General features: G+C 51.2%; 1 protein-coding gene across 2 annotated transcripts; it reads left to right on the forward strand.

Annotated features, from left to right (window-relative positions):
* Positions 1-8696: 8696 nt before the first annotated feature.
* LMF1 (lipase maturation factor 1) lies at positions 8697-117886 on the forward strand. 2 transcript variants are annotated; one of them, XM_036280493.1, is made up of 11 exons: positions 8697-8877; positions 20770-21079; positions 30109-30119; positions 60387-60535; positions 78638-78703; positions 96029-96196; positions 114961-115144; positions 115523-115676; positions 115884-116067; positions 117064-117176; positions 117634-117886. In XM_036280493.1, exons 1-11 carry the CDS (start codon positions 8706-8708, stop codon positions 117806-117808), a joined length of 1686 nt encoding a protein of 561 aa, XP_036136386.1. In that variant the 5' UTR covers positions 8697-8705; the 3' UTR covers positions 117809-117886. The 2 variants fall into 2 exon arrangements, with proteins under 2 accessions (XP_036136386.1, XP_036136385.1); XM_036280492.1 differs by lacking the exon at positions 8697-8877 and having other exon boundaries at positions 20963-21079; positions 30109-30174.
* Positions 117887-142564: the final 24678 nt, after the last annotated feature.

The raw sequence follows: 142564 nt of genomic DNA on the forward strand, positions 1-142564 counted from the left end.
CGTAGGCCACAGTCCGATGGGATGGGTGGGAAGGGAAGCTCCCCACCAGGGCTTGGCCCAGGTCACTGAGAGCAAATGCGTGCACTTCCAAGAGGGTGGCACTCAGGGTGCAGCCCCCACAGTCGAGGACAGGCTGCTGACACGTGGGGCGGCGCCCAGGCCATCTTAAAGGCCTCTAAACTTGCCATGTACTGCCCAGCCTCATCTTCCATTAGTTCTAACCTTGGTTTATGTCTTCAGCCACTAGGTGGGCCCTGAATGGACACTAGGACATGGCCTTCAGAAAAGGAGCTAGTTGCAATTGGTTCTTGTGTTCACCAATATTAATGAAGCCCTGCTTTGTGCCAGTGGCTTTTCTGGGCAGCACAGTACAGAACCACACTGCACACTCCCTGTCTGGAAGATGCTGGAAGTGAGGAGAGAGCCAACAGCAGACACAACAAGGGGCTGAGACATTCACCACATGAGACATGGCTCCAGGAAGGTGGCTTTGAGGAGGTGACAATTAAGCTAAGACCTGAAGCTTCCAATCTCTCAGAGAGAGAAAAAAACACTCCAAGGGTGGGGATGGGGTTATATGCAAAGGCCCTGAGGCAGCAGAAAGCACAGTAAGGTATCTGCAAATAGTTCGGCCCTGGTGACTTAAAACTTGAGGGGCAGCTCTTTGAAGCCCTCTCAGTCTACCTCCTGCCCTCCCCTTCTCTCAGCTATTCTTTACTGCCCCAGTCCACATGACCTCACCTTCATCTAGTGGGCTTTGTGGTTCCTGGGAAAGCTGATGTACCCATACACCCTGGCAGAGGTCCCAGGGCACCTACAAAGAAGGAGGCACCCCCTGTGCATAAGAGACCTGAGGCCTGGCCAATCTTGACCTAGAGAACTCTAGGAATCCTCTTCCAGGCACAGAGACCCTCCCCAACCTTCCATACCCACGTCTTCTAGCGGTGACCAGCTCAGGAAGCCCACCTGTGCTAGGTACTAGAGAGGCTGAGTGGGAAGGAAGGGACTGCTAAGGGCTAAATGCCACTATAGAGGAGGGTACTTTGCTGCCACTTCTTGCATTGCCCTGCCCATCCTCTGCCTGGCCTGGTCTTGGACAGTCAGGGAGGCCACGTTCATAGTTTTTACAGTCTTTAACAGGAAGGTGTTGGGAGCAGGCCACGTGGGACCGTGAGCTCCAATGCCAGCACATCCCCTGTGTCTGCAGCCCTGGCCTGGGCTTATCTACAAGCCAGCCTGAGGAGGTTGGCATCACATCCTAGATACCCTGGCTCGGCCTTGGAGATTAATTGGTGCTTTTAATTACTGGCAGGTCTGCAGAATACAAACGTTCAGCCCTGACCAGTTTGGCTCAGCAGTTAGAGGGTTGGCCTATGGTCCAGAGAGACCCGGGTTCAATTCCCACTAAGGGCATGTACCTTGGTTGCAGTTTGTCCCCGGCCCTGGTTGGTCATGCGGGTGGCAGCCACTCCATGTGTCCCTTTCACGTCGATGTTTCTCTCTCTCTCTCCCTCCCACTCTATCTGAACAAAAAATGGAAACATGTCCTCGGGTGAGGATAAAAAAAAAAAAGGTTAAAAAAAATCAAACATCCAGGGCAGAGATGGGCCAGTGGCTCTGAGCAGTGGCTCCATCATGGTGGCCTCACCCTGTCCTACTGGGCCTCCAGAAATAGAAGCGAGGGACTCACAGTGATGCCAGGAGTCCAGCATCCCCTGGTAACAGACTCTGAGCTCTGGGCCAAGCTTTTTGCTGAAACCCTCTCCCTGACTTAGTTTGCCAGCTGGTGTGGAAGTTTTGATTTGGGCTTGAAGAAGGCTCTTTGGCTGAACTGGTGTCCACTTGGGAGCTGGCGGTTCCTTACCCTTCCATGCTTTCAGAGGACACTAGTAGATCATGCCTGGATTCCTCCCTTCTCTGCCTGTAGGATCAGGGTGTTCTGAGCCAGGGTGATGGGCACTGGTACCATGCACAGCACATGAGGCCCAATGTGATTGCCTGGTGTCATGTGGATGTGCAGATGTGTTGGGAACAGCTGTGGTCTCAGCTCTGGCTTCTACTCATCCCCTGCAGGGAGCAGTCCCTTAGCCCTCGGCTGTGCCCATACATCTCTCCCCAGGTTGTGGGCGCTGACCCCACCAGCAACCATTGGGTCTTGGCAACATCTCTTTGATGGCAAGCAGAGGGTGCTTCTGCAGCCAAAACCTCCTCAGGCAGGGTCCTGGGGATCTCAACACACAGCCTTCCCTCAGTAAAGAGAGCACCAGGGGTCAAGGTCAGGCCCCAGCAGCATCTTTTACTAAGGAAACTGAGTCTGCTGAGGTATTAGAGACTCGGGATCAGATTCTGCCCTCCCCTGGACGTCTCCATCCCATTCTCCAATAAATTCCATTCCTTGTCCATGCAGAAGAATTCTGCAGGACACCAGACTCCTGGACCCCTGGGCTGCAGCCCTACTCCAGGCACTCACTCTCCTGGACCTCGGACTCCACCTTCATTCTGAGCCCTAGCTACCCTGGCCCCCAGACCCATTTCGGACCCTCACTTCCCAGGACCCCCACATTCCAGCCTCATTCCACATCCTCACTCCTTTGGATCCCAGTCTCATTCTGGGCCCTTACCCCCTGGACCTCTGCCCTTCACCATGCCCTGAGCCCCTGGTCCTGTGTGCCAAACTCCTCTGTCTTCTGGTTACTGAGCTTTGAGAAGCCACAAGGGCTGGGAGAGGCTTTCTTAACCCACTTGCAGAAGGGCAGCCAGGACATCAACTCTAGAAAATCAGTCACTTCTCTGAACCCAAATAGGCGCTGAGAGCTGTGCTCATCATTCCAAGCTCAGCTTTCAGATCGATGAGGCTGCTGGATCAAGATGTCCAAACGTGAACCCTCTGAAGTGGGGCCCTTTGTCAAGTATGATGCAAAGGGACATGAGGAATGGAAATAAACACATCACAGAGGAAAACCCCCTTTCTGAGTGAGGTGCCCTGACCGCCTCTACCAGACAGAAGGTTCCAGAGACCCATTAGTACCACAGGCAAATTAAAACACATCTGTCAAAAGATTTCTGCTGTCTCCCAGGTATTTGTTTTTCTGAACAAAGTGAGGGAGGGTTTAATTAAGATACCCTCAGGCAGGAATATTGGGCAAGGTAGAAGGAAGCTGCACGGTTCTTCGGAAAAGCGAGGCTGTTGCGCTGCTGAAGGCACTGGCATCCTGAAGGTGAAGCATGGTGAAGCTTTGCCTCCCTACGCTCTGGGGACAGAGGCGCAGGAAACTGTCAGGTCCTCTTTGCATTGGTCTGTCAGTGCCTGGCACAGGGAGCTGGTTAGTGCAGACCCCAGCTCTCTCAGCTGCAAACCCTCACCGTCCCCTTCCTCGTGGAACGTAGCATGTGTAGACAGGACCCAGCAGCCACCCACCCCTGTGCCCCAGGACTTGAGGACTTCAGAATAGGGGCCAACCTTGCTGCTGAAACTGGCGGTTCCCAGCCAGTCACCTCCAGTATCAGTTTAAGAAGAAATCAAGTCAGGCGAGAGCAGGAGCACCCACTGTCTAGGCTACATCTTGGCTGGTCATCAGAGGAGGGAGCTCAAGGGCAGTTAGACGGGGGCTTCCTAGCAGCTGAGGGTGCATAGCCTCTCCTCAACGGGCGCTGAGTGAGCTTTGCAGATGTGGTCTGCATAAACCAAATGAGAGTTTCTGAGTGTTCGTTGGAAGTAATGGTAAAACCCGAGGGGGTTAGAAGCACATTTCTGGCAGCTTTCAACACCATGTATGATCATCCTGAACTAAGGGAAGCCCCTTGCACAGCCGCTGCATGGTTCCATGACATGAGATCCTGGAGGGTGTGTTTTCTATTCTGTAGCTTTCCCCATAAACACTTCTGGAGCTTCTACCCCCTGCCAGGCTTGCACTGGTGCTGGGACAGGGTGATGGCCCACAGAGCCTGCCTTCCAGAAGTTCATGCTGGCAAAGTATTCTATCAAGTGAGGACCCACAGAGTGGTTTATCATTTGGGGCTGTCAACTGCCCTTGGATGTACAAAGAGGTAAGAGGGAGTTGTAGGCTCTCCAAGAAGGCATCGGGGTTCTGGAAAGGAGGGTGTTTGAGGTCATGAGACCTGCTGTCATCCTCTGTGGCCCTTTGACCTTAGGCAAGTTAAGGGGCCACTATGGACAATAGAGGGGTCAGGAGTACCTGTCCTGAGGGGCACCACTGGGCCTGTGTGGGTTGATATATGTAAGATGCCAGGCAAGCAGTGGCCAACACCTGGTGTTTATTGTATTTTCTGTGCTTGTGAACTCATTATCGTCTCCTGCGGGTGGGCCCATCTGGGCATGCCTTCAAGGAGAACATGTAACAGGAAGGCCGCCCACTCTTTCCAGAAATGGATTGTGTGCTTTAACCACTGGGGGAAGGTCACAGGAAGGGAAGACCTGGTGATGGATGGCGTTGGGCACAAGCTTCCCCTCAGCTCCCCTCCCCCACCATGAAATAAGAGGTTTGGGCCAAATCAGGGGTCTTGGACTTAAGTGCCATCAGGAGCCAGGCAGGGAAGGGATATGAGAGCTGCCTCGGGCAAGGTTATAAGGAGTGGTGGGCCTGTGGATGGTTGGAGAGAGGCCCCTAGTCATCCCAACAGCCAGCCAGGGCCCTGCTGCCACCCAGACCTCAGCTGACCACAGAGGTAGGCCTGAGCCCAGCTCAGATGGGTAGCACTGCTGGCCGACACAAGGACTTGTAATTTTGAGACTGTTTGTTACACGGCATTATTGTGGCAGTCAATAAGTGATACATCTCTGTGGGACAGGATTCAGCCGCCAGGCCTCCTGATAGTGACCGCTGGCCTAGGCAATTCCCAAGATTCTTCCAGTTCAGAATGTGATTCGAAGAGAGAGAAAAAATTGCTACCCATTCTTTTCCCCTGCAGAGCTCAACAACCAGTGAGTGGACAGGCACTGGGATTGTTTTGCTTTCTACTCTGCCGAGTACTCATGGCTCACCAGCTCGCCAGGCCACACAAGGCCACGTCTTTGGGGTACAAGGACAACAGTGCTCAGGGCCTGGAGCTGAGGGAGCCACAGAGGAGCTGGGCGAGCCAAGCGGAACAGCCGTCTACGAGTGAGTCACAGTTCAGAACAACCAGCAAATGGCCCAGCACCTGCCTGCCCACCCTCACTCGCACCTGCCAGCTTTACCAGAGAGTTTTGGCCCCTGGACAGTCATGGTGGGATGGGCCCAAACTGATCACCCCTCCAGAAAAAGTGACAGATGTTAGTACCAGTGGGTCCTGCCCTCCCCATCAACAGATGTCAAGACATGAAAAATTAGGGTAAATGAAGGGTGCACGATTAGATTCGGGCCCAAGCTGGGTTCTCATGGGTGCCAGAGACAGCTGCAAACGCACGTCAGGGACAATTGTCCTGATGCGGCAGTGGCTGCCAGGCCAGGGTGCCTGGGGACAGCTGGACGAGGTGCTGACACGGGGCTCATTCCTCTGTGAAGTCGTCTCTCAGCTGCTGGGAATGCCGCCAGCCCTCAGGCTCGTGTGTGTCCCAGCTCCGGATCCGAGCTGGAGGAGCTGTGGATGGGCCCAACAGGGACTTGGGTCCACCTAGGGGTCCCAGCTTGTTTGTGGGTCTCCATGACACTAGACCCAATCTTGAGCTGACTGACAGCTCCTCTCAGGGGAGCGCCCCCCTTTTCTCCCCTCTCCTTTTCTCGGCTTTCTCTCTGGCTTGGCCCTGGGTCCTCCTGTAACCAGCCCCAAGCAACTGGGCCTCATCTCAGCACCTCACAGCATCTCCCGTATCAGCTTGACTTTTCCTCATACAGTATTTTGCTTGAAAATGTAGGTCCAGGAGTGCTTCCTCCCCTCCCCCCAGTCCCATGGTGCTGTGAGAAGCTGCTTGATGGAGACCCCAGTGTGCCTGTGCTGTTGGCTGAGAGAAAAGCATCCTGGTGCCTCTCCAGCACGGGTCTGGGCAGCGTGGCTGGCCCAAGGTTTGCAGAAAAGATTTCTTTGTTTTTAAGTGGTGCGCCTTCTTGGAGCATGAAACTCACCTACATCTAAATATCATTCTAAAACTGTCTGATGCTCCCTAATATAGATGAAGAGAGAAGTTCGGTATGAATGACGTGACCTATCCTGACAGGTCAAAGCAGTGCCTTCTAGGTGATTCTGAAACAACACAAGGGTGTATGTCTTTAAAGGGATTTTTGTTTGTTTGTTTTTTAGGTGAAATTCACATAGTATAAAATTAACCACTGTGTGTATAACTCAGTGGTATTTAGTACATTCACAATATTGTGCCACCACCACCACCTCTATCGAGTTTCATCACCCCACAAGGAAACCCTCAGCCAGTCGTCACACCTCATCCCCCTCCCACAGCCCCTAGGAACCATGGATCTACTTTGTCTCTGTGAATTTGCTTATTCTGGACATTTCATATAAATGGAAAAAGACATCAAGTGGCCTTGTGTGTCTGGCTTCACTCACTTAACATAATGGTTTTTCAGTTCATCTATGTTGTAGCATGTGTCAATATTTCACCTATTTATGGCTGAGTAATACACCAGTGCACTTTTGATTAAATTCAGCCTGAATGGGCAAGAACTGAGCCACTGGCCAGCCCATCATCCGCCAAGCCCTTCGGTAGGGTCCATTCCCTCAGATGAACTGGACCTCTACGGTCAGCTCCCAGGAAGGAGGACCCTGGAGGAAACTTGAGAACAGGAGCTTCCAGCAGACCTCTTTGATGGCCTCTCCCACCCTGGGCAAACCCAAAGAGGGAGCACTGAGCCCAGCAAGCTGGAGGCCAGACAAGAGGCCCCTTTCTGTTGTGCACAATGCCCCATTGTGCCCTTCTCTGGGGAGAACAATGCAGCCCCTGGCCAGGGGAAGCTGAGGACAAAGGGCCCATTTGTGAGGACCGTCCCCACCTGAAAAGCAGCACCCAGGGTCACACCTGATGGCAGAGCTGTCCTTCCTTGCCTCCTATCTGAGCAGCTCCTGCATCCGGACAGAGACCCGGGGAAGCTTGGGCAGCTTGGGCTGAAGACACTGGATTCTGTCTGCTCTCCCCATACAGCTGTGCTGGCCTATCCCAAGTGCTGTGCCTGGACAACAGGGAGAAGTGCAGGTTGTGGGTTCTCATGGGAGAAACTGGGAGCAGAGCATGGGCCAGGGCTCAAGTTCCTCTGATCCTCAAGGCTGTGAGTCCTCTGGGCACATGCTTTCCTGCTGGGGGTTCACCAGGATGTGGGAGATGTTTGCACCGCCCACTGCAACATCTTTTATAGGTCCCATTTCAGAGCTGGGTTCCAAAGGAAGGGTTTTTCATGAGAAAGAAAAGGAAACTTTAAAAAAAATTACACTGTAAGATGCACTTACATGCTATTACTCCAACAATGTTTTGGGGGAGGGTTGGGGGAAATGCTGGGGAGAGGTTCTAGAAGTTGCTGGTCTGGCCTAGATTTGGGGGATCCTATGTCCAGAGTCAGTTCCTGCCCTCGTGGAGCTCACACTACAGGTAGTGAAGATACAATTAAGCAAGAAAGACTGATAATTTGACCACACAAGTCTTGATAATTTATATGTCAAAACACTAGGAACAAGATTTAAAAACAAAAAACCCAGGACAAACATTTGCAATATACACAAAAGAACAGAATCTTTAAAATGTAGAGCTCTGACAAATAAGAAAAACTCATACCTACCTCAGTCATTTGCTTCCAAGTGTCCCATATTTTAACCAGGGGCCCCCTGGGGCTCTAATGCCTACTTTGCCTTACACACCCCTTCTTTCTTCTAACAAATGCCTACAATTCCACCCTCTTGGAGCTACCTCTCCTGAGCAGTGCCTGAACTATCCTCAGAACGTAGAATTGCTGGTGTCATTACTGGGGTTCTGCTTGGGTCATTCCACCATGGCTGGAGGTCTACTCTTGAGAGCCCGAAGGAGCTCTGTCTATCTAATGGGCTCTGCTATCTGAGCTGGAGGATCTGGCTAAATTTCAAGGTTTGCTCTGTCCCTCACCTCGGTGACCCCCACCTTAGCATTCTCCTTGAACAGCAGAGATGAGAAGTCCGGGAGGGGACACCTGCGAGGCACCTGGCCACACTCCATGCAGGCAATAACAGCCTGGGGTCCTGGGATGAACCACTGCTCCAGCCTTTCCTCTGTGGGACTGCAACTCCACACAACCCAGGAGCCGCAGAGGGAGTGAAGTACCTGCCAGGGTGTTCGGATGCCCACAGCCCAGCTTCCCTGAACACTAACCGGGCCTCCCTGGTACTGGCCAGACACAAGCTTTCCAATAGCCTCTTTCCCATTGCATTTCTATATCTGGAGTACCTTCTGCCACCTGCCTAGAGTAAGGGTCCATGAGGGCAGGTGCCTAGGTCAAGGGATGCTCCAGGGCCCTCTTCAACGTTAGCTGATGAATGAGTGAATGAATGAATGGAGTGGGCCAACCCCTTCCAAGTGGAGCGATGCTCACTGTCTTCCCAAGTACCCACCTCCTTGCCTTCTCTGTTACAATACCCCGCACGGTCTGCTGGGGGCGCGCGCGCGCGCTCGGGCCTGGCGCGAGCTCCCCGCACATGGGCGTGTCCTCCTGGTTGTGGGCGGGGCCGCTCGGCTGTGGGCGGGCGTCTCGGCGCGCAATGATTCCTGCGCATGCTCCCTGAATGGCACGGCAATGGCGGCGCCCGAAGAGCAGCTTAGGAGGCGGAAAATTGCGGGCGGGAGCCAGGAACTTGGGTCTCCGCCGGGGCCAGGGCGCGACCCCCCGGACTGCCCGGCCCGCCTCCGCGCGGGCACCTTCTGGCTGACCAGGATCGTGCTCCTGAGGGCCCTCGCTTTCATTTACTGTGAGTCCGCTCGCGCACGCGACCCCGCCAGTGACCGTGCCGTCCCCAGGCCGCTCCTCAGGCGCGTACACAGCGGAGCCCCAGCCATATGCGCCCCCTCCACGCCACTGCACTTGCACCCCTCCGCGCGACCCTCTCCCCTCCGGTCCCGCGGTCTGGGTGAGGTTGGGGGTGGGTGGATTGGGTCCTCACGGGTGACTTCGCACCTTGCCCCACTTTGCCCTCTGTCGCCCGCCGACCGTCGGCTGCCGGAACCCGAGGGCCCCACTGCGGAAGCCCCCCGCCCCCCACGCATGACCTGGCCGGCCTAGGGCTGCACTACAGAAACCCCAGTTCATTAGTCCGGTACCAGCTGGGGGTAGCAGGAACGTGGGCGTCAAGCGCCCTGAGCAGCACCCCGTTCCCGGACCTTGAACCAACCCAACCGCAGAAAGTAGCGTCTCCACTCTGTGCGCCTTTGATCGAAGAGTCCATCCGAACCGCCAGGCAGCCCCTGTGGGACCCGGAGCCTCCCGAGCTTTCATCATAACCGAGGCATTGCCCTTGCCTCCTAATGTTCACCAGAGGCTTGTTGGCAGGTTTGAGACAGCAGCAGGTGAAGCTTGCATATTACCTGCGGGGTTCGGTGACATCCACATTTGATCGGTTTGAGAACTGTCTTAGAACCAGGCAGCAGTACAGGGCCTGCCCAACCAGCCTGCGAGCCCCAAAGAAGTCAGTCCGTGTGCCCAGAACACCGATTCCTGGCCTGGCAGCCAGCTCTGAGTCCACCTGCCCCTTCCCAGCCCCTGCACTCAGAAGGGCGCAAAGGCCCTGAGCACTGGAGGAATAGTGAATACACAAGTACACACTTCATGGGCCCAACTTGCAGTCATGGCTAAAACCAAACACTGAGATTCTCAAAACAAACCTAGAAGTGAGGGGAGACCAGTGGGGATGGGGAACAGTCCCAGGCTGAGATGGCCTGGGCAAGTGGACAGTCAACTTCTAGAGGGTTCCATGGCAGTGACTGTGGGCAGTGGGCACTGAGCACTGAATGTCTCAGCTTCATTTCTAAATCTCTTCCCTCACATGTGAAGAAAGAGCGGAGTTGCAGCTCTTTGGACAGAGACCTTCCAAAAATGAGCAGCACTCCAGGAGGGTGAGGCTGGGTGTTCCTTTCCCTGGGATAACTCAGGCCATCTCCTAGCACACAGTGGACACACGGTTGTCACTGCAAGGCTTGCTGAAGGGGCTCTGTGTGCCATGGGACTGCCAATATGAGCTTTCAGCTCAACCCTCTTTCTCTTTTAAGTTTCATAAAAAATAGTTCTTGCAGTGTTGCTTTATCCTCCACAGGATTAGTCATTCTAAACGTTTGAGCTGTCACTTAGCAAAAGATGAAGTCAAGACAAAGTTAATCTATGAGACTTATTAGACCTTTAAAAGGGGAGCCTGTAACGGTGGAGAAACCCCAGTGGCTTCACTTGCAGAGAGAGAGAGAGCGCGCAGCTTTATAAAATATGTCTCTCGGCTTTCAAATGAGCGAGCTGCCTTTGATCTCCATGGGGATTCTCTGTTCAATTCAGTTTTGAACCACTGGGTCAAGCAAATATATTCTGTGCTGAGCACAGAATGATTTGCTTTGGCAGATGCATTTTTTTTCTACCTTGCAAGTATGTTTGGAGTAAAATCTGTGTTTTTCAGCTGCATAAAGGAACCAATTTTCCATCTTTCAGGCACAGGTTGTCTGGCTGAGATGGCTGGGGATAAGTGGGCAGTCATCCCGCACTGAGTTCTTTCTAGAGGGTTCCAGATCTCACTAGACTGTGAGCAACTTCAGAGTCCCTGAAGTCCCAGTGACTGTCCACAATGCAATAGGGGCTCTCCACACATTTCACTTGATGTTGAATTTTATAGTTACTACTCCTGTGGACTGATTATCACGCAACAAGGCTGAATAATTGACCCTTGCCCTATGCTTCCTTCACCCTCTATACATTTATTAGAATTCTTAATGTTGTTTACATACCAGTCTGCCTGTCCAACTGTGAGCTCCTTGCAGCCGAGGCACAGTGTTTTGCTTATATCTCTACCTCTGTCTTCTAGGGGTATCTCCTGCTCCATAAAATTTTCTTGACTTTGCAACATGGTATTTATCATTGCAAAGTAACATGTGATACTTTCCCAGCTGTGTTCCCTTTCCCTCCCTTGCCCCCACGACACCCTTAGTACCTGGTGTGAACACTCAGTTCACAGACTGCACATTTACAAGACCCCCTGGTTCTCCCTCCAGTTGTATTCCTAATTCCTCAGATCTCACGTCCTCTTATTTCTTGGTTTATTTTCTCTTTTTGCTGGAGTGTATCCCTAAACAACTTTTAAAGAAAGGATATGGAGAAGGCGAACTTTCCATGTCCTTCCTTGCACGCATGGACATTATCAGTTTGCTTGGGTCTACAAATGTTTGTCAAAGCAGTTTTCTTCAGAACTTTCTGGTGTTGAGAAGTTTTCACACAGTTTGACTCCTGCTCTAATGCAAGTGACTAAAGAGAAACTCTTCTACTCACACACTTCTGACACCAAATGTGTGAGTTTTTTCCTCACGTTAAACAGTTCTGACAGTGACTGCCTGGCATTGACCAGACCCCACAGGCTAAGGACTCAGTCCCACAAGGCCACTCCCACTTCAGACTCCAGTCACAAGTCCAGGTGTCACCTGTGTTTTTGACCAGCTGTAAATCAGGGTTCCCACAGCTCCCTCCTTAGGTTCCATGATGTGTTAGAAGAGCTCGCAGAACTCAGGGAAACACAGGTTTACTGGTCTATTATAAAGGACGCAACTCAGCAACAGCAGACAGAAGAGGTGCACGGGGAAATGTGGAAGGTGCCGAGTTTTCATGTGTTCTCCAGGAGTGCCCTTTTCCCAGCCTTTCTACATGGTCAACAACACAGAAGCTCTCCGAACCCCTTCATTTAGGGTTATTTTATGGAGGTTCCATTGCACAGTTGGGTGATTAAATCATTGGTCATTGGCTATTAGCTCAGTCTCTAGCCCCTCTCCCTTCAAGAAGGTTAGGGGCAGGGCTGAGAGTTCAGACCTGTAATCACAAGGTGGGTTCCCCTGGCAGCCAGCCCCCATCCTCCGAGGGACACCTCGGGAATAAACCCAGGTAAGGCTGAAAGGAGCATGTTAATGGAGAACAACAGTGCTCCTCTTACCCCATCACTGAGGAAATCCCAAGATTTTTAGGAGCTCTGTGCCAGGACCGGAGATGAAAACCCAATACATATTTATTACCTGACAAGGTCACAGGGACCTGTTTTTCTCTCTGGAAGCCTTTAATCTCCCCTTCCATGCTCCGGGTCCTTGTTATTTAATGGTGGGTCTACATAAGGTCCCTTCCTTGTTTCTTCTCAGGGAATCTCAAGACTCCTGCCCTATTCTGGAGGAGTTTCTCTGGTCCTGTGTAGTCTGCTGACTTGAGGCCCATGTCCCAAACACCCTCATGGCTCCCAAACACACCCCATTGGGGGACCACCGACCCATCTAGCCTCCCTGTTTGGGTGAATCCTGAAAAACTAAATGAGGGTCTAATGGAGATGATGGGCTCCTCGCAGGCCCTGGCAGTTGTGTGTCCCCCCCCCCCCCAATCCCCCGGTGACCCATGACCACCTGAGTCATGGTGACTGTACTGTGGGCCTCTCCAGAAGGAACCATGGGCTTTGGGGCCAGTGGAGGACTTTTGACACATGAACAAAATTGCTTATCTCATCAGTTTCACATTATTACCTCGGAGTCCCTGGGATAACATTCTCTAAAAACTCAACTTTGAAAGGATCTCAAAGCTAGTTTCTGGTCAACTCTAATTCCTAGATTTGCCTGCAGTACCTTTTTTTTTTTGGTCTAGACGCATCTTGTGATACCATGCTTCTCACATGTATTTTAATTCTGTGCGGTTGCTTGATCCTCTTCCCTTACAATGAGTACTGTACTCTGAGGCGACTCTCAGTTGACCTTCTAAAGGGTAGCTTGTTACACTTTTGGTCCCAACCAATCAAGTCTCTTGGGATGTTGTGGCTTAGCCTGGCTCCCACAAGGCACCCGAATGTGGGACTGAAGCAGCAGAGCAGAACCATTCACACCCATGTTTGCCAAATTCTTAGCTGTTCTTTGAAAAATTTGAGGGAGAAGGGGAACCAAAAAAATCATTGAAATCTTGTCTCATTCTGTGGTGTTCTGAGCTTCCAGGGATTCCGAGAGTTCCTGGGACATTTCTTATTCTTTCCTCCAGGCCACCCGAATCTAATGAAACGCTCTGCTTGGTTTTACAAGCTTCTCTGTAAAATGCTTCCAGTTTGTTTAAAAAACAAACCCACTGCCCAACCTCTGAGCTCTCTGCCCTACAAGCCTTTAAAGAAAAAGTATCAGTGGCTATTGTGCCAAAGCTGGAATTTAACCACTGTCACTAAAAACCGCCTGGTGAAGAATGACATTTCAGGGCTGATTCTGATTGGATTTTATAGCAATTTGTCTGAAAAGAAAGAAAACTAATTTTTCTTTATTTTCTTTTTTATTGAATTTATTGGGGTGACATTGGTTAATAAAATTATATAGGTTTCAGGTGTACAATTCTATAATACATCATCTGTATATTGTATTGTGTGTTTACTACCCAAAGTCAAGTTTCCTTCCATCACCATTTATCCCCTCCATACCCTTTTTATTTATTCATTCATCCATTCATTCATTCATTCATTCTTTTAATCCTTACCCAAGGATTTGATTTTAGAGAGAGAGAAAGAAATGTAGATCAGTTGCCTCTTGTATGCACCCAAACTGGGAATCAAACCCACAACCTAGGTATGTGCCCTGACTGGGAATCGAACCTGCAGTCTTTTGGTATATGGAATGATGCTTCAACTAACTGACCCACCAGGTCAGGTCTCTTTTTTATTTTTAAAGAATATTTGCAGGCCTCTTAATGTATATATAGGTAACTAGATGACCCGTTTACCTCTCCTAGATCAGTCTCTGGTCTACCCCACAGTGAGCAGCTGAGCAAGTCTTCTTGCCTTGCCCCCACCCCTTCCTAGAGTGGGGGTGGAGGGCTGAATGAGCCCACCTAAGGTTGGTTGGTTGGTTTAGCTTTGAGATCCTAAGATTTAAAAACTTTTTAAAATTGTTTATTCTTTCTACTTAACCATTTCTATAACAGAAATGGAGATTGAAATAGGTTTTTTTTTCTCTCTGAAATTTAAATCCATTTTATCATCATTTTTTTCTGATAAGTAAACTAGGAAGTTTCCTATACTTCTTGCCATAGAATTACTTTTTAAACTGTTTAATTGGTGAGACCAAATCTCATTTTTCTTCCATGGCATTGGAGCATGAATTGTGGTTTGGAGAGGAAGGACATCCAGCTGTTTAGCCACTGATAATTAGGTCCTCGTGTGGAAGAGCCCAGGTGGGTTCTGGAGTGTGCAGGGCCAGTCTGAGGCAGGAAAGAAAGACACATACACACACACACAGTGTGCAGGACCAGTCTGAGGCAGGAAAGAAAGACACACACACAGTGTGCAGGACCAGTCTGAGGCAGGAAAGAAAGAAAAACACACACACACACACACATACACACACACGACTGCTGTGGGGAGCTCTCTGCTGCCCTCCACCCGACCTTCTGCAGTGTCACAGCCCTCTACATCTGCCATGTGTCTCCTCTGTCAAGTTCTACTTCCTTGTCCATTCTGTGTCCTCTGGACACTGATTACTGAGCCCATCCATGCTCCAGGGGAGGGAGGAATCAGCGCCACCTTCTGGGGCGGGGGGCGGGGGGGCATCTCCGTTATTTGGAATTCCTCTGTGAGGAAGGTTCGTGTCTTCTCCCTGTTCGTGAACCATCTCAGTTTCACTTTGGGTTGTGGTCCAATGCTGTTACCCATGTGGTGGCAGATATCTGGCTCTGGTCAGTGGTGGGTCTTCCCACGTGTGCCCGTGTCCTGTGACACGCTTCTGTTCTTTATCCTTCCACCGCTTCCTTTCTGGTACTACAAGATGCTGCAGGCTCCTTTCATATTTCTTAGACTTAGAACTAGCCATTTCTCCAGAAGCACTGGTTCCTTTTATTGGAGAATGGTAAGAACCCAAATCTGGGTGCCCATTGTTACAGGTGTCACTGCTTCCAGACCCTCTTAGCAGACAGGGTTAGGCTATGTGTGTGTGTACACCCACGTGTGATTGCTTCTCTGCATATCCCTCTGAATACATGTTCAGGTAAACGTGAGGTCACATTGGCATCTCCGATGCTAATCCAGTGCACAGGTGTGTGCTGGCCTCTCATTCTTGCTTATTAGCAACTTCCTTCTCCATTGGTGAGGAATCTTGCCCCACCATCCTCCACGGTTTGTTTATTTGCTCACCCCCAGTGCACATGCAAAGCAGTTTCAGAATTGTTCACCTACCCCCGTGAGAAAAACCAACTAGACTCCAGTGTTTATATACAGTTCCTTTTGTCTTTGTCTTTACAGTTTTCACTGAAAACATTTTCCAGAGTTACTTAGGCCAGCCCACCCTTTACCCTCCTGTTCAGTGTGGTCTGTTATACATTTGCAATAGAGTTCAATTCATTTGTCACAGTCTGCATTCCATCCTGGCATTCCCTGACCTCCTGGCTAGGTTGTTTTGATAGTTTGTATACATTAAGGTTCATTTTTTGTGATGTACAGTTAGTTCTATGGGCTTTGACAAATGCATAGTTATCCATCATCCAGTACTCTATTATAATTCTATCCCCTGAAAATCCCCACTTCCCGCCACCAGCTCCTGGCATGCTCTGATCTGTGCTCTGTCCCTGTGGTTTTGCTGTTTCTAGTATGCTGTATGAATGCAGTATGTAGACTTTGGGTCTGGATTCTTTTACTTAGCAAAATGCACTTAAGATTCATCCATGTTGTTGCGTGAATCAACAGCTCCTGTGTATTTGTCTCTGACTGTTATTCCCTTGTGTGAATGTTCCGCAGTTTGTTTATCCATTTCCGTGTTGAGAGACAATGATATTTGTTTTCTAGTTTTAGCAATCATGAACAAAGCTACCATAAACATTTGCATGCAGGTTTTGGTGTAAATGTGCTTTCAGTTCACTTGGGTGAATGAATACCTCAGGGTATACTTGCTGGGTCATGTGGTAAATCCGTTGAACTCTAGAAGAAACTGCCAGACTCATCCAGAATGGCATGTCAGTTTGCATTCCCAACAGCAATGAATGAGAGTTCCTGTTGTTCTGAATTCTCTGGAGCATTTAGTGTTTTCAGTTTTTTGGATTTTGGCTGTTATGATAGGTGTGTGGTAATATTGCATTGTGGTTTTAATTGGCATTTCCCCAGTAACAAATGATATTGTGCATCTTTTCGTGTGTTTATTTGCCATCTGTGTATCTTCTTTGTGTGAAACAGATGACTTCAGTGTCTGTTCAGATCTTCGGCCCATTTAAAATATTGGGGTTTTGTTTTCTTATTAAGTTTTAACATTACTTTAAATATTCTGGATACAAGTCCTTTGTCGGATACATGGTATGATTCACAATATTTTTTCCCAATCTGTAGCTTGTCTTTTCATTCTCTTAAAAGTATTATTCATAGAACAAAAGTTTTTCATTTGATAAAATACAAATTTATCAGGTTTTTTCATTCATGCTTTTGGTGTTGTATCTAAAAAACTCATTGCCAGACTCAAGTCACGTAGATTTTCTTCCAGAAGTTCTATAGTTTCATATTTTACATTGAGGGCCATGGTCCTTTTGGTGTAAATTTTTGTGAAAGGTGTCAGGTATATGTCAAGGTTCATTTAAAATATATATATATGGACATCCAATTATTCCAGTACCATTTGTTGAGAAGATTGTCTTTGCACCTTTGTCACAAATCAGTTGACTGTATTTGTGTAGATCTATTACTAGGGTCTCTGTTCTGTTCCATGATTTATGTGTCTATCCTTATGATGCTCCCTTGGTTACTGTAGCTTTGTGGTAATAATATGAACCCTCCAACTTTGTTCATTATCTGAATTATTTTGCCTGTTCTAGTTTGCTTCTCCAAATAGATTTTAGAAGCAGCTTGTCAATCTCTACAGGAAAACTTGCTGGATATTTTGACCTATATATCTATAGGTCAAATTGAGGAGAATTGACATTCTGACTCTTCAATCCATGAACATGAGGTATCTCTCTATTTGTTTAGATTTTTTTTCATCAATGTCTTGTAGTGTTCTCACATGCAGATTATGTTGGAATCTGTTAGGTTTCATCTATGTACTTTCTTTGTTTGCTGTTGTCATTTTTTAGAAAAATTCAGATTGTAGTTGTGCATTGTTGATATAGGAGGAAAACAATTGACTTTTTGTATATTAATCTTATATTCTGTGATCTTCATAAACTCACTTGTTAGTTCCAAGAGTTTTGGTGGTTTTATTTGGGATTTTCTACATAGACAATTATGTCATCTGTTAATAAAGACAGTTGTATATTTTCAAATCTTTATGCCTTTTCTTTCTTGTACTTGCCTCATCACACTAGCTAGGACTTCCCATACAGTGTTGGATAGGAGTAGTGAGAGAGACATCTTTGTTCCAAATCTTAGTAGGACAGTATTTAGTTGCTCATCTTTAAGTATGATCTTGAGTGTTTTTCATAGCTAGCTACCCTTTTCTTGTTTTTCATAGCTAACGTTTATAGGTTGATAAAGTTTCCTTCTAGTCCAAGTTTGCTGAATGTTTTTTATCGTAAATGGATGTTGAATTTTGTCATGTGCTTTTTTTGTGTGTTGATTGATATATCATAAGGTTTTTCTTATTTAGTGTTAGTGTGGTGAACTATATTGATCTGTTTTTGAGTATTAAACCAGCCTTGTATTTCTGAGATGCAATTGGTTGTGATATATTATCTTTATTTTTCCTTTTGTGAGTTTAGTAGTGTGTCTTCCAAGTAATTGATCTATTTCATCTAAGTTGTCCAATGTATGATCTTAGAGAGATTGCAGTGTTCCTTTATTATCTTTTTAATGTCTGTGGGGTCAGTAACAATGTTGCCTCTTCATTCCTGTAATTGGTGTCTTTTCTCTTTTACTTAGTCAGTTTGGCTAGAGGTTTGTCAATTATATTGACCTTTTCAAAGAACCAACTTTTAGGCCTGGCCGGTTTGGCTCAGTGGTTAGAGCGTTGGTCTGTGGTCCAGAGAGACCCGGGTTTGGTTCCCGCTAAGGGCATGTACTTTGGTTGCAGTTTGTCCCTGGTCGTGTGGGTGGCAGCCACTCGATGTGTCCCTTTCACGTCGATGTTTTTTCTCTCTCTCCCTCCCGCTCTATCTGAATAAAAGGTGGAAAAATGTCCTCGGTGAGAATAAAAAAAAAACAAAAAACGCACAAGCTGTTGCCACTTGCTTAACCATAGGATTGGCCTGACTTGGATCCTGCTTCAGGTTTTTCCTAAATTCTTTCAAACGAGCAGCATCGGGTCTCAGTGAGCCCCATACCTCTCGTTAAGTAATACATAGAAACAAACACAGGGAGGCAGCCAAAATGAGGATACAAAGAAACAGGTCCCAAATGAAAGAACAGAACAAAACCCCAAGAAAAGAACTAAGCGAAATGGAGATAAGCAACCTAACAGATACTGAGTTCAAAATACTGCTTATAAGGATGCTCAATGAACTCAGTGAGGGCCTCAAGAGCATAAAAAAGGACCAGTCAGAAATGATCGCTGCACAGTTAGAAACGAAGGAGGCTTTAACTGAAATAAAGAATAATTTACATAGCTTCAATAATAGAGTACGTAAATCCAAGGAGCAAACCATCGATTTGGAATATAAGGAAGCAAAAAACGCCCAATCAGAACAGCAAAAAGAAAAAAGAATCCAAAAAAATGAGGAAAGTGTAAGGAGCCTCTGGGACAACTTCAAGCATGCCAACATCGATGTGAGAGAGAGACATCAATTGATTGCCTCCTGCACAACCCCAAACAGGGCCAGGAATGAACTTGCAACCCATGTATGTGCCCCTGACTGGGAATTGAACCCTCGATCCTTTGGTCCGTGGGCCGATGCTCTAACCGCTGAGCCAAACCAGCTAGGGCACTAGTTATTTTCTTTTTCTAAAATTTTTTAATGTTTTATTGATTTCTCAGAGAGAGAAAGAGGGAGGGAGAAATAGAAACATCAGTGTGAGAGAGAAACATCAATCAGCTGCCTCCTACATGCCCCCCACTGGGGATCAAACCCGAAACTGGGCATGTGCCCTGACTGGGAATCGAACTGGGACTTCTCAGTCCATGGGACAGTGCTCAGTCCACTGAGCCACACAGGTTGGGTACATTTTCTGGTTTGTTCCTTCTGTTGTTTCTTTTTTCCTGCTTTTTTTTTGTTGTTGTTGTTAAATAAGCATTTTAAAAATTATTTCAGTTTAGTATCTGTATTGATTTATTCCTTAGAATTATTTTTAAAAAAATTTTGCTCTCCCACAGGAATTATAATATATAGTACATTGTAAGTTAATCTGAGTCTACCTTCACTTAATAGTCTACCAATATCTGTGTAGTGTAACATCCTAAGAGCATATTTCCAGTATTTCCCTTCAGCCTTTGTGCTGTTCTCTTATATACTTTGCTTTACACGTGCTGTAAACACACAGCTCGTTGTTACTGTTTGCTTTGAACCAGGGTTTGCCCACTTCCCTAAAAGGGCAGGTGCTGACTGTGACACCTGTGAACCTGACCCACAACCGTGTTCTCCATCTGTCATGCGTTTTTATTCATGATAGAAATACATAGTGTTGTTTCCTGTCATGCGTTTTTATTCATGATAGAAATGCATAGTGTTGTTTGGCTTTTTACAAAATTCAGCTTGTGTCTCCGTTAGTGTGCATGTGTTTGCCACCCAGCGGTGTCTTGGTGGCCGCTCGGCACTGTATGGAACTGCTTCGAGCTGCCTTTTACTTCCCTTTCCTCGCTTGGCGGCTGAGTTTCCCTGCTCCTCACGTTCGCAGACAAGAGTGCCGTGCTGTCTGCTGTAGCATCTCTGTGCAAACATCTCTGTGTAGACACTGAAGTCCAGAGGACAGGACTGGGCTCTTGGAGGAGTGGGAATTGTTAGACACAAATTCAGAAACTTGTGGTTTGAATGGAGGGTAATCGTGACTTAAGAGTAAATACTATCATAAGCTTCAAGCACTGTAGCTAGTTCTGGGAGTAGCACTATTGATCCGACCTGTGGGTTATCAGGATGTATTTATAATGGGAATGCTGCGTGCACTCTTGGTTGGTTAACTGACCATTTACATGTAATCAGACATATATTGTATATACATGTATGTTGATATATAAACATACAATGTACATAAGTAGATACAAGATATATATATATAGGTATATATACATATACATGTGATGTCTCCAGGTTGAGTCTTCCAAAATTTCTCCCAGGATTTTGAGAAATATTCAGACCCCTTAGTCCATACTTTGGTTCCAACCCATTAGTCAGACTCTGCCTTAGCTTCTTGCCCAGCTGAGCCTCCACACATTGGAAAAGCACTCACTGGTGTCCACAGATAGTGTGTGCCTGCTCACATTCCTTTTATTTATTTATTTTAATCCTCACCTGAGGATATTTTTTTCATTGATTTTCTAGAGAGAGTGGAAGGGAGGGAGGGAGGTGAGAGAGAGAAACATTGATGTAAGAGAGAGACATCAATTGGTTGCCTCCTGCATGATCCCAACCAGGGCTTGGGATCCAGCCTGCAACCCCGGCATGTGCTCTTGACTGGAATCAAGCCCAAGACCCTTCGGTCTGAGGGCCGACGCTCCAACCACTGAGCCAAACCGGCCAAGGCTGCTCACATTCCTTTTATCTTTCCCTTTTTCTCTAGTTGTGGCATTCTTGGTGGCTTTTCATCAGAACAAGCAGCTGATTGGAGACAGAGGACTGCTGCCCTGCAAAGTGTACCTGAAGAGTGTGCAGCAGCACTTCCAGGGGCAAGCTGGCTGGGGCGCCCTGAGCTATGCCCCGACTATCCTTTGGCTGCTGGACTGGTCACACATGGACTCCAACCTGGATGCCCTCGCGCTGCTCGGGTTGGGCATCTCGTCTTTCATTGTGGTCACCGGCTGTGCTAATATGGTTCTCATGACTGCTCTCTGGGTCCTCTACATGTCCCTGGTCAATGTGGGACAGATCTGGTAAGTAGGAAGAGTGGGCACACGTGAGCCAGGCATGCTGTAGTGCTGTAACTCAGCATCTTGGGGATGTTACATGCCACAGAGCAAACCACAACCTCCTGGCAGCTGGAGGGATTGAGCAGGCTTTCTTCTTACATTAGTTCAGGAGGATATCATCATTTTAATGAGGCCATGGTAGAGATTGCTAATTGCCAAACAACCAAAATGCAGGGGCCTTTCTTCTTTGGGAACAATTGCAATTCTGTTGGGAATGGCATGGCTGCAGCCAAGACCACATGGCCAGCCTCCTTGAGCCAGCGGGATTGGGAGGTGAAGTGGAAGTGGGATGGCAGGGTTGACTTGGAGGCTTAAGCCTGTTGCTCCTTACCCCCTCCTGCTCCTTCCTTGTCACGAGGGACCTTTACCAGCTAGTACTAGGAGTTATAGAGCAGGCTGGCCCTGCTCGGGGGAGTGGGCTCCAGTGCTGGACAAACCAGAGGTAGTGATGGAGCTCCGTGGAGGTGAGGAGAGTGGAGAAGTCCTGCGGGAATGCACACAGGGCATGTGGGTCTGCAGGGCAGCCTGGGGCCTGGGATAAGCCTGGATGAAGTCAAGGGGCCCTGAAGTGCTGCAGTATGTTTCAGCTCATTAGAGGGGATCCCACCTTCTTCCCAGTTCTGGGTTTCACAAATAGGGAACATCACCTACCAGAGGAAGCACAGAAGACTCGGAAGATAAGGTGAAATCTTGAGAGAAGGCTCTAAGAAAGGGGTGGGTGTCTGTAGATATGCAGGAGGTGGATATGCAGGTTGGTGTCTGTGTAGATATGCACGAAGTAAATGTAGTGTCGGTGTCTGTGCAGACATGCAAGAAGTAGCCGTGGGGGTGGGTTCTGTGTAGACGTGTAGGAAATAGCGGTGGGGGTGGGTTCTGTGCAGACATGTAGGAGGTAGGTGGTGGTGGGTGTCAGTGTAGCCGTGCATGAAATAGATGTAGGGTCAGTTTCATTGTCTGTGTAGACAGGTAGGAAGTAGATGTGGGGGTGGTTGTTTGTCTAGACATGTAAGAAATTCAGCACATCTGGGCCGCAGTTGGGATGTTCCCTCCAGGGCCCATCTGTCCTCTGGGAGAAAAGCTGTGTCCGTAGCCTGTCTGTTCCTTGCTGGCCCAGTATGGAGAGGGTCACGGGGTCCTGGAGCATGATGACAGTGATGCTTCCCAGAGAATGGTCTTCAACCCAGAAGGTCTGACTCCTGGGCACAAGGAGCTGACCTTCAGTTTCCTCTGTTGGTTTATTTTGAATGGTCCCACAGCTGTGGCATGGGCTGGGATCTGTGTGGCAGTCCCCTCTTCGCTCCATCATCTGCGCTTTGGTCCCCAGCGCGCGTGTGTACCTGCTGTGAGTGGGAGTCTGGGCTGAATCTTTCTGCACCTCTTCCCGCTGTGGGAAGTGCTGGTTTATGCTGGGCTTGGGTCTGGGTTAGTGCAAATGACACTCAGGCGTGTGCAGAAGGCACTGCCCCCAAATTCAGCTTGTTAAAAGAACTCAGCATCTCATCACCCCCAAATCCCTTTCACGCTGCCACCCCTGGGGCCTCATGTCAACAAGTTACTGTTGAGACAAACAGCGTGGCAGTCAGAGCCTGGAATTTAGGAAGAGATTTGGGGAAACTTCACCTGCAGCTGTGGCATGAGTCGTGAACATTGGGAAAAAAGACCAAGGGCTGTGCCACTGGTTACTCGACTGTGGGCATCTTGATGAGTGTTCTCATGGGTCACCGAGTGACCGACAACCTATCATTACGGCACATGCGCTGTGTGTTCACTTTCATAGAGAAACTGTGTTGGTTTCCTAGAGAGGGGGGTGTATTAAATGTGATCTATTGCATTCTCTTTTTGTAAAGGACAAGACAGTGAGGGTGGAGATAGGGGCTGGTGCATGGTTAGGTGTGTCCGGATGTGTATGGCTATCTCAGGTGGTCCATGAGCACAAGGCAGCTGTGAGGCAGGTGTGCTTCCTTCACCCTCACCTGCTCCTTCCTGCATGCAATTCACGGGCACCGCCACTTTGGGGCCTCTGACCTCCGTGGTGGCCACAGGGGGGTACTGCCCGCCTGTAGTCTCCTGGTAGTTGTTTACCAGCACAAGAGGCCTCTGGCTGGGTTTTTCCGAGATGTGCAAGGGGCTGCAGTTTCCTGAGACCTATGAATGCTAGGTGCCTTTGTCCCACTCTAACAATGGGGGTTACAGAGAGAGAGAGAACCCCACTGCAGTGTCATGCTCAGAGATGACACGCTCCATCTGTAACAGGTCATTGCCGTCCCTGGCAACCAAACCATATCAATTTTAAGTTTACTTCAAAAAAGTATTTCTGAGTCATGTCTAGAATATACTGTCGGTTAAAATTAACCCCATGTTTTGATTTCTGAAAACCAGTCTGAGCACATGTGACCAAAACCAGAGGCTTGCTCCCCTTCCCTTGAGTAGGTTAAAAAATGCAATTGAATTAATGTAAGCTCACTAAAGCAAAATAAAATAAAGCTGTATCTTTTAGGAAGTGGTGCTGGAGATGTTTTAGGTGAAAAATGTAAAAGAAGAAAGCATCTGTCAGTGGAGACCAGTGGTTTATTCACCATGTTCCTGATGCCAGATGTCCATGGTCACAGCTGAGCTGTGGGGCTGGTATGGCACAGGCGTGGGAGCCGTGGGGCGGGACTCCGTGAGCACCCAGGTGGGTGGACAGCACAGTTCAGGTGCCCTCGACCCTGACGGCCAAGGTCAGCTCTTGGCTCATGTTTCCCTCGCGGATGGCAGTGTTTGAGTGGCAGAGCGACACTGACAGCTTACTGAGCAAGTGAGGACCACTTCAGTGGGAAGTGCGCTTTCTTTTTCTTGATACCCTGGAATGAAAATTAGACGCGATCTGTTCCTTTCATGTCCTCTTTATTTTAAGTTGAGAGGAAAGAATATTTGTTTGGGATGAGATGCTCAGATAATGGACACCGTTGATGAAACGTCTTTCAAGTGTTGTCCAGCTGGCGTCCCGTGGCAGGGACAGGAAGCCCCCGTGGGGCGAGGAGGCGCCAGACAGGTGCACATGGCGCTTCGCCGGCACTCAGCCCTGCATAGGTTGCCCAGCTTTGCTGAGTGCGTGCTGTGGCCGCTGCTTCACTTGGAGCCTCTTTCTCTCCCTTCTCTTTAAATGGGTGTCCTCTCTGCTTCTCCCTGACCCAGACCAGGGTCCATGACGACTCCACAGTGTCAGAATTGAATGCCTCAGTACACATGGGGATCTTGAGCGGCTGCCGCGGGAGACAGGTAAAACCTTATGCCTGGTGGTACTCTGTTTCTTTTTTTCTTTTTTTTTCCATCCTCACTCGAGGACATTTTTCCATTTTTTGTTCAGGTAGAGTGGGGGTGGGGGAGAGAGGAACAGAGAGAGAGAGAAACATCGATGTGAAAGGGACACATCGAGTGGCTGCCACCCGCACAACCGACCAGGGCCGGGGACAAACTGCAACCGAGGTACATGCCCTTAGCGGGAACCGAACCCGGGCCTCTCAGGACCGCAGGCTGACGCTCTAACCGCTGAGCCAAACCGGCCAGGGCGGTGGTACTCTGTTTCCAAGGCCAGTGCCGTGGGGCAGAGTCAGGTAGCTTTACATGACATCCTGCACATTCTGGAATATGACTGACTTTCCTCTGCTCTCCTCTCTGGGTCCTGACACTTGGCAAGGCAAGTGGGAGCCTAATGAATCCACTTCAACGTGGCAGTGATTGAAGGACCTTGTTTTGGGGGGAGTGGCTTCAGTCATGCAGGCCGTGCTTCACAGGGTAATGACCCACATTCTTGGATGCAGGCGACCCCACACTCCGGGAGAGCAGAGGTTCAAGTAAGTGGACTCAGAAAGTAGGCCTGGGTGGTTCAGAGCTTAGGGGTGGGGGAGAGAATTCCTTGGGTGGGAGGGAAAAGGAAGAACAGATTCAGTTCCTTCATGGCATTTTCTTAGGCTCTGATTATGTTCTTCTTTTGTTCATTGAGATGCTGTCTGCCTTCTGAGGATGGTCTATGGTAGGCAGCTGGACAGGCCTCTCTAACATTGATCCCTTCTTCTGGACGTGGGAAAGGTGACTGGACTCAGGACTGTATTCTGCAAGACAGGAAATAGGAAAGTGGCCCGGTGCCCGGTGGCCTGACATTTCTTTATGTTGGCTACTGTGAGCGGGCAGCTAGAACACCACCAGGCTGCAGGCCCCATGGTAGGGGTGCAGGGCGAGCCCAAATGGGGCTCAGGGTTTCTGAGGACACAGTGCAGAGGTGCCAGGTGGCTTTGGGGGGCCCCAGCTTCACAGGAGCCTACTCTCTCTTGTTATCAATCAAGTGTGATTGGAATAAGTTTTGATTCATAATTCTCAAATACAGGAGTGATAACAGGTATCGAAGTCACCCTGAGAATACTAGTGAGGGGCAGTTAAATGAGCAAGGAGGCCTTGCTAGGAGTATGCACAGTGTGTCTGTTGGGATGGGAAACAGGAGGCAGCCTGGGGTTAGATTGGACGATAAGGTGCCTCAGGTTGGGTGGCAGGCAACCAACCCACTGCTGGGGAACTTGATCCCCTTCTTTGAGAACTCGAGTTGGGGTCATCCTGTTCTTACTGAGAATTTGAGTTTGTATGCCCAGATGTTGCATACAGTGGAAGGAGGTGGCCAGTCCTTCCTGGGGACCTGCTCTGTTTTGTGCGCTGGTGAGCAGTGGGCAAGGTTGGAGGTGGCTCTCCTGAGGCACAGCTACTGGTGCTGCCTAGCTACCTCGACTTGTTTTTAATTTAATAAACTTCACTTTTTAGAACAGTTTTAGATTTACGGAATTATCACAGAAATAGTACAGAGTTCCTGTATGCCCCGGTACAGTTTACCGTTGTCATCGTCGTACATCAGAGGGGACATTTGTCACACCTAATGAACCAGTGTTGACACATTATTTATTCACATTTCCTCAGTTCCTCCCTTACGCCCTCTTTCTGTCCCAGATCCCACCAAGATCCACATGATGTTTGGTCATGACGTCCCTTTAGGCTCCTCTGGGCTGAGCCCGTGTCTCAGACTCTTCTGTTTTTGATCCCTCAATAGTTTTGAGGCGGACTGGTCAGGCGTTCTGTTGAGTGTCCCTCTGTTGGGATGTGTCTGATGTTTTCTCATCATTGACTGGGCCATGAGTTTGGGGAGAAAAGCACAGAGGTACAGTGCTGTCGTCATGGATCATATCAGGCCTGTGCCACCAACACAGCTCACCTCCATGATGCTGACCCTGGTGTCCAGCGGGTCGTGTCTGTTAGGTGTTTCCATTGGGAACCTCCTCCTTGCCTCCCAGGGCTTTGCCATGTGCTCTCTTTGGAGCATCACTAGCACAGCCCACACTCCAGGGCTCCTTTGGGTTGTGGGGTCTCCCACACAGAGACCTGTCTCTTGCCCCCACGTTATTTATTCCGTCACTGATCGGTGTGGACTCCCACATACGTCTGTTTTGGCACTTCAGGTGCCTGTTCCATGTCTCTAGGACTTTAAACATCTTGGCAGTTAGTGGCATTTCCGAGAAAGAGGCAGATTGGTAACTGTTATTGCATAGAATTGAGGTGATCTTAAAGAAGAAGCTAACCACCAGGAGATGAGCACTGTCCTGTCTAAAACAGTGGGACCTTGTTGGAAATCCTAATTGTGACTTCTGCCCCAGTTTCTCTAGTCAGTTTAGCATCAGCTTTTCCAAAAAGCAGGATTTGTGATCTTTTTGTCAGTGCTTTACTTTGGCAATAATCCTAAAGGGCTTCTTTGTTGCTATTAAGGATGGCTGTATAACTGTCCTTCTCTCTTCCCCACCTTCCTGGCCCCCCAAAAAGAAGAAAGGATTATCTCTAGAAACTTGGACTGAGGTTGGGCGGCTCGGGAGGTCCCTTCCTGTGGAGGAAGCTGCATCTGGCACGTCCTCTGACACGGACAGTATCAACTTCAAAGAGTGTCGAGAACAGATGCCAGTAGACCCAGGAGATGTGGAGGGGACCAGGGTCAGGGCTCCACTCTGACTACTGAGGATGAAAACCTGATTTCAGCTCCAGACCTTACATACAACGCCGTTCCACGGCTGCCCCCCCCTTGGTTCGTAGCCCATCAATTTCACCAGGTGTAAATACGTTTGATGCATAAAAATGGATTTCTCCTTCGGATTTTTGATGTTCCAAGAAGCAGAATGATGCCATTTCCATTCTGTGGTAATAAAGGTCAAGTACCCCGTGCCAGGCAGGGGCCCAGTCCCAGGTGGTGAGGGAGGAGGGCAGGGCGGTAAACCCCTCCACTCTTGTCAGACAGTCATGTTCACAAAGGCCCGGGCCTCTCTCAGGGCCTCCTCCACAGGGCCACCATGACAGCCTTTCTCACCCACAGACAGGGCCCTTCTCTGCTCTTGCACATCAGCACTGAGACGGAGCCTTGCCGGTGCCATGGTGCGTCCCATGTATTGCCGATCGGGTGGGGCTTCACCCCCACGACCCTGTGACGGGTTGTTCCAGCAGAGGCTGGGGTTGGGGCAGGGTAGAGGCCCACTGACTGCTGGGGCACACTGAGGGCCGCTGTTTTAGTTCCTGTGGCATTTTTATCCCGAGCTGCTTCTGTTTGGCCATCGCCTCATGACAAGGACTTCAGTGTGGATGACATGATCAGCCACAATCACACATCAGGATCAGGGGTGGCTTAGAAAAACAGGCTTTATTACTAACTCCTCTCTACCCGCTTCCTGAGTGAGCTTTCGGGGAGCTCTGTGCAGGGCAAGAAAGTGGGGGGAATTCTTACAAATGTACAGCCTGCCTGTCCACAGCCAGGGGAGCAAAATTTAACAATTATTTATCCATGAAGCCTTTTTACAGACAAAAAAGTGCTGGAAGCCTGATGTGCTTTATAAATCAGAGGCCTTCTGTAAAAATAGGAACCTCATACAGAAGTCTCTGGGATAGACTGAGGCCCAAGGGGCTGTGGACAAAACCACTTTGTGTGGTGGGCGAGTGTTGTAGCCTGGATGTGGCACCTTTGCAAGGCTCTGCCCCTTCTTGGTTCTGTCGCTTCCTTCACACGAAGACGCCTTCCTCTCTGAAAGTGACCTGTCTCCAGTAGGTAGCAGAGGTACCACGTTAATACAGACCATCGGGGAGCAAAAACGAGGTCTCTTGGAAAAAGAGAGCTTGAGTTTCTTTAAAGAACAAAACAGTAGAACGTCCCCAAAATAGTTTCATGAATGGCCATCTCTTCTAAAATAAGTTCCAGGTGTTAAAAAATATAATAAAAGCTATAAGAGTAACGAAGACGTTTTAGTTTTTCATGTAATTAGATACAACTACCTATATTTTAAAATTTTGTATCAGGCAGCCTTGAAATTCAAAATTCAAACCCAGTGAAGTTATGAAAGAACACATTTTTAAATACCCTCAGTAAATGTGATGCTGGTAACACCGCAGGCCCGTCCCTGGTTTCCACGGGGCAGCGTATTCTGGTGGCCCAGGCTGCAGGCGGGACCACATGAGGCCATCTCTGACCTGACAGCTTTCAGTCTCTTCCAGTCAGACCTGATAGAAACGTAAAGCATTCATTCTTTATGAGTTTGTGAAGATCAGCCCCTTTCTCCTTCTCCATCCACAAGGTGATTTATGGGGAGGATTTACTGGGTAAACCAGTTTCTTCAGTTAGCCAGTGTGTACACTGGCTGTTCAAAAGCTTTGAACTGTGGAAACGTAGAAACCTGTTCAGAAGTCAAGAGTATAATGGAAAGAACCCTCGTGCACGCACATCTGTCCCCTCTCCTCCTGACTTGTCTTCTGGAGTAAAGAGCAGTCCCACACCATGTCATTTTACTTGTAGGTGGTATGATCTCTGATGGGTCAGGATTGTTCAAAGTGCCACCGCTGGCCGGCCACCAGCAACCCCAATCCTAAGGGAACAGTCAGCTGACAGTTCTTCCTTGGCGCCCATTGCTTCAGTGTCCTTCAAAGTATTACTCTTTTTGTGTGTGTGTGTGTGTGACTCCTCACTCGAGGGTATTTTTTCCATTGATTTTTAGATAGAATGGAAGGGGGCAAGGGAGAGGGAGAGAAACAGCGATGTGAGAGAGACACATCGATTGGTTGCCTCTTGCATGAGCCCCTACCGGATCGGGGATCAAACTTGCAACCCAGGTACATGCCCTTGACCAGAATCAAACTTATGACTCTTTGGTCCATGGGCTGATGCTCTAACTACTGAGCCAAACTGGCCAAGGCCCATAAAATTAATCATTTCAAGGTGATGGATTTTGTTGTTAACTTGGGCTGGGAGAGAGGTGCAGACCTGCCCAGGTGTGAGGGACATTTGTTCCGAGGCCACGTGCGATCCCCCCTCACTTCTGTTCCAGTATATTGTAGGGATGTACCGTCTATGATTTGCTCTCTGGTGTCTCCCCTCTCCAAGGGTGCAAAGTGAGCCAGCATCAGGGAAGCCCTGGGCCAGTGTGAGGATTTGAGTTTCTACTCAGATTCCAAGTGAAGATACACCTCAAATCCTTAGAGAGGAGACAACCCAACCTCCTTTAATTTAGGGCCTTTTTCTAATACTATGTGCTCAGGTAATACCATCCTTTAAATTTTCAGATTCTAGGATATGAAATTGGTATGGTGTTTGATTGAAATTATTTACTGCAAAAAAAAACCAAGTATTATATTTACTTTTTTCCACAATGCTTTTTGTGGCCCATTGTGGGCATGATCCTGTACCGGCTTTGTGGGGTGGGGCAGAGGATGAAAAGGCTGTTATCTCCCAAGGCAGCCTGGTGGACTTTGGGGCTCCAACCCCCCACTCAGAGCACCTGAGGAAGGGCCTCCTCTTTCCTTCACCTCCCGCTGCATTTAATGCTCATAAGCTTCGTGCCCTGACTCCATGTCATGGACATGGGCTCTGCTTAGTGGAGTAGCAGAGTGCTTTAATCTTAGACGTTTGTTGGCAAATTTTAATGTATTTTTCTCCTTTTGTTTTTCAGGTATTCGTTTGGTAAGTGAAAATCATTTAGAAAAACGCTCTGCGAGAGTTAACGTTTTGTGTTGGGGTATGTATCCTTGTGCCTTTTTTCCTGGCTTTCTCATTGCTTGAGCATCTGCCATCACCCACAGGTTTCATCATGTTCTGATGCCATTTTTGTTATCTAACCTGGACTCCTACCCCCAGCCAGCCTCCTTGCCCAGAGTGGTGGACTAACACAGATGAGGGTCTCGTGCATTTTCAGGTCCACTCTGTGCAGAGCCGGTCTCTGTATGGGTAGAGTGTCTCACAAGTGACAGCAAGCAGTGATGGTTCCATTGCATGTGACGGATCCATGCCCCAACCCTGGATAAAGGAAAAGGCCTATGACATGTGTGTTCCCCTCTCCAGGCCACACTGAGTCCCAGTGGACATGAGCCCGTGGACACCCTACAACAGAGGAGGGTTCACCTGGTGTTCTCACTGACTGATAGTGTGCCCCAAAGGTGGTCGGATTTGGTAGGGGGAGGACTTCAGGTCCCCCCAGCCTGTGGTCTGAGGGGAATGCACACAGAGTGAGCGTGCTGAGTAAGGTGTTTGTTCAGATCGATGGGCGGTGGGACCCTGGCCGTGAACAGAGGACAGTCCCCAAGTGAACAGGACTACAGAGGGCTGGGCACGACACAGGTTACATTTGGGTCTCACCAGCTTATATGCCATTACAACAAAGACATCAGCCTCTCAGAATACAGATCCCCTCAGCTTGGCATCCTCATGTTCAGGACACAGTCCCAGCCACACAAGAAGCACAGAACCAGGATATCAGTCCCATTCTGGACGGAATAGACAGTCGACAGAGGCCAACCCCAAGATGCCCAGATGCTGGGATTTTCAGACAGGGCCCAAGCAGGTACCAAGGCTCAGTACTGAGGTGAGGGAAACCGGGCTCCAGAGGAGTGGGAAAGTGCGCTCGTGGCAGGAAAATCGAAAATACAGCAAAGAACCACATGGAAATTTCAGAACTGAAAAATACAATATCTGAAATAAGAAATTCTCCAGGTAGGCTGGATAGTAGGGTGGAGGTGACAGAGGAATGAAAGACATCACCCAGGTTGAGACTGGACAAAGAATGGCCAAAAAGTTTCCAAATGTAGTGGGACCCATAAATGTACAGAGGCAGGAAGACTGGTGAACCCCAAACAGCATAAATAAAAGAAAACCTCCTGCTCACGTCATCTGACATCAATACCAAAAACCAAAGGGGAAGGGAGAATCTTGAAAGCAGCCAGAGAAGCTTAACACGGCCCCTGAAATGGTTGGACGCTGGCACCCAGGAACAGTGGTGCTGAGTGGACACCACCCACCATGATCCTGCACCCAGACAGCGCCCTCCAGGGATGGAGGGGAAATAAGGAGAAGTACGAGAATTTACTGCTGGCGGACGAGCGTTGCAGGAACGCTGCAGGCAGCTCTCCAGACTGAAGGAAAGTGACAGGACGTGGGGACCGTGGGTCCCTGGGCGAGAATGTAGAACACGGAAAACAGTGAAAACACAGGTTAATGTGAAGATGGTTTTTCTTCACTTCCTTCAAAATACATATCACTGTTTAAGGCAAAAGGAATCCTTTGTCTCCTGAGATTTGTAATGCCCTCAGGAATACATGCGACAGGCGTCACCTGGAGCACGGTGGGAGGCACAGGTGGACCTGTGTGGCTGCAGTGTCCTCATTTTCTGTGAAGCACACATTACTAGATTTAAATAGATTTAAAAGTTAAGGCTGTTTATTATAGTCCCTGGAGCATGCACCAGGAAAATGGAGAATCACAGTGAAAACATCAATACACACATTTAAGGCATGTTCTAAAAACATTTGAATGACCAAAAAAGGCAGAGAAGGAGGAACACCGGAATAAAAATAAGGATTTAATAGGAAATAAAAAATTAAGTGGTAAACCTAAATACCATATCAGTAATTACATTAAGTATTAATGGACTAAACACTCCAGTTAAAAGACAGGAATTGGCAGAACAAATTAAAAAGAAAAAAGTAAGATGCAGTTATATTCTTCTAGAGATAATGCACATTAAATATCAAAACACAGAAAGTTTGAAAGAAAATAGATGGGAAAGGTACACTGGAGACAGTAGTCAGAAAGTAAGTTCAAGATTGATCATCACTGGAGATAAAGGGTGTATCACTGGGCAGGAAGACATAACAGACCTCAAAGTACATGAAATTTTAAAAAGTGATAACTGGCCTTGGCCGATTTGGCTCAGCAGTTAGAGTATTGGCCTGTGGACCAATGAGTCTCGGGTTCAATTCCAGTCAAGGGCACATACCTCGGTTGCGGTTCATCCCCAGCCCTGGTGAGGGTCGTGTGGGAGGCAGCTAGTCGATGTGTCTGTTTCACATCTATGTTTCTCTCTCTCTCTCTCTCTCTCTCCCTCCCTCCCTCCCTCTCCCTCTCCCTCCCCCTCCCCCTCTCCCTCTTCCTCTCCCTCTCCCTTTCTCCTACTCTATCTGAAAATAAATAGAAAAATATCGAGTGAGGATTTAAAAAAATAATAATAAAATAAAAATTTAAAAAATAATAATAAAAATAAAAGGTGACAACTGGCCTTGGCTGGGTAGTGGTTAGAGTGTTGGCCTGCACATTATAGGCTCTCTTGTTCAATTCCTGGTCAAGGTCAAGGGTATGTACCTGGGTTGCAGGTTCAATCCCCAGCCCTGGTCAGGGTGCATGCGGGAGGCAACCAATCAATGTGTCTCTCTCACATCAATGTTTCTCTCTTTCCCTTTCTTTCTCTTTTCCCCTCTCTCCCTCCCTTCCACTCTCTCTAAAAGTCAATGGAGAAAAAATATCCTTGGGTGAGGGTTAACAAAAAATAAAAGTGCGAACTGGAGGGAGACAGAAAAGGAATTTCGGCACCTCCCCTCAGTTGACAGAACAACTGGATGGAAAACTGGTAAAGGGATGGACTCTCTGAACGGCACCGCCTGGCTCCTGGCTCTAATGGGCGTTTCTGAGAACACACATGCACGTGGGTCGTCCACCAGGAACACCAGCCACATGCCAGGTCGCACACAAGGATTACATCGAAAAGGGATTAAGTCATATAGAGGTTCTGTTTCCCTGAGAGACTGTCTCTCCCACCCTAACAGTAAGCTGGATATTCTGCAAAAGCCAATTTTTCTGGACACCCTCAGCACGCTGCATTAGCAGAGCAGCCAAGGGATCAGAATTCCCATCCTCCCTGACTGAGGAGGGACAGACCTGAGACCGGCTTTACTTCCATCTGGGAGAAAGAGGGAGAGGGTGAGGAGAAAGCCACCAACAACTTGAATTCTTAGAGGGACAATTGTTACCAGACATGAAGTTCTTGCTTACTTAGTGTTATGGACTGCAAGCCTCCATGAGGCTTGTGAGAAAGATTGGTGCAGGTGGGGTGACCACATAGGGTCTCCTTAGTTGTGCAGTGTGGGAGGTGACTGGCCACTGACACACGCACCTGCCCCCTGGACTGTCCTTTTATTTATTTATCCTCACCCGAGGATATTGTTCTACTGATTTTTTTTTTTTTTTTTTAAGATAGAGTGGGAGGGAGGGAGAGAGAGAGAAACAAATGTGAGAGAGAGACATTGATCCATTGCTTCCCGCACGACCCCAGCTATGGCCAGGGATTGAACCCACAGTCAAGGTACATACCCTTGATCGGGAATTGAACCCAAGACGCTTTGGTCCGTGGGCCAGTGCTCCAACTACTGAACCATACCAGCCGGGGCTGGACTCTCCTTTCATAAGAAGCAGAAGCCTCAGACCACTTGGAAGGGGACATCAACCCTATGCACTGAGGTCCCTGGGAGAAGGGGCTCTGTGAGAGGGGGCCCTAGATCGTGTCTGATACAGAGCATGCTCTGCTACTTCTGGGGACTGTTGGTGAGTGGAGCTGGGGGAGAATGAGAGGAATTCTGGGAAGGCCCCATCCTAAAACTGCAAGTGAGGCTGGACCAGAAGCTGAGAGTCCCTTCTCCCACCATCTGCCTAGCACTCAAAGACAGGTAGCAGCTTGGGAGAGGCTGATCCTGTTGTGGGACACAGGAGCTGCTGGACATGAGAAACCCCCAGGTCCCACGCTGAGCACAGCAAGTGACTTAAGCCCCTCCCTAGAAAGTTGCAGCCTATGGTCATTGAGGGTCATAAAGGAACAACAAACCCAAACGCAGCTCATTTTCTGGCTAGATTGTCCCATCCCCACCACCACCCCTCCCCAACTAAATAGCCTTACTGTGCACGCTTATTTCTAGGTAATTATGTTCACCTCAGGAGCTACTGTTTTTCTACACACAATGTCTGACATAATAAAAAAAATCACAAGACAATACCCCCCCCAATGGACTTGCTGACAGTAGATTGTTGAGAGATGCAGCAATCAGTAGAGATGATCCAGATGCTGGGGCTCTCAGGGACCTTGAGTAACAGTTGTGCACGTGTCAGAGGTTCTAGTGGAAAAGGTGACAACCTGCAGGAATAGATGAGCTGTTCAGCAAACAGGGAAACTACAAATGAGCCAGATGGAAATGTAAGAAATAAACAATAGAGTCAGATCTGGACTTCCTTTCATGGGTTTGCAACAGAGCAGACGCAGCTGAGGGGGAAAAAATCAGTAAACTTAAAGGTATTAAAAATAAAACAAATGGGGGGAAAAGAACAGAATAAAAGGTCTGAGCCAGCGGGAGATCACATCCACAACACAAGGCCAGTGTAGAGCAAAATAGCTTTATTGCATGCGCCTGGGTGCAGGCGTGCTGAGCCGTAAAGAGCTCAGCATTGAAATGTCCTTGTTCCCTGGCTTATATAGCTACAAACTACAGAAACAAACAAAAAACTACATTAAAAAAAAACCCCCACATTCTCTTGGTGCCACTTTTTGGTGCCAGGGCTGTTACAATCTGTCTCAGAGGTAAGGAGGAGTCTGCTTCAGTAGAGGTCAGGGCTATCATTAATCTCTCTTTTTTATGGTCCCTCCAAGTTTTCCAGGGCCACCATTAACCCTTTATCTTCTGAGTGTCAGGCCCAGGGTCTTTAGAAAACTGCTCAGGTGTTTACGTGCAGGAATAACTGGTCAGAATGGAGTTTAATTTTGTTAAAACATTATTAATGCTTTCACAGAACAGCACCTGAGGGCTGATGGACAATATCGAACAATTTAACATAAAGGTAATTGAAGAGAGGAAAAGAGAGAAAGAAAGGGCAGAAATAAAGTCCAAGAATTTTCCTAAATGAATGCAAGGCAAAATTCCACAGATTCGAGAATTTTAGAGGTCACTAAGTAAGAAAATCATATTTACCACACACATTCCTAGATATGTTATAGTCAAACTATCAGAAATCAAAGAGAGAGAAAATCTTAATTGAAGCCAGAGGTGGGAAAGACAGTTATAGGGGAACAAAGATAATAATAATAGCACACTACTCATTAGAAACTGTACCAGCCAGAGGACGAGAGTGACATCTTAAAGTGCCAGCAAGGAGGGAAACCCAGAATTCTATGCTCAGCAAAACTATCTTCAACAATTAAGGCAAAAACGAAGCCCCCCCCCATTGATTTTAGAGAGAGAGAGGGAGAAGGCGAGAGAGTTAGAAACATTGATGAGAGAGAACATGGATTGGGTGCCTCCTGCATGCCCCCCACTGGGGATTTGGCCCCCAACCTGGGCATGTGCCCTGAGCAGGAATTGAACTAGCGACCTCTTGGTGCATGGGTCAACACTCAACCACTGAGCCACACCGTCTGGGCAAAATGAAGTCTTTTTCAGGTGACCTACACTGTCAGAAATGTTTTGTTTTGTTTTATCCTCACCCGAGGATATCTTTCAATATTTTGTTCAGATAGAGTGGGAGGGGGAGAGAGAGAGAAACATCGACATGAAAGGGACACATCGAGTGGTTGCCACCCGCACAACCCAACCAGGGCCAGGGACAAACTGCAACCGAGGTACGTGCCCTTAGCGGACACCGAACTCGGGTCTCTCCAGACCGCAGGTCATCGCTCTAACCGCTTAGCCAAACCAGCCAGGGCGACACTGTCAGAAATGTTAAAGGAAGTTCTTCAAACAAAGCACTGGAATTTGTTAGAATGAGGGTATATACAAAGAAAAGTTTCCTGATTTTTAATTACCGTAAAGGTAGGTAACAAAGCAAAAATTTAAGTTTAAAATTTAAAGCAAAGCAATTAGACTGTTGCAAACCAGTGTCCCTCACCAACTTTTTAATTGTCCAAACCGAGGGTGTCCAGTGATGTGGCTGTGCTCAGAGTTGGGAGCTGCCAGGCCTTTATGGCTGGTGGTGGTTACATTGTCTCTCTGTTCTCAAATTTGCACTTTTTTTTTTTTTTTTAAATCAAGAAGAAGCAAGCAATAGAATTATTTCAGGAAATATTCTCTTTTCCATTTACAACTCTACCATGGCCTAATCATAACCAGTTCTATAACCTGTGAGTTACGTGCATTTGTGTCAAAGGAAAGGAAACTTTCATAAGTTTGGGATTGAGGTTAGATGTGAGAAAGAACTGGGCTGTCTGCACCTTCTGAATTAGGATTTATTTGATATCAAAATTATCCTCAAAGAAATCTGCCTTGTCTAACATTTAGATAAACCCTCTTGTTTTAGTGAACATTATTTATTTGATTTATCAGAAACTGCAACAGTGTTCTTTTTCCCAGTTATGACTGATGAAATCACCAGATTCTAACTCCCATGCGCTTTGATGCAGTGAATTCTAGGAAGTTACCATAAAATCAGTTTTTGTGGAGCAAACCAAGCACATACACTGTGGGGCCTGTGGATGGACAGGCACAGGTAGCAGAGGCAGCAAGAAATAACTAACACTGGTTCATGCTCTCTTGACTTCTTGACAGACGCCTTTGGGGTAGGCTCGCTGTTCCGTCTTGGGTGAGGCAACAGGGGCTTAGAGAAGTCGGTGGTCACTGAGGATCACAAGACCGGTAGTGATGTGAGAGCTAGGATGTGGACCCAGGGCCTCTGACATGGAGCTGGTGACCCTGGTGAAACTCGGCATTTGTAAATAGAGTGTGGGGAAAGCATTGGGGTGAGGTGCCTGGGCACTGCACAAAGAACAGTCTGCAAGAATGGATGTTGTTGCTTCAATCATGCATTAATTCAGGAAAGGCCGCACTGGGGATGATTCTAGAACTCCCCTCCCCACACCCCCAATTGCTTGCCACAGCCCCAGACCTTCAGCCCCAGTTGGTGGTGGCGCCTCGGATGGCCTCTGTTAACAGGACTCTTGGGCTAATAGTTACATTTTGTTCCAAATCAAAGCAAGTTTGTTCTCCATTCATGCTTCTGTTGGTATATCTGGTACTCTTTGCAAGTTTAACTGCCTCTGGTCGCAGGCGGTAATGGAGACTGAGAAGCCAGCTGCTGACTTGCTACTACATTTCCTTCTGAGAGTCCTGAGTAGGATTGCATGTCATGTGCTGTCTTCTGTGTAGCACTTGGCGGACCACTCCCACTGAGTGTCCACGAGCACAAATTAAGAAGACCCCTAATAGTCACAGCAGCTGGCTTGCCACTGGGTGACTGCTAAGCATCTCTGCTCTGTTTCCTCCAGGCACTGTGGTGGGGGGCCCAGAACAGCCCAACTGAAGGGACTTTTGACGTTTTAGGAACTTTTCCAACTGGCCTCCTTCAGGAGTTGCCTACAAGAACTTAGTTTTCCTAATGAGCATCTAGATCATCCTATCCTGTTTGTATTTATTTCTCTATGATCTCATAAATGAATGTAGATGTAGATATATTAATGAACATACAACTTAATTATATCTATTGTCTTTATTTTGCAAAATGGACTTTGATGAAACTAAAACAACTCGGTTACAGGCCGAGATACCAAGCTGCACCACAGCGCAGCAGTCTCAGGCAGTGCAGTGCCCCCGCAGCCGGCTGGCGAACAGAACCGTGCTGCTCAGGCTCCCCTGTTGGCTGTGTTGTCTCCAGCCGCATGCGCTCTCTGGCTTAGTTAAAAGTAAGTGAAATAAACCCGCTGGGGTGGCTCAGTGGACTGAGTGTCGTCCCACGGACTGAGAGGTCCCAGTTCAATTCCTGGTCCGGGCACATGCCCGGGTTTCGGGCTCAATCCCCAGTGGGGGGCCATCGATGTTGCTCTCTCTCTCCCTTCCTCTCTAAAAAACCAATAAAAACATATTTTTTTAAATTAAGTGAAATACAGGTGGCGTGCCTTAGCTGCACCTGTGGCACACCAAATGCTCAGTAGCCACATTGGACCAAGCTAATCACGGATCATCTCCATCACTGGAGCAAGTTCTGTGGATGGCTGGTCAGAGGATGCCCTCTGGTTAACCAACATTTTCTGGGGAGCTCAACCACCTCTCTCCTCTGACCACTGTGATGCAGCAGGTGTAGGTATAACCCCATTGGTTTGGGAGTAGGGACATATGGCTGGTCTCCTGCCTGAAGGAGGCGTAGTCAGGGACTCTCTGGTTCTTTCCTTTGTTCAGTAACCAGGTGTTTCCCAGGAGTTCTCAGTTTCTATGACCATTTCTCCACTGTCTTGAAGTCCCCTCTTCAATGTGGGTGTCACCTGCTGTTGTCCTGCAGCCCTATCCCCCCGGGGTCTTGCATCCCTGTTTGCATGGATGTGACTGCTGGGTAAGGGGACAGCATAGCGGAGGCCGTTTGCTCCAGCACGCAGGAAAACCACAGCGTTTGTGATGACTTGGCCTCACCAGCTGCATCTCTGCTGAAGCATTGACTGTGGCTGTGCTTTGAAATCTGCCGGTCTGGTAACTCTTACTTCAAAGAATGGGTCTGAAATGTGATTAATTCAGCGCCCCTGTACGTGTTGTTTCCTGCTCCTCTGTAGGAAGTGAGCTTTTTGATATTTGTGAGCTTGGGGCTGGAGCCTTTTCTGAAACTTCATGCCATCCTTGTGCACTTGAAAATAGTACAGAACCTGGCAGGCGGTGTAGGGTTCCAGGAGGGGCCTTCTGATCTTTTCATGGGCTGTTCTCGGCCCATGCCCTCCTGATGTGCTGAGCCCCCTAGGCTGTGTGCCTCAGCCTTAATGGACCGAGCACTCCCGGAAGGGGTCTCCTGTCCGCATTTGGTGAGGCTAGGACGAGCAAGGGCCATCGGAGTTGTTTCTTCAGGGGTGAGTCCCATGACTTAGTCCAAATGCTTCTGCAGAGTCTGCCCTCAGAGGCCAGACCCTCCCAGGCCTGGGGCAACCAGGAACACTAGGCAGGCAGGCAGGCAGGCAGGCAGGCAGGCAGGCTGCAGCAGGAACGCCTACTGCCTCACACACCTGACTGGCAGGGAGAGACTCATTCTGAGGTGTCCTTCGAGCTGCACGGGCTATTCATAGTGGTCCAGACAGACAGACCCGAAGAGGTGGGCATCCCGGAAGGCAGCTGATGACAGGAGGCTTCTGTGGGATGCATTCTGGACTAGTCCCTCTAATATATTTGTTCTGAATTGGTCCCTCTGATACACTGATTATTTTAATATCAAAGACATGTCAAAATCAGTAAAATTGAGCCTCAAGATCAGCTGCATTGAATGCATGGTTTGAGTTCTCAGTGTAGCGCTGGGAACAAGGATGGGGTAGCAAGGAGGCTGCAGGGTACAGAGGAGCCTGGGAGGCACCAGCACACTCTGGATGATTAAGGGGTCTGGAGGGAATCTCAGGGGAAAATCCTGGGGAAAGCGTTCCATGTTTTACTGCAGGCCTATCAGGCTAAGAGTCGGACAATTTAGGGATCCTTCATTTTAATAAGAGCCATAGTCAATGAATTATTGATTTATCCTGCCCTGGCCGGTTTGGCTCAGCGGTTAGAGCGTCGGCCTGCGGTCCGGAGAGACCCGGGTTCGGTTCCCGCTAAGGGCATGTACCTCGGTTGCAGTTTGTCCCCGGCCCTGGTTGGTCGTGCGGGTGGCAGCCACTCAATGTGGCCCTTTCACATCGATGTTTCCCTCTCTCTCTCTTCCTCTCTCTCCCTCCCACTCTGTCTGTACAAAAAATGGAAAAATGTCCTCGGATGAGGATAAAAAAAAAAAATTATTGATTTATCCTAATGTGAAAACCAAGTGTCAGCTAGTCTAGAGTCTTCCTCGGGGCTGGGCAAGTATTGGTGAGTGGTGCTGGGAGCAGCAGTCAGGGAGCAGGACCAGGAAGGAGGCCTTGGGGGCTGATCCAGGTAGTGCCCTGTGAGCTGTGAGCACACCAAGGTCTCCATGGGGGAGCCTTGTCATGGGTACGAGGAGTGAATCGCAAGGCTGCAGTGGCAGGTCCATGGCTGAACTCCAGCCTCCAAGGCAGTGCCAGGTGGCACTGCCCCAGACAGGCAGGTGTCCGGGAGGGGAGCTGAGGTGCGATGGGCCTCACCTGTGCAAGCATGGCGGGCCTCCACTGCAGCGACTGCATACAGGCCGCTTTCGAATTCCGTCACTGTCGCGGTACTGAGAGCAGCTTATCCTGCAGGACACTTCGCTTCTGCCTTATTAAGACTGTTTTCCAGGCAGGTCCAACGCTGGCGTCGTGTGTTTATGAGGCCTGGACACTTGAACCCAATGTACTCTGTCACAGCAGCGCCTCCCACCAGCCGTTGTGAATTAAATGCTCCCTGTGACCCCTCACCCTTGCTGCTCTTAAATTCATGCTTTAAAAACAGCTTAATGAGGGGTTTACTGGCTCAATTGGAAGTTTTTATTAAAACCTATTAGTGCTGGAGTGGAGCCTGCCTGCAGGAAGCGATTAGCTGCCTTGGAGCCCTGAGCCGCCTCAGCCGCAGCAGGTCCCCCCAAACCGTCTCCTGGTCCTCGTTTCGCCTGGTTCCCATATCCTCTGGTTTAATTATGGTTCGTCTGATTCTCTTCCCAGCCCCCATGTCCAAGAAAGCAGTTTCTTTTAATTAAATTATTCCCATAATCAGAGGCAGCCTCATCCGCCCAACCTGAGTTTGCCCAAGGCTGCAAGCCCTTTCTGGGGAGTCTCCGCTGCGGAGTCCTAGGTGCTGAGGGTTGATTTGAGAGCGGGCCAGCCCTGCCAGGGCCTCCCTCTTCCTCACCCAGCAGTCCAGCCTGAGGCCCTTCCTTGGTGCTCTGGGCTCTGGTGCTTCTCAACCAGGGTCTCGGATCAGTCTTGATGCAGGGGTGATGTTTCTGCCTTGTTCTTTCCTCTGTCCCCACACCGTACTTTCCTCTCAAGTCAGTGGGACACCAGCCTTCGAATGTCTTGAAGGGACCTGTCCTGGGTGTGACTTTGTGTTCCTGGTGGAGAAGGAGTGAGCCGGTGAGGGGTTGGCTCGGGGGAGGAGACTAAAGGTGATGTACGTCCCAACAGGGAGAAGCCGGTATTCCTGGCTGTCACCCAGTTTGGCACAGTTGTCCATGGGGCTTCATGGATTATTCAGGTTTCCCGACTGTCAGGTGCATGGCACTTGGACCAGGACTTCAAAGGGGAAAAAACCAGTTCTGGGGCACCGGAACCCTTTAGAATGTCTCTTGTGGTATGGGTTCTACTTCATGTGGTCACACACTCACTGTACATAGTGTGTGTTTTTAGTGTGATCTTTTTCATCTGATTTTGTCCCCCACCCCTTCCTGAGTTAACCACCCAGCTGACTGGCTTTCCTTCGCTTTGTGCCTATCAGATCTGTGCATCTGTGCTGCACGGGCCGGGTCAGTGTCTGCCCAAAGGGGCAATAGTGGTTGCATTTCTGACATTCTCTTTTTTCACTTAGTAATATCTGGTGATAATTACTTAGTTGAACCTAGAAGAAAGTATACTTTAAAGACCGTTTTTTTTTCTTATGCACATTACTTCTAGTTACCTATCTGTACTTCTAACACATGCATGCCTCTTTAATGTGCAGAATCCTAGAATACTGAAGAAGAATTTTGTTGCTATAATTTATACTTTCAGTCCTGAATCTTTGTGACTTTAGTCTGGAATGCTTCTAAATTACCTTTTATTTTTATTAAATAATGTCGATGTGTAAGTTAGATTAGCATTTGCTTTTCCATTTACAGTATAATTAATGACAGTATCACAGCTGACTTTTGAGAGTTTCCTGGGTGCCAGCATCCTAACAGTTAAAGGTTAGTTTCATCACCACCCCATTTTCTAGAGACTTGCTGTGCGTCCCTGCAGGCGAGGGTCCGCCTGACCTTGGCACACTCTCCCGGCTGCCTCCTAGCTGCGTCCTGATCAGAGCCCACTCCGCTTCCACCCCCAGCTGGAGTTCCACCGACTCTCCTGTGTAATGCTAAATACTGGTCAAAACAGCCATAGGCTGTTTTTGTTATGGGTCTCTTCAATCAAAGAACTGCTTTTATTTATCAGACTTTTTTTTAAAGTGTTCTAGCTCATTAATTTTTACTTTTTATAGGTTGCTTCCCCCTTCTGAGAGGAAGGGATTTATTATTTTCTAAGATCATGTGCTGATTGTTTAACTCATTAATTTTCCATCTCCTCTTATCTGCTAATGAAAGCATAGAGGCAGGAGACCACGCCCCTCGGACTGCTCCTGGCCCGCCCCTCAGCTGGGACCCTGTATCTCCCTGTCAGTGGCAGATAGTGTCCTTTATAATCCTCAGGGCTGATGCCTTTTTGATTCAAGTGCTATTTAGGGAGGAGCTTCAAAAATCCCAAGCCCTTAGGGCTTTATAAATTAATTTGTTGACCAGTTTCTGGTTTTATCACACGATGGCCTGAACCTGGGCATGTGCCCTGACTGGGAATCGAACCAGTGACCTCTAGGTGCATGGGTCAACACTCAACCACTGAGCCACGCTGGCTGGGCTACCTCCGAGTTTCTGAATAGGTTTGTACAGCTTGTTCTTGGTGTATTACTTTTAGACACTTCCTATTATGAATGATACGGATTATTCTCCCACGTCCCTACCGCTCTTCCCCTCTCTATCTCAGTGCAGCTATGTCACACACGTAATTTGTTGTTAAATAATCAGTCTTTACAGTATTGTGACTGTGTGAATATTGTTGAGCCAATAGTGAAGTGTATATATTTTTTCTAATAACTCTTTGTATTTCCTGTAATTAATAGTTACCTCTCCTTTTTTGGTTTGCTTTGTTTTTCATCTCTGATCATGTTTCAATAATTTGTTCCAGATTCACCAGCACAACTTCTTGACCTCTCTCAGTTGTTTTTTACTGAGTCAAACACATTAGGTAATCTCTCACTTTCCTCTCCCCACTTCACAGAGATTTCTGCACAGGACCTCTCGGTTACCGCCTAGAATGGATGCTTTCTAGGCCTCTGGAGTTGGAGATTATGGGGCAGGTGTACCCTTTGTCAGATTGGGCACCACTGACGGATTCGCCCCCTCCCCATTCTAGGGCTCCCTGTTAGTTCGTTGGGGCAGGTACCACGCTGTGCTGGGCGAGGCTCAGAGACGCAGCCTCTCTCCACCACCTTCTTCCCCCGCGTGTTCCAGAGCAGTGTTCTTGGCGGGGGTCATTTTCAAGCCCTTTCCTTGATCACACTTATATAAAGCATTTGGTGAGATGGTTCTTCTCTCCTTCTCCAGTATTAGCAGTTGCCTGTGAGGCAAGGTGAACCTGGCTGATTTTACCCAGGCTGCCAGTGCTGCTTCCCTGCCAGGTAAACACGCCTGTGTCCTAAACTGCAGTGAGCACCAGAGGCCAGAGAAGGGCTTTTGCTCTCATCAGACACCATCACAGCCCCTGGCTGGCTGGGACCTCCAGACTCTGCCGCGTGTCCCTGGAGCTTCCTGGCTGCAATGCCCCATTGTTGGATGCAGGAGGAACACAGCGTCGGCAAGCCTGACCTTTGCCAACGCAAGTAACAGGGAGAGGCATTGTTAGGTTTGCCCTGGAGTAGCAGCTGTGTGCCAGTTTCTTTTGTAAATGCTTTGATATTTTAAAACAGAAATTTTAGACGAGGAAGCCATGCTTTGCTGCTGTTACAATAGCAGCTCTTGTCTGTGGGTTCACTGAATGGAGACACAGATACCGGTGTAGCTTTAGTACTGTTAATAGTTCCTAAGTGCGTATAACAAACCTCTTCTTGATGGTTGTGTCCTCCCCTTATCAAGACTTTTAGCCCTGGCCTGTTTGACTCAGCGGTTAGAGCGTCAGCCCACAGACCAAAGGGTCACGAGTTCAATTCCAGTCAGGGGCATGTGCCTCAGTTGCGGTTTGATCTCGGGCCTTGAGATCATGCAGGAGGCAACCAGTCGGTGTGTTCATCTCATATCGATGTTTCTCCCCCCCGCCCCCACCTCCCACTCTATTTGAAAAATCAGTGGAAAAGTGTCCTCGGGTGAGAATTAAAAAAAAAAAAATGAATTTTACACCCTTTTAAAGCAGTGCCCACTGTGCTTATTATGGACACGTTGGCTGGTCTCAGATTAATGTCCCTTCAACAGCGTAGTGTGACTGGTTTTCTGTTTGGTTTCAGCCTCAGTGAATGTCTTCTGAGCATTTAGAAGACTGATGTGCATAGAGGATTCAGTGAGAAAGTTTTGCGTGATGTCCATTCCCACTGATGGCCGGCTGTCCCCGCTGTATGACATGGCCCCACCACTGCATGTTTCTCACTTCCTCCTCCACGCGCACAGCCCCAGCCCCAGGCCCAGCTTTGTTCAGCTTGCCACCTCTGACACGGATCTTGATTTGTATGTTGGTTTATCATCTCTGTACCTATCCTTCCCCCAACTAGACTCTCAGCCCTACGAGGGCTGGGCCTTTGCCCATCCCCTTGGTTTCTACAGTGCGTAGGGCAGAGAGTAGCTCAATCACAGCTTGTCTGCACATGGAATCGAGGGGTTCTGGATCCATAGGTAGGGGTCACCAGAAGGCAGATAATCTGGTGGCCACCACATGCTCTTCATCACTCCTAAAGGGGGCATCTCACCTTCTCGAGGCCACCGATAGCTTGGAAGGTCATGCTTGGTGGTGAGTGGCATGCTGAATCGAGAAACCTAATTAGTTTTCTTTTATCTTCAGTGAAATGTCTCTGAACCCAGACTGCTAGCGCAGTTGTGGTGTGTGTGCTGGTGTTCTAGAAATCGTGTGCATAGCCCTCCTCAGGGGTGTCCTTGGCCTCAGTGGGGTCCACAGGTCTGGGGACATGGCACCCCCTCCTCCTCAGCACTGAGCCAGACATAGGAGACACGCTGAGCAAAACGTCCACAGTTACTAGTTTGAATCCAACCAAAGGCAAATGCTTGATGGAGCACAACCAGACCGCTAGGCAGCAGAGCTCTGGCCCCGTCTGAGGTTTGCTGTCCTCGCATCGGCAGGGTGACTGCAGAATTGACATTGGCCATGGTTCCCAGGGTGTGTGATGTCACATGTCCAAGGCCAGGCCAAGCCGGGCACTGCCCAGAGACTGCAGCTGCACCTGGGGAAGTGGAGTTGGAGTTCAGAGATAGCACAGGGCGGCCCGTGGGCCTCCGCCCAGCTCCCCTTGTGTTCACCTCTTACATCCTCGTGTGCTGAAACAGGTGGCAGCAGCGTGCTCCCTGACCAGGCCGCAGGCCTCTGTTGGATTTCTGCAGCTCTCCACCTGTGCCTCCTCGGCCTGGGGTCCCTCCCAGAACCGCTCAGCCTTGGCCCTCTCCTGTGCCCCTGGTCTGTGGCAGTCTCCTACGCTGCCCTGGCTCTTCAGGACCTTGACAGTTTAGAGCAGTTCTGGTCATGTATTTGGTAGAATGTCCCTCAAATTGGGTTTGTCTGGTGTTTTCTTATGATTAGATGTGTGGGGCTTGGGGCTGGGTGCCGTGGGGAGTACTTGAGGACAGGGTGGCCACGTGGGCATGCGCCTTAGTGATGGATGTGCCTGCTGGTCCCCAGCCCCACTCCAGGGCTTCCGATGGCAGGTTTGGGCATGCACACAAATACAAGGTGTCCTCACCATGGCTACAGGAAGGCAAAACAGGTACACTTTAGAGGTTCAGCCACGGAGAATTAAATACATGTATATCTCTTCTGTGGGTTACTATATCGCACAACTTAGTGACGGCAGTGCTATTTAATGATATGAAAATGTTTCAATAGTATGTTAAAATGGGTTTTAAATAGTATGTACTGTATTCCCCCCCTCTTTTTTTTTCCTAAAAAATATTCTGTCCAACTGTTTTGAAATCCACGACCAAGAGAGATTAACCATATTTATCTCTGGTGATCAGATCACTTTTCTTTCTTATCTCTAGTTTCAATTCATCTTCACTAAACATTTTTGCCTTTGATTAAAGATTAATAAGTTAGTTTTAATAAAATGAAGTCAAAGGTGAACAGATGTGAGCTGAGCTGGTGTTGACAACAGGCGTCTAAGAGCCTGGATGGGAAAGGGAAGGGGAGGGAAAGGCTTTAGCTAAGGAGGCCCCACTGAGGCAGAGAGGCTCACTGCCCCGAGCATCCAGCTGGAGCAGGGAGGCCTTGGCCTGGCAGAAAGGCTTCTTTCCCTGGGACTGGGACTAAACAACCTGTCTGTAGAGTCCGGATGCAGACAAGGTTCAGGGGGCAACCTACCAGTGCTGGGGATTTGGGGGGGGGGGGGAGGTCTGCAGAGGGTGGCAGGGTGTGAGCCTCTGAGAAGGGACTGTGGGTCTGCCTCGGGCCAGTCTCAGGGTTGACCTGCTCCCTGCACCACTGCCCAGCAGGAGGCGTTGAACACTGGTGCATGGAGGTGCTGGTAACAGAGTGCGGAGGGTCAGAGGTGAGATGGAGTCTTGTTCGGTAAGGAAGGGCTTGGTCCTGGTCAACCAGCAGAGATGCTGGGCTTGAGATTTGAGCTTCAGTGAAGCCAGCTGCAGGCATGGAAGAGAGCGAGTGAGTGAGCAATGGAGAACACGTAAAGCACTTTATAAACAATCTCTTCTTCTTTTGTGCCGAGAGCACTCTGGGGTGTGTCTGCAGAGCTGGGGGCAGTAGGTGTGACAGCCTGGTCTGCTCGGTGTGGCAGTGGACCTGGCTAGGCACCTGGTGCTTCGTTGGTCTTGTGAGTTTTCATCTCTTTCTCACAGTGTTGTGCTGTGTTTTGTATTGTTTGAAGGCAAGAAATCTCCTTTCATCTTAGTAAGAGCTGTTGGATCTGCCTCAGAAAAGGCAACAGAGTTCGGGGGTAAAAGCAGTGACACAGGAAACAGAAACCTTGATTCTCATCACACCAAATAACTGAGAGCCTCCTGGACTTCTCCAGGCCTCAGAATCTTCTGGGCTTTCAATGGCCCAGCCCCTTCTTCCTAAATTCTAAGTGTGTGTGTAATTTTGTCAAGATTTATATGAAGGTCATCAATGCATCACCAGGTTTTAAATTGGTGTCAACGTGCCACCTATTACAGCACAGGGAGTGGGTCTCACGGTGGTCGGTGGTCCTCATTTACATAAGACAATGAGATCAGCGTTTCAGAATAAACACTATTATGCAACTTCGCTGGTGAAATCTTGCCCTCCCCACTTAGTCACTTGGCTTCAGGACCTGGATTCCAGCGAGACATTTGGTGCCATTAAATCCATTTGGCTCATCGTCAGTAAGTGGACAACTCTATTTCTTTCTTTCCTTTTTGATTGTGCCCAAATCAGCGAGTAGCGTCATAATCCCCAATGAAAATAACAGCTGGGAAATATCAGGGAACGTGCAGGTAGCCAGCAGGTCCACATTGGGCGGTGACAAGAGATGAACCCCTGGCTGGAGTGAGCATCGAGGGCTTTGCATATATACACGTGGGGGCTCTCTGGTTTGGGAGCAGCACGCTCAGGGTGAACACCCCCTCTTTCTTCCATGAACACTGAACTACAGCAAATCCTACTGTTTTCTGAGAGAATGTGGCCATTATGCACAGGCCTCAGGATCCCTACCTTTCTTCCCTTGGACCCCACAGACTGCACCACTCTCGGGGGGGGGGGGGTCCCGCGGTGCCCAGGTGCGCAGAGCACGGGACTCCACCGCAAGCGATTGGTGACCTCTAAATCAACACAGAGAAGTTCCTCTCGGTTCCAGTCCAGTCTCCAATTTTCAGCCTTGGGGAAATCAGTAACTGAAAAATAGACCCCTCACCCATGTTGTTTTGGAAAAACATTTTGAATTGTTTTTAGAGTTATACCTGAATAGTTTGATCAGACTCACCACTCAGTACAGATTGTGGTGGCCCAGCTCCCAGAAACACTGACTTGCTGCTGTCCTGAACACTTGTTTCTATATTCACTGTAAGTTTAGCTTCTAGAACAAAGGCATTTTTAAAAATTGCATTTCACAATTTGTTATAGTTCATGAGAATTCCAGTGGTCAGTTTTAAATGTCCCAGGCAGAAGATGGGAGAATTTCCTGCTTGTTTATTTTTCTTTAACTTTTGATTACAACAAATTTCAAATACAAAAGTAAAGAGAATGGCATTGTGCACCTTGTGTATCACGTCAGACTCGGTTGTCTAGCACATGCCCCATATTTTATCTACTGACCTCCCCCTCTGCTCTGTTTTTGTTTTTGTTTTTTGTTTTTTATCCTCACCCGAGGATATTTTTCCCTTTTTTGTACAGGTAGAGTGGGAGGGAGAGAGGGGAAGGGAGAGAGAGAGAGAAACATCGACGTGAAGGGACACATCGAGTGGCTGCCACCCGCACGACCAACTAGGGCCGGGGACAAACTGCAACCGAAGTACGTGCCCTTAGCGGGACCCGATTCGGGTCTCTGGACCGCAGGCCGACGCTCTAACCGCTGAGCCAAACTGGCCAGGGCTCTGCTCTGTTTTTTACAGCAAACCCCAGGCATCACATTTACAAATACTTCATTATAGAGCTCTAAGAGATTGGGTCTTTTAAAAACAATGTAACTATAATACTATTACAGTATCACATTTAGGATTCATTGTTACTCCTGAAACGAATATAATATTGTATATCAAATATAATTGAAAAAATGAATTTTTATTTTTTTTTCTTTATTGATTTTAGAGAGAGCGGAAGGAAGAGGGAGAGACAGAGAAACATCAATGACTAAGAACATCGATTGGCCACCTCCTGTGTGCCCCACTCCTGTGTGTCTCCCACTAGGGATCAGGCCCACAACCTCTTGGTGCATGGGTCGACGCTCAACCATTGAGCCACACCGGCCAGGCTGAATTTTTTATTTTATTTATTAATTAGAGAGAGGAAGGGAGAGAGAAACATCAATTTGTTCCACTTATTTATGCATTCATTGGTTGCTTGAAAAAATATTTTTAATTAAAAAAATTAGGATGAATTTTATCAAATAACTTAGTGAGCATTCCAGTGTTGCCAGTTGTCTCATGAATAAATGCCTATCTGCAGCTGGTTTGTCCACATAAGGATAGGACACAGTTGATGGATGCCCCTCCCCTCTCAGAGCCACTCCCCCGCTGTGCTCCCCGCCCTGGACTGTGGCGGAGTCCGGAGCAGCGGGCTCGCCTGTACTGGCTCACAGCAGTTTAACTGTGATGTGACACTTGGGGAGGCCGGGGGTGAAGATTATCCTGCTTCTGATTCCCTGAGGGTTTTAAATCTGTAATTTAGCCCTTTCCCAGTTTGGATAATTTTTGCAGTATTTTTTCAAAGTTTTTTTCTGCTCATTTCTCTCATCTTCTCGGATTCCAATGACATGTATGTTAGAATTGCTGATGTTGTTTCACCAGTCCCTGAGGTTTGGTCCTTTGTTCTTAGATTTGTTTTTTAAGTCTCTGTTCTTCAGGTTGAATAACTTTGGTTGAGCTATCTTTATATTAATTACCTTTTTATTCTCTGTCCTCCAATCTGCTATTAAGCTCATATAGTAAAAAAAAATTTTTTAATCCTCACTCGATATTTTTCTGTTGCTTTTTAGTTAGAGTGGGAAGGAGAGAGAGAGAAACATCAGTTTGAGGAGAGACACTGGTTGCCCCCTGCACAACCCTGACCAGGGTCAGGGATCAAACCAACAACTGAGGTATGTGCCCTTGACCAGGAATCAAACCCATGACTCTTTGGTCCATGGACCAATGTTTTTAATCACTGAGCCAAAGCGTCTGTTTAATTAAATTTTACTTTCGCCCTGGCTGGTTTGGCTCAGCGGTTAGAGCGTCAGCTCATGGACCAGAGACACCTGCATTCGGTTCGCACTAGGGGCACGCACCTCAGTTGCAGTTTGTCCCTGGCCCCAGTTGGGGTTGTGTGGGTGACAACCAGTCGATGTGTCTCTCCCTCATCGATGTTTCTCTCTCTCTCTTCCTTCCTCCCTCCCTCCCACTCTAACTGAAGATAAAATGCAAAAATGTTCTCGGGTGAGGATAAAAAATAAAATTAAAACAAACAAATAAATAAAATTTTACTTTTAGATATTTGATTTTTTAGTTCTAGAATTTGTTTTGTTTTTTTTTTTCCATCCTCACCCGAGGACATTTTTCTATTTTTTTGTTCAGATAGAGCGGGAGGGAGAGAGAGGAAGAGAGAGAGAGAGAAACATCGATGTGAAGGGACACATCGAGTGGCTGCCACCCGCACGACCAACCAGGGCCGGGGACAAATTGCAACCGAGTTACGTGCCCTTAGCGGAAACCGAACCCGGGTCTCTCCGTACCACAGGCCGACGCTCCAACCGCTGAGCCAAACCGTCCAGGGCTGGTTCTTTTTTTATAGTTCTGTCTCTGCTGGGTATTCTATATGCATTGTGAGCACGTTTTCCTTTACGTCTTTGGTTATGCTTGCTATGGATGCTTTACCTTGTCTGCTTGGAGCTGGTGCTGTGGGTGCTGCGTGAATGGAGGCAAAATAAGTGAGGTCTGCAGTATATGGGGTGGTGAGAGTGTTGCTGGGTGGGCAGTGCCAGGATGGACTAAGGTCCTGTTACGCCTGTTAAGTTCCGGGAAGGCCTCCTCAAGAGGGTAGCATCTGAGCAGAGACTTGACAAAAGGCAGCAGGGATGGGCACTGGGGCAGAGACTTAAGGTGGGCCTGGGCCTCCAGCAAGGAAGATCCCAGGGCAGCGCAGATACCAGGTGGATGAGGCGGTCAGCGGGGCGCTGGTCAGCTTCATCCTTTCCCTGAAGGTCCCTCTGTCATCACTCGTGTGCTATTTTCCTGTGATGATTTTTGTCAGCTGACTTAGCTGAAACCTGATGCTTCTAGAAGGATCAGTGTACAGTAGATGCCTGAGGATGTCACTGGCCCTCCCCGAGTCACTGAACCACCACCACTCAAGGCTCCTTTGAAAGGGACCTCTGAGCAAAACTGTGACTGTCAGAAGTACCCACCAGGTCCTGGTTTTGTAGCATAGATGCTCGACCCTGTCCCCATGGGCTGCATGCACTGCCCAGAGTGGATCTGTGGGGTGAGCTACCCCTCAGTGGCCATCCCAGCCTCTGGGCCCCAGAGCTGCCTGTCACCACCAACCCTGCTGGAGGGCCAGAGACAACTCGCTTTCAAAGGGGGTGAAGTCGTTCAGCAAGATGCATCCACTGATTAGGACAAGTGGTCAAACAGAGGTGTGGGAGGGCAGGAAGAATGCTGGTCTGTCTGCAGTGGTGACCCCCAGTAGAGACAGTGTCTGTGGGGGGCAGGGGCTAGAGGACCACCCTGACCTCTGACCTATGGACATGCCAGGTGTTGTGTGTGTGATTTCTACTTTACTGGTGAACTGACCTTGCCCATTATTTCTTATAAGTATGTATGTTTATGTGATAGCTGGACATGCTGGCCTCTCCCATGAGCCAGGCTCGTCCCTCTCTCCTGTGACAAGGGTGTGCTCGTCAACCGTGGAGGATGCTGGAAACTGCACTGGCTGTGTGGGAAGATCTGGACAAGCTGTGAGGGAAGGCAGGTCATCCTCCAAGACTGTGGGGTGAGGGTGATACCCACTTCCGGGCCCTGGGGCCCTGTGTGTTGACAGCCCACTCAGACGTGAGTGAGAGTAACACCCACTTCCGTGGGCGCGGGGGCCTTGTATGCTGACTGTCCACTAAGATGTGGGGTGAGGGTGAAACTCATGGGCACAGGACTCTGTGTGCTGACAGCCCACTCAAATGTGGGGTGAGAGATGAGGGTGACACGGTTTCTGTGGCACAAGAGCCCTGTGTGCATGTGAGCAGGAGCCCCCCCAGCTGCAGTGCTGGCGTAGACCCGCGCGCCCCACTTGGGGCCTGGACACGGCCTCTGGAATCGTGGAGCAGGGCCAGGTCTGTCCTTCCTCCTCGAGCGGAGCTTAGGGCTCAGCCTTCCTATGTCAGCGGGCCCTGAAAAGCACAGGCAGAGCCGGACATGTTGTCAGCCCTGTGGACGGCACTGACCATCACTTCCTAGCGTTCTGACAGGCACTCTGAGGCAAACTTTGGCTAATTTTTATGCACAAGTAACAAAAGACAAAGAAATGGTAATGCACTGTGCCCTTCAGCCTGATATATGTTAAATATTTGGAATATATTAATCCAAAAAAATCTGTTGCTAAGTCTAATTTCCGTTGACAGGAAGCATTTTCATATTTATTCAAACCAGTGAGCTAGCTAAGGTCATTACCGTGGATTTGTGTGGGGCTAGCTGGCGACACCTGCATAGATTGAGCGATGGGACACCTGGGGCTAGGAAGTCTGGTTGCCACAGCAACCAAGTATCAGCCAGCACCGTGACAAAGTGCAGTGGACACAGAGGGTCACTCTGTGGGTGTGTGGGTTACACTGGTCACTTCCTGTTCCCTGTAGTGCCCAAGGACATCCTTAAAACATATATTAACAATTGTTAAGTGCCTCATAGTTGGGAGCATGCGACTTAAAATGATTTTATTTAAAGCATGAAGCCTTTACCTGCTCTTTCAAAACCTACTTGCTAGAAATGAGCTCCCATTGATGATCAGAGAATGGCTGAAATGTCCTCTGCGCTGGCTGCTCGTAGGGTTAGGCTCTGCCAGTGGCAGGCGGGGCTCTTGTCCAAAGGACCCACCCAGCCCAGGCTGGTTCTGGAGACTCCTGGGCAGACCCGGTTCTAAGTGGGTCCTGTGGGCTGGGGTAGGGGCATAGGAAGCTCCAGACCAGGCCAGGGAGGTGGGCAGGAGCGTGGCCTCACTCCTGGAGTGGAGCTGCTGTCAGTACCTTCCTGGGCCCTGAGGATGAAGGGTGACCCTACTCTGTCCTCTTAGGGCAAGGGCAGCTCTACCAGCTCATTCTGACAACCAGAAGGGGTTAGTGGGCCTGGGCAAAGGCCTGTGAACCGTGCCCTCTCTGCAGGCATACGTGGGGTGCCTCTTGGCTGCGGCTGGTGAGTGTGTTTGGAGGGGAATGTAAGATGGAGAGGAGTCTGAGCACAGATTCCTGACCTCTGCTGGCCAGGCTGGGCGGGTTGCTGGGTGGCCCTGTCCAGGTAGAGAAAAGAGAAATGTATCTTCCCCACGACTTGCTAGATGATCACTTGATCACTCACTATCGGGATGCTATTTTTAAATGCTCAGATTTTGTCTTAGCCTCCCTCTTTTTTTTTTTTTAACCTGATCTCGTTTTATACTTTGTCTCGGTGAAAGAGGAAAATGTCTTAGCCAGTGGGTTGGTGGAGGGTGCCCATCGCAGCAGTGGTGTTTGCAGCAGTAACCGGGCAGCGGCAGCTCTCCCAGACCCGTCTGGGTGAGAGCCAGGTGAGCTGGTTCACGGACAGCAGCAGGGTCCTCCCTCTGCTCCTGGCTGCTGTGCAGCCCCTGCCACCCAGGCCTGGCTCTCGGGAGATACCCTGCAACAGAACTGTCCTTTCCTCACTCATCCGAGGCTACGTGTCAGTGGGAGTCGGGGCTCCAGCTGGCCCCCGCCAGAGTGTGTGCCAGGCCTGATCCTGTGCAGTGTTTCTTCTGTGTGCCAGGCTGCAGGCAGGGCACCCATGCTTGACCGCCACTCCACTTTCAAAATGCAACTTTCCTTAAGTGGCACCTTCAGTCACACATGAGTGACAGTGATTAAAACTCTAAAATGCAGCTCGGCAGAATGGTCATGCCTTGGAGGAACACAGAGTAGCAGAAACAGCCCGGAGTGCTGAGGATTTGTGAAGGCACAGCCCGAACCCTGGGCTACCCGAGAAGAAAGGCTCTTCTCTCGACCGACCATGACTTCACATGACGCTCAGAGCCCGCAAGACCTCCCAAGGCTGCAATAAGAGCCCAGATCTTTGAAGCGAGCACCCTGCATGCGTTATCACAGAAGTGACTTTCCCAGGAGTCAAAGACACACAGAGAAGTGGGGCCCGTAGGCCATGCGTTCATGACCACAGACAAGACCAAACGTTCCTTGTGACTCAGGGCCAGTGCCTGCCTCCCTCCCTCATGATGGCACAGCCCAGGTGGCCAGGTCCTAGGTTTTGGACAGACCCAGGTGGCCCTCTGCAGGTTATCATCTGCAGTCTGTGGTGGTCACCCACTCTCTACAGTCAGCTGGGAGGACCCAGGGATTGGAGTGAACAGCACCTGGCATCACAGTGAGTGAAGTCTGAGCTGCCCGCCTCATCCTGCCACCTTGCTGACCAAGCTCTGCCTGCGCTCCCCCTGCCCAGCCCCTCAGGAGCCATCCTGGCCCATTGGCCCTCAGCACACGTTCGCCGGGAAGCCAGGGCGGGGGCGTGAGCAGGACCCAGAACCATCCACCAGCACGCCAGTGCTCCTTCAGCTAGCCCCCACCCCGTAGATGTGCACCCCACATCTCACACATCGGCTCTCAGAGCCTCAGCTCCCTGTCACAGCAGGCTCTGCGTTTCTTCAGAGGTCTGTGCTGTGTGACAAAGTAAGGGGCTGCACCTGTGGAAGACAGGGTCACCCTCATCGGCATCAGGGTGCTATCCCGAAGCTCATCTTTGCCGTGCCAGCGACTGCAGACAAGACTGGTGTGCCACTCTGGAACTTTCCATCCTAGCATACAACCCATAAAGATTCAGGAAGTAACTTTTAAGAGCTTGAGTGGTCTCCAGGGCATCGTGAGGAGCCCCGGGTGGCCGAGGGTGGGGGCTCAGCGCAGGAGTGACAGCCCGTCAGGAGGGAAGCGCTCTTCTCCATTTTCCTTGATTGTAACGTGAAGCTAATGGGTTCCTACTTCTAACATGGATGGTGGCTGTCATTTCTGAAGGATCCATATGTGTGCAATTTAATTACTCTTTCTAAGTTACTAGAATAGTTTCAAGGAAGGTAATGAAGCCTCAGTTGGTATTTTCTTTCTAGAGTGGCCACCCCGGCAGCTTCCACCTCTGATATGTCAGTCTAGATGATTTCTTCTTGGTCAGAGGAGGCTTAGCTTATACTGTGTTGTCCTGGACTGCAGGTGACCTCTGAGCCCCCAGCCTGGCAGCCACCCTGTCAGCTGGAGTGTGTCCGCTGGCTCCCCGTCTCGGCGTCCAGGGCGCGGGCAGTGAGCATCCCCTGTCGAGGAGCAGCCAGGGCGAGGCCCATTGCTGCTCAGCCTGCAGGCACCTCCACTGGCCGGCGCTGCGGAGGCCAGGCCTCTTGGTGCTGACTTTCTGGTCTTCAATAGAAAATGTCTTCACTTTTCTTCACTTGCCCCTCAGTAGATAGAAAAGAAACATCAGCACCATTTTTATGTCAGTTTTAAAATAAAACTGGGCCAGAGGCGTGAGGGACCCCCACAGATCAGAACTTGGGCCAGCAGGCCGAGGGTCCAAATTCAGCATGTTTTATGGGGCCTTTCCTCAGACTTTGCAAGCAACTGCCCTGGCAGACATGGGTCATGTGCCCATGCCAAGGAGTTGTATTTAAACTCGCAAATCAGTAGAAGGAGAGTGTTTACCTGTTCTGACTGCTTGAGTCTATGCAGGCATGGCTAGTCTTGGCCAGCAGGGCTAAGCTGCCCACAGACCAGAAGATGAGGGGCTATGGCCGCCCTGAGACCTGGATGCCATGGATGACGGGCAGCCCTGAGCTCTGGTCAACACTGCATCAAGGTTCACTGTCCCATCAGGACCAGGCTAGAAGACCCCGCAGCTTACCCTAGTGTGGTTCGTCCCCACCCTGCTACCTGTCTGGGACATCCCTGGGAGACAGTGGCCAAGCTCACTTTTCCTCAGAAAGGAGAAAACACCACACGGGGAGCTGCTCGCCGCCTGGACTCTGCCCCGGTGGCCACTGGATCCCTCACTGTCCAGGGCAGGGAGCACAGTTCCTCAGTCTCACAGCTGGAGGCGTTCTCCCTTCGGTTTCATGTGGAAACTTTCCCAATGTGGCTGTTCAGGGTTGCTCTGTAGTATTCAGAACGAACCAGCAGCCACAGAAGTGAAAATTCCAGAAACAGGCAGGTGCAGCTGATACTCCATGGCTTCCTCGTGGGCATTTGTTAACTTTCACCCCTAAAGCCACTGGCAGGACCATCCCGCCCACACCGCCAATGGGACGGAGAATTCCAGGGCCACTACGATTGTTAAGCAGATGGCTGCCAAGTGAAAGAGCCAGATATATTTACACCCGCCTCAGAGGCCCCAGCACTGGTTGAAAGGCCCCAGCACTGGTTGAAAGGCCCCGAGCACTGGTTGAAAGGCCCCGAGCACTGGTTGAAAGGCCCCGAGCACTGGTTGGAAGGCCCCGAGCACTGGTTGAAAGGCCCCAGCACTGGTTGAAAGGCCCCGAGCACTGGTTGAAAGGCCCCAGCACTGGTTGAAAGGCCCCGAGCACTGGTTGAAAGGCCCCGAGCACTGGTTGAAAGGCCCCAGCACTGGTTGAAAGGCCCCGAGCACTGGTTGAAAGGCCCCGAGCACTGGTTGAAAGGCCCCGAGCACTGGTTGAAAGGCCCCGAGCACTGGTTGAAAGGCCCCAGCACTGGTTGAAAGGCCCCAGCACTGGTTGAAAGGCCCCAGCACTGGTTGAAAGGCCCCGAGCACTGGTTGAAAGGCCCCGAGCACTGGTTGAAAGGCCCCAGCAATGGTTGAAAGGCCCCGAGCACTGGTTGAAAGGCCCCGAGCACTGGTTGAAAGGCCCCAGCAATGGTTGAAAGGCCCCGAGCACTGGTTGAAAGGCCCCGAGCACTGGTTGAAAGGCCCCAGCACTGGTTGAAAGGCCCCAGCACTGGTTGAAAGGTACTTTAACTGATTAAGAGGCAGCTAGTTGAGCCTGTTGGCTGGTGGGTCAGCACTGCTGAGTCGCGAGCTGCCCCGGCGGTGTGCTGCGTGCTGCGCCACCGCGGGCGCGCGGACAGCCTCTCAGCCGCAGGAAGCCGCCACGGCAGTGCACTGGGCATTTGTTTTTCTGGGGATGCCTCCCCACCATGCTGAAGCGGAGAACAATGGTGTTCCTTGTGCAGGCAGCACAGCTGCTGAAACTTGACAAGATCCAAGCAAAGAAAGCAGAAGCAGGTGGGTCTGCAGGCGACCCTTTCCTCCCCAGCGGTATCAGGGAGTGCTGATGGCCAGAGGGCCAGCGGCCAGCGTGGCGGCAGCTCCAGTGAGAGGGGCAGGTGGGAGCAGAGGGGTTCCGCAGTAGGAAGCCTGCACGCCTTGACTTCCAGGCGTCCACACTCCCGTGCATCCTAGCAGGGCAAGGAATGTTTCAGGGGGGCCAGGAAGCAGGAGGGCCAAGTGTCCCTCTGCTGGTACATGTACATCCCTAAGGTGACAGCATGCCCCATCCCTTGCCTACCCTGTCACCTGCTTCCTGGCACTTAGATGGGCTCTGGGCTTCGCCATTTGCATATCACTTTGATTGGTGTCACTCAAACAGCATATTAAAATTCCGTTCATCACATCTGTGCAAAGTGAGGTGACAATTAGAGGAGGCAGGCCGCACCCAGGGAGGCTCTGCTCACCCACGTGGGTCTCAGAGCTTACGGGGGTTTGCAGGGATGCGGGCGAGGCAGGCTTTGCACTGGAGTCGGCGAGGACCCCGCAGTTGGGGTGGCAGGTCAGCTCCTTAGGCATCCTGGTGGTGTTCAACCTGGCGCTCTCCACCTGCTCTGCTCACAGGGCTGCGAGAGGCATGGCCGTCTCACCACCAAGTGGAGGAGGGATCGGAATGAGCCTTTGAGGTGTTTTCTCAAAAAGTGGATGTGTCTACAGATAAGTGCACCCAGAGCTGTGGCTGCCACCACTTCCACTCTGTGTCCTTTGCTTACACATATATTATAAAGTGCACTCCAAGTGAAATGAGTCCAAATTTAATGAAAATTATCTCAAGATAAAACTAGAGAAATTGGCCTCTGGAACAGTTCGTTTTTTCCTGGGTAAGAGAAGGGGAGTTTGAAGCCAGCTCCAATGCAAAGGTCTTCGGAGACCACGAGCAGGAAGGAGGAAAGCCTTGCCCCACGTGAGCAGTTGCTGTGTCTGAAATCTCATAAAACTAGTGTAGGCGCTTTCTGAGTTTTCCCTTTTGAACCTCTGAGGGAAGTCTGGGTGTGTGTCCAGTGTGGGTCGGGTATAGGGGGGCCCTGGAGGGGCCAGGCTGAGCCATGTGGGCATCCCAGGAATCCAGCCTCTCCTTCCTGGCCTTGGCCAGAGACTGCGGCTCAGCTCTTCTCTGCCGTCAGCCGACAGCTGTGCCACGGGACCCCCGCAGTGGGCATCCCATGCGTCCAGCCTCCCCTTCCGGCCGTGCTGTGGCTCTGGCTGCCCGCCTTGCCTTCCCTGCCAGCACTGTCCAGGCTCCTTTCTGCTTCTGGAATCATCTCTGGACGAGGGCAGGGTGCGTGCTGATGGCCCCAGAGTCCCCAGCACAGGGCATGTAACTCTACCAACACCAGCTGCCCATCCAGGATGAGACTACCAGCCCCTCTGGGTGGTGACAGATCACTGTCACCCTGGTGTCAGGCATGCTGCTCTTGGGCACTGCTTCTGCAAGTGACCCGTTCTCTCCACAGAAGAACTGATTTGGGACTGGGGTTTCAGAAATCCACAGAACATGTGAGAGTAGATGGAATCCTGCCCCTTCCCCCATCTTATGGAACATTGCAAACTACATAGAGTTCCAAACAAGTGTACAGTGAAACTCCTGAGCTCCCCCTGCCTGGACTCTGCGGCTTGCCTTTCACTCTGCTGGCTTCATCATGTGTCTGTTTGCTCCTCAACTTTGTGTTCGGTGCACCTCAAAGTAAGTTGCAGGCCTGAAGATCTGTCCATCAGCCCTAGAACGAGGGTTCAGAATTCGTACAGGTTTGTATGTCTGTTTGAGGAAGAAACCAAACAATGGGACGATAGACCCTACGGTGACCAGCACAGACTCCATGTCCCCCAGCCCGCCTCCCCAGGCAGCTGTGTTCCGAGTTTTTTCACCTGCATTAGTTTTCCTCATCCTAGAACCTTCCATAAATGGTACCACAGAATGTGCCCTTGTTTAATGCATCTTTCATGCAGCATTGTATGTATTAGTGGGAGTTTGTGCAATACACAAAGTGCGGGCTCCTTTCGAAGAGCCCGCTTTACAACTGCCTGAAGCCTGTTCTGGGTTCCGGGCGACAGTGTGAGCAGCTCTTTCCACAGTAGGGACCGACTCAGCGAGGTTCCGGGCTTGGGTGCCCTCCGCTCTGAGACGAGCACTCGGTGCCCCACACTCACCTGCGTTTCTCACGTGAGGTTCCGGCTGGGAGAATGAGCTAGCTGTGGAGCTGCCATAACAGGCGGAGCCCACGTGGGGCTGACAGGAGAGTTTAGCTGGAGCCACTAACACCTGCTCCTGTTTCTCCCCCTGACTTACTCCCTCACCTAGGGCTGGCAGGGCCATGTCACCTGTACTTGTCCCGTGTCTCCTTATGGTGCCATGTGACTCTCCATGGCTTCTTCCTTCCCCTGGGAAAGACGAGGGCTGTGTCATCTGTATCTGTCCCATGTCTTCCTGTGACTTCCTCCCTCACTTGGGGCAGAAAGAGGCTGACACCTGTACCTGTCCCTCCCTCATCTGAGACAGACAGGAATCAGAGTCAGCTTTGCATTCAGAACCTCACATGCAGGTGTCTGGCCTCCTTGGTGCACGCTGTCCACCCTGTGAGTGCTCCTCGGGAAGAATGCGTAGAGCCATGCACTGAGATGCAAGCCTGCTGAGTGGAAGAGGCTCCCAGCACCCACGGGCAGAGTGTGCTCTCCCGAGGCCGCTTCGCGGTTGCAGCTCTGAGAAGGACAGGAGGCAGTGGGCTGGATGCAGCGGGCTTGGATCGGCACTGGGGCCCGGTGCCACAGCTGCCACCACGGTGCTCTGTGACTGGGCTGACATGCTCCTCGGCCACTGCATTGGTCCTATGCATCTGACTGTTAAGTTAAACTGAGTTTGCGCCTGTTTCTGTAGAGTGTCCAGCTGTGGTTAACATGGCCCTTTGTTCTCTTCCTGTCTCCATTCAGGATGGGAGTCCCAGCTTCTGGAAACGGGGTTTCTGGGGATTTTCCTGTGCCCTCTTTGGACTCTGTCTCGACTGCCCAGGGAGACCCCCACATCCCGGATTGTTCTGTGGGGCTTTCGGTGGCTGATTTTCAGAATCATGCTCGGAGCAGTAAGTAGAATTTTTATTTGTAATATTTGGGGGGAAATGTACTAAAAATGGAATGTCTGAAACATTTCGCATCACTTTAAGTCTATAAAGAAGGGCACCTGTAATTCTCAACGAGAAAGCCACGCGACGTCCTTCTGTGTCTCTGCCTGTTAGTGTCTTCTCTGGGACACCATGCTCCCAGGCCTGGGGAGGGGTTCAGTGTGCGCTCTGTGCTCCGCCGGTGCCGCTCGCCCGTGTTCTCGTGTGCTCTCTCGCTGGCCCCGGAGACGAGGGCACTGTAGCTTCTGACTTCAACAGAGCCTTTGAAAGTGCATGTCCTACTTTTCGTTTCACTAGCAGCCGCCTGAAAGTTTTTCAGAAACAATATCTGAGCCCTAAAATCAGGAGTAACGTGTCTCCTTCTGGCTTCGACTGTAGACAGACAGATTGGCAATTTTCCCTTCATTTTCATGCTACTTCTCTCCCTTTGTAAATAAGATCGTAATTTTGTATTAAAACATTATGCAGTACCAAATTTTCTTCCATTAGAGACCTTGTCAGATATGCTGTGTTCATTTGCTGTAAGTGTTTCCTTGGGAGACCGTCATAAGCTTGCAGAATTGTTGGGGGACAGAGCAGAGAACTTGCTCCTGACCCGCCTGAGAGCAAGCTCCTCCATCCACGGGGACCCCTCACCATGTCTCCTCTCGTCCAGACCCGACACTGCGGGTCCGATGTGCCCCTGCCCAGCCTGAGGTCCTGTGTTCCTGGCAGGAGGTCCTGCTCTCCTCCGGGGGCAGCGTCCATCTGTCCCACCGCTGGCTCAGGCAGGCCCGGCTGGTCCTCACACAGTCAGTTTCTTCCACGATATAATTAGTGAGTATTTTGTGGTGAGGCCCTCTAAAGGCATGCGCTGTCCCATCTCATCAGGTGTTCAGCTCACTCGTGTGTTTTCATCTGTGAGCGTGCAGTCCCGCGCCCTCTGCACAGCACTGATCGGCATGCCTCTCTGGGCATCAGTGTGATGCCCTCCTTCCCTGTGTCTGTCCCATGCTCCATCGCCCTCAAGTCGGCTCTGGTCCTGGCGACCTGTGAATGAGTGATGTGGACAGTGTCCCGTCCTCAGCAGCCCTGCTCAGCTCCTACACACTCAGGCCCACGGCTCTTCTGTGGAGCCAGTCTACTCCCAGGTCCTCCCTCCTCCTGCTGCCTCCCATGTCCCGGCAGTAGTGTCTTTCCCAGAGCACCTGCCTTCCCTCGGTGTGCCCGAAGCAGGACAGCTCCAGTTGTCATTTGTGCCTCCAGCCAGGTTGCAGGCTTCATTTGCTCCAGGACTCACCTGTTCATTGTTCTGCTGGTCCGAGGAATCCGTGAAGCTCTCCTCCGACACCACGGTTCAAATAACTCACTCTTCCCTCAGCCTTCTTCCCCGTCCAGCTTTCACCTTGTATGTGGGAACTGACCAGTACTCGCTCTCAGCTAGCCCCGACGGGCATGGGCCCTGGGAGGCATGGTGGAGTCCTAAGGCGTGCACCTCCCAGCTCTTTCTGGCACTGTCGGGGGCCCACTCACCGCACTTCAGACTCCCTCGTCCGTAGCTGTCGTCATGGCACGATGGCCATCTGAGGTTTGGTTAACTGTGGCCAGGGCCCGGCGTGACTGGTCACATCTACTTGCATGGGTGGTGAGCAGGCTTCCAGAGGCTGTGGCAGTGCTGGCCAAGGGGCAGACTGTGTGTAGCAGCCCGGAGAGCACCCTGCTTGGTTGGCAAGGTTCCCGACCTGGATGGGTGGGAATAGCTTACAGATACTGGGAAATGCCATGTTGGGGTGCTTATGTGTCTGGATTCCACACAATCCAGGTGTGATGCTTTCTCTAAATGTATTTTCCCATTGAATTAGAAAAATAGTCATTTTCATGGTTCCGCTTAATGAAACATCGGAAGTTATTAGTTGTCTGTAGTTCCTTGTCTATATGAGACTTGATTTTGGATTGTCTCCTTGGATGGCCTTGAAAAGTATAAAAATGTATGAAATGTGCCCTGGCCGGGTGACTCAGTTGGTTGGAACGTCATCCCATGCACCAAAAGGTGCTGCGTTCAATTCCCAGTCAGGGCTCGTATGGGAGGCAACTGATCGATGTTTCTCTCTCACATCAATGTTTCTTTCTCTCTAAAATAAATAAAAACATATCCTCAGATGAGGAATAATTTTTTTAAAAATGTGTAAAATGTTTCAAAGGACCCTGTTGGGGACCCCAGGGAACAGCAGCTTCGTGAGGTGGGACAGGTAGAGCGAGGCCCCGGCTCGGGCAGCCAGCCTGGAGCTCGGGACGGCGGGACTGTCGGACTGTCGGGCTGTCTCGTGCAGGGTCTGTGATGCCGAGAGCTGCCCGAATCCCCACCAGCCTGACAGGGTGCGGTGGATCATCAGCACATCCTGAAGCACCTTTTATGGTGTTTTGATTGACTGTTAGCACCAGCTGGGTAAGAAATTATCAGGCGTGCTAAAAGGTATAATTACTTGATTTAGTCTGTACGTTGGATATTATTCATCTTCCTTCAGTAGAAAGTAGAAAGTAGAGTTGACTTGACAAAAAAAGTGCCAGCAGCAAAGTGTCCATCGTGTGTGAGGTGAGAGAAACCACAGCAGCCCTGGTGAGGTGACAATGACTGAATGAAGCCCCTGTCCAGCCCCCAATCTGCCGCTGCTGGGTCAGAACCGGTGCCCGAATCAGCTTAGGGGTAACTGTTCTCAGCACTCAGAAACCGCTGTGGTTTTTGTCATCGGGCAGTGGTTCACACGGCCTGGAAGACGGGTGGGGTCGGTCTGGGCGGGAACCCTGAGCTGTGCAGGTGAAGGTGCCGGACAGAAAGAAGGAAACCACGTGGCCTCCATGCCCCTGGAAGGCCTGCACTTGCCGGTTTCTGTCCTTAAGGCGTCTATGTCCTGAGCCCTTGTGACCCAGAGGTGGCCCAGGCTACCCTACTCCCTGTAAACAGCTGGGCACTGGACACACTGCATGATGCAGCTGTTTTCGTGTCAGTAACAGACAGTGTGGGATGGGGTCCAGAGGGAAACACATGCCCCTTGACAGCCTGGCTGTGTGTGAGGAGGGGGTGGGTGCAGGCAGAGCGGGGGACCTTGCCCCTGCTGGGAGCGGAGGATGGAAGGCAGTAGGGCTCTGCTAACCCTGCTGGAATTCCAGGGCGTGCAGAGAAGAGGAAACTGCACAGAAGGAGCTCAGGGACATGGCATCCCTTCCATTGCAGCCGGACAGAAATGCATCGCTCAGTCTGATCACGAGAAAACGCCAGTCAAACCCCAGCTGAGGAATATTCTTCAAAATTACCGACCAGAATTTTCAAGTATCGGAATCATGAGATGCAATTAAAGACTGAGGAATGGTCAGACTCCAGGAACATGACAGTGAGCGTGGCACCCTGGATCATCTCTGCTACAGGAAGGATAATGGGAAAACTGCTGGAATCCAGGTAAGGCTGGTAGTGTCATAGTATTGAATTAGTAGCAACAGGTATACAGGAACTCCAGGCTATATTTACAGCTTTTCTGAAGTCAAAGAATTTTTCAAAATAAAAAGTTAAAGAGAAATAATATGAACACAGAGCAGGCGATTCGAGGAAATGGTTAAATTCCTTCAAAGACATAGGGTTACCAACACAGCAGAGGAAGAGACAGGAAGCTGAAAAGTTCTATAAACTGAAATCATTAACACAGACAAACCAAAAGCGCCTTCCAACTGAGAAAACTCCAGGCCCAGAAGCTTTTCCTCATTAGTTCTATAAAATATCTAAGGAAGAGACTATATGAATTCTATACACCCTCATTCAGAAAGCAGAGGAGAGGCAACCTTTCCCAACTCATTTCTCTGAGGCTGTCAAAGACAAGGACATGTCAATAACAGGAAATTACCGAGCAAATTCTTAAAGAGCACGATATGAAATTCTTAAGGAATTATTAGCAAATGAACCCAGCAGAACATGAAAAGTATAAATGCATCAAGACCATATGGGCTCTTCCCCCAGAACTCAAGATTGGCTGGACATGAGTGAGTTGATGTGATTCACCAAATACAAGATCAAGGGAGAAAGATATAAAAGGATATAATCGCCCTGGCCGGTTTGGCTTAGCAGTTAGAGCATCAGCCTGTGGTCCAGAGAGACCCGGGTTCAGTTCCTGCTAAGGGCACATACCTCGGTTGCAGTTTGTCCCGGGTCGTGCGGGTGGCAACCACTTGATGTGTCCCTTTCACGTCGATGTTTCTCTCTCTCTCTGTCTCTCTCTCTCTCTCTCTCTCTCTCTCTCTCTCTCTCTCTCTTCCTCTCTCTCCTTCCCACTCTATCTGAACAAAAAATGGAAAAAATGTCCTCGGGTGAAGATAAAAATAAATAAATAAAATGATATAATCATCTCAATGTAAGAAATGTATTAGACAAAAATTCAACAATGTTTTAAAAATCTCAGCAAACTAGAAGTAGAAGGACATGTCCTCAACCTGATAAAAGACAAGTATATATAAACTATCTCTATCTAATACTGGACTGAATGGCAAAAGGTTGAATGTTTTTCTCATAAGATTGGGAACAAGGGAGGGTTGTCCACTCTCATCACATCTATTTGACAGCGTATTGAAGATCTTAGCTTGTGCCATAAAACAAGAGAAAGTAATAAAAGCCCCAAAGATTGGAATGGAAGAAATGAAGTCATCTGTTTTCTCAGATGAAAAGGTCATGTATGTGGAAAATCATAAGGGTCCTTAGAACCAGTGAGTAAATTTAACCAGAGTGCAAGATTCATGGGCAGTACACAAAATAATATTTCTATATGCTGGCAAAATTTTGGAGAATGAAATTGAGAACAATTTTGAATAAGAGTCAGGTTGTAGAAGTAACACTGCTTGTTCAAGGCTTCCCAGAAGACAGTCATTGAGACAGTGTGGCGTAGGCAGAGGATGGTGACTTATCAGTGAAGTGGGTTAGATCATCTAGAAATAGCCCCACAGTGAAATCACAGTGAAATTATTTTTGGACAATACACAAAGTCAATTTAACTGAGAAAGAAAAGTCTTTTGAGCAAATGGCACTGGGCTGCCTGGATGTCTGAGTGGGTGACACGGACCCAACCTGTTCATCACACCAGACGCAAACCTGGTTTGAGATACACTGTAAACACAAAACTTGAAATTGTAGTACTTCTTGAACATAGCATAAAAGAATATGTTTGTAGTCTTGGGAGAGGCAAAGATTTACAACACAGTGTGAGAACATTAATCATAAAAGAAAAAATGGATCAATTGGACTTCATCAAAATTAAAATCTGTTCTTCAAAAGACAGCATTGACAATGGCAAGTCACAGATTGGGAGAAAATATTCACAATACCATTATACCTGATTAAGAACCACTACCTTGGATATGTAAAGAACCCAAAAACTCAATAATAAAGACAGTTCAACACTTCATAAATGGCTGTTATAATGACTTGAAAAATTGCTCAGCTTTATTGGCTGTTGGGGAGATGCTAGTAAATCTACAAGATACTGCTGCATGCCCACAGAATAGCTAAAATTAAAGATGGACAAAAGCAAATATTGGAATGTATCTTAGTTTGCTGAGGCTGTTCTAACAAAATATCACAGACTGGGAGACTCAAACATTTATTTCCTTATAGTTCTAGAGGCTGGAAGTCTAAGATCAGTGTTCCAGCTAATTCTGTTCCTGGTGAGGACTCTCCTGGCCTGCAGATGGCTGCTCTCCCCGTGTCCTCACCTGGTGGAGAAGGAAGCTCTGGCGTCTCTTCTAATAAGTGCACAAATCCGATTGAATCGGGCCCCCACCCTTATGTCCTCATCCAACCTTGATTAGTGCAGCTACAGCCACACAGGATTTGGGGCAGGTCGCAGATATCCGGTCCGTAGCAGCAAGGATGTGAACAAGGTTGCTCTCCTGCATTGCCCAGGCAGGTGTGTGAAACGGCTCTGGGGTAACCGTGTGGCGGTTACTTACAAAATTCACCTTCTCTCACCCTGGCCAGTTTGGCTCAGTGGTTGCAGCATCGGCCCACAGACTGAAGGGTCTCGGGTTCAATTTCTGGTTAAGGGCACATGCCTGGGTTGGTTGCAGGTTTGGTCCCCAACCCTGGTTGGGGTCGTGTGGGAGGCAACCAATCGATGTGTCTCACCTCGATGTTTCTGTCTCTCTCCCTCCCTTCCAGTCTATCTAAAATCAATGGAAAATATCCTCGGGTGAGGATTAACAACAACAACAAAATTAACTTGATTCTCACTCTACCACCCAGCACTTCCCCTCCTCGATACTCACCCAAGAGAATGAAAACACGTGCTCTAAAAGGTCTTTAACACAAACACGGCAGCACTGCTCACACGCACCAGGCACCGGAAACCAACCACAGTCCATCAGCAGGAGGACAGGTGGACGCCCCAGGCCACACCCCCACTGGAAACCAGGCAGCAGTGAAGAGGGGCACACACTGCGTGCTGTGTGACAGGCCTGGAGGACCTGGCAGCACCGTGCCGAGTGAGGGAAGCCAGACACGCAGCACCGCGCTCTACGTGAGCCCGTGTGTAGGAGGTTCGAGAGCCGGGAGAGCCGCGGAAGACATGGCCTCTGAGATTCGGGGTGAGGATTGACTGGGGTGCGGGAGGCATGTGGGAATTTGAGGGGGGTGAAAAGTCCTGTGTGCTGGTGGGGTGAGGGTCCCACAGGTGAGCACACCCACAAAGCTCCTCAGCCACACACTTCAGGACAGGATGAAGTATTTTGAACCTGACAGGAGGCCAGCAGCAGGGATCTTCAGGGGAGAAGCCCCACAGAACAGAGACATCGCCTTGTGGGCAGGACTGCGGAGCGAGCCAGGTCCTCCTCTGTTCCTCCCTTGCGCAGCAGATAAGACCTGTGCCTTCAACCCTGGACAGACCATTTCCCTGACCAGAGGCCGAAGCTCAAAACGGGCCCCAGGGCGCAGCTGCCTGCCCCGCTCCCTGTGCCAGCTTCGGGCCTGGGCTGTGTGGGGTGGGATGTCCTGTTTCCTCTCCTAGTTTTTGGTGCCCACTGATGAATAGTGATGTGATAGCCTCAAACTGTCACCACATGGTCCTGGTGGAGGCAAGATGGTCACCCCACTGTTGACACGAGTGGATTGGAGCTGAGTTCAGGCAGCATCGGGGGTGTCTCCCTCGGCTCCCTCTGTGCAGCTCCAGGCAGCCTCAGCTGGGGCTTCGTGAATTTGCAGCCTGAAGCCAGGCTGTAAGCAGGAGCAGGTGACGCCGCTTCTGTCTCCCTGTCCTCCCACCACAGGTGACCCCATTCAGCTTCCTTCCTCAGAACGCAGACCAGGCTGCTCGGGACTGCAGCCGTGCCTTTCCCCCGGCGTGGGGCCAGCACACTAACTGTCTGGGAGGAGAGTCCGGGTCATTTCTCCGATTTGGGACTAATTTTCTGCTCTAAATGCATAGATTTTGGTCATATTAGAGTGTAGAATCTCTCACTTGCAGACATGGGAAATGTTATGGGTGTCTACGTCGCTGTGTTTAAGGTAATAGGTTGCCGTTTTAAAAAAAAGTTTTCACTTTTTTCTCAGTCACAATTTTTGTCAAGACAGAATATATGTGTGTGTGACTGAGTTTATGCTGGCCAGAGTTTTTACCCCGGAGCACATCAGAAACCTGTCACCGAAGCCTGGAGCCCTTTGCTTCTGACCCTGCACCTCCCGTGCGGAGCAGACAATGGGTTTTCCACACGCTGCTTTGGAGCTGAAGCTGTCCTTGATTATGTCATCCTGCGATAGGCTGATGAACTGTGTGTGCTGAGGGTTTAGCGCTCTCAGTTGCTAAAATTCTGGGAATTGAGCCAGTGCCCTTGTTGCTGGGAATTCTCAGACCTGGACAATACCAAGGCCACGTGGTTTCAGTTTGACCTCCCCCACCCCAAGAATTGAGAAGCCAAAGCCCAGGCTCTTCTGCACCTCCCTCTCTCCAGCTCGCTGCCCTTCTCCTGGCCTCATCTGGGGGCAACAGCTGAGGGGCAGGGCTCTTTGCTGCCACCTGAGACCTCTCCCTGTAGGAACCTGCTTTGGTGTAAGCATTATCTCTCAGAGAACATGCAAACCTGAGCAACACTAGGTGAAAAACACCATGTCCAAATGCTCTTCGGAGTCATCAGAATAAGGACAGTGGATGTCAGGAACCTGACCACTGATGAATTCTACTTCTGGGGGATCCATCTTCGACATCGCGGCTCTGCTCCCACTGTGTGTCAGTGTGGCTTTCCTTCCCTGCGTGCTCTCTCCAGTTCTTTCAACGTCTTATACCACGTTTCTCCTGATATTAAATTATTTGTATTATTGCTTTGCATTTTAAGGGTTAAGAATTTAGTACCCTTGCCCTGGCCGGTTTGGCTCAGCGGTTGGAGCATCGGCCTGCGGTCCAGAGAGACCCAGGTTCAGTTCCCCCTAAGGGCACGTACCTCGGTTGCAGTTTGTCCCCAGCCCTGGTTGGGTCATGCGGGTGGCAACCACTCGATGTGTCCCTTTCATGTCGATGTTTCTCTCTCTCTCTCCCCCTCCCACTCTATGTGAACAAAATACGGAAAAATGTCCTTGGGTGAGGATAAAAAAAAAGAGAATTTAGTACCCTCAATTCTTATTGAGCAAAAGCACAGCTAAAATAAGCAGTTTTCATTCAAGTTGCATTTTTGCTATGCTGGAGCAGCTCATTTTTCTAAGAAGTAAGTGGAGGGATATAACCGTCGACGTAAGAAATGTTTAAACCTGTAGAGAATTTCTGTAAGAGTTTATTTCTGTGCCAGGGAGCAAGATCTCAGATGCTCCAGACAACGACAGTTTCAGTTTCTTTTATGCATTTGAAATCCAGGGGGTGGGGGTGGGAGAAAGCACGGTGGGGTTGAGTTACAGGATAGTTAAAGAGGTTATGTGCTCTTTTGAGGGTTATATTTACTTCAAAGGTGCGTTAACCTCGAAACACAGAAACAATGGACAGGGCTTGCTTAAGGCAAAGATAAACCTTTTACTAAAAAGTTACATGCCTGGGTCTTGACTACCCACTATGACTTGCCCATTTAAGAATTTATGATCCGCCCTGGCCGGTTTGGCTCAGCGGTTAGAGCGTCGGCCTGCGGTCCAGAGAGACCCGGGTTTGGTTCCCTCTAAGGGCACGTACCTCGGTTGCAGTTTGTCCCCAGCCCTGGTTGGTCAGGCAGGTGGCAGCCACTCGATGTGTCCCTTTCACGTCAATGTTTTTCTCCATCTGAACAAAAAAATGGAAAAATGTCCTTGAGTGAGGATTAAAAAAAAGAAGAAGAAGAATTTCTGATCCGATTACCCTGTGAGGTTACTTTCCTTAGAAGCCCCCTTTTCATCCACACAATATAAAAGAAGGAACAAAGGATCCGGACCTGGTGAATTCAGGAATGAGCAGAGCCTCTGACACCTCTCAGAAGCCGACATGAGGATTAGTGTTCCTGTTCATACGTTTCAGTGACCCCCAAGTAACCTACAGGCTGCAGAAAGTAGTGACAAGATGCTGGTGCATTTTCCACGCGGCTTCGAGTCCCTAGTCATTAATCAGCAGGGGCTTGACTGCCGAACACCTGTGCCGCTCATGGCTCTGCTCACGCCTGGCTGCAGCCCCAGTGGGGCCCTCTGAAGCACCTTGTGTGCAGACTGTCCTACCGTCTTGTGAACACAAGAAGAAAAGCCATATCTGAAATGCAGAAGATACAGGCCCAGAGGACCTCTAGTTTGCAAATCAGAATTCAGCAGAGCCGGGAGCCGCAGCCAGGCTGTGATTGAAGGGCACCGTGAGAAAACACTTTCCTCAAATAACTGGTAATTGTGTCCAGGATCCTGCCATAAAGAGTCACCTGGGATATTATGAAAGCTTTGGGCCAATAAATCCAACGATGTAGATGAAATGGACAAGTGCAGCTTACCAAAACTGAGACAAAGGAAACAGGAAATCTAAGTGGCTCCATATCTGTTAAATAAATTGAATTTGTAATCAAAAACCATTCCAGAAAGAAAAGTGCAGGCCCAGATGGCTTCACCGGTGGAATCTATCAAATGTTTAAGGAGGAAATAATAGCAATCCTTCACACAAACTCTTTTGGGAAATAGCAGAGGAGGGAACACTTCCCAAATTGTTTTATGTGACCAGTATAACAGTGATACCAAAACCTGATGAGGACATCAGAAGAAGGAAAATAGAGACTAATATCCCTCATGAGCAAAGGCACAGAAACCCTCTGCAAAATGTCAGCAAATCAAATCTGGCAATATAAAAAGGCATGGTTTATCTCAGTAATGCAAGTTGGTTCTAACATTTGAAAATCAATTAATGCAGTTCACTATAGTAACAGAATATAGATGAAGAACCATTTTATCATCTCAAGTGCAAAAAAGAAAAAGCACATGATACAGTCCAGCACCCACTCATGACAGCCTTAGACAGAACTTCCGCAGCCTGGCAAAGGCGTCTTTGAAACCTCAGCTCACACCAGGTCTTCCCCCCGAGAGGAGGGAGATTCCACGTGCAGTTAGAAACCAGGCCGGATGTCTGTTCCTCGTTCTGCTCTTCAACACTGTACTGGGGTCTTAGTGCAATACGACAAGAAAAAGAAATGAAAGATAAAAAGACTGGGGGAAAATCAATGAAACTGTTATTCATAGATACGATCATATATGTAGAAAATCCAGGAGAATCTAAAATGAGTACATGAATTTCACAAGGTGGCAGGATACAAGGTCAGTGAGAAAAATGATTATTTTATATACTATTAAGAAATCATGCCCTGGCCGGTTTGGTTCAGCGGTTAGAGTGTCAGCCTGCGGTCCCGAGAGACCCGGGTTCGGTTCCCGCTAAGGGCGCGTACCTCGGTTGCAGTTTGTCCCCGGCCCTGGTCGGTTGTGCGGGTGGCACCCACTCGATGTGTCCCTTTCACATCGATGTTTCTCTCTCTCTCTCTGTTCCTCTCTCTCCCTCCCACTCTACCTGAACAAAAAATGGAAAAATGTCCTCGGGTGAGGATTAAAAAAAAGAAATCATTAGAGCCCTGGCCAGTTTGGCTCAGCAGTTAGAACATTGGCCTGTGGAACAAAGAGTCATGGGTTCAATTCCGGTCAAGGGCACATACCTTAGTTGCGGTTTGGTCCGCAGCCCGGGTCTGGATCATGCGGGAGGCAACCAGTCGATGTGTCTCTCTCACGTTAATGTTTCTCTCTCTCTTTCTCTCTCTCTCCCTCTCTCTCTCCCTCCCACTCTATCTGAACAAAAAATGGGAAAATGTCCTCAGGTGAGGATAAGAAAAAAAAATAAAAGAATCCAGTCTGAGAATATAGTCTACTAATGTATCAAAAGCCCCCAAATACCTCATAATAAATCTGATTAAGGATGTCCAAAATGTGTACATTAAAACTGCAAAACTGGCCCTGGCCGGTTTGGCTCAGCGGTTAGAGCATCAGCCTACGGTCCTGAGAGACCCGGGTTCAGTTCCCGCTAAGGGCATGTACCTTGGTTATAGTTTGTCCCCGGCCCTGGTCGGTCGTGCGGGTGGCAGCCACTCGATGTGTCCCTTTCACATCGATGTCTCTCTCTCTCTCTCTCTCTCTCTCTCTCTCTCTCTCTTCCTCTCTCTCCCTCCCACTCTACCTGAACAAAAAAATGTCCTCGGGTGAGGATAAAAAAAAAACAAAAAACTGTAAAACTGCTGATAGGAGTTTAAAAGACCTACATAAATGAAGACACACCATGTTGGTGGGTCAGAAGACTCAATATTGTTAAGATATCTATTTTACTCAAATTTATAATATAGACAAAGCAATTCCTGTCAAACTCCCAGGGTGCTTTTTTGGAGAAATTGACACTGATTTTCAAATCTACATTGAAATACAGAGAATCTTGCCCTGGCCGGTTTGGCTCAGCGGTTGGAGCATCGGCCTGCGGTACAGAGAGACCAAGGTTCGGTTCCCGCTAAGGGCACGTACCTCGGTTGCAGTTTGGTTGGTCGTGCAGGTGGCAGCCACTCGATGTGTCCCTTCACATCGATGTTTCTCTCTCTCTCTTCCTCTCTCTCCCTCCCGCTCTATCTGAACAAAAAATGGAAAAATGTCCTCGGGTGAGGATAAAAAAAAAGAAATACAGAGAATCTTGAAAAAGAAGAACAAAGTTGAAGGACTAATACTGCCCAATTTTACAACTTAATTTAAAACTGATGTGTGGCATTGATCTGAGCTGGGAAAAGAGATCAGTAGAAGAGATGGAGTCCAGAAACAGACCCGGCCTTTACTGCGATTCTCACTAAACTGAGCTATCAAATCAGCGGATAAAGGAAAGTCAATTTTTATAAATAGTGCTTGATATGAAAAATAAAATGAGCTTTGATTGCAATTTCATCTATATCAAACTAAGTCGAGATACCTCATGGACCTGAATGTAAAAGCAAAACCTGAAAGTTCTTAGAAGAAAACATAAAAGAATGTCTCCCAGCAACACATTCGCACAGATACAGTCGACTGCTTTTCAACCAAGGCACTGAGTCAAAACAACAGGGCAAGGAAAGTATTTTTTTAAAAAACATAAAAGCCAGAATCATAGAGTATTTCAAAGATAACATGGTTACTCTGAGGTAGACAAAAATTTCTTGGACAGGGCACAAAAAGCACTTAAGCATTAAAGAACAAAATACTGATAAATTGTACTTCATTGATAGTAAATTTTTCCATAATCAAAAGACACCATTAAGAAAATGAACAGGCAAGCCAGAGACTGGAAAACATTTTAGCAGTGCATAGCTCTAACCAAAAGTGAACATCCTGAACACACAAATCACAATCATAGGACAGGACTGAGCATGCTTCACACATGAAGGTATGAGTGGAGACGTGTGTGGAAACTCTGAGACAGCATCCAGCCCACGAGAGGGTCGAACCTAAAACACTGTCAGCACCCCCTGCCGGTGCGTGTGCAGGCAACTGGAATTCCTAATGGTTCATCACTGATGGGGTGTAAGATGGTGCAGCCACGTTACAGTCTCCTGCGAGGCCACACGTGCCTGCTCTGTGAGCCAGCCCTCCACCACTGGGAACTGCTCAAGAGAAATGAAAACCTGTGTCCACACAGAGGCCACATACATCCACACAGCCCTATTCATAACCGCCAGACTGGGAAATGCGCAGACGTCCACCAGCGGGATGGCTAACTTGTAGTCATTCACATGAGGGCCTGCACTCCGCTGCAGAAGGGAACCAACTCATGATGCGGCTGCACAGGTGAACCCCACAGCATGCTCAGCTGACCCACCCAAAACTGGAGCCAGAGCGCCTGCCACCTGATTCTGTCTGTGAGATCCCAGAGCAGGTAGAGCTGGCTGGCTGCACACCTTTCTGGCGATTGGGGTGTGGAATTGCCTTGCTGCTGCGGTGTCCAAGCGACACCTCGATCTCGGGCTGGACGTCGGCTCCACATCTCGTGCTCTGAGATTCGGGTTTCCGTCTGATGGGAAGGAAGTTTGCTGGCTGGGATGAGGCTTTGACCAGAAGCTCAGTGAGTCTGCACTTGGATCTCTGCTCTTTGCCATGGAGGCCCAGGGACTGCTTGGGGTAGGGACCCGGAGTGACTGTGAGAGCTGTTTACTTAGCGTGCCTCACGTGTGTGTCCCAGAGGCGCTCTGGCCCAGGCAGGAGGCACGGAAAGGTTAGCGAAGAAAAGCAAGGAGCTGAGTCACTAAAGGAAAAAGGAGAGTTTGAAGTCAGGAGCTCTTAGAATCGTATTACCTCCAGTAAAATTGTGTTACATATAATGAAATAAATGTCAGAATGCAACATGCCCCATGAAGACCCAAATCAAGCGGATGTTGTCATTTCCTTGGCCAGCCTGCCCTGTCCTGGGATCCCCACTCCCCAAGAAGAACAATTATCCCAATTTGTTTTATTGCATTAGCGTGGGCAGAGCTGAAGAAAGGCGCTTTCTGCCTTCCTGCAGGAGCACCCAGCAGGCCAGACCTCGGGCTCCAGCCTGCGGGCAGCATGGGAATTTCTGGGGAACGATGTCTGCAGTGGTCTGACCTATGGCCCCAGCTGCAGCCCCTGGCCCCGCTTGCACAGGCTCCCAGGCACCCTCTTTGTGCCTCTATTTCCAGCCACTTATCTCAGAACCACCCTCAGCAGAAAGACATTCCCAGTGGTCTAGAAAGTCATCGAGTCCTAAATGCCTGCAAGGACCTGTGACCATCCCTTTCACCCACTCCATGCAGGCTCACTTCAAAGTACCACAGACAGGTGCCCCGTGGCAATTTTTTTTAAATCTCCAGGATTTGGGAGGTAAAACCCCACAACAAATGCTTTAGTGATTTCTCTTCCTAATCACAGGTTTCAGTCCAAGCGCTGTCCTGTAACTGACTGGGACTGACTGTGTGCGTATTTCTGTTTCACAGTGCCTTGGGGTCAGAAAGTACTGACACCACCAGACTGATCCTGGAGAATAAGAAATGGGGCCACGTTGTGACTCTGGGTTGGCTCGGGGCCTTTCAAATATTGAGACGAGTCCTGGCCGGTTTGGCTCAGTGATTGAACCCAAGTGGTTGGACCTCAGTTGCGGTTCGTCCCCGGCCCTGGTCTGGGTCGTGTGGGAGGCAACCCAGTTGATGTGTCCCTCTCGCATCAATGTTTCTCTCTCTCTTCCTCTCTTTCCCTCTCTCCCACTCTATCTAAAGATAAATAGAAAAATATCCTTGGGTGAGGATTAAAAATATACATATGGAGACAAGTCAGTCGTTATGCAGCATCTCCATAGGCCCTGAGACATGGGGTCCACCTCTGCTCACTCAGAGCTCATGGGGTACCCCTGCCTGCACATGGGGTCCTGTGGTCCCAGCTCAGCTCCCACAGGACAGAAGCGGCATGCTGTTTGGGTCAGGGTAGAACCCAGGGTGCCCTGGCCTAACCATGACCCCTGAACGGCACCCCAGACACCACGCCTGCTCATGGGAGCGATTGCCTGTCCCCCTACACTTGCGAACCACTCGTTAGTGCTCGGGGCTCCAGGGTCCATGAAGCTTCTCCTTTGTGGAAAGGAGCAGGCAGAGTTGCTGATGATGAGGGCAGGTGTGTGTTCAAGATGAGGCAGACAGCCCTCGTGGTGGTGCAGGTGCCCCTGAGGAAAGGGAGTCGCCTCCGTGGGCCTCCGTGGGCGCTGCAGGCCTGCCAAGTGCCCCCGACCCCATCGGGTGTGAAGGGGCTTGTGCAGCTTCACAGAAATGCATGTTCTGTGTGTGGGGCCTTGGAATCTTCCATTTCCAAATGGCAGTTTTTAGATGAGTGTTCTGAGACCGTGAACTTCAGAGAAGAGCCCATCTGCTCCCACAGGCTCCTGCCTCCCACCCACAGCCTGTCAGGCCTGGGGCTCCCTCGGTCACTCCGGAATGTTCCAGCGTCCTGGCCTTCTACCATTCCCAAGCAAGAGCAGGGCTTGTATGGACAGCTGTGGGTCACTCAGCTCTCTTTGGGGCTGCCTTTTTAGTGGCCTATCTGCCGGGGTTTTTTTTTTCTTCAGAATTAATTTTGGGCTGAAAAAGTCTCAAAGAAGGCTTTGTTCCTTTGACACTCACTCTGGAAGAAAAAAAAAATCTGTGGAAAATCTGACATCTGCATTGTAGGGAGAAATCAGTAGATGGGGAGGAATATAATTATCCTCCGCTCCTAAAAGAATGTCTCAGATTTTTAAGTGTCTCATATTAGCTTAGAGTTTGAATGACATTTTAATTATTTTGTTTTTTTTCTTCTTCGCCTGGTTTGAATCTCCAAAGAGTACCACTCTCAGATTCTGCGGGAACGCAGGGCGTGGAGCCACGTTCACAGGGGAGCCGTGTGCCCGCTCGGCTGAGGCTCGGCGGGGCGAGGGGCGCCTTTCCGTCAGGAGCAGGGGGCTCGCCCGCATCCGGGTCATCAGGACGCGTCTGACTCCCTGGCGGCGGTTTTCACACAACACAACCGTGCGGCCAAATTCACACCGGAACTTGTCTCTCTGGCACTTAGTGATCTAAGCAAACCCAGTTTCCAGGAAGATGGGACTCTCTACTTTTCAAAGTGATTCATTCAAAAGGTCTTCATCCTGGAGCACGGCTCCACAGTGGGCCTCAGCCCCGTGGCTTTGGAAGCAGCCGGCGCGGCCCCACGCGGTGGGAGACCCAGCAAGGTGGCTGCTGACGCAGGGAGCGGCTTCCCCAGACCAACTCCGCATAGCCTTCGGGTCTTCATGGTGCTCGGAAAGCTGCGTCCTGCCGTTCCTTGGGAGTGCGTGTGTAAACCACTGTTAGGTGCACACGTGTTTCTCAGTGCAGCCCACGCGCCGTGGAGCTCGGCCATTCAGTCTCACTGCAGAAGCCGTGTGGCCTCCACGTCACTCCACGTTTCCCCTCCCTGCTCCTGTGGGTGTCACTGAGTCTCTGCCACCCACCAGAGGTCTTGGCTGCTCCCCGCTCCACACCTGCTCCATTCCCTCGGCCCGTCCTGTGGGGTCCACATGTGTCACACTGAGCACGTCTCACATCCTGAACAGTCCCGCCTTGCTGGCTGCGTGGCCACCAGAGGGCCCATCAACTCACACTCGGATTCTGGCTCAGAGCCTCAGCCGCCCCAAAGTCTTTCCCACACATGAAGGTCAGTTCTATGTGTCAACCAGTGTCGGCCACCGCCTCCAGTTTTCAGTCAGTCACCAACCTCAGTGTTGCAGCAGGGGTGTTTCACAGACGTGAGTAAAGCTCATGGCCAGTGGCTCTAATGAAGAACACTGCCCTGGACAACCCTGGGGTGCGTGGCTGGGTGGACAAAACAGGTGGTCGTCGCTGCAGGAACCACCGTCCCTGAGAAAGCCGAGCTGCATTCCAGGGTGGTTTCTTTCTCCGTGCAGTTTCTTCCTCACCTAGTCCAGCCCTTATGTAAGACAAATTGGAGCTGAATCTCTGCATCTCAAGCAATGTTTTTATTCCTGGTAAGGTAACAGTTGGTTTCTGACTGATGAAGGAATCATGTGGAGAGACAGTGGGTTGTTGGGGGTGGGGCTGCATCTGACAGCCACGGGCGCTGACTGTCCTCCCTGGGACTGCAGACCAGCATGATGGGGGCATTGCATGGCATCCTGGAAGCTGTGCAGTGTTGTGGGGAGCCGACTGTGCTGGGGCGGCTGGCCAGCACCCAGAAGCCCACCACAGGCTGGTCAGCAGAGCCCCCTCTCCCTCCAGCCACTCTGCCAGGGGACTGGGCAGCAAAGCAGCTCCCTGGAGGCACTCTCGGGCCTGAGCACCATGGGTTTCCAGTGCCTTGAAACAGTAGTGACCATTCGAGGAAATGAGTGGAGGTTTTGTCCAGCCCACTTGAGCTGCAGAATGGTGTGTCATATAGCAGTTGCAGCGTTGTCCCTTTCACATCCTCCTTGGTGTCTATAGAAGTATAAGTAAGATTGTGTGTGTGTACCTTTGCAAGTCTGTCCATTTTGAAAGCCTCACATTTGCACAACTGTAATGATGCTCAGTCTAAAAGCAGAGTTTTAAAGAAAGCACAGAAGGAACTGACTTTATAACAAGGGAGCTGATGTTTTTCCCTGTAGCATTTGCTAACTTTTTGTCATTAAAGCCTTTGTGGAGCTTTCTTTGAATTCTACCTTTTACACCCTGGCCGGTTTGGCTCAGCAGTTAGAGTGTCAGCCTGCAGATCGAAGGATCTCGGGTTCAAGTCCAGTCAAGGGCACGTACCTGGGTGGCAGGTTCAGTCTCCGGCTCTGGTTGGGTGATGCATGAGGCAACCAATCAATGTGTCTCTCTCACATCAATGTTTCTCTCCCTCTCTCCCTCTCTCCCTTCCACTCTATCTAAAAATCAATGGAAAATAGCCTCGGGTGAGGATTGACAGAAAAAAAAAATCTTACCCTTTATGTCACTTCAGGTGAAAGATAAAAGGTGTTGCTCCCTTCAAGTTCCTTCAGCAAAGGTTCCCCCAGGGGCATTCCCCTGCCCTAGGGACCCTGGCCATTCTCAGGAGGTGATTCACATTGCTTCCTCTCCTTCTTGCCCTGGCAGGGCCTGATCAAGATCCGGGGGGACCAGTGCTGGCGCGACCTCACCTGCATGGACTTCCACTACGAGGTGAGCTCATGGGGAGCCCCTTCCTCTTCCCTTCTCTGGGAGCAGAGTGTCCCACTTGCTGAGGCTGGCAGAACAGGGTGTCGGGCCCCTGCGGTGGTGGGTCTGGTTGTTCATTCTGGGTATGGGCACCACATCCCTCTGCTGCTGTCCACAGTCCTGCCCAGGCCCTGGACGTCAGGCTGGGCACCCTTCCTCCTAGAGTCTTAGCTGGCCTTTTCTGCCCTATGCCCAGCCTCGGTGGATGTAGGTACAGAGTGTCCTGGCTCCCCTGGAAGCAGGCTCTAGTCCTCTGTGTTCAGGCCCCCAAAGCCCCCTCCCCGCCTTGGCCTGTGGCTTTGAGCACATTCCCCCGACCCAGGGACCCAGGCCCTGGTCTGAACCCCTCCAGACATTCCTGTCCCTGCTGAGTGCTGGCCTGTTCGTGGGGGGCTGGGATCACTTTTCTTTATGAATTAATTCAAGGGCACTTGGCATCGAAATGTCCTTCGTCTTCTCAGAAATATTGGCTCATTCGTGTACAGAGTGCATGTCTGCCGGGCCCATCCTCACCTTGGGCTCTTGTTACCTCTGTTGGCAGCGAAAACCTTGACATGCCTAGGGCACTGCCTGTCGGACTGATGCCTGCCAGGCCCCTGCTTGTTGCTTATGGCTCCAAAACAGAAAGGGGCTTGTAACTGCTCTTCTTCGGCAAGGTGGCTTGCAGACCATCTTATGTCTTCTATGGCTTTCGGTCCTGAGTGTTTGGCCCTGGGTGTCGCCTGAGTCCTGGGGTAGCGCCCCTCACTGCTCTGCCTGCGTGTGTTGCGGGCCGTGTGACCTGTGAGGCAGCCCAGGGCGGGGCGTCCGCTGTGTGCTGCATTTAAGAGGTCAGGCTTTACCTTTAGGGTCTCGAGATCACCCACGTCCCACCTAACAAGCCCCAGAATGTCCTCCCCTCCTGCCCAAGGACCCATGCAGCCCACTCTTGGTCCCAGAGCTGACCTTTTGAAAAGTGCCAGCAGGGAAAAGTTTCCGCTTGGCAGGAAGGAGTGCGGGGCCCTGTGGACTGGGTCAAGGGCCTTCTGCCCTGTCCTGGGCCTGCCCGCCAGCCCTCTCAGCCACCCTGTCAACACTGACCCAATGTGTGAAGACCACATGTGTCCCGCTGAAGGGCGGCAGAGCATGGTGAACAGGTGGCGCCCATCAGTCCCCAGGGTGCGAGTGCCCGAGCTCGCTGTGCGCGCGGCTCTGGCCAGGAGGGAGGCAGCTCCAGGACTCCTGTGTTAGGACAGTGTAAGGAGCCTTGGCAAGTGGAGGCCAGGGCTGGGTGAGCGTCCCCAGGAGGGCATGGAGTTGGCACATACCAGAGCGGGGCTGTTCGTCCCCACAGGCCTGCTGGGATGTGGGCAGGCAGCCGGAATGTGGCCACCATAGCGCTGGCGTGTGAACCAAGTTCCGGGGACAGGCCACAAGCTGTGACTTCGGTGTATGTGAGGACAGGGCCAGTTAGAACCGACGTTCTAGGACCAGGCTGAACCCAGCAGGGCTTTGAGACCCTGGTTACTCACTGCTGCTGTTACGAAGAATATGGGCCCATGGCATCCAAGTGTGGCCCTTTGGAGAGACGAAAGCCCCTAACTCTCTGTAGCCACAGAAGCCTTTCCTCAGCAGATGTCTCAGCACCTGCTTTGTAAGCTGGATGGAGCGAAGGTACCAACTGCTGTCTCATCAGGGCCCAGGTCATGCTGGTTGCTGACTACAGACAGTTTTATTCATCCTTTTGAAGTTATCTGTGCCAGGATGGGTGGGCCACCTGGCCTGTCCTCTGTGACCTGGACTCCTCCAGTCCATGGCCAGAGGCAGCAGGGCCCCAGGTAATGGTGGGGCTTGTGGGAGGAGACAGGGTGCCTCATTCACTGTTATGGCTCCACTGGGGGAGGCCTCACAGGAGGGACCTGCTGGGGCAGGTGGCCAAGCCGGTGGGGGTGTCAGGAGCTCAGGCTCCTCTCCCCTCTACTTGTTGCTTCGACTTCACCTTGAACTCGGCTGCTGCCAACGATGCCCTTTTGCATGGCGTTACCACGAGGCCCGGTGAAGGCTAGGACATCAGGAGTCAGAGCTGAGCCCTGGAATGTCGGGTGCTTAGAGGTGTGTGAATTTTCCCCAGTGTCCGGACCCTGAGAGTGTGCGGAAATGGACACTGCGCGCCGCTCACTCCCCCGGCCAGTGAGGAGGGCCCTCCTACCTCGGGCACAGCTCGTCTCCTCAAGGTGACTGCTGTGAGGCCCGAGGCCCTTGTGCTGCTTTCCTGCATCCTCACCAGCCGGACAAGGTCAGGGTGCATCACCCTGCCCCTCGTGTCTGGAGACCTGGAGCACTTGGCAGGAGCCTGGTGACACTCATGCATGATGTCTTTCAGCAGCACAGGGAGCCAGATGAGCGGCACTGCCATCCCCACTCGCCACACAGGTGCGGGAGTCCACACACCGCTGGATAGGAGAGGCCCTCACCTGCCTCACAGCCTTGGCCCAAATGGCCCTCATGGCCCCATTACTAAGAGGGGTTGTTGGTGAGGTCAGTCAGTCAAGCAGAGCCACGCTGGACAAACATCTGTGAGGGCAAATCGTCAGTCACAACACGAATACGGGCAGGCAGCCTCCGTGTGATGCTCACCACTGAGCACGGTTCCTGCAGCTCTGTTGGTGGCCGGACCTGCAGCCACACAAGGCCAGTGTCACTAAGCACATCGAGGGCAGAAGAGCATTCTGAAAGCCCCCATCCACCAACGGACCGGCTCTGCTCCAGCCCTCAGCGAGACCTTCCACAGGAAATGCACACAGGCACCTCGGCTGTCAGATGCTAAAGGAAAGCAAGAAAAAGAGATACAGCTTACCTGCCAGCAGTTTTATGTCTTGTTCAGTTACCTTTAAAATATGCAACATTCCACTTGGAACGGCAAGAAAATGCTCTTAGCGGCAAACTTTATGTCTTTGTGGACCACTGTGCTCTATACTATCAACCAAGGGTCGCTGGCGCCAATCAGTGTCAACAGGAATCCCCAGTTTGGGGTGTGATGAAGAAAGACACTTTGTTCATGTGATACAGCACAGCTGTGAAAGCAGCGTGGCTGTGAGGCAGTCCTGGGCCAGGCCCTCTCCGGCTAGAAGCCTGCGCCACACTGACCTGCTTTGTGCTGCACTGGTCTGCTTCGTTCGGGGCCAGTCTGCTCTGGCCTACTGGTCTGCTTCGTTCTGCTCTGCAGAGACATCTTCAGTATTTCAGCTCAGCCAAGGAAACACAATTTTCAGCCTTGGGTGGAAAGGGGAGCTAGCTTATATAGGCAGAAGGCCCAGCCCCTCGTCCCTAATTGGTCTGTCCTCATGCAAATAAGGACTTCAAATCTTCACAGTTTGATTGTTCCAAAAGGCACTGTTCTGATTGGTCAGAATAGAGCCACTTGGAGCTGCACAGCTCCAGATGGATGGGGGAAGCCTCAGTCCTACTGACTGAAAACAAAAAGGACCCTCTTCCTCTTAGAGGGCAGAAACGCCGTGCGGGCAGGTAGTTCAGTGCAGGCTTCTCCCTGAAGTGCATTTCCTGTGAGAGGCCCCTGAGGAGAAATGACTGCTAGGCTCTGGTTTTGTTTTGTTTGTTTGTTTGTTTGTTTGTTTGTTTGTTTTATGTGAGCCCAGTTAGCCACCAGGAGCCCTTCTTAGTAGGTATCTTCTGTCTCAGTGCCCACAATACAGATTAATCAAATTTGAACCTTTTAACTTTGGTATACTTTGATTATACAAATGTACTCCTTAAATTCTTTTGATTGGACATACCACTTGCATAAAACAGTCTTCACCCTGCCGCTTGGTGATTCACTGGCAAGGAGCATGTGTTTTGGTCGCTGAGCTGTCAAAGGTGTCCTGGCCTCACTGGGTCCCTCCGCCTGCGTGGGCCCCGCCTGCAGCCCCTCTGAGTCCCTTTCTTGAGCACGCTGCAGATCTTCTTTCTGTGTTTCGCCCCCACCCGAGGCAGACATGAATGAGTTCAAACAAGCTTACACTGCTGTTTTCCTCCAGAGTCCTGCATGCAAAGCTGACCTTTCACCCAGGGATCTGAATCACTTTCCACTCTTATTATGTGTCAAGTCCCACAGCCTCACAGCACAGAAAAGAGGCCTTTGTGCCGTGTCAGTTGAGTTTTTAAGCTAGAGTTTCAAGCCCACGGCAGGAACAGGTGACTCACAGGGCACCTCCAGGATTCACCCCAGAGCCTTGCTGGCAAAGCAGACCTTCATGTGCGACTTGACAGGAACGTTGCCGCTAGGTGTACTCCCTGCGCATGGGCGGTCCACGCCAGGCACACCACCCCACTCACCTGATGGTCCGCTGAACACACGCAAGGTGCCTGCTGTCACGACGTGAGTGTGAGGGCTCCAGCTGACATCTCTAGGGGGAGTGTTTCCTCTTTCCCTTGAGCTCAGGAATGTCACTGCCTGTCTAGGACACATCTTCACATATGTCAAAGTGGAAAGTGGTCCCTCGTCACAGTGTCTCTCATCTCATGATGGGGTTGCTGTGGCCACCTGTCCCTGGATACTGTTCACCCCTCTGCAAGCTGTGGTCGTCCTCAGCATACTGACCCTGGAACCTAGGCCAGGCACTCCTTCCCAGGGCCAGAGACCTTGGCAGCCGCGGCAAGGCGCTCTTGGGGGTGACCAACTCGGGCCGAGCCCTGTCAACATGCCCTGCTGCCCAGGATGGCAGTGCCCATGGGAGCCTCCAGCCCCTCCCAGGGCAGTCCCCACCTCCCGGGCGGCCAGTTGCCCTGCTGGTGATCGGCGTTGCCGAGGAAGGGTGCTCACTAGATGCTGGCTAACCTCTGGGTAAGCTGCAGTACCCCGCCTGCAAACACTGGTCCAGCCCAGCCACCTGTGAGCAGCGTGTTTCAGGGTCCCTGAGCCCTGGGCACAGCTGTGCGCAGTCACGTCGGGGCTGCCTTGCCAACCCGGAGCACAGCACAGCAGGGCCTTCCTCCCGCTGCATTCCCAACCCAGACCCACGCCCAGCACGGTGGCTTCTGTTTGTGTCTCGGGTCAGTGGGTCCCACTTTTCATTGCTACCCCAGGACCCGGGTTGCCAGCTGTTTGGTACCGTAATTGGATGGGGGTCACCGAGCACCCTTAGATACAGGGGTCCCCCAGTCTGGAATTAATTTGAATCAAGGTTGCCATTACCATGAAAGCTGTAAATGTTAACTTGATAGAAGCTGTGACTGAGTTACCTCCAGCAGGCTGGAAGTTGCAGCTTATTTGCTTTGTCCACTGGCAGTTTATTGTTTTTTAAGAAAAGGGTGTTTTATGTGTGTGTTGGGGACTAGAGTAGTGAGGGGTTGGTGCTGGGCTTAGGGAATGTCAAGGCTGGCAGGGGGACATGGCCTGGCTGGGTGACTGACCGCAGGATGGTTTGGGGTGGGGCCCATGCCCTGGGAACACCTCACATGAAAGGTGAGGGTGCAGCCTGAGGGTCAACGATGGCCAATGCTGTTCTAGCAGACAGCTCCAGAATGGAAGCATCTAAACTTGAACCCAGGTCCAAGTCATTCCCCATAGACCTGTGCTGCCTGCCCTCTCGGGGCACCAACTGGCTTGTGATCCTGAGCACGTTACCTAACTGTTCAAATTCTCTTTTCCCAACTTTAAATTGATGACAACTCCAGGGCTGTCGTGTGAGTTAAGTGACATACTATATACTGGAAGTAAATACCATGAAGGCCGATAGAGTGTGTAACTGATTTTCCAAATGTGAGCATTTTCCAGCCACTTTTCTGTTACTGATGTCTAATTTAATTCACTTATTGTCAGAGAAGATACAGAATGTGACTTGCGTCTTTTACAGTTTATTAGGGCTTGTTTTGTGGCCCAGGAGATGATCTATCTTAGTGAATGTTCTGTGTGAGCCTAAAAAGGAATATGCATTCTGTGTTCTGTAATGTTGATTAATTCAAGTTGGTTGATACTGCTTTCTATACCCTGAATTACTTTTTTTTTTTTATCCTCACCCGAGGACATTTTTCCATTTTTTTGTACAGACAGAGTGGGAGGGAGAGAGAGGAAGAGATAGAGAGAGAGAAACATCGATGTGAAAGGGACACATCGAGTGGCTGCCACCGCACAACCAACCAGGGCCGGGGACAAACTGCAACCGAAGTACATGCCCTTAGCGGGAACCGAACCCGGGTCTCTCCGGACCGCAGGTCGACGCTCCAACCGCTGAGCCAAACCGGCCAGGGCTACCCTGAATTACTTTTTGTCTGTTTGTCCTACCGAGTACTGAGAGCGCGGGGATCCGAGTCTCTGACCGGAGTTGTGGCTTTGTCTGTATCTACCGGCAGTTCTGTTCATTTCTGCGTTGTGTGTTTTGAAGCTGTTACAGGTTCATAAGTGTTTGAATGTTGTGACCGCCTGATGAACCGATCCCTTTAGGTTTATGAAATGGCCTTTTATTTCTGATATTATTTGCTCTGAAGTTTCTCTGTTGATACTAATTTAACGACTCTAGCCCTGGCCAGTTTGGCTCAGCGGTTAGAGCGTTGGCCTGCGGTCCGGAGAGACCCGGATTCGGTTCCCGCTAAGGGCACGTACTTCGGTTGCAGTTTGTCCCCGGCCCTGGATGGTCGTGCGGGTGGCAGCCACTCGATGTGTCCCTTCACGTCGATGTTTCTCTCTCTCTCTCCCTTCCTCTCTCTCCCTCCCACTCTATCTGTACAAAAATGGAAAAATATCCTCGGGTGAGGATAAAAAAATAATAATAATAATAATTTAACGACTCTAGTTGTCTGTTGACCAGTGTCCGCAGGGTATGCATTTTTCTGAGCTTTCGCTTTTAACCTACATGTGTCTTCGTATTTGAAGTGTGTCTTTTATGGGCAGCATTTAATTAGGTCTTGTTCTTTATTAAGTCTAACAAATTCTGCCTTTTAATTGTGCATTTAAATCATTTGCATTTAATGTGATCTTTGCTATGTTAGTCTTTATTTCTTTTTTTCATCTTTTTCTGCTTCTTTTGGGTTAGTTGAATGTTCTTATGACTCCTTCTTCTTTCCCTTGGCTTATTTGCTATAACTCTTTGTTGTTTCGCTTTTGTGGTTGTTTTAGGGTTTATAGTATCAATCTTGAATTCATCGCAGCTTGCCTTCAAGTGATGACTCTACTGATTTCATCAATGGTAACGGACTCGGCAATGACTTCCACTTTTCCCTCTCGGCCTTTTCGCTAGTGTTGTCATAGGTTTGCTTTTATACAACCCAGATACCGTGATACTGTTTTTTTTATTCAAACTGTCAAATTGCCCTTTAAAGACGTTGCATTAAATTGGAAAGGTAAGCTAACACCTTGATCCACATCTCACCATTCCCAGGTTTCTCACCTGGGACCCTGGGTGTACACCCAGGTCCCCCCCCCCCCCCCCACGACAGCTTCCTCCACTGAGCAGGTTCCTGGTGAGGTGTCCTTTCTGCTTTTCTTGTCTGAAAGAATCTCTCTTTCCCCTTTGTCTTTGAGAGAGATTTGTGGCAGGTATAGAATGCTAGGTTGACAGGTTTTATTTTAGTGCTTTAAGGATACTACTGCACTGACATCTGGCTGGGTCCAGGCTCCCCTCAGTCAGGTGGGCTGTACACACTGGGGGCATGGTGGTTGCGACTCTTGGAGAGCCACCACAATGAATGACCCAGAGCCACTGTCCACTTTTCTTCCCAGTGTTTCAGCTGTTCTGGGCCATTGTGTACTGCTTGTCCCCACAATGCTAACTCGTTTTCTTTTTTCCATTCCCAATCACCTTGGTGGGAGGTGAGAAGCAGCCATGGGGAGGCTCACATTTGCAAGGTGAGCACCAGGGAACACCCCCGCACATCAGCTGTGCCTATGGGGAGGAGCCTTCAGCTCCAACATTGGGACAGCTGCCAGAACCCACAGTAGGTCTTACCTATTTATCCTAAGGCCCTCACTTGGCAGGTATACAGTACGTCCCCATCCCCTCCCTTCAAGGAGCCGCCAATGCACAGACACCTCCGCGTCCCCAGGGCACACATCAACACCAACAGTGTACAAGGAAGGTGTCCCACCCCAAAAACCTCCCCTCCCAGCTCTGCGAGGGCCAGCGTCCTGGGTCAGTGGGGAGAGGGTACAACCCCCGGAGTTTTGGAACAAGTGGGGCTTGAGAGTTTAAGAAACTCGTTCTTCAGACCAGAATCACGTGTGTTTCCTTTCTTATTAAAACACCAGACACATAATTTATAGTCCCCAAAATGGGAAACTGGCTGAAAAAAGCATGTCTGTTCCCCTCGGACTTCTCACTGAGGGACGGGAGGGCGAGTGTCAGAGGAGAGTACTTGTCCCCTAACAGGAAGTGATGTTGTTCTCCCCAAAGATTTGTTACCTTCTAAATCCCTAAACGGTTTTCATCACTCTCCATATTTTCATCATGTTTTCCTTATTTAAAACTGTCTCTTTTTTAGGGGAACCTCTTGTAAAACGTTGCGAGGGTCTGGGTTGTTGCGCCCTGGCTGGGCTGTGCTCTGGACACATGGCCACGTACGTGAGCACAGCCCAGCGGCCGCCACAGGCAGCACCGGGCACTCCTTCCCATGCTTTATGGGGTGTGATGCTCCAGTCGCCACTTCCACGGTTTACAACCAAACTTTACGACATGGTGTTTTTTCCCAGCTCAGTGCAAACAGAAATAAAACTGTCCTGGGCTTGCAGGAGAAGGGAGGCCTTGAGACCCTCCCAGCAGTGCAGCCCAGACCAGCAGGGCTCAGTGTCTTCAGGGGTCAGTGCACAGAGCATGCCCCACCCACACACACACACCCGCCTCCTGGCAGGTCATAAATCCACACCAGGAGCCGAAACATGGTGCTCCCCAGGGAGCGGGGCCCTCAGAAAATAGAGCCCTCCTTTCAAGGAATTCCATGTTGTCAGGGACTGCTAATGTCACAGTCACCGGATCTGTTCTCATTTACATGATGCAGTGAAGCCCCATGTGGGCGGAGGGCGCAGGGCCCGCCTTGGGCTCCCACCTGCAGCGTCGGCTCCCTACCTCCCCAGGATAAGGAGTACTGGTCTTCCAGCTCCCCCCACTGTGCCTGGGCACCACTGGGCCAGTGCTTCCATTGGGCATGTTCTCTCCTTCATAGCACCTCACCTGTGGGGTAAGAAACGTCACATAAATCTGAAGCAACGTGAACTAGCAGCCGCTGGCCCAGCTTATTAAATGCGGGCCATGTCCTTCCCCTGCTCAGACCTAATGTGCCCCTCAGCCAGCGCTCAAGTCCTCCGTCCAGGCTCCCAGAGGCCGCATTGAGCCGCACTTCGGCTGGGTGTCTCCCGTTAGTCTGCGGTCCCCTCTCCCTGGTCCTGCCCCATCCTGATAAGCTGTGTCTCGCTGGGACTTCAGTGAGGACACAGAATGACTCATACAGCCTGGGAACATCTCCTGTCCCTGTGAAGGGATTCCTCAAGGTCTGTGCCAACCACAGAAACGTGTATTTATGTTCAGGAAATGAAGAACACTGAAGCCCCGACCGGGGAGGCCCTGGCCCAGGTGCCTTAGTGGAAAGTAAGGAGTGCTGGCCGGAGGTGGCCGTGGAGACTGACAGCAGGAGCACCGCTCAGCCTGCGGCAGGTTCCGCTGGCCGGCCGTGGGCGCCGCTCAGCCTGCGGCAGGTTCGGCTCGCCGGCCGTGGGCACCAGTCAGCCTGCGGCAGGTTCCGCTCGCCGGGGCCGTGGGCGCCGCTCAGCCTGCGGCAGGTTCCGCTCGCCGGGCCGTGGGCGCCGCTCAGCCTGCGGCAGGTTCCGCTCGCCGGCCGTGGGCACCAGTCAGCCTGCGGCAGGTTCCGCTCCCCGGGGCTGTGGGCACCAGTCAGCCTGCGGCAGGTTCCGCTCGCCGGGCCGTGGGTGCCGCTCAGCCTGCGGAAGGTTCCGCTTGCCGGGCCGTGGGTGCCGCTCAGCCTGCGGCAGGTTCCGCTCCCCCGGGCCGTGGGTGCCGCTCAGCCTGCGGCAGGTTCCGCTCCCCCGGGCCGTGGGTGCCGCTCAGCCTGCGGAAGGTTCCGCTTGCCGGGCCGTGGGTGCCGCTCAGCCTGCGGCAGGTTCCGCTCGCCGGGCCGTGGGCACCAGTCAGCCTGCGGCAGGTTCCGCTCGCCGGGCCGTGGGTGCCGCTCAGCCGGCGGCAGGTTCCGCTCCCCGGGCCGTGGGCGCCGCTCAGCCGGCGGCAGGTTCCGCTCCCCGGGCCGTGGGCGCCGCTCAGCCTGCGGCAGGTTCCGCTCCCCGGGCCGTGGGCGCCGCTCAGCCGGCGGCAGGTTCCGCTCACCGGGGCCGTGGGCGCCGCTCAGCCGGCGGCAGGTTCCGCTCACCGGGGCCGTGGGTGCCGCTCAGCCGGCGGCAGGTTCCGCTCGCCGGGGCCGTGGGTGCCGCTCAGCCTGCGGCAGGTTCCGCTCGCCGGGGCCGTGGGCGCCGCTCAGTGATTTACTCTTTTTGGTCCCTGGCTGTTTATTTCTTTTGGAAACACTTAGGGGATGTCGTTAAGCCTGGTCTCTGCTACAGGCACCCCACTTCTCTGCTGCTATTCCCTCCGAAGACAGAGAACATGCATCCCTCCTCCCCCCAGGATCACTCAGTGAAGGGTCTGGCTTCCTTCCCCAGCTCTAAGCGAGCAACAAACGAATTGTTTATTTTTCTCATTTTACACACGCGGTGCAAGTAGCAGGGGCTGCCCATCAGGGAGGCGACGTGGAGAAAGCCCCGCAGGACGCAGCGGCCCAGCCTGCTGGAGAAGGGACGGCGCTCCAGGGCGCGCCGACGTGACTGCTCCGGAGGGCACAGGCACGCGTTCTCTCCCCGGGTCCTTGGCCCAGTCTCTTCTCAGATGCTTTTCTTGTTTGTTCTCACCACTGGGAACTGAGCGAAGAGGCCCCGACACGTCCTCCCCTCGTGGCTCTTCAAATAAGGCTCTGCAGACTTTCTGCACAACTGGTGCAAAGTCCTTTGTGCTCACTGGCCCACCTCGGTCTGCCCGCTCGGAAGGGGAGGGACACGGGGCCGTCTGTCCAGGGACCCCAGGGCAGTTAGGGCCAGGTGACAGTGAACAGGGAGCCTTGCCCAGGGGCCCTGCGCATGTGCCTGCCACCGCCTTCCAGCTCACCCGAGTATCAGCCACACCTGGGTGCCAGGGTGGGGGCTGGGCATTGCAGACACCTCAGGAGAGACAAACAGGCTCCATGGCCGCATAGGCAGGTGGGCCCAGGGCTGAGCTGGATGGCACCCAGGCCCCTACCTGCCCATGGCTGTTCCTGTGGGAGTCTCCAGGACTGGGGGACCAGCAGGACTGTTGGGGATGCTTCTGCTCGAAGTCTATGTTTCCCTGCTGGCAGCTGGAGCCACACAGCCCCAGGCCCCCGAGTCTCCAAGCCAGCGAAGCTCCCTGCCCTCAGGTGGGTGGTGCCGGCCCACAGGCCAGCCCTGAACTGGATTTATAAAAGTCAGTCTCTCTAGCCCAGGCACATGGTACCTTCTTCAACAAGGGCCCTGGGGGATGAGAAGAGGTCCTCAGACCCATGTCTGTGCCACTTGAAACCTGGGCTGGCCACATCCCCACAGGTGGAGCTTGGGGTGTCCACTCCACCCCGGTGCGTGGACCAGGCCTGCTCAGCCTGGAGCCGAGGATGCGCTGCTTTAGCACAGCCCCTCTGCCGAAACCAGGGCCAAGCAGCCTGCTGCTCTCACCTGCATGCGCCAGCGAAGTTGGTCCATGGCGAGGCCACCTTCTGAAACTGAGCCCTAAAATGTAACCAAGGGGCTCGTCCTGACTTGGGGGAACAAGCAGTGGTCGTTCTGGCACCATTTGCCGGTTGGGGCGTGCTTCCTGCTGCTGCCGGTAAGAGCAAGCCTGTGTAGCAGGGTCCCCTCCGGTGCGCTGTGTAGGGCCGGCCTGCCCCGAGCCTGCGGACCAGCAAACTCCCCTTGTGGTCGCTTTGGCCCCATCGACACGGCTCTGGCCCAGGCGCTGGGCACCTGGTACACATTCCTGTCCACAGGCACCTTAGGGTGGGCTTGCACACTCACACGTGTACACACTTGTGTCCACACATACTGTATCCAGAGAGCTCTGCTGTTTTTTAGAAAGCTAAAACATTTGGAACTAATTTTGATGACTGTTTCTGTTGAATGAAATGTCTGTTAACTACCAGAAAACCTGCAACTTTGGAACCGTGGGGTTTCACTCTGCTCGGGTATTACCTGGCGTGTGGCGGGTCTGTGGTCAGGAAGTGCAGGCCTCTGAGCAGAAACACCCCTCACGGTCCTGCTGGCCCCCCACCCATGTCTCCCCTTCCCCAGAAGGGCCTGCTTCTCCATCTTACCTTTCCTCCACATTCACAAGTGGGAACAGGCATTTGTTGCTGGGAGTCCTTGGAGCAAAGATAGGGTGAGGTCTGCCACATGCTCCCCAGAGCTGCAGAGACCCACTCATTCAGAGCGCCACACAACACCGAGGTTGATGGGCTGCACTGGCACGGCCGCGGGGCCAGGTGAGACATGGTCAGATGAGACGTAGCTGCACTGGCACGGCCGCGGGGCCAGGTGAGACATGGTCAGATGAGACGTAGCTGCACTGGCACGGCCGCGGGGCCAGGTGAGACATGGTCAGATGAGACGTAGCTGCACTGGCACGGCCGCGGGGCCAGGTGAGACATGGTCAGATGACACGTAGCTGCACTGGCACGGCCGCGGGGCCAGGTGAGACATGGTCAGATGACACGTAGCTGCACTGGCACGGCCGCGGGGCCAGGTGAGACATGGTCAGATGAGACGTAGCTGCACTGGCACGGCCACGGGGCCAGGTGAGACATGGTCAGATGAGACGTAGCTGCACTGGCACGGCCGCGGGGCCAGGTGAGACATGGTCAGATGAGACGTAGCTGCACTGGCACGGCCACGGGGCCAGGTGAGACATGGTCAGATGAGACGTAGCTGCACTGGCACGGCCGCGGGGCCAGGTGAGACATGGTCAGATGAGACGTAGCTGCACTGGCACGGCCGCGGCGCCAGGTGAGACATGGTCAGATGAGACGTAGCTGCACTGGCATCCCCGCGGCGCCAGGTGAGACATGGTCAGATGAGACGTAGCTGCACTGGCACGGCCGCGGCGCCAGGTGAGACATGGTCAGATGAGACGTAGCTGCACTGGCACGGCCGCGGCGCCAGGTGAGATATAGCTGCACTGGCACGGCCGTGGGGCCAGGTGAGACATGGTCAGATGAGACGTACTTCACTGGCACGGACGCAGCGCCAGGTGAGACATGGTCAGATGAGACGTAGCTGCACTGGCACGGCCGCGGCGCCAGGTGGGACATGGTCAGATGAGACGTAGCTACACTGGCACGGACGCAGCGCCAGGTGAGACATGGTCAGATGAGACGTAGCTGCGCTGGCATGGCCGTGGGGCCAGGTGAGACATGGTCAGATGAGACGTAGCTGCACTGGCACGGCCGCGGGGCCAGGTGAGACATGGTCAGATGACACGTAGCTGCACTGGCACGGCCGCGGGGCCAGGTGAGACATGGTCAGATGACACGTAGCTGCACTGGCACGGACGCAGCGCCAGGTGAGACATGGTCAGATGAGACATAGCTGCACTGGCACGGCCGCGGGGCCAGGTGAGACATGGTCAGATGAGACGTAGCTGCACTGGCACGGCCACGGGGCCAGGTGAGACATGGTCAGATGAGACGTAGCTGCACTGGCACGGCCGCGGGGCCAGGTGAGACATGGTCAGATGAGACGTAGCTGCACTGGCACGGCCACGGGGCCAGGTGAGACATGGTCAGATGAGACGTAGCTGCACTGGCACGGCCGCGGGGCCAGGTGAGACATGGTCAGATGAGACGTAGCTGCACTGGCACGGCCGCGGCGCCAGGTGAGACATGGTCAGATGAGACGTAGCTGCACTGGCACCGCCGCGGCGCCAGGTGAGACATGGTCAGATGAGACGTAGCTGCACTGGCACGGCCGCGGCGCCAGGTGAGATATAGCTGCACTGGCACGGCCGTGGGGCCAGGTGAGACATGGTCAGATGAGACGTACTTCACTGGCACGGACGCAGCGCCAGGTGAGACATGGTCAGATGAGACGTAGCTGCACTGGCACGGCCGCGGCGCCAGGTGAGACATGGTCAGATGAGACGTAGCTACACTGGCACGGACGCAGCGCCAGGTGAGACATGGTCAGATGAGACGTAGCTGCACTGGCACGGCCGCGGCGCCAGGTGAGACATGGTCAGATGAGACGTAGCTACACTGGCACGGACGCAGCGCCAGGTGAGACATGGTCAGATGAGACGTAGCTGCGCTGGCATGGCCGTGGGGCCAGGTGAGACATGGTCAGATGAGACGTAGCTGCACTGGCACGGCCGCAGCGCCAGGTGAGACATGGTCAGATGAGACGTACTGCACTGGCACGGCCGCGGGGCCAGGTGAGACATGGTCAGATGAGACGTAGCTGCGCTGGCACGGCCGCAGCGCCAGGTGAGACATGGTCAGATGAGACGTACTGCACTGGCACGGCCACGGGGCCAGGTGAGACATGGTCAGATGAGACGTAGCTGCACTGGCACGGCCACGGGGCCAGGTGAGACATGGTCAGATGAGACGTAGCCACATGTCCACTTCCCAGCTCTGCCTGCTGAGTGGCCCAGAGGCAGTGATGCCCAGTCAGGCCAAGCTCAGCTTCAGTCAGAAGGATCCGGCTCCTGGGAGAGACAGCTGTGCCCAGGGCTTGGCAAGGAGGTGTTTAGGTAACCCTGGAGCATTGTTAGTGCCAGAAAGTAGGAAAATGCTCAGAAAGTGGTATGGACCATCAAAATATATGACTGTAACCCACTGAATAAAATAACGCACCTGTTCTGCTGGACCAGCAAATACACAGAGAGGTGGGACAGCTTCTCCTTCCAGTGGGACGCCATGCAGAAGGAATGATGGACCCAGAACTCACTGTTCAAATGCTACTGGGCTCTGGCCGGTTTGGCTCAGTGGTTAGAGCGTTGTCCCGTGAACCAATGAGTCGCAGGTTCAATGCCGGTCAAGGGCATGTATCTTGATTACAGTTCGTCCCTGGCCGGGTCATGAGGGAGGCAACCAGTTGATGTGGCTCTATCACATCAATGTTTCTCTCTGTCTCTCTCTCCCTCCCTCTCTCCCTCCCTCTCTATCTTATGATAAATAGAAAATCATCCTCAGTGAGGAATAAAACATTTTAAAAAACAGATGTTATTGGGACAATTGAGTCTGGCAAGAATCATCAAAGGGTGATTTTGTTTAAAAGACATTTAGGCAACTGGAGGAGTGAGGCCCACAGGTGACATCAGCACGTTCCTGAGTCCCAGGTTGTGGTCGCTGCCCTTCTTTCGGGAAATTACATTACCTACTTAGGGGGCCAGGCGTCACGTTCAGCCGACTCTCAAGTGGTGCAGAAGGCACACCTGTGGTGAGAGGAGGGGCGGTAGAATGGAGACATTTGAGGGTTCCGGGGTTTTCTATACTGTTCTTGAAACTTTTCTGTAAGTCGGAAACCGTGTCCAAATGAAGTCAGTAGGAAAACATTTTCCCAGATGGGACAGCAACCCTTCCACGGCCGCTGACCTACCTCTAAGCTGCGGGTGGCCAGGTAGGGGCACCACCATTTAGGTGACTTCCTACCACTGCCTCTCATTCATCCCCGCCACCCTGAGTGTCAGGCGAGAAGGCCTCCACTCTTCAGGGCACCCAGGCTGTTGTGCTTTGACCAGTGTGTCCCCTCGTACTCAGCAGTCACCCATATGTGCCCATCACACAGTGGGCAACTGGCACAACAGGGACTCCCTTGTGTCCACAGCAGATCTGAGAGGAAGCATGTCTGGGGCAGAGATAAGAGCCAGGCTGCAACCATGCCCAGTGCTGTGGGGACTGGGGGGCCAGGTGACAGAGGAGCAAGTCACAAGGGGCTGGGGTTGGCACCCCAGTGGCAGCTGCACTTCCTTTCTCTGGGATCTAAACCATGTGTGACAAGGTCAAGTCCATTTAACATTATCAAAAATTTCTTTTAAGTTTCCACCTTGGAGCCATGCTGGCACAACAGCTATTACCCCTTTGTCTGTCTGGCCCAGCCTTTCCCTGATGGTGGCCGTCGCCGCCCACACAGCAGCCTTCGTGTCGGCGGGTGTGTGGGTGTGCATGTCCCCAGGAGTGGGAAGGGCGCCTGTATGTGCTCGGAGCCTGAGGAGGCACGAGGCCCAGGCCTTGGGGAGGGAGGCAGGTGGGCACAGTAGACCTCCACACCCTTCACGAATCCCCGCACTGCCCGCAGTCGGGGAAAAGCTGGTTCGTGTTAGAGCTGGTGCAGCAGGCCCACCTGGGCCTAGAGCCACCGATGCCTGGCGTCCTGTCAGCATGGAGGGGCCACTATGCACAGTGAGACCCGTGCCCTTCACCGACAGCTGAATGTCACACGGGGGCCTCCCTGATGGGGCAGTGAGCCCAGTCCCAGGCACATCCAGCCCATCGTGCGTAGGGATACATCCAGCCACCGACAGTGTCGGCACAGTTGGCTCCTCTGAGCACTGATGGCCACATGACCTTCTGCGTAGCCTGCTCCCAGCCTCAGCTACAGATGGGGAGCTGGGGGAGCACAGGGCTTTGTGGTCAGAGGTGCAGAGCCTGTCAGGTGGCCCCTGGGGCAGCCAGCACTGTGGCTGAGTCAACACGCGGGCCTCCCAAGTTGCATGGTTCCCGCCCGCTTTGAACACATGTTCCCAGGAGCACACGCTCGGCCTTCACTGCACTTTCAGCAGAAATCAACTGCATGTGAGCTTCACTGAGACAGGCTGCCACAGTTCCTCCCCGTCCCCAGTACCCGTCCTCTGCATGGGGCTCCCCAGTGCCCAGTGCTATCCCCCAGCATCTGAGCTCCCACATAACCAGGGCCTTTGGGGCTCTTGAGTGGGTCCATGTCAGAATTACAGGAAACCAGGCAGGGGGAGGGTGCCTCTGATGTGCACCCCAAGAAGGCCTGGGTGCATGCTCCCATCATTCCTGTCCTGGAGATTAGTGTCTTAGCAGCATGCAAGCTGCTGGAGGAAGGGCCGTGGCACCAGCCTCCCCCATGCCTTTCCCAACCAGGACAGTCCCAGGCACTGCCATCCCCCAAAAGCCCCCTCGCTATCTTAAACCTGCCCGTGGGCACCACAGGGGCAGTGCAGGCAGGCTGGGGTCCCTGGGGGGCGGGGGGCTTAGGGAGCAGCTCACAGGTCTCCTCCTGTCCCACAGACGCAGCCAGTGCCCAACCCCATGGCCTACTTCCTGCACCACTCCCCGTGGTGGGTCCACCGCTTCGAGACGCTCAGCAACCACTTCCTGGAGCTTGTGGTGCCCTTCTTCGTCTTCCTCGGACGGCGCATGTGTGTCCTCCACGGCGCCTTGCAGATCCTCTTCCAGGTGAGTCCCTGCAGACCCGTGCCTGAGCATCGCTTGTCAGTTCCCCAGAAAACACTGCTGGGACTGTAAATGTCCACGTCCTGCTTATTGTGTGTGTCTGAGTGGAACCTCCGTGCTGTGATGGCAGGGCCCTCATGACTTCGCGAGTGCTGCTCCGTCTTCTTTCCCTGCCTGTGTCTGCGGTGTCGAGTGGCAGGTGCAGCGAGCAGCGGGAGTGGGGCCGCCTGACTCCAGAGACGCTCCCGGCCCAGTGAGGTGACTGGAGATTTGTCTGGTTGGTTTTTGTGTGTGCTGCCTTTATCAAGCTCTTCTATTTCTAGTTTACTAGGAAGTTTTGTTTTGGGTATTTTTAGTCGGAGTGTTGAATTTTAACAAATGCTTTTCTCCACCAGCTGTGAGAAGGTCACTTTTTTCCCATTTAATCTGTAAATGGGGTGACTTGCATTATATTGCTAACATCAAACCAATTTTACATTCTTAAGATAAACTCAACTTGGTCATGCTGTCTAGATTGTGTTACTGGGTATGATTTGCTAATATTTTGTTTTGGATTTTGCGTGGTTGTCAGTGAATGAGATTCGTCTGTAATTTTCTTTTTCTTTTCTTTTTTTTTTTTTAATCCTCACCTGAGGGTATTTTTCTATTTATCTTCAGATAGAGTGGGAGAGGGGGGAGAGAAACATCGATGTGAGAGGGACACATCGACTGGCTGCCTTCTGCATGACCCCAACCAGGACTGGGAATGAACCACAACAGAAGTAGGTGCCCTTGACTCTTAAGTCCATAGGCCGACACTCTAACCACTGAGCCAAACTGGGCAGGGCTCATCTGTAATTTTCCATCTTACACTGGCCTTTCATGGTTCTGCTCAGATTTTACTCTATGGAGCTCGGCGAGGGCTGGCCCCCTTCTCTGGACGAGCTCACAGGGACAGAGACAGTGCCCCTGTGTGAGCCCCCGGCCTCTCGGGGTCTCTGCGACCACAGACTAATGCCTTTGGTAGACACACAGGGTTTCCATTTCTTCCGAAGGCAGCTTTAGTGGCAGACAGTTCCTTGGGAATTTGTCTTTTTCATATGTTTTCAAATTTATTAGCCAAATAAAAAAGAAAAATCATAATATTCTTTTATATTGCAGAGTCTAGATTTGTGACCTTCTCTTCAGCCTGTGTCCTTTTCTCCAGTGCGGCTCTTAGCACAGAGAAGGATTTTTTTCAGCGAGGCTGACATCCATCCTCTTTTACGTAACAAATCCATACATCTCAGCACGTGTCTGGGTTTATTTCCACATTTTTATTTTCTGTTTGTCCCTTTTAGCTTTCTTTAGAGGTTTTCTCATTCCATTATTTTCCTTTCCTAATTACTAAGTTATATACTCTACTTTTTCCAGTGAGTACATGCTTAGTTAACTAACTGAAAGTAAGTCTAATCCCAGTCTTTGCCACTGTGAAGGCCCTGACGCCTTGGAAGCTTTCACTGTCTGTCCTCCCTGCTCGCCTGCTTTCGCTGCCCCACTGTCTTAGCTCTGTTTGTTGTTGTTGTTGTTGTTTTGTTTGTTTGTTTGTTTGTTTGTTTGTTTGTTTAAATCTTAACCTGAGGATATTTTTTCATTTATATTCAGACAGAGTAGGAGGGAGGGAGAGAGAGAAAAACATTGATGTGAGAGGGACACATCTATTGGTTGCCTCCTGCACGACCCCAACCAGGGCTGGGGACCAAACCCCAACCGAGGTACGTGCCCTTGACTGGAATCAAACCCGCAACTCATTGGTCTGAGGGCCAACGCTCTAACCACGGAGCCAAACCAGCCAGAGCTCTATTTTTTGTTTTTTAATGAATAGACTGTTTTTAGAACAGTCTTAGATTTACAGAAAACTGAGCAGAGTAGCCCTGTCCTCTGCAGTTTCCCTAGCATGAACATCTTGTGATACATTAGTTATAACTGATGAGCCAACATGGATACTTTGTTATTAACTGAAGTTCATAGTTTACACTATAGGTCACTCTGGGTGTTGTACTTTCTGAGGGTTTGGACAGATGTCCAATGTCAGGTATCTACATTGTGCTATTCCTCCCCCTGCCCCCCAGCCCCTGGCAACCACTGATCTCTTCACTGTCTCCATAGTTTTGCCTTTTCCAGAGTGTCCTGTAGTTAGATCAGCCAGGATGTAGCCTTTCAGGCTGGCTTTTCTACGTAGTACTATGCGTTTGAGGTTCCTCTTGTCTTTTTGTAGCTGGAGAGCTTATTTCTTTTCTTTGCTGAATGATATGCCATTGTCTGGATGTACCACAGTTTATCTATAAACTTTCCAGAGTTGGTCGGACACAGAGTCCGGGCTGGCCAGTGGCCCTTGCCAGCAGCCATGGGCATTCTGCACTATGCCCACTCCACACACCACTGGGCCCCATGGCCCTGTGGTCTCAAGCCAGTGTGAGGAGGCTCCAGGTAGAGGCTTGAGCATCCATCAGCATGGGCACCCTGTTGTCTGAGGATGCCCAGCCAGTGGCTCCTGCCTTCCCCTCCTGGCGGAGAATGTAGGTCCAGTTCCTGAGGCAGCTCAGAGGACCCTGCCCGGCAGAGTCTCAGGAGGAGTGAGGTCTGCTCCGACCTCATGGCCACCGTGGTGACCAAGACACACTCTTGGGGCTACAGGGCGTTAATTAGTCACTGCTTTTGCTGTCTTTGTAAGTGTTGACTTAGTGGGACCCTCTCAGGGCTATAAACGCAACTGGGCCTGTGGGGGACTCTTCAGGCATCTGTCGGGGTACACTGACTTGCTTTCTGTTTGAGTAATCCAAAGCCGGCTTTGACAAGCACTAATGAAAAGCAAGTTGTCATATTACCCAAAAAAATAATTGAACGAAGCTTGGTTACTGGTGCATGTGGGAAATCCGATCCTGGCAGATCCTTACAGTGACCACTGTTCGTTCACAGCGCCCTTGGCTCGAGTCTCACGGTGCGTCAGCACGAGGACCAGCTATCTGGACCTGGCCTGGCAGCGGGGGCACCCAGGCAGGGATGGGGGATGGGTAGCAGCCTCAGGGCTCAGATGTAAATGGCTCCCAGCAGCCTCAGGCCAGATGGCCAGGTCTCAACCCAGTTCTGGGGTCCGCTGCTCGGGTGGACAGTGGCGGATGGTGGCAGCACAGGAACTGGACAGAAGAGGGCCAGAACTGGGCCTTGAAGAGTCTGCTGCCAACCTGCAGCTCTGGATATATTCCAGAAGACCGGCCCACATGTTTGCCCTCCACCCCCTGACGGTCCTGGGAGCCCTTGCTCCAGGCACATCCCCGCGTTGCCCTGTTCAGCCCCACGCCATGCCCAGGAGAACCCAGAGCTGTGGCTCGTCTCCTTGGCTGGTCCGTTGCCCCCTCGGGCGTCAGGCCTCAGCTGCCCAGAGCAGAGAGGACGAATGGCCAGCTGGCCCAGCTGTGACGTATCCTGCCCTCTGGCAGGCAGCGTGGGTCTCAGGTGTGGAGGCCACAGGGTACAGACTCGTGGCAGGTGTTCAGCTGTCCTCAGGGCTGCTGCACTGGTCTCTTTGGGGATGTCAGTCACTTTGGGGAGTGGACTGTGTTAGGTGCGCCCCATGGGTTTGTGGGGTACCCTCACAGGGGCCAAGCTCCTGTCTCTGCCTGAGACCCCCACAGGTGTCTCTGGTTCTGTTTGTTTCTCCGTCCGTTCCGTTGGGAGAGGATTGAGGATGTGAGCACCTCACCTCCTCCCACGCTGAGTTTACACAGCTGTCCGGAGGACTCTGCAAGGCCATTGTCTACTAGGAGAGGCGCGCCACCCAGCCTCAGACCCCTGCACTGATGCCAAGCCACAGGCCTGACGGAGAGACTCTGGATGGGGGCGGCCATTGGCTTCCACCATGGGGCTGGGCACATCCCGTCCTACCACAGGATGGGCATTCGCCAGGCAACGGGCTCCTGGTCAGTGCAGACTCATCTTGAATCCCAGGCCAGATTCTCCTTCACCTCCCACCACACCCTGCTCTTTCTAATCTGTGTGATTTTGGCCAGAGTCCTAGGGACATCTCACAGCAGGGCCATCCCCATGGCTGTGGGCACAAAGAGCTGCCTCCACTGGCCCTGAATTCCTTGCCCAGACTGGGGTCATGGGAGACCTGCCCTGGACTCCTGGCTGCAGAGTCACCTGCACATATGCATGTGTCCTCTGTAAGGCTGTGCAAGCAGAGAGCCCAGCAGAAAGTTCCAGAAGCCCATCCCTCCTCCTCGGGTCATGTTGTGTCATCCTAGAACATCTGCAGCGTCTCCTGGGCCTCAGATTCCAGCGCTCACCCTCGTCTTCCTGCCCAGTGTCCAGCTGCAGCCGCCCAGCACAGGCCTTGGGCCACTGCCCCCCTCGGCTCTCCTGCCGGCTGCGTGGTGCGCGAGGGTGCAGTAGGGCTCCCCGGCTGCTGTAAACACAGATGGACCGGGTGACCAGTTCGTTTTCCTCGGAGGAGATGCTGCGGCGATGCCAAGAGAGATCACAGACCGCTCAGCACAGGGGCCATGCACGTGATGCCAAGCTCCATTTTTCTTGCTAAAAACATGGCCATCCAGATGGATGGGGCAGACAAAGGGGAATGGGCCGGGTGGGGACACAGCCAGTGTGTGCCTAACAAGGGCTCTGAGCACAGCCGAGCAATGCCCCCATGGTTTCTGCTGCTTTTTTAGGAACGGGCTTTCATCCCCAAAACTGTTGAACCCTAGTTCTGTAGGTCAGGGCCACCCAGCTGGACTCACGTTAGAATGACCTGAAGTATTCTTTGAAAATATGCTTGCGCGGGGCCGTCCCCTAAGACAGGAACCCAGAGGGCCAGGCATTGCTCAGAGGTCATTGAGGGCCATGTGGCCATGACTTTCGAAGTGTGCTCCCGAGTTCTCACCCACATAAAACTGTCAGGCCCTGAGAATCCTGTTGCACCAGAACATTCTGGATCATGGTCATGTGGACCAGGCTTCAGGTAGGGCTGGTGCTCTGCAGCTGTACGAATGACCCTCCCTGGGACTGGCCCCACACGGCTCCTGCACCCAGGTCAGCAGCCAGAGCTGCAGGCCCCAGGCGGAGGGCTGAGGCTGGGCTAACACGATCTCTACAGAAAGCAGGACTGGTCATCAGGCAGACTCAAAGCTACTGTCCATCAAGATAATGGTGCCGAATGGACAGCAAAGCCACCTGGAACCTCTAGAAGAAAGCTTGACGCCCAGGAGGTGTCTTGGCTTGGCTGTGCTGCGTGCTCGCTCCTGTGGCCCGGGCTTGTGTCTGCCTTCAGGCAGGGCCAGGCTGGAAGCACCAGGGCTGCAGGGATATGGACCTCTCTCTGGTGCTCATATGGGGCTGTGGGTTGGCTGGTTGTTATTCCCAATTCTCTTTTTCAAAGGCTAAAGAGCCCTCGCAGGTCCCATCCCCGCCTATGCTGAGCAGCTGGAACCCCTTCCCTGGGGGTCTGTTGCTCACTGAGGGCCCTGGTCAGGTCTGCCCAGTATTGGCCTCCACCAAATCCCCTTATTTACCATTGGTGGGTGGATCATCAGGGATAGCCTGTGATGTCCGTCCCCCAGGAAGGCTCGGGTTACAGCTAGCAAGATGACAGGGTCCCCAATCAGAGCCGGGAAAGCCCCCTGGAGCCTCTGCAGCATCACCAATTGCAGGAGCCAAGGTGACATCTCAGGGCTGATGGTTCATGCCACGAGGGTATGGCCCGCATGTGTCTGGAGTGAACATTGTACCCCCAAGGGCACCACGAATCCCTCTGGTGGCACTTTTTCTTGTTTTAAATGGAAAATATCTGATTTGGAAAATTAAAAAGGGAAGAAGAAGGTCCATCATGTGCTTACTGATAGTCCCATGTTTTGTTTTGTTTTTTCGATTAAAGTTGACATTCAGTATTATGTATTAGTTTCAAGTGTACAGCATAGTGGTTAGACATTTATATAATTTATGAAGCACTTCCCTGGTAAGTCTAGTACCCACGTGGCACCATACACAGTTATTACAATATTATTGACTGTATTCTCTGTGCTGTACTTTACAGCCCATGACTATTCTGTAACTACCAGTCTGTACTTCTTAACCCCTTCTCCACCCAGGCCCCCAACCCTCTCCCATCTTGCAACCATCAGTTTGTTTGCTGTATTATGAGTCTATTTCTCTTTTGTTTTTGGGTTTTTTTTTGTTGTTTTTTTTTTAGATTTCACATGTACTGAAACATGTAGCATTTTTCTTTCTCTGTCTGACTTATTTCACTTAGCATAATACCCTCTAGGTCCATCCAGGTTGATGCAGATGGTAAGCTTTCATTCTTTTCTATGACCAAGTAATATTCCATTGTATATATGTACCACAAATTTTTTATCCATTTGTCTGTTGATGGACAGACATGTAGGTTGCTTCCATATCTTGGCTATTGAAAATAATGCTGCAATAAGCATAAAGATTTGTATATCTTTTTGAATTTGTGTTTTAGATTTCTTTGTATACCCAGAAGTGGAATTACTGGGTCATAAGGTAATTCTGTTTCTTTTGTTCTTAATCCCCACCTGAGGATTTTTTTTTTCATTGATTTTTATAGAGAGTGCAAAGGAAAGAGGGAGGGAGAAAGAGAGAGAGAAGAAGAGAGATGTGAGAGAGACACATCGATTGATTGCCTCCAGCATGACCCCGACCCAGCCAGGGATCAAACCTGCAACCCAGGTGTATGCCCTTGACTGGACTCAAACCCCAGACCTTTCGGTCCAAGGACCAACACTCTAACCTCTGAGCCAAACTGGACAGGACAGTACTTCTGTTTTTAATTCATTGAGGAACCTCCATACTGTTTTCCGTAGTGGCTGCACCAATTTGTAATCTCAACAGTGCAAGAGGGTTCCCTTTCTTCCACAACCTCAACAACACTGTTTGTTGATTTGTTGATGACAGCCATTCTGACAGGTGTGAGGTGATAACTAATTGTGGTCTTAATTTGCATTTCTCTGATGAATAGTGACTTTGAGCATCTCATTTGTCTGTTGGCTATCTGTATGTCCTCTTTGGAGAAATGTCTGGATCCTCTGCCCATTTTTAATTGGATTGTTTGTTTTTTAGGTGTTGTGTGAATTCTTTTTAAATTTTGGATATTCACCCCTTATCAGATGTATCATTGACCAATATCTTCTCCCATTTGGTAGGTTGTGTTTTCATTTTGTTGATAGTTTGCTTTGCAAAACTTTTTAATTTGATGTAGTTTCTTTTTTTTTTTTTTTTTTAATTTTTTTTTCCTTACCTCAGGAGATATATATATATATAAAAAAAATTACCAAGAGCAATGCCTGTTTTCTTCTAGGAATTTTATGGTGTCAGGTCTTACATTTAATCTTTACTCCACTTTGAGTTCATTCTTGTATATGGTGTAAGAAAGGGATCCAGTTTTATTTTTGCGCATGTATCTGTTCAGTTTTCCCAATACCATTTATTGAAGAGAATGTGTTTACCTCATTGTGTATATTCTTGCCTCTTTTGTCATAATTAACCATATAGGTGTGGGTTTATTTATCAGCTCTCTATTCTGTTCCATTGATCCCTGTGTCTGTTTTTTATGCCAGTACCATGCCGTTGTGATTACTGTAGCCTTGTAGTATAGTTTGATATTAGGTAACACTATACCTCCAACTTTGTTCTTCTTTCTCAAGATTGTTGTGGCTCCATATAAATGTTTGGATTATTTGTTCTAGTTATGTGAAAAATGCCATTGGTATTTTTATAGGGATTGCATTGAACCTGTATGTAGATTGCTTTGCGTAGTATGGACATTTTAACAATGTTCATTCTTCCTATCCATGAGCACAGTATATGCTTCCATTTATTGTATCTTCTTATTTTTCTTTCTTCAATGTCTTACAGTTTTTCAAGTAGAGGTCTTTTATCTCCTTGGTCAAATTTATTCCTGGGTATTTTTTTATACAATTGTAAATGGGGTTGTTTTTTTAGTTTCTCTTTCTGATATAGTTTGCTATTGGAGTATAAAAATGTGACTGATTTCTGAATATTAATTTTGAATCCTGCTACTTTGCTGCATTCATTTATCAGTTTTAGTAAGTTTTTTGGTGAAGTCTTTAGGGTTCTCCGTATACAATATCAGGTCATCTACAAATAATGACAGTTTTACTCTTTCTTTCCAATTTGAATGCCTTTTATTTCTTGTTGCTGTGGCTAGGGCTTCCAGTACCGTGTTGAATAGGACTAGTGAAAGTAGACATCCCTGTCTTGTCCTGATTATAAGGGAAATGCATTTAGTTATTCCTCACTGAGTACAATGTTAGCTGTGGGTATGTCATAGATGGCCTTTATTATGTTGAGCTATGATCCCTCTATTCTCACTTTGATGAGAGTTTTTATCATAAATGGATACTGTATTTTGTCAAATGTTTTTTCTGTATCTATTGATATGGTAATATGATTTTTATCCTTTATTTTGTTTATGTGGTGGTTCACGTTAATTGATTTGTGGATATTGAACCAACCTTGCATCCCAGGAATTAATCCCATTTAATCGTGGTGCATGATCTTTTTAATATATTGCTGAATTCAGTTTGCTATATTTTGCTGAGGATTTTTGCATCTGTGTTAATCAGGGATATTGGCCTATAATTTTATTTTGTAGTGTTTTTATCTGGTTTTAGAATTCGGATAATGCTGGCATCGTAGAGTGAGCTTGGAATCTTCCCTCCTCAAGAATTTTTTTTGAATAGTTTGAGAAGGATAGGTATTAGTTCTTCTTTGAATGTTTGGTAAAACCCACCTGTGAAGCTATTCAGTCAGGTCTTTTGTTAGCTGAGAGTTTTTCATTACTGACTGAATTTCATTAGTAGTTTCAGTCTGTCCAGATTTTCTCTTTCTTCTTAGAAGATTGTATGTTTCTAGGAATTTACTGATTTCTTCCAGATTGTTCAATTTGTTGGCATATTATTGTCTGTAGTATTTTCTTATAATGCTTTGTATTTCTGTGGTATCAGATATTACTTTTCCTCTTTCATTTAAGATTTTATTTATTTGAATCCTCTTTTTTTTCTTGAGCCGTGTTAAACGTTTATCAATTTTGTTTATCTTTTCAAAGCACCAGCTCTTGGTTTCATTAAGTTTTTGTCTTTCTTTATACTCTATTTTATTTATTTCCACTCTGATCTTTATTATTTCCTTCCTTCTACTCACTTTGGGCTTTGTTTGTTCTTCTAGTTCCTTTAAGTAAGGTTATATTGTTTACTTGAGATTTTTCTTGTTTCTTGAGATAGGCCTGTAATGCTATGATTTTCCTCCTTTCGTTGTGTCCCATAGATTTTGGGTCATTGTGTTTTCATTTTCATTTGTCTCAAGGTATCTTTTGATTTCTTTCTTAACTTCCTTGTTAACCCATCCATTGTTTTTTAGCCTCCATGTGTTTATGTGTTTTCAGTTTTCCTGTAATTGATTTCTAATTTCATAGCATGTGTTTAAAGAAGATGCTTGATATGATTTCAATCTTTTTAAATTTATTGAGGCTTGTTTTATGGCCTAACATGTGGTCTGTCGTGGAAAATGTTCCATGTGCACTTGATAAGAATGTATATTCTGCTGCTTTGGGGTGAGGTGCTCTGAATATATCAATTAAATCCATGTGATCTAGTGTGTCATTTAAAGTGGCTGTTTCCTTGTTGATTTTCTGTCTGGAAGATCTATCTATTGATGTCACTGGGGTTTTAAAACCCCCTACTAAGACTGTGTTACTATCAATCTCCCTTTATGTCCATCAATGTGCTTTATATACTTAGGTGCTCCTATCTTAGATGCGTAAATGTTTACAAGGGTTATATCCTCTTGTTGGATTGATCCCTTTATCATTATGCAGTGGCCTTTTTTGTCTCTTATTATAACCTTCATTTTAAAGTCTCTTTTGTCTGATACAAGTTTTGCTACCCCAGTTTTTTGTTTGTTTTCATTTACATGAAATATCCCTTTTCATCTCTTTACTTTCAGTCTATGTGTTTTTCTGTCTAAAATGGGTCTCTTATAGACCGCATGTATATGGATCTTGTTTTCTTATCCATTCAGCCACCCTGTGTCTGTTGAAAAATCAGCTGACAGTCCTTGTAGGTATCTAACTTCTTTTCTCTGCTGCTTTTAAGATTTTTTCTTTGTCTTTAACCTTTACCATTTTTATTATGATGTGTCTTAGTATGGGCCTCTTTGGGTTTATCCTGTTTGGGACTCTATGCTTCCTGAACTTGCATGTCTATTTCCTTCACTGGGTCAGGGGAGCTTCTGTCATTATTTCTTCAAATAGATTTTCAATCCCTTGCTTGCTCTCTTCTCCTTCTGGTACCTCTATGATGCAAATGTTGGTACACTTGATGTTATCCCAGAAGTCTCTTGAACTATCCTCGTTTTTTGGGTTTTTTTTTCTGTTTTGAGTGTTTTCTGCTACCTTGTCTTCCAGGTCACTGATTCAGTCCTTTGCTTCATCTAATCTTTGTTGATTCCTTCTAGTATATTCTTCATTTAAGTTATTGTGTTCTTTACTTCTCTAAAAAATTTGAATATGTTTTTATTGATTTTAGAGAGAGAGGAAGGAAGAGGGAGAGAGAGAAACATCGATGAGAAACATCACATTGATTGGCTGCCTCCTGCACACCTACTGGGGATCGAGCCTGCAACCCAGGCATGTGCCCTGACCAGGAATCTTGGTACATGGGTTGGTGCTCAACCACTGAACCACACAAGCCAGGCTTATTGTATTCTTTATTTCTGACTGGTTCTTTTTTATGGTTTGTGTGTCAGTTTTTACATTTACTATCTTTTTGTTGAAGTTCTCACTGAGTTCATCTGTTCTTCCCCTAAATTTGTTGAGCATTCTTATAACCATTATTTTGAACTCTGCATCTGATAGATTGCTTGCCTCCATTTCATTTAGTTCTTCTAGAGTTATTTCCTCTCCTTTGACTTCAGACATATTTCTTTGTCTCCCCATTTTGGCTGCCTCCCTGTGTTTGTTTCTATGTAGTAGGTGTCCGTTGTGTGGGTTGTGTGCCCTCCTGTTGTAGTTGAGCCTTGATTGCTATTGGCACATCCATGGTAGAGTTGACCCTCAGGCTGACTGGCTGAGGATTGACCATGACCACAGTGGAGGAGGTGCAATGCAGGGGCTGACCCTACGGAGTGGGATTCACCCCAATGGGACTCTGGTGCCTGCCGAGACCACCTATTGGGTGTGTCATTTGTGGAGCTAAACAGTTGCTGCTGTGGGGTGGTCTGAAGCCACACCAAGTGTGTTAGTTCTGGGACCTCTCACGGGAAGGGCTCTGGGCTGGCTGATGTCAGCCACTGCCTGGCCCAAGGCTACTTGGAAGGAACTACAAAGCAGTCTGCAGTTGATAGCTACCTGTGTTGGGCTTGAGGGATGTGGGAAAGGCCGAAATGGGACTGAGACCAGCTGCCACAATGCTGAGCCTAGGGCCCAGCAAGAGACACAGGATACACTGAGGCCAGCTGCCACCTGCCTGGAGGTTTAAAAATGTCAAAGACAGTTTTTTTTTCTTTATTGATTTCAGAGAGAGGAAAGGAGAGACCGGGCCCACAACCTGGGTATGTGTCCTGGGTATGTGTCGAACCAGTGACGCCTAGTGCATGGGTCAGTGCTCAACCAGTGAGACACACCAGCCGGGCCCAAGACAGTTTTTAAGGAAGTCTGCAGTGCAGGCTGAGGCCGTGGTGGGGATTCCTGCCACGAGGTGCGCATGCCCAGCTATGGTCACAGCTCACACAGCGTTCTGTGTGGATGTTTTCACTTGCCACTAGAATCTTCACAACCATTGTTTTCAACAACCATAACCATCATACTTAGATCTTTTTAAATAAAAAATCAATGCCCTGGCCGGTTTGGCTCAGCGGTTGGAGCGTCGGCCTGCGGTACAGAGAGACCCGGGTTCGGTTCCCGCTAAGGGCACGTACCTCGGTTGCAGTTTGTCCCCGGCCCTGGTTGGTCGTGTGGGTGCAGCCACTCGATGTGTCCCTTCACGTCGATGTTTCTCTCTCTCTCCCCCTTCCTCTCTCTCCCTCCCACTCTATCTGAACAAAAAATGGAAAAATGTCCTCGGGTGAGGATAAATAAATAAATAAATAAATAATCAATTATCTTTAGAAGAAATTTCATATTAATCTGCATATTCACCACTTCCGACCCTCTGCTTTCCTCTGTACAGACCCAAAGTCTCCACAGGAATCGTGTTCCGTTTGTCTTCTCATGTCTTCGTGGAGGCTGCTGGTGGACGTCTTTATTTCAACCACCATCTTCTAAGGGTTTTTTCTAGCTGTGGTGATGCAGGTGGGTGGTGTTTTCTTTCGAAGAAGAGCTATCTGTTGTTTTCGCCCAAATCCTTGTCCTCTGTCCAGTCGAGCAGCTTCCCCTCCAGCCACTCTGTACTGTCCTCGCACTGGTTTTTGGCAGGTCAGCTTGATGTGCCACGGTGTGCATTTCCTTACATTTGTCCTGTTTGTGACTTCTTAGGCTTCTTTGATCTGTGTGTTATAGTTCTCATCAAATTAGGAGGATTTTTGGACATGATTGTTTCATCACTGTTTCTGCCAACCTTCCCTTCTGGGATGTAAACCACACGTTTTAGGCCAGAGCACGTTGTCCCCGGGTCCCTGAGGGGCCGCGCAGCTCCGGTGCGCTCTGCACTTCAGTTGAGAAAGTTCTCACTCGGCCACTGACTTTCCTTTTTCTCTGTGTCAGTTTTGTGCAAAGCCTCACCAGTAGATTCTCTATTTCATATATTACCTTTAAGAATCTCAAATTAACCCTGGCTGGTGTGGCTCTGTGGTTGAGCATTGTCCCATGCACAGAGAGGTTGCTGGTTTGATTCCTGGTCAGGGCACATGCCCAGGTTGTGGGCTCGATCCCCACTAGGGGGTGTGCAGGAGGCAGCCCATCAATGTTTCTCTTTCTCTCCCTCTCCCTTCCTCTCTCTCTCTTTCTGTTTCTCTCAAAAATCAATGAAAACATTTTTTTTAATCTCAAATTAGCCCAGCCAGCTGACTCTTTTAGAGCATCATCCTGTACACCAGAAAGGTAGCAGGTTTGATCCCCAGTCAGGCATATACAGGAGGCAGCTGATCCATGTTTCTCTCTCTCAAAAAAAAAAAAAATGAAAGAAAACTCTCTAATTGCCTTTTGGTTCTTCTTTATCATTTTCCTATTTTTTTTACTTATGACTATGTTTTCTTTTAAATTCTCTAATTAATTGATGGTAGCTGTTTTAACATTCTCGTTTACTCGCCTCAGAGTATCTCCTGTGTGGATCTGTTTCTGGGAGCCTACCTTGCCTCCTGCTGTGGCTTGCGTGCTGCAACCAACTTGCCTGTTGGTGAACCGTTGACTGGCTGCTGGCCATTGTGTTGTGGTGTTGAATTCTCTCCTGACAAGCAGTTGATTTACTTGCAGATCAGTTTGATCATCTTGACGCTTGTCTTCAAACCCTCTGAGTGGGTCTAAAATAGCCTTCCCTGTGGGCTCATCCAGCCCTGCTTATAGGGCGGCACAGGGATCCCTGCTGCACACCTGGCTTCCCACAAGGTCCCTCCACGCGGGTTCATCGGAGCTCGAAAGTCTCCCAAACGAGTGTGAGCTGGAGTAACTGCAAAGCCTCCTGGTGGTTCTGTCCCTGCCTGTGGGGGCTCCTGTGTGCCTGCGAGCACAGTAGTTGGCAGAGACTCTTGGGAATTCATACAGTGTGACTCCTTGTTTGTGTGTTGCCTTCTGTGTGGTGAGCACCAGCCCCTCGACCTGCCCAGCATCAAGTTCTGCCCTCCTGGGCTCCCTCCCCAAGTGAGCCCGCAAATGCCTCCACGCAGAGGGTGCTGAGGCCATCAGGGGTCTGTCTGCTTCCCTCTATCTTGAGTCAAGAGTCCTGCAGGGCCACAGCCGTGGGCCACGCAGCTGCTCCATCTGTTGTCTGGTACCCAGCTGTCCATGTGGGCAGAGGAGCTTCCAGTATGACTTCCTCACCTTGGCCCGAAGCAGAAATCTCTGGTGGAGTCTCAACCTTGAAAACTCATCCCCAGAATGTGAAGTCAGAGCGAGGAGGCAGAGTAGGGCGGCATGCTTGGGGGGTCAAGGCGCATGGAGGTTTTGCGGCCACCTGAGTCCTTTTGTGACCAGCTGCTCCATGCCATGGAAGGAAATGCAGGCCGGGGGCGTAATCCCAAGTGGGGGCAGGGATCGGGCAGGACGGAGGTGTGCAGAGGGCACTGGGGCGGTGTGTCTGGGACCGTCCTCTCCGTCCTTGTCCCCGGCAGTGGGTGTTTGAAGATGGAACGGGGCGAACACTGAGCCACATTGTTCAGGCCAGTTCTCAGCTGAGCCGACTCGGTGGCTGTGTCCTGACTCGCCTTTTAAACATTCCTGCTGCTGCCGAGAAATCCTGCGACTGCAAAGATGTGTGCCCCCCGCCCCCTGTGCCCAGCCTGACTTTGTGCACAGAGGTGAGTGGGCAGGCGTGTTGTTCAAACCCTTTCTTGCCCTCACCAAGAGCACACGGCTGTGCACACTCAGCAGGATGGGGGTCCTGCCCCTGTACCTCGTATTCCAGTCTTCAGGCGGAGGCTTGAACTTCTTGGACCTTTCCCTTATTTTCCTTTTCTTCGTTACTCATTTTTTACATTTTCAGTCTAAACGTTTATTATTTTTACTTCTATTCGCCCTTGGAAACAAGAAACTGCCAGATCATGTGGGCTGCGTCTCGCTCCTGTGATCCGTCCTGTACCCAAGGCCTGGGCTGCTCCGCTCGGGGATTCCAGCTCTGTCCCTTAGCACCCTCCTTTCCTGACGCTGGTCGTGGCGCCGCTGACTGCGGAGTCTGTGCCATGTCTCAGTCTCCCGTTTCTGCACCGTGTTCAGGCAGGGTTTTTCCAGTCAGCTCTCTAAACCACTAACCGGATCTCAGCCGTTTCCATTCTGCCTTTCACTTGTTACCGTGTTTCATATTGTGCTCCTTGGGGATGCAGAGGAATAAATGCCATTTACTGATCAGGATTCTTTCAAATTAGCAGCGTTTTGGCCTGGGGTTCTCTGGACGCCTCTCCCTGCACCAGGCCTTCTGGGGTCTCAGAGGAGCCGTGAATGGCCAGAAAGTGACTGGGCCTCGTGCATGTGCAGGCCGGGCCGGCCTGGAGAGGTCAGGCGAACAGGCCCGTCACCGGTGGACTCCCCGGGCAGGTCGGCAGCCCCAGTGAGCCACCAGGCCACCCTACTCGGTCTTGCGGCCATGGTGTCCTGTCTGCTGGTGGTCTGCGTGCTGATGGAGAGTGTGGCCCAGACAGCTCTCTCGGGGTGGAGGTGGTGCTGGTGCTTCTCCCAGAGGCGTCACGGCAGGAAGGCTCTTCAGGCGGAGAGGGGGAGGACGGGGCAGCTGCCCCGCATCGATCAGCTTCCTGCAGGGCCTGCTCTGAGGGGCAGCTGTGCGGTCGAGCAGGGTAGGTTGTTCCCCACACGCCCTGCACCCCACTCACCCTCCTACCACACGGGGAGTGTCCTCGCTGGAACCACGTCTCCCGAGGTCTGCGGGGACTGGGCAGGAGCTGGCTGTCCTCCCTCCACCTCACTCCTGCTGTGTCTTCTGCCCCTGGGGCAGCCGTGTAGCGTTCCTAGCGAAGGGGAGCCATGCTCTGGGTCTCCTGGCTTGGCGGCCCTGTCAGCCTCTCACCGCAGCAGCCCCTCAGGGGGGCCTGTCCTTGTCCCGGTCTCACCGCAAGGCGGGCCTCAGCTCCATGGCCGAGCCACAGGGAGGGGAGCCCGGGATGCAGCGGCCCAGCTGTCCGCTGAGCTGTGCCAGGTACAGTGTGAGGCATTTACCAGAAGGTGCAAAACCACTGGGCACCCGAATGTGAGCAGCCAGGACCCCAGGGAGCAGAGCGCAGCAGAGCAGCAGAGCTTCTGTGACATCGTCCCTGCAAGTCCCCGGCAGGAGGCAGGTGGAGGAGTTGAGCAGGCAGAGATACCTGGGGAGATGAAAACTGGAGGGCAGACCCCCAGGAGGAAGGACAGTGAGAGGGACATTCCTGTCCCATCCTGAGCAGATGTGGCCCAGACCAACCACAAAGGGAGTGTGAAGGAGGCTGGAGCTGGAGTGGCCTCAGGACTCCGGGCATCCTGCCCCGGCACCCAAAGGGCTCGGTCCCCGACCCCACCCCTCCCCACGTGGAAGAGGAGGCTGGGGTCGGCGCCACAGCTCCCGCAACAGCCACGGCGCAGGCCTGGCCGTCGGGAGCCCGGGCGCTGCCCAGACCTCAGGAAGAAGCCCGTCTGCCCAGAGCAGCCCTGTCAGCTCAGAACTGAGGCCCGACCCTGCCGGGCCGAGAGGAGCTGGCAGGGGAGGCCGCAGCTCAGAGCAGGTACAGGCGCGGCTGTTTTTTGGCACAGGGTTTGTTAACATCATAGACAGAAAAGAATAAGAAATAATTATTTTTGGGCCCAGAGCCAGGAAAACTAGTTTTCCAGATTAATCCAGGGAGAGCCGTGAATCCACAATCTCTCGTGTCACACATCATAAAACTCCGTCGTGATCCATAAAACCGACATGGCCCATGGAAAGCCCCTCCTCCTGCAGAGCCTCATTAGGCCGTAGTCTGTGACCTGGCGTTCCTCCCGGTCGCTGGCACCAAGGCCGGCTTTAATTAAACTCAGAAGTTGAGGGGCCGGGGTGTCAGCCACATTTTTCTCAGTCTTGGAGAAGAGCTGAGGTGACTGGTCCGCACGGAGATGACACATCCCTGCCCCCATCCAAGGAGGACTCGCCCTCGGTGGAGGGGCAGCCCCTCACCCCGGCATCTGCCATCCCCTCCTCTCCGCCTGCTCCCGCTCCACGTGTTTCCGCAGTAACAGCACCAGCCTGGGCGTCCGCCCTCCTCATAGACAAACCTGTCCAATCCCTGGGTGGGGAGGTGCTGGCTCTGCCTGTTCAGTGACCGTTGGCTTGTCACAGTCTCGTTTCTTTCAGAAATGTGCTCACTTGCTTAGGTGCGCGGATTTATTCACATGAATCTCATGGATCCCCGGTGTTTGCTCTTGTATCTTCTTTTCAAAGGCCCTTCTGAAGTACGTCCCCCGGCCGTGCTCCCCGCGTGGCCGGTGCCTGTGCTCCTGTCCCCCGGCCGTGCTCCCCGCGTGGCCGGTGCCTGTGCTCCTGTCCCCCGGCCGTGCTCCCCGCGTGGCCGGTGCCTGTGCTCCTGTCCCCCGGCCGTGCTTCCCGCGTGGCCGGTGCCTGTGCTCCTGTCCCCTGGCCGTGCTCCCCGCGTGGCCGGTGCCTGTGCTCCTGTCCCCCGGCCGTGCTCCCCGCGTGGCCGGTGCCTGTGCTCCTGTCCCCCGGCCGTGCTCCCCGCGTGGCCGGTGCCTGTGCTCCGGTCCCCTGGCCGTGCTCCCCGCGTGGCCGGTGCCTGTGCTCCGGTCCCCCGGTTCCGCCCCTCTGTCTTTCCCTCACTTGTGTGGGGGTCACTGGCCTACTGCAGCTCCTCCTCCGGCTCCAGGCTCTTGTTTTCTCTTTTCTGAGGCCCGGGCTTGAGGCAGCTCATCTCCCTGCAAATACTTGAACTGTGTCCACCGTGGATGCCCCACCCTCACCTCCCAGCACCCCAGCTCAGCCCCTCTGGGGCGATTCCGATTGGAAAGCCTCTGCAGATCACTGAGTTAGCACCAATGCCGGAGATGAATCCACAGGGCAGCCTTGCCTCCCTGGTCACCATCCTCAGTGGGGTTTTGGGGGACATGCTGGTTTCTTGCCAGGCACATTTGGGCTTCCTGGACCTTGCATCACCCAGGCTCACCCGGGACACTGCACAAGGAGCAGCTGGAGCAGCTCGAGGCCTCCGAGGAGGACAGGGACAGCCTCTCAGACGGCTGCCCAGCAAACAGCCCGGCTGGCCCCGTCTGTGGCCACTGTGGACGTGCAGGAAGTCGGGCTCTATCTGAGCCACATCCAAGGGTAGCACAGTATGCACAGGCCACTGGGAACCTGCCACGCCCATCCCAGGAGGGCCCAGGCCCAGGGGACAGCCTTCAGGGCAGGGCAGCAGACAGGCACGTGCACCACCGTGTTCCCAACCCTGACAGGGAGAGCAGCAGACGCCCACCCACCTTCCGCGTGACCAGGGCACAGTCCTCGACATCAGGGTCTGTGGGGCTCCAGGTGCCCCCATTTCTGGTGGGAAGGCCCCTCCCTGGGGAGGAGCACAGTTACAGGTCCTACCTCCAGCTGGCATTGATTTAATAGTCACCATAACAACCGCACAAACACAAACCACAGCATCAAACAGGAGACTCGTCACCTCACGATTCTGTAGGTCAGAGATCTGGGCGGCCTTAGCTGCGGCCCCAGGTAGTCTCAGAAGCTAGAGTCGAGGTGTCAGCAGGCTGGGCCCTCACTGGAGGCTCTGGGAAGAATCTCCTTCAAGGTCATTCAGAGCATGGCCAACCTTGGGGCAGAGGTCTGGGAGGCCAGGTGTGCAACCTGTGGGGGAGCAGGGCCACCCTGGTCCCTCAGGAAACAGCACAGGCACCCACATATGCTTCTGGGAAGAAACGGGAACCCCTCCCCACCAGCACCTCTGGGTGTGGAATCTGAGTCACTGCTGAGTTGCTGGGTCCTGGTGGGTGGAACATGGGTGGCGGAGGCGACACCCCAAGTTTGGAGCAGGGCAGCTGTCCTCGGTCCCCGCTCCGCCTGGGGCTGAGCCACTGCTCCATCCTGCAGGTGGTCCTCATTGTCAGTGGGAACCTGAGCTTCCTGAACTGGCTGACCATCGTGCCCAGTGTCGCCTGCTTCGATGACGCCACCCTGGGGTTCTTATTTCCCTCTGGGCCTGGCAGCCTCAAGGACCAAGTCCTGAAGATGCAGAAAGAGGGAGCCCGGGAGGCCCGGCCTACGCTGAACTACGGTGGGTGGACACCTGGGGACGTGGACAGGCGGCCTTCATTCCTGGACCCAGGAGAGCTGGTCCCTAGAGGTGCTGGCCCATTCTTCTCAAGTGACAGCCAGGCCCACCCCATGAGGGCAGTTACCATGACTCAGTTTCCATCTCAGCCTCAGAAGGTGTCCTTGGCTGGGGGGATGGAGGCTGTGGACAGAGGCTCTTGCCCAGACTCCCAGGCTGGGGCCAGCAACACCATCCTCCACTTTTGTGAGCCCAGACGGGCAGGACAGAGGCCAGGGTCTGGAGGGCTAGCTGAGGGGCGGGGGACAGCCTCAGCTCCTCTCCGTGCTTGGGGCCCAGGCCTGGGGGGCAGAAGCTTACCCACTGTCTCTCCGGGCCCAGGTTGCATGATGCGGCAGGCGGCCAACCTGGCCCTAGGTGTCCTGGTCGCCTGGCTCAGCATCCCCGTGGTCCTCAACTTGCTGAGCCCCAAGCAGGTCATGAACAGTTCCTTCAACCCCCTCAGGATCGTCAACACGTACGGAGCCTTCGGAAGGTACTTTGCATGCCTGGGCGTTTCCAGTGTGGGCTCCTCTCCCTGTCCCCCACCCGGGAGACCCCTGGTCAGGGAGACCCGCCCTCCCCAGCCAGGTGGGCAGCCTTGGCCCAGGTGTGGTTGAGGGGTCTGCTCTGTGGGGAGAGGCGCAGTGACCGCCTGCAGTTGCCCAGAGCCCAGCCCACCCCGACCTGCTGTCCCCGACAGCATCACCAAGGAGCGCACAGAGGTCCTCCTGCAGGGCACGGCCAGCCCCAACGCCAGCGCGCCGGACGCTGTGTGGGAGGACTACGAGTTCAAGTGCAAGCCGGGCGACCTGAGGAGACGGCCGTGCCTCATCTCCCCCTACCACCACCGCCTCGACTGGCTCATGTGGTTTGCGGCCTTCCAGGTGGGCCCCCCACCCCCCAACCCCACACGTCCAGGTGCTCACGGCGGGCTCGGGCTCTGGTGACTCCAGCACCCCCAAGGCTGTGGCACCCTCACTGGGGACACCTGGGGCCCGGGAAACACCTGCTACTGGGCTGGTGGGGGGAGATCAGACCCCACTGGAAACAGTGTCGCAGCCCCACTCTGACCAGCCTGACATGACACACCTGGGCCCTTGAGGACGACACACCTGGGCCCTTGAGGACACGGGCGGTCAGGCTAGACTCCCGGAGCCGGGCGCCCACTGGGGAGCAGCTTCATACACCCTGGCCCCAGCCCTCGGGCAGAGCTCAGTCCCTGCCAGGCAGAGAAGAGCCCGGACAGGCCCCCCCGAGATCCCTGCGGCCTGGTCCCCAAAGGGCCCCCCTCAGATCCCTCCCATTAGAACCAGGCACCACAGCCAGCTCCTCCCAGCGCCTCCACCAGAAGTGACGAGACAGGCACGGGCAGTGCCAGGGCAGCCGGTGTGCACAGAGCCTTAGCTCGGGCCAGAGCGAGCCTGGAGCGCCGCGTCTCCCGCTCACCCCGCTCGCCGTGGCAACAGCCTCAGAAGGCTGGCACAGCCGGGCCCTGTGCTGCTGCATCCAAGTTCCCCGAGGCAGGGCCGTGGGCAGGGACCCAGCCCGCGAGTGAATGATGCACAGACATCTGGCTGGCGGCGAGGATGGCAGCTGGCAGCCCTTCTAGAGGGGAACCCAAACCAAGCACTGGGACGTGGGCCCCAGGGCGCCCGCTGACCACACTGCAGTCAGACACCCAGGACAACAGCCTGATGTCGGGGTGGCCGGGCAGGGAGGAGCGAGCAGAGAGCACGCCCTCTCCGGAGGGGTCTTGGGGGCCACACCCCCACAGTTCCTACCCACAGCAGGGCTCAGGCTGGTGGCCTCGTCCTGTGGGCACCCAGTGACAACCCACGGGCAGGGGCTCAAGCACCCCTCCTCCCTCCTCTTGCCCCCAGACCTACGAGCACAACGAGTGGGTCATCCACCTGGCGGGCAGGCTCCTGGCCAACGACGCTGAGGTCCTGTCCCTGCTGGCCCTTAACCCCTTTGCCGACAGGGCCCCCCCCAGGTAAGGTTCTTCACCCAGACGGGACCCCCACCAGTGGTGGCCTCAGCTGCATCTCAGGGCTACTCCCCCAAATGCAGAATGTGCTCGGGGGACGAGGCCCCCACCCCCTGGAAATGTGCTGGGGTGGAAAGGTCCAGGGGCCCTCAGGCGACCCCCTTGCTCCAGCCCCACAGCAAGGCCTGTCCTTCAGCCCTGGGCCTCTGGGAGCCTGCCACTGAGCATCGGCCTGCCTGGGCCGGACCCCGCGGTCTCCCTCTCCGGGCCCTGCCGCCCCAGCGCCGTCTGGTCCAGGGCCTGGTTATGACGGGGGCTCCTCGGGCCCCTCTGGCTTCCCTGAGCACCTCTCCCAACAAGGGGCACCTGGGGAGACATATGGCCCCTCCTAAAGGGCAGACCGGGGCTCCTGAGCCGCCGTCCCAGCAGGCAGAGCTGCAGGCTGACGCCCAGCGTCCCGCAGGTGGGTCCGGGGAGAGCACTACAGGTACAAGTTCAGCCGCCCCGGGGGCCTGCACGCCGCAGATGGCAAGTGGTGGATCCGGAAGAGGATCGGCCCCTACTTCCCGCCACTCAGCCTCCGGGACCTGAGGGGCTACTTCAGATCCCGGGAGTGGCCGTACCCGGAGCCGGAATAGAGGCCCAGGCCAGCACACTGAGAAATAAAGTGGGAAGACATTGGCACCCCAGCACCGCCACCTGCTCCAGACGTCCAGGAGAGCCAGCTGGGTTTGGGGGTTGGAGGGGTGGCCCTGGGGTCTGCTGGGGTCCTGGTGGCCATCTGTGCTTTCCTCATCCCGTGTCATTGGTCCCCAGGCAACTCCACCTTCTGCACCATCTCGCCCTGGTCATCTCTTTGTCACCAGGCGCCCAGACACGAGCTCTGGTCGATCCACGACGTGGAGCCTCAGTTCCGCCCAGGGGGTCCCTCGGGTCCTTGGCACCTGGGGTGCTGGTCCCCAGCCAAGCCCTTACCCTGCAGTGACCAAGCCCTGCTGTGTGCCTGGCGTGGCTGTGGGGAAACCCCTCCCTGCCTCTCTGCACCCCAGGGTTGGCTCCCCCACCACATCCAGGAAGCCAAGGCTCCCCCTCCCCCTCATGCTCACCCCTTCCTCAGAACCCCACAACCCCACACACCCTCCAGGCTAACCTGGGCCCTACTCTCCCCAGTGACCAGCGTCCAGAAGCCAGTGGTCCCCGTGGGTGAGCAGAGGGCCTCCTCGTGCCTCCTCTCCCTGACTGGCAGGGTGGGGCGGGGCACAGCGGTCCGCCCCAGCCTGGGTGCTGGGGTGACAGGGGCCCCACAGTGCAGTTCTGGGGCCCAGCTGTCAGAAGTTACATTTATTTTAACTGTTGGGCGAATTATTTTTTGCTTGGCTGTCTCAGGGGCCCCACTGCAAGGAGAACTGGGTGCAGTGGGCGGGGTGTGCCCTGCCGGGCAGAGGAGCCAGGCACCCAGCGGTGCCGCCCTGCTCGGCCAGGCTGAGGGACCCTGGGGTGAATCCAGCCCCCCAAGGGGAGAGCAGGGCGGGGTGCGGGCAGCCCCCCCCCCCCCGCCGGTCTGGCAAGTGCTGATGAGGGCACCTGGCCATGCTGTGGGGCCTGGAGAGGTGGTCGGGCCAAGAGGCTGGGATGAGGTGGGCACAAGTGCAGGTCTGTATGGAGCAGCCCCCGCCCCGGGGGCCGGCCCAGGTGCCAACAGAGAGGCCGTGTTCCTGCTCACAGGGAAACAGGCGCCCAGTGTCTGTAGCGGACAGACAGGGCCTCAGACGAGGAGCCTGGAGCCAGCAAGTCTGCCTGCCTCAGCCAACCACCAGCCACTGTGCCTGTGCAGCTCTTCCTGGGGGGTCATCCTGGGGGCCGTGCCAATGGATGGGGTACCAGGGGGCCTGAGGAGACCCTGCACCTTGGCTGCGGTGGTGTTCCACACCCCTGCCCAGGACCTCGAGTGGCCTCCCTGCCAGGAGCCATGGTGGCGCCCACCTCCCCCGAGCCCTTCTCAACCCCTTGGGCTCGCTGCCACCAGGGGCTGCTCAGGGGAGGCCCGTGACCCAGCACTGCCAGCTGCACACTCATCTCTGCCTCCATCCAGCCATGCCCCCAGCCTCCAGGATCCCCTAAGCCTGGATCCCCTTTCCAGGTGTGGGTGCCCCCCCACAGCAGTCGTCAGCCTTTGGAGCCTCTCCTGAGGCCACCCCCTCACCAGAGTGAGTCCCACTGAACCCCTCTCTCCACTCGGAACCGCCCCATCCCCGCCTCCCTGAGCATGAACCCGGGGTCACTGCCATCACCCCAGCCACAACCTGCCTCCTCTCCAGTCCTCACACCCTCCAGTGGATCAGGCCCTGGGCCCACACCCCTCGGGGCTGCTGCCTTGCCTTTGCTGGGCCCACGCTGCTCCTGATGGTGCTCCAGGCTGGTGGGGATCTAGGCCTGGTGCCCCAGTGCCAAGCAGCACCCAGTACAGGTCTGCTGCATAAACCGTCCACCTGATGACAGGAAAAGGCCCAGACACTGTTCACGCCTGCTCTGCCTGGTATTGTCCTCTCCAGCCTACGGACAATCTACTGTGTCCTGGTCAGCCCAAGAGAAACTTCGGGGGTGGGGGTGCTCAGGGACATGAGGCAGGGGCATCGGTTCACCTTCCGTTCAGACAGCTGAGTCAGAGGGAATGGGGGCACGTTCTTCCTCCCTTGCCCTCCTCACCCAAAACCGTCTGCCTGGGGTGAGGGGCCGGGAGGTGAGCTCGCCCTACCTAACAGGAAGCAGTGTCTGCTGGGAACAGTGCGTCAGACTCGGGGGCACATGCCCGAGCTGCCACAGGGAGGGCCACCTGTGCCACTGCCTCCTCCCGGGGCCTGAGACTTGGGACTCCAGGCACAAGGCTCCATCCCCCAGTGGCTGTGCTCAGACGACCCACTGGGCCTGGGCCCGGGGGGCGCGCACCTTGCTGCCCCCCATTCTCTAGCAACCAGGCAAGGGGCAGGGGCGCAGCTCCCACTGCACAGGAGCAGGGAGTGTGCGAGCCTTCGTCAGGCCATGGGCACTCCTGGCGTCTTATTTGCTGAGATGCCTTTTCACTCAAAGATGATCGAGCATGTTTTTGGCACCTGCTGAGGCCAATCACGTGCTCATCTCAGCCTCGCTCAGTGAGACGGTCATCCTCAGGGACTCAGTACAAAGCCACTGGGTAGGGTCGGACTCAGTACATCAGCAAATCAGCCTTTAAAACTGCTAAAGTAATCACAAAAATTGCAAGCCTTTAGCTTGATTGAGAGAAGACACAAATAACATTTTTTAAATGAGGGCATTACTACCAACCTTAGAGAAATAAAAATATAACAGTACTGTGAACAGTTATATGCCAACAAATTAGATAACCTACATGAAATGGACAGATTCCTAGAGACACACAAACTACTACACGTGACTCAGGAAGAAGTAGAAAGTTTGAAAGGATCAATAACAAATGAGAGATTGGATCAGGATTCAAAAATCTCCCAACAGAAAAATTCTGGGCCAGAGGCTTCTTTACTGAATTCTACCAAAAATTTAAAGAACAATCACCAATCCTTTCCAAACTTCCAAAAACAGCAGCGGAGGGAACACCTAACTCATCCTACCGAGGCCTGTATTACCCTGACAAATCCGAAGACACAAATATCCTTTGTGACTATAGATGCAAAAGTCCTGAACAAAGGGATTAGTAAAGCATCTGACACCATGTGAAGAGGTTCGCAGTCCATGACCAGGTGCAGGTGACCCCGCATGCCGAGTGCTTCACCGCATTAACAAGGCAGGGGAACCGATGCAGTGAGGGCATCTGACACAACCCAACACCCTTTCACAGTAAAATTCACTCAGAACAGTAGGAGTAGAAGGGGACTTCCTCGACATAAAAGGCATTTATGGAAACCCACAGCCAGCATCATACTTAATGGTGAAAGACTGAACTTCCCCGCGATCAGGACCAAGACAAGGATGCCCATCCTGACCACTGCTGGTTACCAGGAGTAAAACCGTATCCGTAGCTGACACGATCCTGAGAAGTGGGTCACTGGGCAGCTCTGTTGTCGCATGGGCCTCGGCGCACACACACACGGGGACACGCCTGCTGCCTACCGAGGCTCTGTGGACCAGCCCACTGCTCCTGGCTACAGGCCTGTACAGCATGTTACCATACAAAACAACAGACTGAATCGAGCTCAGGAGAGTACGATGCAGTTGAGACCAGCTAGCAAGATGTATGAAGCTGCTGCCAGTGCTGTTTTCCAGCCAACTTTTAATAAGTCAAAAGAATACACTCTAAAATAATGATCAAATGTATAGTATAGCAAACAAGTAAACCAGTAACATGGTCACTTCATGATCATCAAGTATTATGTATCTGACATCACTGGATCTGCTATGCTTTTTTAAAATATGTTTTATTGATTTTTTAGGAAGGGGGAGAGAGAAACATTAACAGAGAAACATCCGTAGGCTGCCTTCTGCATGTCCCTTACTGGGGCTTGAGCCCACGACCCAGGCATGTGCCCTGACCAAGAATCAAACTGGGACCTCTCAGTCCATGAGACGACGCTCAATCCACTCGGCCACACCGGCCGGGCTGTATCTGCTGTAGTGTCATATGCCTGTCATCACAGGTTTGTTCACACAGCATTGCCACAAACACAGTGCTGCATTGCACTACGATGTCACCAGGTGATGGGAGTTTCTCAGCTCCACTATAAACTTCCCAGACCACCATCGTATCTATGGTCCATCATTGACTGAAACATCATGTGGTGCATGACTGTACAGAAAATTCCAGTGATTTAAAAAAAAAAAACTAGTTAATCAACTAATTGAGCAAAGTTGCAGGGTACAACAAGATCACACAAAAATCAGATGTGTTTCTATATGCTAACAATGAATAATCAGAAAAGAAAATAATTCCATTCACAATAGCATCCAAAAGATAAAATACCTAGGAATAACCCTAACCAAGGAGGCGAAAGACTTGTATACAAAAAATACAGAACATTGCAAAAAAATAAAAATTAAAGATGACCTAAAGGAAAAGACAACTGTAGTCATGGATTGGGTGCTTTAATACTATTAAGATGACAATACTACCCAAAGTGATTGATAAAGTCAATAAAATCTCTATCAAAATTCCAATGGTCTTTTTTGTAGAAATGGAACAGCCCATCTTCAAATTCATATGGAATTGCTAGGGAACCCAAATAATGAAAACAATCTTGAAAAAACAAACAAAACCCTGGCCCATGTAGCTCAGTTGGGTGTTGTCCCATGCATTGAAAGGTTACCGGTTTGATTCCCGGTCAGGGCACATGCCTGGGTTTTGGGCTCGATTCCCTTGGGGGAGGGGGGCTTGGGCATGCCAAAGGCAGCCAATAGATGTTTTGACCTCATATCAATGTTTCTCTCTAAAAACTGATTTAAATTTTTTTTTGCCCTGGCCGGTTTCGCTCAGCGGTTAGAGTGTCGGCCTACGGTCAGAGAGACCCAGGTTTGTTTCCTGCTAAGGGCATGTACTTCGGTTGCAGTGTGTCCCCAGCCCTGGTTGGGTCATGTGGGTGGCAGCCACTCAATGTGTCCCTTTCACATCGATGTTTCTCTTCCTCCCTCTCTCTCTCTCTCTCTCTCTCTCTCTCTCTCTCTCTCCCCCTCCCTCCCTCCCTCCCTCCCTGAACAGAAAATGGGAAAATGTCCTCGGGTGAGGAAAAAAAATCAATTTTATTTTTTTAACTTGAAGGATTCAAATGTCCTGATTTCACAACTAGTACAAAGCTACAGTAATCAAAACTGTGGTCCTGGCATAAGGATAGACATATAGGCTAATGGAATAAAATGGAGATCCCAGAAATAAACCCTCATATATGGTCCAATTCTTTTTGACAAGGGTGTCAAGACAATTCAATGGGGAAAGAAGTCTTTTCAACAAATGGTACTGGAAAAAATGTATTTAAGCAATAAAGAATGAAGTCAGGCCCTTACTACACACCACAATAAAAAATTAACTCAAAATGGATGAAAGTCCTAAACATAAGAGCTAACACTATTAAAACTCTTAGAAGAAAACAGGTAAGTCTTCGTGACCTTGGATTTGGCAATGGGTTCTCATGATGCCAACGGCAGGAGCAACAAAAGAAAAACTGGACTTCATCAAAATTTAAAACTTCTATACATCTAGGGACATTATAGTGAAAGTGAAAAGACAACCAACAGAATGGGAGAAAATATTTGCAAGTCATATATCTGGTGAGAGTCTAGTGTCCACAATAAATAAGTAACTTACAACTGAGCAACAAAAAGACAAACACCCCGCCCTGGCCAGTTTGGCTCAGTGGTTAGAGCATCAGCCCACGGACCAGAGAGGCCCGGGTTCGGTTCCCGCTAAGAGCATGTACCTTGGTTGCAGTTTGTCCCTGCCCCGGGTAGGGTCATGTGGGTGGCAGCCACTCAATGGGTCTCTCTCACATCAATATTTCTCTCTCTCTCTCTCTCTCTCTCCTCCCCCTCTCCCTTCCACTGTATCTGAAGATAAATGCAAAAATGTCCTCGGGTGAGGATTAAAAAAAAGAAACACCCCAATTCAAAAGGACTTAAATAGACATTTCTTCAAGGAGGACATACAAATGGCCAATAAGTACATGAAAATATGCCCAACATCCTTAGTCATTAAGAAAATTCATATGAAAACCACAATGAAAAATACCACTTCATACCCACCAGGATGGTTATAATTTTTTAAAATATGTTTTTATTTATTTTAGAGAAAGAAAGAGGTAGAGAGAGAAACATCAATCAGCTGCCTCCTGCATGCCCCCTGCTGGGGATCTAGCCCACAATCCAGGCATGTGCTCTGATGGGGAATCAAACCTGAGACCTTTCGGTGCATGGGATGATGCCCAACCAACTGAGCCACACTGGCCAGGGCTTTAAATTTTTAAACCGAGAATAAGTGCTGGTGAGGACATGAAGAAATTAGAACTTTTGTACATTGCAGGTGGGGATGCAAAATGGTGTGGCCATTGTTGAAAAGAGTCTGGCAGCTCCTCAGAAAGCTAAGCATAGAATTACTGTGTGATCCAGCAATTCCACTTTGGGTTTATATCACAAAAATTGGAAATGACTCCAGCAGATACTTGTTCACAGCAACATTATTCACTGTGGCCAAAAGGCGGAAACAAACCAGATGTCCACCAACAGATGAATGGGAAAACAGAATGTGATCTCCACACAATGGAATATTATTCAGCTACAAAAATGAATACAGTATTGACACATGCTACAACGTGGGTAAACCTTGAAAACATTATGCTCAGTAAAAAGCCAGACATTAAAGGTCACCTATTATATATGCCATTTACATGAACAATCTAGAATAGGTAAATCCATAAAGATGGAAAGATTGGTGATTGCTAGGGGAAAGGGGATGGGGAGGCAGGGTTTCCTTTGGAGGTGATGAAATATTTTGGAACTAGATAGAGGTGATGACTGTACAACACTGTGATTTTTTTTTTCTTTATTGATTTTTCAGAGAGAAGGAGAGAGAAACAGTGAGAGAGACACATCAATTGGCCGCCTCCTGCATGCCCTGCACTGGGGATTTGGCCCACAACCTGGGCATGTGCCCTGACCGGGAATCAAACTGGCGACCTCTTGGTGCATGGGTTGATGCTCAGCCACTGAGTTGCACTGGCCGGGCAACACTGTGATGTTATTAAATGCTGATAATTATTCACTTTTTAAATGATTAATTTTATATTAATGTTAACTTAAAAATGAAAGGGAATAATAACAAAAAAGAAGGAATAATCTGATACAAGAAAAGAAGAGAAGTTGACAGCCAAAATGGTGTATCTCAGGCTGAAGGGAAGAGGTGCCTTGTCCTTATGACTGGATAAAGCCTTGATTTGTAATGTTTTTTTTTGTTAATCCTCACCTGAGCATATTTTTTCCATTGATTTTTTGGAGAGAGTGGGAGGGAGGGAGAAACGTCAATGTGAGAGAGACACATCTATTGGTTGCCTCTTGCACAAACCCCAACCAGAGCCAGGGATTGAAACTGCAACCCAGGTATGTGCCCTTGACTGGGAATCGAACCTGAAACCCTTTGGTGTGTGGCCGATGCTGTAACCACTGAGCCATAGCAGCCAGGGCTATAGTGTGTGTGGTTTTTTTGTGGTTTTTTATCCTTACCCGAGGACATTTTTGCATTTATCTTCAGATAGAAAGGGAGGGAGAGAGGGAAGAGAGAAACATTGATGTGAGAGAGATACATCGACTGGCTGCCACCCACACAACCCCAACTGGGGCCAGGGACAAACTGCAACTGAGGTATGTGCCCTTAGCGGGAACCAAACCCAGGACTCTCTGGTCTGCGGGCTGACACTCTAACCACTGAGCCAAACCGGCCAGGACTATAGTGTTTTTTATTTTTATTTTTTTTAATTATTTTTTCTATTAATTTTTTTTTTTTTTTTTTTTTTTTTTATCCTCACCCGAGGACATTTTTCCATTTTTTACTCAGATAGAGCGGGAAAGAGAGAGAGGAAGAGAGAGAAACATCGATGTGAAAGGGACACATCGAGTGGCCGCCACCCACACGACCCAACCAGGGCCGGGGACAAACTGCAGCCAAGGCACATGCCCTTAGCAGGAACCGAACCCGGGTCTCTGTGGACCGCAGGCTGACGCTCTAACCGCTGAGCCAAACCGGCCAGGGCTAAATTATTTTTTCTTTATTGATTTTAGAAAGAGAGGAAAGGAGAGAGAGAGACTGGCTGCCTCCTGCATGCCCCCCACTGGGGATTGGGCCCACATCATGGGCATGTGCCCTGACTGGGAATCAAATGGGTGACCTCTCGGTGCATGGGTCAATGCTCAACCACTGAGCCACACCGGCCAGGCAATATAGTGTTTTTTTTTTAATTTCTGTGAATGAAGTACTCCCACTGAGTCTAAAGACCTTTGCATAAAACTAGAACCCTTCCAGGTCCAAAACATTAGAGAACAAAATCAATGAAACTTAACGTTGTTCTTTGAAAATATCAATAAAATGGGTAAACCTCTAACTATAGTGATCAAGCAAAAAAGAGAGAAAACACAAATTACCAACATCAAGAAGGGAAGAAGGGACATCACTACAGAGCCTATCAACACTGAAAGGATTGTGAACAATTCTAATAGATTTGACATCCTAGTTGAAATGGGGGAAAAAATTCATGAAAGACACAAATGACTAAAACTGACTCCTGTAAAGAGAGAAACTCCAACTAGCCCCATAACTACTAAAGAAATTGAATTCATAATTTAAAACCTCACAGAAAATTCCAGGCCAAGATGGCTTGATGGGTGAGTTCTAGCCAACATTTAATGAAGAAATATCCTATACAAACTTTCAGAAAATGGAGGAGGAAACCTCGAACACTACTGGTCAGAATATAAAAAAGTACAATAGCCCCGGCCAGTGTGGCTCAGGGGTTGGAGCATCATCCCACACACCAAAGGGTCTCAGGTTTGATTCCTGATCAAGCGCACCTACCTGGGTTGCAGGCTCAATCCCTGGTCCTAGTTGGGGTTTGAGCAGGAGGCAACCAACTGATATGTCTCTCACATCAATGATTCTCTCTCCTTCCTGTCACTCCCACACACACACTCTTTAAAAATCAATGGAAAAAATATCCTTGGGTGAGAATTAACAAAAATAAAAAGGTACAACACTGGAAACCCGTTTGGCATCTCAGAAAACAAAGCATGTATTACCATCCAACCCAGCCACTCCTGGAGAGAAATGAGAGCACAGACATCGGTAAGGTTCTAGCAGGTTTATTCATGAGAGCCACAAATGGAACAGCCCGCGGGCCCATCAGCAGGACACTGGATGAGCCCGTTGTGTTGTGTCCACACAAGTAATCCTTAACTATAAAGAGATCAAATTACTGACACACACACAAACATGTTTGAACCTCAAAAACATGCTTAGCTCATGAGTCCAGAGACAAAAGACTACATACCATGTGATTCCACTTCCACGGAACTCTAGGGAGGGAAACAGCCTCGACTGTGGTGACAGAAAACAGGTGAGTGGTTACCTGGGGCCCAGGTGGGGAACTGGCTGGGATGTAGAACGGGAATAGTGGAGGCTGGAAATGTTGCTCTATCTGTTGCACTAGGTACCTTAATGTACACATTTGTCAAAATCACCAAACTGTACACTTTAAATAGGTGCATTTTATTTTATATAAATGACAGCTGACTGGATAAAGCCCTGATTTGTACTCCCGCTGAGTCATTGCTCAGCATAGCTGGAAAGGATGTGCCTGATGGAACCAGCTCGCCCCCCTCGCCCCCCTCGCCCCTTAAGCCTTAATCAAGCTGATTGTGAAAACAAGAAAAGCTCTGAAACCTCACTACAGCTCATACTAGCAGGACTGGCAGTGCCAGTGCTGAGAACGCGGAGGGCAGTAAGCGCTGGTCAGTCTACGTTCGGCAATATCTACTGAACTGTAAGTGCCCAGGACCCAGCAGCCATCCCAGGTGTGTGCACAACACAAGCAGGGACAGACGTCCCCAGGAGGCCTGTGCTGAAGGTCCCAGCAGCCTGCCCATCAGAGACCATGACAGCAAACAACCCAGAGTCCATCAAGAGGATGGACAATGATGTGTGTGCTCACGTGGTGGAGCACCTGACAGCCAAGAGAACCCGCAGTCTACGGCCACGTGGGGAACGGGGTGAGTGTCCCAGACATGCAGACGAGCAGGTGAGATACAATAAAGATCAAGTTATTGATACATGTGCGTGCGACATGATGTCACCTGTCACCTAACAGGGACATGCAGGACCAGGCTGCTGCTATAGCCCAGGGTCATGGTTCTGTTGGGGGCACACAGGGGCCACGAGGTTCGAGTTCTTGACCTGGTGGTGGTCACACAGACATTCAGTTTGGGAACATTTGCTGAGTTCACACATTCTGTGGACTTTTTCGTATATGTTCTAATTCACAATGAAAATGTTTTAGAACAAAAATCCGTTCTCGTTGAGTGTTAGATCTTCCTTAGTTCCGGTGTGTTTGTCACGAAGAGCACGGGGCTGGGTGCCTGTTTTCACAGGCGTGGGTTAGAAAGTCTAAGCAAATAGGTCTGTGTCCCTGCGACCGGATCCCACCCCACTGGCCGTGTTCACTGGCTGCGTTTCCCTCCACTCCCTCCCTTCTCGCTCTTTGGAAACGTTTTCTGTCCCTAGGTTTTGCGGCCCAGGTGCAGGCTCAGGCGGGCACGCAGGAAGCCCCAGACGCCCCTTCCCAGGGCATCCTGTCAGTCTGGCGTTTGTTTCTCCTGTGAGGGTGACTCTGAGGTCGCTTGAACCCAGCCCTGAGAGCCTCACAAAGCCCCGCTCAGAGGGGCCGAGCCGGGCCGCCCGCTCCGCCCGTCCACTAAGGACTCCTCGCTCCAAGGCCAGGACACGGGAAAGCTGTGACGGGCAAAGTCAGCAAGACAAGATGACGCCTCTCCTCTGCCTTTCTCCTGTCGGGTGAGCCAGCTCCATTTGTCCTCAGGGAGGGTCGTCCACAAGCACCTCCCCCCGGGCTGGGGCTGCACCTGGGCCGGGCACTCGCAGGCCCTGCAGCTGCGGGCCTTTCAGCGGCCAGGCATTTGCATCTCAATAACCCCGATTAATATTTAAGGAGCCAGCTGTCTGAGCCCCATGGAAAAAACGGGGGAAAAAACATGCCTTGTTCCTTTAAGGGGTGGGCTCCAGGCTCTTCATCAAGTGGCCTCATCTCTCCACTCGGTTTTCACACACAATTCTTCTAGATGAAAAAAAATATGAAGCTCCATTAGCAAGTTATCAGGGGCCAACTGTGTCCCCATCAATGCCCCTCAGTCCATTGTGGCTGCCCCGCAGCTGCAGGGCTGGCGCTGAGCGAGCCGCCGGGCTGGGCTCCATCCCTCCGTCTGCGCGGTCCTGGGGCACCGCATCCACTGTGCCTTCTCTGAGCCGTCAGACGGAGTGGGCACCGCTCACAGGCCTGAGGGACGAGCCCCAGACGACACCCACCCCACCCTCCCTCAGGGAGTCACACCACTGTTGTCCCTCCTGGATGGCTGCACAGCCCCCAGCGGTCCTGGTCCTTCCCCAACCTGTCACGGGCCGGCTACTCTAGGGAGGACAGGTGGTTCTTAATCAAGTCGGGCCCCTCATGCAGAGAGCCCCCCTCACTGACCACCACCCCTGGTAGGGTGGCTCTCATCCCCTAGGTCTCAGCTCACAGGTCCACCGAGAGGCCTTCCCCCGCCACCCCGGGGCGTCCTTCCCCTGCCCTTCTCTGGGAGGTGTCACTGGGGCCTGTGCTCCCTGCCGCCCCAGTCTCTGCAGAGAGGCATCAGCTCCCAGGGAGGGCCTGTGGGTCCGTCGTAGTGGGTTGAATAGTGTCCCCCCAAATTCACATCCACCCAGGACCTCAGAACGTGACCTTCGGAAATAGGGTCTTTGCAGATGTAATTAGGAGGTCACACTGGATAAGGGTGGGACTTAAATCCAATGCCTGGCATCCTTATCATAAGAGGAGACACAGGCACCAGGAAAAGCTATGTGACAATAGGCAAAGACTGGGTGACACAGCTACAACCCAAGAGACACAGAGCCACCAGGAGCTGGAAGGGGCAGAAAGGACCCTCCCCCTGGAGCCTCCGATGGAGCGAGGCCCTGAGACGCCTGCTATCACACCAGCCTCCAGGGAGGATGCATCCGCGCTCTCAGCACGCGATCGCGGTCCCCTGACCCACCCACCCACGGAGTGGAGGCAGCGACCCTGGGAGCCTTGCCTAGCCCGTTCTGGCCGTGCAGAGCGAGTGGCCCCGCCTCACTGAGAGGATCCCGGGTGCAAGGCAGCAGGACCCGTCCACCCACACAGCACCCCAAGCACTGTCTAGACTCTTGACACTCACCTGCCCCTGGGAATCCTGGCCCCTCCAAACCCTTCATGCCCAGCCAGAGCCACTGGGCACCTGCCTGGGGGCACACTGTCCCCAGTACACACGACTGCTGCTGTGCTAAGTCCCTAGAGGAGGGTGGACACTGAAGGCTCAAGGGACCCGCCTCTGCCTGGGGAGGGGGAGGGTCCCAGGCCCCCAGCGCCTCCCTGCCCAGATGGCAAGATTCTGCCCTGGCCGGTCTGGCTCAGCACTTAGAGCATCGGCCTGCAGACCAGAGAGTCCCTGGTTCAATTCCTGCTAAGGGCATGTACCTCGGTTGCAGTTTGTCCCCGGCCCCAGTTGGGGTCGTGTGGGTGGCAACCGCTCGATGTGTCTCTCTCACATCGATATTTCTCTCTCTCTCTTCCCCCCTCTCTCCCTCCCGCTCTATCTGAAGATAAATGCAAAAATGTTCTTGGGTGAGGATACAACAAAAACAGGTTCTGCTCCCAGAACCACCAATAAAGGGCAGGTCTAGAGAACGGACTTCATTAAATCTTCCCAGAGAGCAGAACTGCAGAACGCCTGGGGACAAAATCTCTTCCAGGTTCAAATGCATCCCAGTCTGGCACCTGCACCCAGTCTTGCTGACCTGTCCCACGTCCCCGAGGACACCTGGCAGCGCTGTGTCCACCAGCCCCTCTCAGGACCACGATGGCCCCAGGAGGACACCATCTGGCTGCAGGGTCCGGCCCTCCTGCAGGAGCCCCCACCCCTCTGTGCTGCACTGACACACACTCAGGGCAGCTGTGACCACAGCGAGCCCCACTGCATGCGGCCCACTGGCTCACCACAGTCGCTGGTGTCACAGGGTCTTGGCTGCAGGGACACAGTTACCAAGAGGAACCCCTCTCGTCCTTGAGGGCTGGGGCAGGACTAGTGGCAAAGCCTGGAGGGCCTCCAAGTGGAGGCAGCAGCTCTGGAGGCCTCAAGGCAACTCCGCCAGCTGACTCCCCTGAGACACGGCAGGTCGGTCTTCCCCTTCGCATACCCCCAGCGCTGCTGAGGGATCCCCGGAGGGACTCGGCCTTCCGAGTCAGCTCTCCCAGCCCTGCCTCACCCTACAGACCGAAGCCGGAGCTGCCACGAGAGCAGGTGTCGGCCGCTCAGACCACAGGGCACCACCTCTGCCTGGACCAAAGGAAGATGCCAGGTCCCTGGACTCGGCGGAACACGCCCTTCTGGGGGCCAGGGTCTCTGTCTCAGGCCCCGAGGGGATAAGAGGTAAATGGAACTTGTCTTCCGCAGGCAGGTTGGCGGGAGGTGAGGGAGCAAGGAGACCGGCGTGCAGCTGCCCCTCTGCGCTGGAGAGCCCAGCAGGCGAGGGTTAAACGCTGCCGTGAGAGGGACAACGCCCCACCCCAGGGCCGAGGGACAGCTGGCCTGTCACCTGTCAGGGCTCAGGCACCACAGCTGTGCCGACAGCAAGAGCCCAGACTCTGATCCAGGAAAACAAAGTGCCCACGCTGTGCTCGGAATTCCAATCGGTGCCACATGCTACTTGGCAAGAGCGGAGGGCAGGCCCCCAGGGCGGCATGGGCTGGCAGCACACGCCCGGGCCGGGAGGACACCAGGAGCGCCTATGGGTCCCTACACAAGGCAGGTTCTGAGCCCAGGTCCCTATGGGCAGCAGGAGGTGGAGCAGCCCTGTCCCTGAGAGGCGCCTAGACACCCCCCAAGCCAAGCACCGCCTCTGCCACTGCAGTGAAAACAGGGCAAGAACCCTGAGGGCCGGGACGGTTGCCGCACACCAGGCAGCACTGAGCTGGTCCTCACCGGCGCGGGAGGACGGAACCCAAGCCAACCTCCGGGGGGCCGGAAGCCAGGGAACGTGGTGGAATGACTCACTTGCCTGGTGATCCTGCAGCCAGAACCAGCGAGTTGCCCCGGGGGCTCAGAGAGCTGCCAGCTCTGCCTTTCCAGGGCTTGGGGTCCGAACTGGAGCCAGGGAGGGGAGGCAACCCCGGGCCAACACTAACCGTGCGCACTCCACCGCTGGGGCCGCCACGGAGCAGCCCAGGACCAGGCAGCGGGGGAGCCCCCACCACAGACCCGGCAAGGTGGGCTCAGTAGCATCGCCCAAAAGATGTACCCATGTCCCGACTCCCAAAACCCATGTATACGACCTTATTTGGAGAGAGGAACTTTGCATTTTAATTAAATTAAGAGTCTCAAGATGAGATCATCCTAGCTTACCAGGATAGATCCTAAATCCAATGACAAGTGTCCTTATAAGAGACGGAAGAGGAAAAATACAGACACAGAAAAGCGGCCACGTGAAGACGGAGGCAGAGATTCGAGCGGTGTAGCCACAACCCAGGAGGTGCGTGAAGCTGCTAGAAGCTGGGAGAGGGCAGATGGAGGCTCCCTGGGGGCCTCTGGAGGGAGCACAGACTGGACACCTTGACCTCATGCTTCTGGCTCCGAACTGGGAGAAAACACGTCTCTGCTGTTATAAGCTACTCAATTTGTGCCAGTCTGTGCCAATTTGTCATGGTGGTCACAAGACACAACACGCCCACCATTCCACCATGGTGTGGATGTCTGGGAGCAGCTCCATCTTCCCAGGCTTCCTCTGGTCAGCCCAGGAGGTGCAGCAGCTCCTCACAGCCCCATCGAGACTCCTTCTTGGCCTCTGGCTGCACTGGGTACCACAAAGTCAGACACAGAGACATCCCCCCTCAATAACTCAGAGGAAATGGATCAATTCCTCAAAAACCACTAACAACCACATTTATCTAAACTGTAGTAGGGCCCTGGCCATTTTGGCTCAGCAGTTAGAGTGTCAGCCTGCGGACCAAAGAGTCCCGGGTTCGATTCCAGCCAAGGGTACGTACATCTGTTGCGGTTCATCCCCAGCCCCAGTTGGGGTCGTGTGGGTGGCAATCAATCGATGTGTCTCTCTCACATTGATTTTTCTCTCACTCTCTCTTTCTCCCCATCCTTTCCTCCCACTCTATCTGAAGATAAATGTAAAAATATCCTCTGGTGAGGATTAAAAAATAATAAAGTAAAATAAAATGTAGTAGGGACTGAATAGTCCCATAACTATTGAAGACATTTAATTTGCAGTTAAAAATGTGAAAATAATGTCCAGGCCCAGTGGTTTAACTGGTGATATCCACCAAACATTTAGAGAAGAAATAACACCCGCTCTAACCAACCCCTTCCAGAAAGGAGAAAAGGTTTACCCTGAGACCACAACCAGGAAAAGACAGCACAAGAAAACTATATCCCTCATGAACACAGACACACACAAAATCTAACAGAACATTAGCAAATGAATCAGCATCATATACAAAGAATCACACACTATGACCAAGTGGGCTTCACTCAGGAATGCAAGGCTAGTTCAACATTTCAAAACCAATTAAAAGACTAAATAAGACAACTCATATGATCATGTCAATAGATATAGAGGGCGGGATCAGGAGGAGGGTGTCAATGGGGGGGGGGGAGGAGAAACATCTGTAACAAAAATAAATAAAGAAAAATAAAATTTGAAAAAATAGATATAGAAAGAAAACAAACAAAATTCAACATCCATTAATCATTTTTTAAAATCCTCTCTGAGTCTGGCCGGTGTGGCTCAGTGGTTGAGCGTTGACCCATGCATCAAGAGGTCACCGCTTAGATTCCCGGCCAGGACACACGCCCAGATTGTGGGCCCGATCCCCAGTGGGGGGCATGCAGGAGGTGGCCAATCGATGTTCTCTCATCGATGTTTCTATCTCTCTCTCCCTCTCCCTTCCTCTTTCTCTAAAAAATTAATAAAGTAAAAGAAAAATAAAATTAAAATCCTCTCTGAAATTAGGACTAGAAGGGAACTTCCTTAACCTAACAAGGGGCATCTGTGAGAACCCACTGCTATCATCACATGCAGTGGGGAAAGACTGACTGCTTCCCCGAAAGACCAGGAACAAGATGAGGCCACCCGCTCTCGTCGCTACTATTCCACACGAGGCTGGGGTCCTCGCCAGAGCAACCAATTGGGAAAAGAGATTCGAAGCTACATGGGTAAGTGACAGAAACAGACTGCCAGATTCCTCTACATGCAGCTTTGGAACAGGTGGGTGTAATCTATGGTGGCACCAGGGGGCTCACTGGAGGGACAGGCGGAACTGGCAGGTGATCAGACAGGCATGAGGGGTCATTACCGATGGATCATTTGTCCAAACACACCAAATTGTAACATAAGATGTTGTGTTTCATAATGAGCAAGACACCTTGATGATTTTAGCAGCAAACAGGGAAGGAGCGTAGGGGCCTCCATATGTCTCTGGTCTTCTGTAGGCCTCAATTTCCTCACTAGCACATGAGGGCACAGCCCAGGTAAGCACTAAGGCCTGAGGGTCCCATTACAGAGCCCGACCCTAACCCTTAACTTAATTACATCTGTGAAGATCCTATTTCAAACAGTCGCATTCACAGGCTCTGGGGGACATATCTTTGGGGGCTACTAGAACAACCTATGAGCTCAGAGGGTCCACAAGGCTATGGCCCTGGCACCCGCTGTGCCCCAGCTGCCCATGTGGAGGCACTGCCCAACCCTGCATATTCACACACAGCCCGTGACACCCAGGCCAATCCCCAAAACCCTGCTCCCCCATTATGCCCCTTCTGGGACTGACGTCACGGTGTGTGTTCACATGTTCAGCAGGGGAGAGGCCTCTGACTGTCACCCTTCCCCGGTACTCACACGTCACCCTGATGGGCACCCCCAGCAGTGGTCTCCCATCCATGGGGCTCAGGCACATGTGGCTGGGCTCCCACCTGGGTGGCCTCCCAGTTCACAGGCACATGTCCAGGTGGCTGGGAGGACAATACCATCTGGCCACACAGCAGTGGGCCGGGAACTGGCCCCTTTGTTCTGAGGAGCTGGGGCAGGAGGGCTCAGACAGTCCGGGAAGGCAGGACGGTCTTCACCCCAGACGGGAGAGAATGGCAGATGAGCACCATGTCCCGGAGCGTCACATGAGGGCCACCTCCCCCCAGAGCATGGTGGCCACCGCCCTGTGTCCCTTGGTCTACACTGAGTAGCGCCTGCAGATGATTACTCCCCACCCCTGGGTGCTCAGAGACCAGGTCTGAAGAGGCTGCAGGCCCCAGAGTTGTCTCCCCCAATCCAGGCTCAGCCGAGTAAGAACTCTTGGTTTGGGGGACCCTCAGAGGGGCATCACCACATCAGCATGATTTAGGGGGAACGTCGTCCGTGACAGCTAGAGGTGAAAGAGGTTGACACGAGATCCCAAGGCCCCACTTGACTGGCTGGTTTAGGCTGAAAGGGTCCGGCCTGGCTGCCTCCCCAGGTATCATTCCAACACCTTGGTATTTTTGCAGAGATTTTAGTCCTTGACCAGGCCTGTGCCTCACCCAGGGCATTCCCTGGAGCTACCCAACAAGAAGGGCTTTGACCAGCTTCAGACCAGGGACTAGCGCCCTGCCCCCAAGGGCAGCACTCGAGGACAGAGCTGTTCCAAGAGCAGCCCTTCCCCGGCCTGGAGGAGCTGCCCTCCCAGCTCACGGCCGGACACGCAAACATTTCACAGGGTCACAGTGAAGCGGCCTGGGCTTTCCTCTGGGGTCAATTTGTAAATTACTCATTTAATCTCTATATTCCTTATAGGTCTATTCAGATTCTCTATTTCCTCTTGAGTCAGTTTTGGTGTTTGTCTCTCTCTGGGGATTACTCATCTTATCTGTTACCTAATGTGTTGGCGTGCGGTTTTCACCACATCCCTTGTAAGCCCTGTTGATTTCCAAAAGTGGCAGTGACGTAAGGCTGACAGTCTCCGGACATCCATGGAACCCACGAGAGCAGATGCCTGGCCTGTTTCTAGTCTTACAGCAAAGGGAGCTCAGTTTCCACCGTCACATGTGACGTCAGATGTGCAGTTTGTGTGACACACCCACTTCAAGTTACCAACATGCCACTTCCAATCCTCTACGCATTTTTTTAATCCTCACCCAAGGATGTTTTCCATTGGTTTTTTTTTTAGATAGAGAGGAAAGGGGGGAGGGAAGGAGGAGGAGAGAGAAACATCAATGTGAGAGAGACACACTGATTGGTTGCCTCCCGCACAACCCAACCAGGGCCAGAGATCCAACCTGCCTTTGTCCGGGATTTGAACCCGCAGGCCGATGCTCTAACTGCTGAGCCAAACCAGCCAGGAATCCTCTAAGCATTTTTATAAGTTGGTGTTGACATTTATCAAATACTTTTTCAGCATTATCTCATAAATAAACGGTACTGACCAATTTTTTAATCATATTTTTATTTTTCAATTATAGTTCACATACAACATTATTTTTTTCTTTATTGATTTTAGAGAAAGAGGAAGGCAGAGGGAGAGAGAGAGAGAGAATCATTGATGAGAGAGAACATGGAATGGCCACCTCCTGCATGCCCCCCACTGAGGATTGGCCTACAACCTGGGCATGTGCCCTGACCGGGAATTAAACTGGCGACCTCCCGATACATGGGTCGATGCTCAATCACTGAGCCACACCAGCCAGGCTACAATATTATATTAGTTTTAGGTGTACACCCCAGTGATTAGACATTATATAATTTACTAAGTGATCATCCTGATAAATCTCGTATCCATCGACACCATACAAAGTTATTAGAATCTGCCCTGGCTGGTTTGGCTCAGCGGTTAGAGTGCTGGCCTGCAGACCAGAGAGACCCGGGTTTGGTTCCTGCTAAGGACGTGTATCTCAGTTGCGGTTCATCCCCAACCCGGTTGGGGTCGTACAGGCGGCAACCAGTTGATGTGTCTCTCTCACATTGATGTTTCTCTCTCTCTCTCTCTCCCTCCCTCTCTCTCTGAAGATAAATGCAAAAAAGTGTCCTCGGGTGAGGATAAAAAAAAAGTTATTAGAATATTATTGACTAGCCCTGGCCAGGTGGCTCACTTGGTTGGGCATTTCCCCATGGAAAGGATGCAGGTTTAATTCCCAGCCAGGGTACATACCCAGGTTGTGGGTTCAATCCCTGGTCAGGGTGTATATGGGAGGCAACCAGTTGATGTCTCTCTCTCTCTCTCTGAAAATCAATGAAAATATATCCTTGGGTGAGAGTGTTTTTTTTTTAATAGAATATTTCTGACTATATTCCCTGTGCTATATTTTACATCCCCAGGACTATTCTGTAACAAGCAATTTGTACTTCTTAACCCCTTTACCCTTGTCACCCATCCTCAGGCCCCCTCCCATCTAGCAACTGTAAAAATGTTCTCTGTATGGCCCTGGCCAGTGTGGCTTAGTGATTGGAGGATGGGCTCGAGCACCAAAGGGTCGTCGGTTTGATTTCTCGTCAAGGGCAAATACCTGGGTTATAGGTTTGATCCTCGGCCCTGGTTGGGGCATGTGCAGGAGGCAACCAATACCTGTATCTCTCTCACATTGCTGTTTCTCTCTCCCCTCCCTTCCACTCTCTCTAAAAATCAATGGTAAAAATATCCTCAGGTGAGGATTAACCAAAAAAAAATGTTCTCTGTGTCTATGAGTCTGTATTTCTTCTGTTTGTTTGTTAGTTTTATTGTTTAGACTCAATTGTTGATAGACATGTATTTATTGCATTTTATTGTTCATATTTTTGGTCTTTTGTTTCTTCTTGTTTTTTTTTTCTAACCCTCACCTGAGGGTATTTTTTCCATTGAATTTTACAGAGAGTGAAAAGGGAGTGAGGGAGGGAAGGGGAAAGGGAGAGAGAGGCACACATCAATTAGTGGCCTCCGCACACATCCTAACCAGGGCCAGGGATTGAACTTGCAACCCAGGTACATGCTCTTGTTTGTTTGTTTGTTTTTAATCCTCACCCGAGGACATTTCTCCATTTTTTTGTTCAGATAGAGTGGGAGGGAGAGAGAGAATGAGAGAGAGAGAGAGAGAAACATCGATGTGAAAGGGACACATCGAGTGGCTGCCACCTGCACGACCAACCAGGGCTGGGGACAAACTGCAACCGAGGTACATGCCCTTAGCGGGAACCGAACGCGGGTCTCTCCGGACCACAGGCCGACGCTCTAACCGCTGAGCCAAACCGACCAGGGCCAGGTACATGCTCTTGACCAGGAATCCAACCCATGACCCTTTGGTGTGCAGGCTGACACTCTAACCACTGGGCCACACCGGCTAAGGCTCTTCTTAAAGAAGACCCTTTAACATTTCATATGACACTGGTTTGGTGGTGACAAACCCCTTTAGCTTTTTCTTTTCTGGGAAGCTCTTTATCTGTCCTTTGATTCTAAATAACAGCTTTGCTGGGTAGAGTAATCTTGGTTGTAGGTCCTTTCTATTCATCACTTTGAATATTTCTTGCCAATTCCTTCTGGCCTGAAAAGTTCCTGTAGAGAAATCAGCTAATAGTCTTATGGGAGGTCCCTTGTAGGTAACTAACTGCTTTTCTCTTGCTGCATTTAAATTTCTTTGTCTTTAACCTTTTGTGTTTTAATTATGATGTGTCCTGATGTGGACCTCTTTGGGTTCATTTTATTTGGGACTCTCTGTACTTCCTGGACTTGTATGTCTATTTCCTTCACCAACTTAGGGAGGTTTTGTCTTTTTTTTTTTTTTTAATTGGTTTTCAATTTCTCGTTCTCCCTCTTCTCCTTCAGGCACCTCCATGATGCAAATGTTGGTATGCTTGAAGTTGTCCCAAATGCTCCTTACACTATCTTCAGTTTTTTTTCCTCTTTGCTGTTCTGATTGGGTGTTTTTTGCTTCCTTATATTCCAAATTGCTGATTTAATTCTCAACTTCATCTACTCTACTATTGATTCCCTGTAAATTCTTTTTTCATTTCAGTTAGTGTATCCTTCATTTCTTACTGGTCCTTTTTTATGCTGTTGAGGTTCTCACTAAGTTCACTAAGCATCCTTATAACCAGTGTTTTGAACTCTGCATCTAGTAGATTGCTTGTCTCTATTTTCTTTAGTTCTTCTGGAGTTTTGTTCTGTTCTTTCATTTGAGACATGTTTTTGGTCTCCTCATTTTGGCAGCCTTCCTGTGTTTGTTTCTATGTGTTAGATAGAGCTGCTATGTCTCCCAGGTTTGGCAGAGTGGCCTAATGTAATAAGTATCCTGCAGGGTCTAGTGGCACAGCCTCTCCCTTCACCCAAACTAGGCATTGCAGGTGTGCCCCCCATGTGGGCTGTGTACACCTCCTCTTGTAGTTGAACCTTGAGTGCTGTTGGCACATCAATGGGAGGGATTTACCCCCAGGCCAATCAGCAGCAAGGACTGGCCATGACCACTGACCACCAACCTCTGATCGCCATGGAGGATCAACTCTGCAGGGGCCCACCCAGAAAAACAGGACTTACTTCAGCAGGTGCCTGCTGAGTCCATCCCTTGAGTGTGTCGCTTATGGAGATGGTTGGGTGGTGGTGCTTCAACATGGTTTGAAGCTCTCCACTGGGTACACTGGCTCTGGGGCCTCCCCAGAAGTGCAGGCCTAAGTTCTGCCCTGGGCCACCTGGCATGAGCTACAAAGTGGTCTGCAGATGACTGCTACTTGTGTTGAACATAGAGGTGCCCAGGCAAAGCCAAGCTGTGAACCAAGGCTGGCTGCTGCTAATCCTTGGCCTGGGACTACTTATGGAGAGGTGCAGGGAATGCTGAGGCCAGATGCTGCTTGTTTAAGAGAATTTAGGAAAATCTGAAGCAGGAGCCAAGACAGGCCCCATTCATGTGGAAAAGCCACTGGAAACAGCTTGGGTGGGCCTGAAAGTTGGGCGGGGCGGGGTCTCAGGGAATCACCAGGGAGGGGCAACCAGTGTGAGCCAGGTTGACTGAGACTCAGATATGGCTCCTATCTTCTGGCCCTGTGGGAGGAGCGCTCAGCGAAGGAACCAGCACTTCGGCCAGCACTTTTGTCTGGGAGAAAGCTGCCCCCGGCTCTTGCCCTGATGCTGGACAACTCAGTTCCTCCTCGTAGGTCCCTGGTGCCTTTCAAGCTGCCTCCCCCACACTGGAGCCTGGAGGGTGCAAGTCTGAGTAAGTCTGTGTGCGGGGGCTCCAGCAGCCTCAGCCTCCCTCAGCCTCAGTTCCCACTGGGTTTTACAGCCAAAAGTTGGGGGACTTTTCTTCCTGGTACTGGGACCCTGGGCTGGGGGGCTTGGTGTAGGGCTGGGACCCCTCACTCCTCAGAGGGGACCACCACAGCCGAGATATCCCTCCCAATATTTTTCTGCCACACGTGAGTGTGGAACCAGCCCGTTCCACATCTCCACCCGTCTTCTTTAATTCCCTCGTTGTAGGACTTCCATTCAGCCAGATTTCAAGTGGTTCTAAATGATGGTTGTTCTGTAGTTTAGTTGTAATTTTGAAATGGTTATGGGAGGATTCAAGTATCACACCTACCTACACCACCATCTTGACCAGAAGTATGTACTGATTGATTTTTGATATAAAGCTATATTGTTGAATCCCTGGAGTAACTTATTAAATAATATGCATATTATAAATTCACATTTCTAAATTATCAATATTTATAATATAAATAAAATTCCATTTAAGAATGGCATTTTCACTTTCTCTCTGCTTCCTTTCCTCTGCCTATTCTCTCAGCTTCTGAGAGGGTCATGTTCAAGTCCCCAAGGACATTCCCACCTGCCGTCCATATCACCTGACCTGACGGTGACCTGCCATGGGGAGGGGGGGCTGAGCCAGCTGTCCCAGCTGCATCCTCTTGTCAGATCCTAACACGCTACAGGCAGCACAGGTGGACCCCTTCGGGGCTGAGGCTCCGAGAAAGCCGGCACCATGCTTTACACCTACAAACTGGGCCATCTCACCCTACGCCTTGCTTTCACTGTATTTATTCATTTCCTTATTCTAGTGTTTTCCTTTTTTTTTTTTTTTTTTTTTGGTTAATGATCAAGACAGTGTGTGCTGGTTTGGAGAAGTTGGACAGCCCAGAAAATGAGAGGATTCACACCAGAGCAGCAGGTATTTCAGAGAGTGGCGGGCATTCAAGTTTGGGGGGCAGCCCACACCATCTTCGGGAGGACCAGGTCAGCCCTGGTCCTCAGGATAAAGGTTCAGGAAGCAGGAACCACGGGCTTCTGGGTGGAGAGAGCTCACAGGGAGGAGGACACGGGTGCTGTCACCCCTGGCACACCTACACAGGTGGGGCCACTCACTGCATCTTCAAGGTAAAGTTAGCTTTTGGCAGTAAGAAAAGTTAAAGGTAAAACTAACAAAAGCCACACAGGTGCAAGTCTTCCTTCGGCATCTCCCGGTCTGGCTGACACGTGGGGAGAAGGAAGCGGCCTCACTCCTGGCTGCTTTCTGACTGTGACTCACACATCCTCCCTCCCGGATGAAGTCCTCCCAGGTGGGTGTGGGAGGAGGATTTTGCAGCAAGGGCTCTGCTGAGCCCTCCGCAGAGCTGATTTGCTGCTCACAGCAGCAGAGATGCGTGTCTGTGCTCTCTGCCCTGTCAGGCCACCTCCAAAACAGGGAGGTCACCACTGCCAGTCTGACAATGGTGTGTGGTCACCACTGGGAAGAGGCAGTTGATGGCTCCCTGGGGATGCAGACTAACGAAGGTTGGGGCCCCACAGGCACCCCAGGGGTGAACCCACACTCCACCTGAGGCCCTCTGGCAATGAAGTCAAGGTCCCCCACTCAGCTCCTGCAGATGCCTCAAGTCTGCAGCAGCAACGTTTTGGACAGAAGAGCACGGCTCTGGCCCCCAGAGTTACAGTGGGGGGCCAACACAGCTGGGCTCAAACCCAGACTCCCAGGCCTCACTGAGCCCATGTGGCGCTGAGGGAGTGGCCGGCTCGAGCCCCCCAGGTGGCTCCCCTCCTACTGATCATGTCCAGTGGCCCAGTGACCCCTCTACATGACATCCAAAACCTGACACCCCAGTCCCCCCAGCTCCTCTCTCACCCCACGAACATCTCCAGCAGCTGCCACAGACCCCACCCCAAGCACATCGCCGGCCATGGTCTCCAGGGCCATTTAGAGGAAGGAGAGCCCTGCCCACCGGCCTCACCCACCTGGTCCCCCCACCTCCTCGTGGCACCCAAAAAACACCGCCCTCATTCCCCCTCGAGCCCCTACCTGAGGTTGCCTGCTCCCGCTGACCCTGCCCGTGAACCGCCTACTCACCACGTCCATCCTCTTCTAGGTGAGACCTTCCCTAGCCTGTCACACTGAGTCCCTCGAACTCGCACGTGTTCACCTGGTTTCTCCTCAATCCAGAAGCAGCGTCGCCGCTTGGAAATACACGGCCGCAGAAACCCACAGCTGCACATCAGCTGTGACACAAGCGGGCACCCTGCCGACACTGCGCAGGCCGCCGTGTGAGCCCCTCGCCCCGACAGGCGCCGTGTGAACCCCTCGCCCCCGACAGGCGCCGTGTGAACCCCTCGCCCCCGGCAGGCGCC

This window comes from Molossus molossus, unplaced genomic scaffold (assembly GCF_014108415.1).
Source record: "Molossus molossus isolate mMolMol1 unplaced genomic scaffold, mMolMol1.p scaffold_m16_p_3, whole genome shotgun sequence".
NCBI classification, from domain to species: Eukaryota; Metazoa; Chordata; class Mammalia; order Chiroptera; family Molossidae; genus Molossus; species Molossus molossus.

Excerpts from the sequence above, each read along its gene's own strand:
- LMF1 (XM_036280493.1), top strand. The coding sequence starts at position 8,706 with ATGGCGGCGCCCGAAGAGCAGCTTAGGAGGCGGAAAATTGCGGGCGGG. Across the intron at positions 8,878-20,769 it reads GGCCCTCGCTTTCATTTACT|TTGTGGCATTCTTGGTGGCT; the intron begins GTGAGTCCGCTC and ends CTTTTTCTCTAG. Across the intron at positions 78,704-96,028 it reads GCATGGACTTCCACTACGAG|ACGCAGCCAGTGCCCAACCC; the intron begins GTGAGCTCATGG and ends CCTGTCCCACAG.